This window comes from Zonotrichia leucophrys, chromosome Z (assembly GCF_028769735.1).
Source record: "Zonotrichia leucophrys gambelii isolate GWCS_2022_RI chromosome Z, RI_Zleu_2.0, whole genome shotgun sequence".
Lineage (NCBI taxonomy): Eukaryota > Metazoa > Chordata > Aves > Passeriformes > Passerellidae > Zonotrichia > Zonotrichia leucophrys.
The window spans coordinates 66,518,730-66,640,625 of NC_088200.1; the positions used below are offsets into that span (position 1 = coordinate 66,518,730).

General features: G+C 37.3%; 1 protein-coding gene across 1 annotated transcript; it reads left to right on the forward strand.

Annotated features, from left to right (window-relative positions):
* The first annotated feature begins 54,180 nt into the window (after nt 1-54,180).
* On the forward strand, nt 54,181-121,462 carry SRFBP1 (serum response factor binding protein 1). Its single transcript, XM_064735718.1, has 8 exons — nt 54,181-54,297; nt 76,268-76,356; nt 77,351-77,423; nt 97,899-97,970; nt 117,819-117,900; nt 118,815-119,553; nt 119,985-120,022; nt 120,750-121,462. Exons 1-8 carry the CDS (start codon nt 54,268-54,270, stop codon nt 120,941-120,943), a joined length of 1,317 nt encoding a protein of 438 aa, XP_064591788.1. The 5' UTR covers nt 54,181-54,267; the 3' UTR covers nt 120,944-121,462.
* Nucleotides 121,463-121,896: the final 434 nt, after the last annotated feature.

Consider the following 121,896-nt stretch of genomic DNA (forward strand, 5'->3'; position numbering starts at 1 on the left):
CAGAATTATCGTTAACAGCAATCAACAGGAAAGATGTGTTGTGCAATACTGTAACAAAGCTCACCCCAGAGGCAAGGCACTGGTTCAAAGCTCTTATACCTCTTCCCTTAAAGCACAACCTCAGACCGAGCAACTCTTCCAAACTAGGCATTTTTTAAAGTCCAACATCAGAGCAGACATAATTGACATGAGAGTTCAATGGGATCACAACAATTAAAGCTTATAATATCTTCCCAAGATGTTTCACATTATGCAATCTTGTCATCATGTGTGCTTCCACGCTTGTTTTCATGGTCTTGTTTTTTCAGGACTTTTAACATTCACGTAAGGAAACCTGAAGCTTAGTTTTCTAGCTGGTTTTCTTACAGACTAGGACCTGCAGCTGACCTATTGAAGCAAAAGAATCTGGCTTATTCCTTCTAAGGTCAATGGAAGATGCTTAAATGTCAAGAATTCATTTTCAAGACATTTCACTGAAGGACAAAAAATTGACACAGCATGTAGATTGAAGGATTCAATCAATGCAGCTTCGATTTGAAATTCTGACAGTTTTTACCCCCAAAAGTATTTATTCTGTTTCTGTGAACATGAAGAATCATTCCCCCAAAATAAATTAAATTAATTACAGCTGTTCCTGGAATAGAATAGAATAGAATAGAATAGAATAGAATAGAATAGAATAGAATAGAATAGAATAGAATAGAATCATTCAGCCAGAAGGGACCAACTAGAATAACCTAGTCCAACTACCTGGCCATTTCTGGGCTGACCAAAATTTAAAACAAGTTATCAAGAGCATTCTCCAAATGCACGTTAAACTCTGCCAGGCTTGGGCTATCAAACATCTCTCTAGGAACTGTGTTACAATTTTTTACTGCCTTCTTGGTAAAGAAATGTCCAGTCAAAATCTTCCCTGGTGCAGCTTTGAAATATTTCCACATATTCTATCACTGGATACAAGGGAGGACACACAGTGAAGCATCAGCAAATGACCCCATTTTAAATAGTAATTAAAATCAAACTAACAATCCTGCTTTACTATGCAAGGAAAGTAATAAAAATATTCAAAGAATGCCCTTATTACAATTTTAAATATATTTTCCCCATTCAAAAAAAATTTAGTGTCTTGATTAAACTAGCTGTTCACCAGTATAATTTTTTTAATCGGACAGCTGAATCTGATGACTTGTGCCAGGTCAATACCAATTCTTTATTGTGCAATTAATCTAAGTTGACTTATCCACCACATTGGTAAGGAGCTTGATTTCTAATGTATAGCTTTATTTCTGTGAATTTAGATCCTTCCATGACTGAAAAACTGCAGAGGTATACAAAAAATCTCACATCTCTGCCCCAGAAAATCATTGAAATCTGTAGTTATCATAGAATTTTGAAATCTGAGTTTAAATATATTAATGTATTTCAGGAAAAAAAATTCAGGCGAAAAAAAGATAGGTGTACAATTCACTCTGTCACCCAGGTGTTTATGCTCTGGTACATTACCAGAAGGAGATGTACTTCCCTAAAAAAGTTCTCTGGCCTGTAAGTTTGTCATACCTGGAAGTTTTACAGAAATTCCTCCTGTATTTCACTATATCCACTTCAGCAGTTTTACATTATTGCTTCTCCCATACTTCACCATATTCAAATAAAAAGATTGCATTCAGATTTGCATTTTGCCTTCTAGAGGCTTAAGTGAGGGCATTAACTTCCTGGGTTATAAGATTCTTTGCAGGGGCAGGGTTTGACTACTACTGCTATTAGGTTAAATAAAATGGCAATCCGTCAATATTCCTCTAGAAACAGGTAACTGGATACATGGTTGATGCTCAAATCTGAAAGGAAATGGTATTCCTAAAGCACTAAATTATTTGAAAATGAGCTAAAGCTTTTTGACACTAAGGATTTATCTTCATTTCCAGAATCACAGAAAAGAGTACCAAACTGAGATATTGCCTGGAATGGTCAAATCACTGAGCTGTACTAATAGGAAACAGTGTTCTAAGTGGAGAAAAAACATACAGGGTCTGCTCTGACAGTCCCTTTCTCTAAGTCTGCTTGTCTTTAATTTCACTTTGTATCACACGCTAAGGAAAAATTAATGAACCAGTGAAAGTGGAAATTCTTTTAAAAAAATTTTAAGTCTTAAAACATAGAACATTCTCAACTTAGTTCTACACTATGCATCAGATTCAGGCCTCAAAACTACACATATTAAAAAAGCTTTTACTAGATCAGAATCTGATATTTTGGATACATTTATTTTTATGTTAGACTATACACAGAGTCATATGAATACACAGGTATTGCCTACAGCATAAATAAGGAAAATAGTTACTTACAGCTATCTATATTTGTTGTGAACTTTCAGGTTTAAATGCACGTATCTTTTCTCATGTTTAGAAAATTTTCTTATTTTGTCTCTTTAGAGATGCTAAACAGAAAGCATGTACAAAAAATGCAGGTCCATATTCCATTAGAAATTCCTTGAAAGACTGATGCTTCCATTGATTTTTAAAATCCAATATTCCAGAGACATCCAGTACCTAATATGGTGTCTTTATCTGCAGGAATTAAGAAATCTCAGACACAATCTATTATTATCAGAACAAAACCCCAAAAGAAGACAAGAACAGAAAAGTGAGTGTCTGGGACTATCATATGCTGCTGTGGAATTACTACAATCCACCTGTGGATTATTACAAGACCTGGGATATGACCAGTTTTGTCACTATCATGTACTGACATGCCCTATATTGTGCACAGGAAAAATAATTTCAGAAAAACTGGCTATCATACCTTCACTACTGAAAGATCTTTTCCCCAGTTACAAAATGGTGTTTATCCATGGCACCTTGGGCCATTAATCGTCTTTATGTAGAGAAGAAAGTGCTCCAGGATTTAAAAGAAACATATTTAATATTTACTGTAGCTATTGGAATTCACCAAACAGCTACACAAATGAATGGAAATGAAAGGGAAGGAGCATTTCATGAGAGACACCAGCAATAGATACTGATAAAAAATTTTGCATAAGAAATTTTTTTCACTGTCAGTAGAAAGGATTCTTTCTCATTGCTTCAGTTTAGAACTGTTTTCCTAGAAGAATGAATGCCAGTAGTTTGTGTTAGCACACCATCTTGTGGATAACTCGTCTAATTGGGTGTTGCTGCAAGAGGCAGCAGAGGCTCCAAGTGCTAGAAGAAACAGGATTACTTCTCATTAATCCAGTGCTTACAGTCACAGCAAATCTTCCTTTTATATGCATCATGACTCCTTTCCAAATCTGCTTGTGAAGCACTAAATCATTGAATGTGAAAGAAGATGTACCTACATGAAGGAGGATTAATTATTCTTAAATACTTGTCTTAATTCACACTTAAAACTGGAAGAAATCAAAGGTATTAAGTTCTTTAGTATGCTATACAATATATACAAAACCCCCAGAAATAGAAAATTAATTACCTAGTCCACTATAAATATACCTTCATGGTCCCTTTTGGACACCTTTGGCCCCTTGGACTTGTCTTGTGTTCACTGGAATGTAAATGCTAGCTTTGAAAGCACCTTTTGGTCTTCAGTCCCAAAAATGTCATTGTCCTTCTTCATAACTCAGTCATTAAATCCAAATGTCTTCCATTATCTATGGCACTTCCAAGGCATTATTCATAATGGTATCTATTTCAGATCACTGGGAAATAAACAAGTATAGGCTAAGCAGAAGGTGTGGGAAAGTTTCAGGATTTTCATATTCTTCATTGTTATACATCTATGGTCACTGATTCCATCTTTTGCCATTTAAAGTTACAGGCATTTGAAAATTATTTAATTTGATTTTATTTTATTTGAATTCCAGGTTGATTTCCCAGGCAGGAACTGTCCAGAAATATTGCAGAGAATATGAGATGTCCTAACTCACATGTGCCAAAATGGAGGTCTTGAGGTATTTCAATCCCGTATTGGATTAGTGCATCAAGATATGTGAATTTTCTTTCTGCATGACAAATTTTCACAATGAAGACAGTGAATCAGTGGAACAGACTGCTTTGAGAGGCTGTATAGTCAACATAAAGTTAGAATAGTGCAAAATCAATTTGAAATTCTGTAAAGGTTACTATGAGCAATATAGATGTTTGGAACAACTACAAAGTCCAGAACAGTGCAGAGTATAGTTCATTGAACTTAATTTCTGTGTAAACTGCCTTTTTTGCTCTCTTCACTCTGCAGGGAAACACAAAGAACTTGAAAAAGTATTTCACTGTCCCAGTGCTGTAATTACCTGCCATGAGCAATATATACACACGGCTTGAACAGGCCCATGTAGCCTCTCTGTTAGAGCTCTGAAAGCAATTCACATGAAGTATTAGAAATTACAAAGGAAATAAGACCAATTGATCCGTTTACCACCCATTAAAATTTGTGCAGAGGAAAAGCCTTCTAAACAAATATTCTGCCAAAATGCACTTCCAACAGCCCTATAGTTTATGTTTTTTTTAGAGAGTAGCTCTCTTGGAACCTTTCCCTTGCATTCTCTGCTGTTACTTCTGGCTAAAACAAAGATCGATCAAAACTGTAAACCAGAAGGCATAAAAAAATCTTGAACAAAGAAGAATCAATACTTACAACTTCTATGTCCATAGATTTGTGTTGCTTGCTGCATTTCATCTTCTACAAATACTGACAAATCAACTGATATTTATTATGTAATAAAATAACTGGATATTTGGTGATACAAGTGAATTGAATCTAGTGTGCTCTGCTGTATTCGGTAGTATTACAAAAAAGGTTTAGTAGCTGTTTGGGTTTTTTTCCTTTCTTTCCCTTACAGGTTTATTATTTAGGCCTGGATTATTTTTTAGAATCCATATCATTTGATATTATACTTTCATGCTTGTTTGATCGGATCTTTAATGAATATGCTTAAAACACTAACAGTGAGGTAACACTGGGATATTTTATATGTTGATGATGTCAAACTGGGCAAGGAATCAATCAGTACAATCAGTTGGATTGTTTTAGAAACCAGGACAGACAAGTAAATAGATGTATTATTATAGAGCAGAAAGCATAATAATTGCAGTTCTTTCAAAAAGATATTAGAACCTGAGTGCGCTGAAGTAAAAGCTATTCTGAAGTAAATAGTGGTTCTACAATGTTATTTAGTGCAGTTTAAATTGCCAGAAGTAGAGAGATACAGCAGAAAACACAGAAAAGTGACTAGACCCAATTAAATGGAGTATATCTCCTTCATGACAATTTTTCATTCCGTGCTCTGCCACATACTTACTCAACAGGCATTAACATAAAAAGAGGGTTGCTTCACAAAGTTACCTCAAACCTTGCTGGCATTTTAATTTACCTCATTTCACAATTAGAAGAAATGAAACTTGGGATGAAGTGTAAAAAGTCATGTTTCTGGAAAGACAGCAAAACACTTACAACTGCTTCAGTTTGCTGGCCAAACAGAAACGCTGACAAAACATTCAGATCAACACAAAATGAGATTTTTTTCCAGAGGAAAAAAAATAGGTAAAATTTATTTGATAAAGCTCTTTCTATTTTCATTCCACAATGAAATGTATTCTGTTTCACTTTACCTCTGTAATGAAGGAAAGTGTAACCACTGATAAGCTTGTTATTACAGTTTCTAAAACTTGATCTGAAAATCAGAGTTAAAGTGGTTCACTTCAAAAATTTTCAAAGGACATTCCAAAAATGACAATCATGCTTCTGTTCTGACTTTTCTGTAAACAGGTTAATCCTTTCACTCTATGCACACTTGTAAGCGGACTTGTAGCATTTTCTAGTTTTGGTTTTCCCAAGTGCTCCATTGCAAAATCATCATAATCCCATTGCTGGCAACTTTGCAGTTTGTGAACACTTTTTGTTTGCATTGGCTCCTTCTGGGGCTGTCAAAGACTGTCCCAAATAGTCCTCCTTGGAGAAGAAGGGATCACTTTGCACATTCTTATCTATTTCCTCACTCTGCCTTCTAATGCTGAATGGACTGTGCTGTGTTGAGCAGCTGAGCAGTCATTTTCAGTCCTTCTCGTGAATGCATCTGCAACAAGGAGAGAAGACAGGGTCAGATGGGAAGAGTTCACAAGCTGGGTGGCAGCTGACACATTAAAGTGCACTGACCCGTGATATTGTCCAGAGTCTGAAGGGAAAACAGGACTCTTACTCCTCACTGTTCCTCTAATATCTGGATACATTTGTGGAATCACTGGCAAAGCACACTGAAGGTGTCTTTACATCTGCTCACATTCAAATGGTGAAGTACAGTGAAGATCAGTTAATTTTGTTAACCCAAGGGATGGAGTCCATTCCCATCCTTCTACCAAATAACACTAATGTCAATGTGACTGGGTCACAAAATTTCTTTCTCCTTCTTTAATAATGAATTAGCAATCACAAATCAAGTGTTCAAGAACAAAGTATTTATCTGCAAGAGTTGTTTGACCTTATTGTGACTTCATACTGAGAATTAATGTTCGGTAGTGCTTCTAGAATAAATCATGCTATGGAGTGAAGATGATATAAAAACTAGGTTTTATTGATTTCATTTTCACATAAACTTAAAAGACTTTTAATGAACTAGCTAAGTAGGAAATTATTAAGCCTGCCAATACTGTTCTGGAGGATTGGAAATGTCTCTTTCAATTTCCTACGTATTGTTGCACAAATCACCTCCAAAAAAAAAAAAAGCTTTTAGATATGATCTTTCTTTTGGCATGTGAATTATTTATTCTGATCTAAGAGTGGATGAACAGGTCACAGCTGCAACTGAAAATTGTAGTAGCTGCTTTTAAAAAATCTAAATCAAGTCTAGTCATTTAAAAAGGGGTATGGGGAAGGACTATGCAATTTCTGATCTTCGTATGTGATGATAAGAAAACTGTAAATCATGTGCTTCTGAGATGGGAATAAACACTCAGATTTCTGAGGTGTTGGATCACGTAATTGATGTTTGTGAACTAGATATTATAGTCATAATCAATACAGAAAAGCCTAAGGAAATTAATTATTCTTCTTTCTGATACTTGCTGAGCAACAAAGTGCAATATTAAAAATTTGCTTTTTTATGTGAGCACCATCTGTCCTGTGTTTTGAGTGAACCAAAAACTGTGAAAGATAATAGTATGATAATGATAGAATCAAGTCTCTCTCAAGACAAATGGACAGCAGGAGAGGGTTTCTACCGTGCTTTAACTTTGTCATTTCTTAGCTTCTGACATTGTGACAGCAAATTGAATGTTTAATTTGCTGAAGGGAAAAAGTCATTAGACAAAGCAGTTATAAGACATCTCAAGAACAATTAATCTCAATAAGCAAGAAATTGGGCAAAGGAGGTGAGAGTTCACCTACGTGGGTGAACAGTGCACTTCTGTCAAAACACAAAGACACACAGAAGGTGGAATCACAGACAAGTCACTTGGAATGAATATTGAGATGCTGTCAGATTATGAAGAAATGAGATGAGGAAAGACAAGGTCCATCTGGGATTAAATTTGGCCAAGGATGTCAAGGATAGCAAGATGGGCTTCTTCAAATACATCAATAACAAAAGGAAAACTACGGGAAATATGGGCCCATTACTAAATGGAGCGGCAACACTGGAGATGGAGGATGCAGAGAAGAGGCAGAGGTAGTGAATGGCTGCTTAGCATAGATTGCCCTCAGGAATCTCCCAGCAGACCAAGGAGGAATGGCTGATCTCCCAGAATGTTGGGAAGTTGTTCAGAAGGATCTCAACTGGGCATTTAGTAGTGGGCCCATATCCTACTCATAGCAAGATAGCATGGACAATGCCTTTGCTGAAAAATGTTATATAAAAAGTTAGCATACATATTAATATAGGCAGGAGCACAGAGAAGTTTCTTCCTTTTGTGAATATGTGCAGACTAATTACAATCTAGAAAATACAGGAGGAAAACCTTTTACATACCCACGGAATGGATCTCATCCATCCAACTGACTGCAGTTATAATTGCTTCCAGATTGCTTTTAAAACTACATGGTTAATATAAACTGATAAATTATTTCTGATTCAGGAAAACAATGAATAATGCATTACATTACCCTTTAAAGGTGAGAATTTCTGTGCCTTTACAGAAAATCTAATTCCAAACTTTTTTCAGAAAATCCTATATAATCAATTTTTTTAAAATTCTTTCAGAAGTATGTAGCCCCAAAATCTTCTTTTCCCTCCCTGCTTCCCATAACACAGCAAACTGAATCTTTGATATTTACTTGTGGCTTCTCTCTATCCACAGTGCTCAACAGCTACAGCTATGGCTTCCATGAGAAAGGCATGAGAGGTAAAAATTTATTGCATACTTCTCTTTTCTGGAAATTTTCCTGCAAAATGGAAGAGTAGGCTTTCAACAACCTACTTTAGCAAGGACTCTGGTAGTCACCAGTTGTGCTCAACAACAGTCTGAGAGCTTTAGTCCTATTGCACACACAGGAGTGAACCTGGCACTGCCACTTCATTCACCTATCTTAAAACTGTGCCTCTCTACCTCCTTGTATCTTATTCATTGTCTGAAGAAAAGAGGAATGCGGTAATGAATAGAATCCCTCCTTTATTTTATGCACCACAATACTGTAGTCTGCTCTTCTAGTGCCCTCATCTTAAGACTCTTTTAAATCCATATCACTGGGCTCAAGTGGCATGGAGAGACAAGCGTGAGGTCTTTCCAACCAGATTAATCAATAAAGACTCAATGTTTGTAGAGTATCACTGAAATGATGGAAGTATTTTTTTTTATTTCCTTGAGAATAAGAATAATGTTAATAATGTTCTGAGAATCAGCTTCTTACACATGTCAACAACGTGACAATAGTCACTGTCACCAACTTCTGACAAGAAGCTAATGGTGAGGGAAGCTCTACGGCACCCAGCACAGCTTTGATACAGCTTTTTGGTATTTAAGAGAAAGCATGCCAATCCAGGAGGAATGTTAAAGTCCAAAAGAGAGTTCAAAAACACTTTCACTGAATTGCCTTTATGGGAGCATGGCACAATTTGTTTGAAAATAATTATTTTTAATTTCTGCACAGCTACAGTAAAGCATAGTGTTGGAAAAATGCATCATCTACCCACCTGGTAAACACTGAGCAAAAGCCCTTAGAATGAGGGACTGGGACACAGTAGGAAAAGATTTAACCTAACAGTATCCTGGACACCAAAACCATTATTTATCATTTAGATGATCACTTGCTTTGCTAAATCTTAAAAACCAAAGGAAGTGTGCTGACCAAAAATATTCAAATCTTGTCCATATCCCACTTTGACCCAGACAAAAATTTGCCATGGTCAAGGAACCATGTTTACTAGCTGGAGAAATATGAAATATGCTGATGAAATATGCTTTGTTATGCATTTAACTTATCCGTTATGGAAAAAATAATTTACTACTATACCTATTTCTTAGTAATCTAGATCTTGCTCCTTACTTTTTTATTTGTTACTACAAGGCTTCTCATCATCAATTATATTATTCCATTCTACCCTCTGCAACTAAGTATAGGCACTAAAACATTGTTACTAGGATTTTTAAAATACCCATAGGTCTGTTCATCACTAGGAACTTGCACCTTGGATTAACAGATCAAAACTAATGGGCTGAACACTTCACCAAGGTCACTTCAAAAGATAAAAGCAGAAAGTAATTGAGAAATATGAGAGGTTCTGATACAAAGAACACCTTTTGAGCTTGGAGACGAGATCAGTGTCGCATGAAAAAAATTTAGAAGTCTCTTGCCTGTGGGTATGGAAAAGTAGTGAACAGAGACAATACAATGTGTACCTTTGATATTTTCTTAGTCATCTGCCAACACATATATATCCTAAGTAATTCACTGTAAATTGATTCACCATATCCTAATGGATTTCTTTTACAGATATATGTAGTCTAAATACCATGAAAAATTTCTCAAATAAGAGTCCTTCAAAACAACAACACCAAAACACAAACCAGTACTTTTTCATGGTCTTAAAAACTATATCCTGAAAACATTCTGCAGTATTTTATTGTTCAGTTTGGTTCTGGTTTACTGCAGTGATTAATATTTCAACAAGTGATTCATGTTTAATATTTTTTGTATCCCAAATGGCTTCCATATAATCTGTAGGTTTCAAATAAAATAATTTTATATTATATCTAAATGAAATTACCTCAGAAAGAAAAAGAAATGCTTTGCATTTGCAGAAGTAAACTTGCTCTTCTGTAATCTAGTGATTTAGAGAACTTGATCTACAGAACCAATTTCTGGCTACTTTTATTTATTTACAGAGTACTCATCAATGCTCTGTGCAAAAGAAAAAATCAGAATGCAGTGATCTGCATAATCCATGCCAGTACACACCAGTCTTCCCATTATCATTGGTTATTTCATGTATGTGTTTGAAATCAGCACACTAAGAAGAGCTCCAGAAGACAGAAAACATATTCATATACCACTTTTCCATGTTGAACCAGAGAGTTTTCTTGTTCTGAGTTTTCATGTGCTTCATTGGGTTTTAGCATGAAAATTTTGTTGATTCTACGTAACTAAAGAGCAAAACTGATAAATAAAACTTTTGTAAACGAGTAGTAACACAAAACAAGAAAAGTGATTACTTAAAACACTCAGTAAATAGCAGCAATATGGGCCCTTCTAACTGGTCAAACACTTTTCTTCCTCCACTGGAGACCCTGAAAACACTGATCAGCCATAGAAGTGGTTGAAAAAATTTTGCACAAGCTTCTGTGTAGGGAAAAAGTTTCCTGAAAACTTCCTGAAAAAAATCTGCCAATCAAATAGTTCTACTTCCTGGTAGGTACATATAAGTTAAAAAAAAAAAATGTTACTAAACAAATGCTGCCTGTCATAACTAAAAACCTCATATCCAAAAGTGGAATGAAGAAACAAAATTAGGTGACCAAGAAAATGTATTAAAGTTACTTAAAAAGAATAAGATTAATGAACAATACTGTCCACTTTAACAAAGAGGATCAATGACAAAGAAACAGAGGAAAAAATCCACCATGAATATTTTGTATCTATTGTAGACATAATAGGAAATGTAGCTATGCTGGTAAAAAACCTTAGCATGGACAAAATGCAAAAGTCTCTACAGAGAACTAATTTAATGTAGAAGACTAAACAAGAATTGCAATTTACAGCGTGAACTCTGAGTTACAATGCCTTTGTAAAGAATTTATTCAGAAAAATAAAAAAAACACACAGGAAACATAATGTATCACATTTATATGATGTATTGACAAGAGGTAGCAAAGGTTTTGATGCCAGCATGATATGTACATGTCAGGACTGTCTGAAACACGTAGCATGTGGTCTGATAATCTGGACTAGTCTTGCTTGTGCACAAGCCTGGCCAGGCGTCAGCACTGCCTCAGGGCAGAGAACCCCATCCTGATCTGTGCCCACCTTCCTTGGCTTTGTTAGTCCTCTGCCCTGGTGGCTGCTGTCTGTCACACCCAAATCCATCTCCTTTGCTGGCTCTGGACTAATTCAGGATGAGATTGACAATGCCTATGAATTCATTGGTAAAAATAAACATATCATCTACTTGATGCTATGTGTAGAGCATATGCTCATGCACTGAAATACTGAAATACTAATGTCTTCCTTTATAAAGTATGCACATTGGTTACATCTCTCATAATTATGGTAATATTTCACCTTTCTAATACTTTGCTTGCTGAATAAAATAAGAAAAAGAAAAGGGAACCCAGAAGTTAGTAGGAATTATGGATTCTTTTTTCATTCATTAATATGAAGTGAATGGCCACAGAAGAAAAGAATTAATAAATAAAGACTGTTGGCAGAAAGGAGAGCATCTAGAAGAAGTCAACAGCTCAAATTTGAAAACAGAGTTCATACAGAATGGCAGGCCTTTTATCTCTCATCCCTTATCAGAGAGGCATGGATCAAAAACTGAATCATATATATAATGCAAAATAGATTATATTGCAGAGAAAAGAAAAAGATGGAGCTAGTCGAACTGATAGAGACTACACTGATTGCTCAGACATCTGAAGAAATAAAGATATTTAATTAATAACTTTATCTCCCTTCTTGATTGCAGAATCTACAAAGCTGATGATGATCACAGTAACTTAGAATTTATGAAGAAATGCCTGAAAAACGGCTGATTTACAAGATTACAGAGTCATCTTTAGAAATCAGACAACTTCAAAGAGCATTGATATATGCTCCTCTTCTGCAGTGCAAAGTGGAGCAAACCCAGATCTAAATGTACTTAGATGCCCAGAATGGCACTGACATCAGACTTAGACACTGGAAACTAGGTACAAAAATTCCAAACTTCAGCTGCCTAATCTTTTAATTACAACCCACGGACAGGTGAAGGCTGTTTAAAGAGCGGCAAGATCCCAAGACATAATAGCTAGGAAGGCTGTGGATTTAAATGTACATTGTATTTCAGACCAGCATGACAGTTTTTTTCCCAAGCAAAGACAGAGGCATCTTATAACAGGGCATTGATACAGATGCTGATAATTACATGCTTTACCGGAACAGCGCTGCTATAGGAGGTGATTGCCTCAGGATTAATCTTGTTCAGCTCTTAGAAAAAATAGCTTAATGAGAAAGTTCAGGGCCTGTGATGCTGTTTTGCAAAAGTCATCCAGTGGAGAAATTTAAGACTAATGTCTCTCTTACGTCACAGGCTGACTCTTAGGGTGCATTTGCTCAGCAGGTTACGAGGCTCCAGACCTCCCTTGATTTGCAGCTGCAGATAATACAGGCAGAGCAGGCACACAGTGCTGGGCCATTCCACTTGAGAGGCCCCACACCAAAATGTTCAGTGTTGAAATGCATGTTCTACCTGTTTAAGTATTCTTACTCTTGCTCCATTTCCATGCTTCTACTTAAATAAAAAATGATGGGTTTTGTGGGGAGAGGGGTTTGTTTTAATTTTTATTGATGAGGGTTGCTACGCATCTTTGCATCCTTTCACTTTCATGGCTTGACCTAAATTAAACTCCAATCTAATTTTCTACTTTAAGAGACTGAAATGAGTTTTAATGTCATATTACCTATAAGTAACAGATAGAGCACTTAACATCAGTATGGGATATCAGATTGAAAATAGCTATGCCAGACAGAAATATCAGAAAACTTAACCTGTAGAAATACACAGACAAAACACTGGGGTTCACAAGTTTCTCTGTGCTGATTTTTTTCTCTATTCCTAAAAGACAGCGACTTCCCCACCACCATGGTCACTTAATAAGAGGTAGAAAAGTCTCTTCCCACTATATTTAAAATACCTCTGGAAAAACAATGCTAGATAAATCAAAATGAGGCTGCAAGGTAAAATTTTCCATTAATGGAAAAACAGTTTGAAAAGTCCAAATTTAGTCACCAGGAAACATTTCTAAGTATGTTTAAGTAACTGGAAGTGCTGCCAACACTGGATTAGCACTGTACCACATGCAATTCCTTGTGCTATACACCAGAGAATATATGGAGTGATGGGAATAAGTTAAAATTTAATCTTTCATTTTTGACTGTCATTTTTCAGAACTCCCCCCATGCTAATACAGAACTCAAACAGAAGCCTTTTAACTTGGGGACACCAGATGCTATTTTCTGTACAATGAAAAGAGAGAAAGTTTGGATCTTCTCAGTGATCATTAGTCTGCAGATGATTCATATTCTAATGAATATTGGTTTAGAGATTTTTAATTGCAATTAATGAGATAAATAGTCACATTTTTTTGTAAAACTTCAGGAAATCCTCTTATCATTGTCCACTTGAAAAAATCTAGAAAGAAATATAGCCATATTCTCACCCTGGACAAACAGTGTTTTAATACTAATCAGTGCTCATTTGTGGTATGACTTTCTAATGTATGTCTTATTAATGCAATAAAAATCCTCAACCCTACCAACATAAGAATAGGCATCAGGTTTTTCATACCTTAGTGCTCCCCCACCAACCAGATGACTGCTTCTACAGACATGATTTAAAATTCCATCAGCTTATAATGCGTACATTACTGAAACAAAACGCCCCTAATTTACCATAAACAATATGGTTTTGTGGTTCATCTTACAAAAAAAACTAAGACACTGGAAATTCTTACTCTGGGACAGACATACACTCAGTGGCATTAATGAAAGATTTTTTACTCTATCGCTCTTCTAGATCTTAAAAATGTGTGAAACAACATTATTCATTATTCTCATCATACAAATTAAAAAGATTAATATGTCTCTGTTCAAAACCGGCATGAGTTGGCACTGGTACAGCGCTCCTTAAATGAAAGACTAAAAGAATGTTATGCACCAATTTGCAAGCCTCATATTAATCTTTTTCCAGCCCTTGAAATGTTTAAAATTAAGAGCAGAAAGTATGACAGATAAAAAAAGAAAGGTATGCTACAAAGACACTAGGACTCCTTTTATTCTCATTTATACATATATGAAGAACAAGGGCAAAATGGAGGGAATTATAGTTATATAAAAGTGACAGAGGACGGGAGTTCAGCACACACGGATTTAAGGTAATCTGATTCTTAAATGTACCACTGTACCACAGCAGAGGAGGACAAAAAGTTGTCTGACTGCTCTAGCACCTAAACTGGAGGAGGATGGAACATCCCTATGAACTCTGTGGATGCTGGGCCACTCCAGGCAGAGCATATACACAGGTGGGAAAGAGGTTGCAGCACACGCATAATATAAGCCTTCATTCGCACTTTTCGTTTGATTTTAGGAAGTTTATGTTTAATTTATTGAGAAAGCTGCTCTGTATACACTGATGAAGCCTAGTCATTTATGTGAATGGAAAAAAGCCAATTCAGAGCCAAGGGCACTGGACAAATAAATTCTTTTCCAGCTCCTATCATTGCATGAGTCAGAGGGAATTGTTACTGTGTAAACTGTCAGCTCAGATGCCCCCTCAGTGTTGTCCCTGCAAATGTGAGCAGAATACTTCATGATCAATTTTGTGCAACTACAGGAAAGCTGCTAAAGATCAAGGACATTCAAAGACAGCGGTGACATTTATCGGAAATTTTACATTTTATTAAAGAAGACAAAAATTGAGCTGGATAGGCACAACCAGAAGCACTAGATGCTAAATTATTCTGTATAATTCTGCGGTTCAGAAACACAAATTAGCTGATGCTTGAGGCAGTGAACTGTTGAAGTTTAAATGTAGAAGGTTCTGCCTATTACTATTACCAAGAATTGAAGTATTTGTCAATATTTCTCTCAGACATTCCATATACATCCATGTAATGACACCCAGCAGGACACAGGTACTAAGTATTCAACTGCAACTTCTTCTGAAATATTCCATAACACACATTTTTCATAATTCTGACATTCACTTTGAAAGAATTAAAAATAGATGGTGACGAATAGGGCAGTGAACTTCAGATTGAAGATAACCCCTGTTTTGAATGTACTTTGTGGAGTTCTAATTAGAACAAGACACATGAAAATGTTGCAAATATTGTAGTGACAGAGCAATGGGGCACAACATGATCATACATCACTTTTATCAGTACTAGTGTACTAGGATACTTCTTGCACATAGTAATTATCTGGGGTGAAAGAAGCAATTAAAACATAAAGTATTTTTTTTAAAACCTAACATGTAAGTATGAACTTAAATTTTTAATGAATGATGACATCCATATTCCTCCACAAAATATTGTCAGTGCTAAGAAGAAAAGATCAGGTGTGCCCATTTTAAACATAAGAGTACACTGATGGCATTCTGCATTTGAGTCCACACTTTGTCCATTTATCTTGTCTAAAATTATAATCTGAAGTTTTATGAATAATATTTGGCTTATCTTCTGAGTCTTTAGTTCTTTAAACCACTTCTATATTGTAATATGAATTTCAATTTACTTCATGTCATCTCACTTAAGTCCTAATTTTCAGAAGGTCTATTTTTCTTCGAATTTTTGGTCTAATTTGAAGTAAATCAATATGCAATTCAAGATAAAACAGGAGTTACAGAAATAACAGAAAAACTAGTTGCATCTATATGTTATACTACTGAGCTCATGCTACAGTTACTGTGATTCTTCACAACAGGGATTACCTATTTGTTATTCAAAAAACCCTTACATGTTATACATGGAAAGTATATTTATAATCATTGAAGCATAATTTTGAAAAAGACCAGAGAGTATTAGTACAGTACATTTTAAAGCAAAGAAATCATCCATTTCCATCCTACAAGATCTATTCCCCTAAAGCATAAGGTCACAAAAATGTACTCCATTTGCATTTCTCTTTCTACTCTTTAAATAATTAATCTCTTTGCTTTAAGAGTTCATAATATCAAGATATTAATCTTGAAGGACTGTTTTCATGGTTTAATATTTATTAAAAGTATAACTTTTAAGCTTTTAAGTGCAAATCTACAAAAAATTACCAAACCCATTTTCTTTTCAAAATTGAGACATGAGCATAACTAACTATATTTGCAGTTTTCAGATCAAGTGTTTAGAAACTTCAGTTCCCAAGGCTTACATGTCAAATTATTTTTTTTTTAATATTGAAGTCAAAAGCAAATTTACAGTTGACCTCAGGGAAGTTCTGAAATATATCACAGGCAAACTTTTAAAAACCACTCAAGCCCTACAAATAACAATACAGAAATGTCTCTATGCTTTTGCTAAGTACTCTGAAATACAGTAGTTAGTATGTTTTTCAAATGACACTAAAACTTTATTTTCATAAACCATTCTGGAATCTCTTTATTAAAAATATTCTCATAACTGAAGTTAATAAGGTTTTGATATTTTTGAAAACTGCATTTTTCCCCTCTGTAACTCTTAAACTTTCCTTATATCTGTCAAAGGAGCTCCTGAACAAAAAATCATTTAAAGTGGTGGTTTGAGAGGAAGTAGGTTTTCTGGGATTCTGTGGTCAAACCAATGGGTGCTGAGATTTTAATATTGGCACCTGGTGTGGCCACTGGGGCATTGGATACGTGTCTGAGATGGCAGGGGTTAAAAAGCAGGGCACTCCCCTGGGAAGCTGTCTTGGGTTTCCAGCGGGGAAAAGGGTTTGGATCTGTTCCCCTGTCCCAGCTGCCGGCTGGGACAGAGGGGAAAGCCATGGGGCCGTGACGTAGGCTGGGCCTTGGACAGGATGGGAGCTAGGCCTGGCCCAAGGGTGGAAGAGTGGAAGAGCACCGAGAGGCACTGGGCAGCACCCCCCAGCCCCTCTGGAAGACAGAGAGAGATAGAGAGAGAGAAATAGCCTGTGCCTGGGACTGTTATCTTGAAATTTTATACCATGTGCTGCCAGCACAGCCCACAGGTGGAGAAGGACAGGGAGGGGGTGCAGTGATGTGTCCGACCGCTTGTAGGAGCTTTTAACCCTGTTTTGGACAATGAAAACTTTACAGAACATTAACCCTTCCTAGAAGAGAGATAAGAGTGGAAGATGAAGAAGGAAATGGGCAAGTGCTGAAGGTCTAGGCAATGGAGATATGTGAAAAGAAGGTTTTCATTTTTCCTGTGTATTCCTCTTTATATCTAGTTGTAGTGTAGTTAATGAAGTTTTGTTTTCTTTATTTCTAAGTGGAAGCCTGCTTTGCTTATTCCTGGTCACATCTCACAGCAGAAACCAGGGAGAGGGTATTCTCATGGGGCACTGGCATTGCGCCAGCGTCAAACCATGACATACACTCAGATAAATCATTTTGCTTTACATTTTTGTTATCCTAAATCAAAATGGGAAAACTATTTTAAGCTGAAGTATTGCAATAAGAAAGACACCTGATTATTAAAAGATACCTCCTGCAGAGGGTGAAAAACAATAAATAGTGATTATATTTTCTCCTTTTTCTAGATATTAATTGGCTCATCTTTTATTTTGCTGTAAGATATCTCACTGTTATTGTTCCTTGCTTATGAATAATAATAAGCAGGAGGTTATTGATCACAGAAAAAGGAGAAAAAAATTGTCCTAGACCAGATTATATACAGTTCTGTGTCTACAGCAGGAAAACTTATTTTGGCAGGATTCTGGTCATAGTGAAATTAATGGCAAAAAATACAGCTACTTCAAAAGCACCAAGTCTTTGAATAAAGTGGCATCAAACCTTTACAGTGTTTCTCAGGTTACACAAGAGAAAGTATTTAAAAATAATTCATACTTAATGAAAGACTGATGACAATTCATTTAGGCATAAATGTTTTTTGAAAAAATTACTGATGTTACTTGAAGGAATGCTACAGAAAAGTAATGTCCCTACTAGCCATTTACTGACCAAGAAATCATTGTAACTGTGACACATTTACCATCAGCAAATGATTATTCATTTATTCTCCCACATGCATGAAATTACTTGAAGTTTCACTATTACACTACTCCTCATTTATACCACTCTTCTCTGCCCTTGTGCATATGTTCTATAATATTGTTCTTGAAGATCTGACATTAGAAAACAATATCTTCAAGGTCTTCACACAAAGATTTTAATAGTGCATACAGTTTTGAAATATGTATTATCTTTGTCGCAAATAATTTGTAATACCTGGATTTTCTCAAGTATATTTATAATGATCTCAAAATAAATTAGTACGGCAACCCACTGGCCACACCCTTGTGAATTTACTATTTCTTATTAGTGTAACACATGCCATGAATGACTCCTTTGACATGAATGACACAAGACATACAGGAGCTCAATATCCAGCTTTAGATGTCACTTGAGGTGTGAGAATAGCTTACAGTTCACCACAGACAAGAAAATTTACAAGGATTTACTACCTTCTTACCTAAGAATAAGGAATTAAGTATGGTGCAGAATGTCCAAACAGAATGTACTTCACACTGCTAGAATGTGGTTAAAACTGAGAATTCCTGAAAGTGCTCAATCCCACAGCAATACTCAGATCACCAAATAGCTTTTATATTTGGTACCGAGTGTTCATGTTCATTAGTTCATTAATTTACAAACTGGACTTTGATTCTATCACCTTTGCTGCCAACATTTGAGCTGTTTGAGATGATCTTTGGCTTAATTGATTCCTGCTTCTCTGAAATTGTTTGTATACAACTTGACAGTTGGATTTGAGAGTGATTTGTTGGGTAGAAATGCCATGGCCATCGGGCTGCATAAGCCCCAGTGGGCATGTTAGACATAGCTTGGCTATTTCAAAGGATGGTATGTACGTGCAAAAAAGTTGACTAGAGCCAGACTATAATACATTCCTACTTCTGGCAGGTCACTCTAGTCAAACACTTCTCTCACTTCTTCTGCAACACAAAGCAATGTGCTGAAAGTTATACTCAACTTTCCACGACATAAAAAGCTAGAATAAACATCATGAAATCAGTATTGGGCAGAATAAATGTCTGGAGTAAGGGTAGTAAAGTTTAATGTAAAGAAGACTCCAAGATTCTGAGCTAAGAAATGGCAACTACACTTAAAAAAAAGAAATCTGCAGTTAGAGTAGATCAGTAAATACTTGTTGATAATATAAAAGCTCTCCAGCCAGTCACTGAAATAACTTGCCACACACATTTTAACCTGTCTGAAGTATGTTATTTAAAACCTCAACTGCAATTCTTACTTGAGAAAAACATCTTTGTTTCTGACTTTTCTACTGTTTATACATTGTTCTTCTAAATAAGTTGGTAGTTGATATGACAAAGCAGACTGGAGGCCAGGTATTGCACTGGAGAGGTAACTCAGCCATGGGGACTGACAGTGTCCAGATCAAGCAGACCAACTAAAGAAAATGTGATTAGCTGAAAATTGTGAGTCTAAATCTGAATTCTAACTCAAGATATCATTTGACATCCATTTTCATTGCTAAAATCTACTCAAGCATTATACATGCTTTTTCTAGGTCTACCTCTACTCCTCACAATCATCTCATTTCTGCTTCTAAACGTGATCTGATTTTGACTAATTTTTGAGCAGCACAACTTCACTAGCTTTGGGGAAACTGAACTTCATTTGCAAATGGTGGAGTTACATTGGAGTTAAACCAATGATTTTGACATTATCCTTGTCAATGCAAGCTTAATTTTTCAAAAAGCAGATTTTCCCCCCTATTTGCTGTCACTATGGCAACAACATCCCTTGACTTGATGTGACAGCACAGGCAGGAGTTGGAATGGTGATGAAGATGAAGCCATAAAAATACTCCTTTTGCAGCAAATAAAATCTGAAGCAGAATCGTATTACTACTTTCTCTCTATAAATCTATCTTTTCCAAGCTATCTTTCCACCAGATTTTTAAAAATCCCTGTTGGCTACTTCTATCCTTGTGATACATGAATAGTTTTTGCTTTGGCACTTTTAAAATTGGAGAGTGCTGATGCAGAGTTCTCAGGCTAATAAATTCAGGATTTAGCATTTATGTTGGCTCTTTAAGGCAATATTTTATTACTTCTCGTAATTACAGGAAAGCCCTGAGGGGGCCTTGGGTGATGTATACAATATAAATATGAATATTGATTCACTCAGTCAATCAGCCAAACATTTTTTTATATAGTACATCTACCTTTCAGTGTTTATATTTGGTCACTGCAGATAAATAATGCAAAGGGAATTAGAACCATAAATAAAACCTCTGCAAACAAAGAATAATTCTGACAGAAGATATAGTATGTAATAAATATGTGCACGAGGGCAACTTATTAATAAGATAACTAGTATTCTATCTTCTTTAGCAGCGCCCTGAATCATGCCGTGAACCAGATGCCAACCATATTCCCCAGAGGCCAGCTATTAATTCCTTGGCTAAGCAGCAATAAAAGCAACATTACTTTAAACACGGGCTGTTTCTCCTCTACTCTCTAACTATCCCACAGTGCTAAAATTGTAATGAGAAGAGATCTGGAGCTCAGCCAGACAGCCATTTGTAATCCAGCCAACTGGCTGTTACTGCACAGAGATTTTTTTTTTTCCTTGCTATTCTTTTTATCAACTTAAGGTTAAATACACCCGCTTTCTTTAAAGTCCTCCTTTCGCTCCTGTAAGTATCCGGACTGCAAAGTGGCATCCTTATTTGTAGATCTACAAATTGGAAAGAACATGTGTTGCATGGTGCTAGTCCAGAAAAATATTAAAATGCATTCTTAACTTCATGTGTAACCTGACTCTTATTGAATCAAACATTAAGTTTCATCTTATTTTGACAGTGTTGGCTAAGTTTGGAGTGAAATATGTGTAAAAGTGCTTTGCTAGAAAAGTTACAGAGTTATGCATTTCTGGTATTTCCTTGATAAATAATTGACACTAAAAGAACTCCAAAATTAAAACTGTCTGTGGTGCATGCATCTGGTGAAGTGAAATCTGGTTAAGTTCTGAATGTTATAGTAAACAAGGTAACAGTTAGTAAGAATTTTACTGTTTTTTCAACTCTCAAAACAGCATTCTTACTTACCAACAAACTGTGCTGGATTGGCCCTTGCTGGTAGGTAAGTTCTCACCTCATGTTCACTCACTTACCCCTAGAGCAAGACAAGGAAGAGAATTGGAGGAACATAAATGTGTCAAGACAATTTAAAAGCAAAGGAAAGAAGCAGGAAAATGAAGAAGTGATAAAATGCTATGAAGAAAGTTAACCATCAATTGTTTTTTTTTTTTCACCAGGTTTCTTATCTTGATAACTTCCTTCTCCAAGTGATAGTGGAGCTAAAAACAGGTGTTATGCTGGATTTTGTTCACACCAACAAGGAGAGGCTGGTGGGGATGTGAAGATCAAGGGCAGCTTGGCTGAAGTGACCATGAAATGGAGTCCAAGATCTTTGGGGCAGTGAAAAGTGTGCACAGAAAGCTCGTTACCCTGGAATTCAGGAGAGTTGACCTGGCATATTCAGGGATCTGTTTGGTGACATGCCTTGGGATAAAACCTTGGAGGGAAGATTGGCCTAAGAAAGCTGGTTATTAGTTGAACATTTCTTCCTCCAAGCTCCAGAAGATGAAGAGACAATCTTATTAAAACATACAAATAAGGACAGGGGTCAAACAGATAGGCCCAGGCTCTTCTCAATTTTAATGTGACAAAGCAGTAGAGAAAAGCCTCTTCACTACGTTATGTGGATGATTATTTTTAGATTTGTTGCTAAAAAAAATCTAAATATTGTCAATGCAGTATATAGTATAAATAGGTCTAAAAAGATAAAATATTAACAGATTGCCCTAGAAATGTACAGGCTTTGGCCTTGTATAATGCACAGCTGCAAAGCAACAAAGTGCCTATCGAACTATTTAAGATTTTATCTCTGTAGGTAATCAGGATCTTAACACTTTCACTTCATTCAAAAGTGAGACTTTCCAGTGTTATGGATGTACCTGGCAGACACTCCTGGCTGGAGTTGGGGGAGAAGGAAGGGGAGGAGTGAAGGGAATGGGGTGGGTGGGTGCAGATAAATGTGGAAGCTGCCTGCAACCCCCAGTCAGCTCAGTCTTCAGCAGCATTTTGTACCCTCTTGTGGGCCAGCGTACACCAAAGCCAATCACAGTCATCACAGCTCCTTCATCTCTGAAATGCTTTCATCATGTAATTATCCCGAATCCCCCTGCAATTTTTCCTATGTTAGGACAAATCATATTGCCCATTAGAGAAAATTGCAAGGAAGAGGAGGTACAAGTGTGGGGAGAATGCAGGAGAACGCATTTTGTCACCAACACACAATACTAAATACTTTTAGAGAGATATGAATCAATGCCTGACCGTTAAATTGTTACTCTGTTTGGCAAGCCTTTATGGGATTCTTCAACAAAAGCTGAATGAATAATGGAGTTAGCCTAGGGAAGAGGAATTCACTAAATTATTTCAAAGTGGCATTTACCAGAGTGAAAAGCCCATTATTGTGTTACTTCCCCCACCATACTGAAATAAAAAGTACTCTTTGGAGAGGTCAATAACACTTAACTTGATTTAGTTAAATCAGTTTGATTTCTTATTTGATGGTTGCTCTTCACACCTTAAAACCTAAGCCTGTCCAACTCTATCACAGCAGGCAGGATTTAAACTAAAAGTTAAGGGCACAGAATGCAAATATCTCTATATTTTCCATCCAAGCACATATATACTGAAAAGTGCATAATTGCTTTTGCAATTATATTTGCAAAATATAAAAAAAAATATAAAATATATTATAAGGCAAGGATATTCCACAAAATATGTCGCAGAGTTTCAGTATTAAAATACATTTGGATTCTTGTCAATTTATATAAAAAATTGTTTAATTTACAAACAAAATTTACATTTTTTTATTTCACAAAAGTATTATGATTTTGGAAACATTTTTGTTTACTTGTTAGAGCTGACCAACAAGTTACTATTCTCAAAATCCCCAGAGCATACAAATGCAGGCTCAGATATCCTCAAACCCAGCACTAATTTCCTATGAACATGTGTGTTATCTGTATTTACTTTGGAAAAATGACATATATATAGCAAATGAACAACATTACTAGTATCATAACTCTGGAAGGATGTTTACTGAATTCTGAATTTAGAAATATCAGGTATGAGTCTCAATTTAGTCTTCATTGATAAGACCCAGTCTGCCCAAGATGTAGTTTCAGACTGTATAAACCACTTCCAACCTTTTAGAAAAAGTAACCCTTTACTCATACATTGTTAGAGGAGAATGTCAGCATTTCTAATTGCCATTTAAAAGGACAAAAGGTGGTCAGCTGGGAAATGTCACCACAGAAATCTTGCTGCATACCTCCTAAATTCTGGCCACTTTGGGAAAAAATAGACTTTCAGACTCTCTCATCTCTGTTATTTAAGGTATATAGAGACTTCAGAAGTAATGAGCACTCTTCAAGTAAGGCCATGGGAAATTTAAGATGTTCAAAGATGTAGCCCAGCATTTTACAGGAAGAAGCTGATGGCCACCACGCTGTACAGGAAGAAGACAGGCATGCCTTTTGGAAACTGGTTATGTACACTGACTCCAAATAACCACAGTTAACTTAGTCAGATCTGTCCATTCTCTCTATTCTCCCTAAAATGCCTCACTCATCATCGCTGGCAGCGAAACAGTTTAAGAGTTTGTCCTTCTCATTGTTTTTCCTTGCACTTGGCCAGAGACAAAAATATGGACAGAATATGAGGGTCATTCTGGTGGGGAGGTAACACAAGGCATCAGCCTCCTTGTTTGCCATACCTGACACGGCTGTTGTGGGAGTAGCAGGTATGGAGTATGGAGAGTTAAACATTTCCCTCTTTCACTTTGACCATGATTATAGCCAAATTTATCTGTTCTGTACGGGGGAAAAATAATGGCCATTGTTTACCACAAATATGGAATAGCCCATATTTAGGAACATGTATCCTAGGACATTCCACTTTAAGGCATTATTCATGCTTCCTCATTTCTGACAGATAAAAAGAAATTACATTAGAATGTGCCTTGTTCCAAGTTTGAGAGACATTTACCTATGTGTGAATGAAAAAGGATGATGTGCTCTTTTCTAGTGAAATCCCTGCTTTAACAAATGTGCTTAACAAATTTGTACACAACATTCTTAAGTCAAAATTCAGTTATGGCGGGTTATGACAGAATTATCTGTTAAAACTCTTCAACAGCTATCAGAAACACCAGATAAAGGTGGCTTGACATGATACTCTTAGTGTAAATACAGAATTAAAGAGCTCTAGAGATTACAAGAATGTATAATTCAGCTTAAGCAGATAATTGGAATCATTGAGCCCCCAAATAGAGGATGCTGGTTTTGTGAAGGGTTTTGGTATGCGAATTAATGAGGAACAAAATAGTTGAACAGAGTGTCATGGTTTGAGACTGGCATGGAGCCAGTGCCCCCATGAAAACACCCTCTCCCTGGGGTCTGCTGTGAGATGTGACCAGGAATAAGCAAAACAGGCTCCAGCTTAAACATAAAGAACACTTTATTACCTAAACTACAGGAAAATAGGAAAAAACTATAAGGAAAAGAAAAAAAAATTGAAAACCTTACAAAAAACACTTTCCTCCTCCCCACCACCAGAATTTCCCAATCCGATACATTCTCCCAAATCACCAACTGCCCAGCCTGGCACCACCCTTTAGTATACTCAAACTTCAGTCCATGAAGAGGAGTCCTTCTTGTTCCATAGTCTTTCCCTGGAAACACGCTGAAACCTCGTGTGCCACCAATGTCACTCGGCACCGCCCGGAAAAGTCCTTTTGCCGCTTGTGACATCTTCCTTCCATGCCCAGTGCTCTCACCACTGTGCATGGCCCAGAGCTGCTTTTAGGGTTGTCTTTTAAGGATGCCTTGTCTCACTCCAAAAAGGCACAGTCTCTGCTTTGGAACATCTGTCCCCCCCATATTTTTCCAACCCCCTGGGGCCGGGGGGTCCCCACGATGAACCCTCCTGGTTCTGAGGCACTGCTTCCCCCCAAGTGCAGTCTCTGTGTCACAGGAACAAACTGAGTCCATGGCCACACAAGAAAAGTCCAGCCAAAAGGCCACTCCAATCATCTCTCTCCCCACTCAGTCATCTCCACATCCTTCGGGCCAGGTCCTTGTCTCATCTCATCTCCTGTCTCTCTTCTTATTCAGCTCTGAGGAGGATCAGCATTTTTGCAAGGCCCCAGTCATGAAAGAAAGGGGTTAAAACTTCAGTCTCTGTCTGTCCCGAAGCACTCCGGCACTCCCACACACGCTGCTGCTGCTGCGGCCGGCCGGGCTGCACCCTTCTCCCCCCTTTCTCCTCCTGGGCCGGCTGCTATCACATTCAGATGCCGACTCTCCCTCTCTCTCCCTCCTGGGGGGGGGGAATAACTGCTCAATGTCTCTTGGGGCTCCTCCACCCTTCCATCCTCAAGGGCCTTCTCACCCCCCATCTCTGTCCAGGCCCAGGCCTACCGCAGGGCTGCCCCTTGCCCGCCCAGCAGCAGCAGCTGGACAGGGGCAGGAGATCCGACCTCTTCGCCTCGACGTCCCAAGAGGCCTCTCAGGACCGAAGCTCTGCTTTTTAACCCCTGTGTATTCTCGGAGGTGTGTCCAAACCGCACTGGTCACACCAGGTGCCAATATCAAACTCCGAGCATCCATTGGTTTGACCACAGCCTCCCAGAATTCCCACTTCTTCCTGCTCAAACCACCACACAGAGCACAACAAAATTTCTTTATTTAGATGGCACAAAGTTATGTCTTGACCTTGGATTTTTGTTTCTTAACAACTCCCATCTAGAGATCTGAATATTCCTGATGCCACAGATGCAGATGTAGTGATTTTGCCAGACTGGCACACATACAGGTCCTAATTCGATTCCAACACAACAAAAATGTCTATATACATAAACATTGGATAGATAAATGCAAAAAAATCCATTACTCTTCACAAATAGAAACATGTAGTTGAAGAGTTGATGTTGCCTACCCAGAAGATCTGCTTTGGCCTGTTTCTTGCCAGCAAACATGCTAATGGGCGGTGTTTATCTATTGCTCATACTTTCAGTGTTTGCATAAAGCAGTAACCATGAAACACCACTTGTACAACAGCCAAGTTGCACTGATGCAGCAGTTCCATCTGAGGGGGAAAAGAGAACAATGACAGAACATAAACACAGTTTTATGGTATCACGGGCTTTTTGAGGGAATGCATACCCTCAGAAATAGGGGATAGGACACTGCACTCATACTAGGGAGCACAGTTGTAATTATTTGAGTAAAATAGCACATCTATGACTCTGATAATCATACCAATTTAAAATGTTTACATTATCTCAAGGACTAAAATGTTCTCCACTATTTTCATATGTAAGTTAAAATTTGGGAACAAACTGTACTGTTCTGCAAGATGAGAGCGGACAAGCTGGATTCATTTTTAATGAATCTAAAGAGCAGAAATTTGAACTGAAGGCATTAGTTCCACCAGCTTCTTACAAGATGTAAGAAAGTTTTGTCCCAGTTATCTCATCATTTTCTTGTTTTAAATTAATGGTATTATTGTAAAGGTACAGTTAAAATGCAGTTCTGTTCTGAAAAGAAAATGTGTTATTTTATTATGTTTCCCCAAATGCAAACTACCACTTCATTCTTTCTAATTAACAGCACTAATATAACTTACCTAAGATGTATTTAAAGGCAAAAGAGATGCGCTGCAAAGTAATAATTTTGCAACTGAAAATTATTCACAACCTAAGATGAAATACAAACTGATTTACAGATCATTTCTATGTAATATTCCCTATTAATTTTTAACATACATTAACACTATTTCGCTCTTTACTTCTGTAAGTAAAGAAACAAACCCTGGAACACATCCAGGTAATAAAAAAAATCATTGCTTTATCAAAATTCTACTTGCTTTATTAAAAAAACTAAGGCTACTCAAAATGCACCTAATAATGATTTGTTCTTATGTGTGGAGTTTCACTGAATCAGTTACAAAGTAGCAACTTTTTATTTCACAAAGGTTTATTCAGGGCAGGGTCCTGTACATTGCCCAATGGAAATTATGATTCTGAAGATAAAACAATACCTCAGATCTCTCCACCAACTCTTGTCCCTTGAAATGGAGCGTGGAATATGTGAACGTGTGACAGCCACAAACAAAAATATACCAGTCCATATTTCAGTTGAAATAACTTGTATTCCATATCTCTCCTTGAGATATACAACTAAATTCACACTTCAAATCAGTACACCTGACTTTTAGCAATATGACACATTAGGATGAAATCCAAAATCACATACCAGAAGTAACATGGTTAAATTGATCTCTGCATGGCAATATTAAACACAGCACTGTCATCAACAGAAAAAATTATGTACAATTTCATGCCTTCATTATATCATTATATAAGAATCAAAGAGAGCCTCAGGGCTCAGAGAAGGTCAGCATGTTTGCTTAACTGTGGTTTTGCTTCCACTATAATGTCATTATGAATGCACTGAGTAAGAGCTCAAGCCCTTTCTTAAGCAAACCATGGACCTTTTCTATGTCAAACTTATATAAACCTTTAATTCAACGAATGGTTTTGTTCAACTAGGCTGTTCTAGAACTCCATATTTTCCAAAGTGCTAGATGATAATGAGCTAGAGTTAATGCATGTACTTCATATTCTCTCTGGCTGCTTAGACTTTCACTTGTGGACCTTGGCTGCCCAAAGTTGTTAAGTAACTACTTTCAAAATCATGGTGTCACAATTAGGTCAGGTGCTAGAATATTGGATGAAGAAGAAATTAAATGCAGTAGTTTTGTAAGGAAAAAACTCCACTGTAAAGGTCAAAAAATGCAAATGAGATGACTATTAATCATAACTTTGCAGAGATTTAACTGACCATTGCAGCACAAAATATTATTACACTGTCACCCAATAAAATTCCTGTGACTGATAGGAAAAGAAGTTAATTTTTATCTCCTGCCATGAACTATTAAAGCATTAGAAGAAGATATGTAAGTAATAAAGAGACTGTTCAGCTTTATCAATTTTGACAGCTAACCCCAGGAAACATTTGTTTTCACAATAGCTGGATGTTCTCATTTATTTTGTTGTTTATAATTTTTTATCCTAGTCAGTTGCCCTTCAGCTGTCCCAGTAGCTAATAAAGCTCAATTTTGTAGAGATTCCTAACCACAATCTTTTTGGTCTCTCCTCTATTGTATCCAGTCTGCTATTGTTTGCTTTTAATGTCCTCAAAATCCAGGGCATTTGCAATATCAGTGATTAAAATTCTCTTTGGTCTTCTCCCATAGCAATTTTACTGTCCCTTGTCTAGGTTATTATTACCTTACATTTGTTCCTTTACAGTGTAGAAATCAGAATCATCTTGCACACTTACAAACATCTCCCTTTTTAATCTGTTTATCAGCTTCTGAGTTCCTGTCATACAATTTCTTACTTCTGTTGTCATCCTTTTTAACTTCTTTTACTGTTTGTTTTTCCCCAGGTACCTCAACATCTTACCAATTCTTCAGTGTTACACCTTCGCCTGTTTATGACCTCATGCTTTCCAATACAGACCTCCAACACAAGCCCCAATCTACAGAAAAATGCCTCATCACACAAATGGGTGCAGTAGTACTTATAAGATCTATAATTTTTAGTGCATGAAAACATTTTAGTGCATGAGAACCCTTTCTACTTGCAAGCCTGTAGAAATAAGGAATATGAGGTTTAACTGTACGTAAAAAGGTGCAAACTGGCCAAGATCCCTTTACTGTGTGATGCCTGTAAGAAGGGACAGTGAAGCATCCATCTGGAAAAAGTTCAGGTTTTAAGAGGAGTGTTCAGTAAATATTCCTCTACAGTCTACACAATTCCCTTAAAAGTGATGAAAACAGAAATACCTATGAAGTAATTAGAAGAATGTCTCAGTTTCAAATAGATCTCAGTCAGAGGAGACTGGAGTAAATGAAGAGGAAAGGTTTCCTTTAGCAATGCTGTAGGAAAAAGCCAACATGGCTGACAAAACAAACTCACAAACTCTTTTCCCTCTAACCTATAAAAAAGGTCTGTCGAACTACATAATTCAAAATGCTTCTTTGGTTTGTTCTGCCCTTGGAAGGCATCAAGCATTCCAACAGACTTAAAATAAGTATTAACATTGCTAGTAACAAGCATTTGCAAAGCTCCATGAAAAAATGCCACTGGGGACACTTAGGGGGCATTCTGTGGGATGAAGGAGGAGGCAAAACAAGGGCTACTTTTATTTCATTTTGCACTGAGGATTTTGTGAAATGAATGGTTTTTTGCAAAGCGCCTTATCTTTGCTTACCTCAATCAAGCCATTGAAAATCATTCTGCATATCAGAAGTGTGCCAGACAAGAATTCTGTGCTTTAAAGACTTAGACCAGCCAGTGTGTTCTTCTGTTCCTTATAAATTGAGCGCACATACCTGTTTTCTACATTGTCGTTATGAGTCGTGTAGTTATTTCTCATAACTTGTAGAAATTGCAAAATCCTTGAAACAGGCAACATACACTTTACTCATGTTGACAAAACTATCATTTATAGGGCCCCTACAGAGATGTGCTAGCCATGATTATTTACTAAGGTCTCAGGTGAGATTTTGAAGCTGATTTCACATGCAATGAGCTGTAACACAAAATTAAACACTTTGCCGACTTTAATCAGTATTTTGTTCTGGACTTGGCTACAGATATCCAAAGATTTAGATTTTTTCCTAATCCACTTTTTCTATCTGAACCTTTGTAACTACTGCTAAAAACCAACAATGGATAAACTAGTAAACATTCAGAAAAAATTAATTTGGCCCCTAATGCACGGTCTTTTATACAGAATGAACATTGGGCAAGTGGAAAAGCTATTCAGTCTTATGCGTTCCTAGTTGATATTCTTGCTGTGATTCACTTCCTCTTGCCACCCAAAACTAAATCACAGAATCCTAGGGACCATAGAATGGTTTGGGTAAGGAGGGATCTAAATGAACATCTAGTTCCAACCTTGCCACATGGGCAGGGCACACCTTCAATGAGGCCGTACTACTCACACATGGATGCACCTTCCAGGGATGGTGCATACGTGGCTGCTCTAAACAACCTGTTCCAGTGCCTCATGACCCTCATAGTAAAGAATTTCTAGTATTCTAAACCAAATCTTTTTCAATTTAAAACCATTACCCATGACTAAGTTATAGTGAGCAAGCCTAAGCCTAAAATATTAATCTTTCATTCATGCATTTTTTTTTAAAACCCAACAATTTAAAAAAATACATGCATTTACTGTCATTATGTTATTCTCCTACACTTTTAATCCTGTATCATCCATGTTTTATTGCCCATTAAACCAGTCTGGCTTACTCATAGCTTTCCTCTTGGGAAAATTAGATTTCATATTGCAACCATTTAATTTTTTACTATCACCTTCATTTTAATTTAGATTTCACCTTGAATTGCTAATATCTTCTTCTCTTCACTCATTTTCACTTAAAAAAATGTAAATTGGCAATGCAGTGTCATTTCTTGATTTCTATATTTGTTCATTAATTTTAATCTATTTCACTTTTTTTGGGTTTTTTTAATTACTTTGAAATGTTTAATATTTTTCAAGGCTCTTTTTATCTAGCAATTATTTTCTTGACTCAGTTTCAACATAAACAAAAATAAATGACGTTCTGGAGTTTCTTTGCTCATTAGCTACTGAAGAGTCTTCTCCATTAAGCAGTCTTTCCTTTTATATTTTCAAATCAAAGCAAGAAAACTTCATTTTAATGCAAATAAATGTCTGATGGTGATTTGTTTCTTAGACTGCTTTTTGCACTAGTCTCCTTATTTAATAAGAAAATAAAAAGAAACAAAATGAGTTAAAGTGTACAGAGAACAACTTGTGGATTAACCTTTTGTAGAAAGGTGTTCTTTAAAAGCAGAGAGCATTCATTAGATTCTCTACACAAAAGAAAAAGTAAAGCAAATAGTGAATCCATCTCTCAGAAAAGAGTGGCAATAAATCTCTTAGATTAGTCAGAATTGAGCAGTTTGAAATAAGCAAAAGCCAATAGCTCATCCCCTGCTTGTGTTTATCCCCATTCCGCATGTTCAGTCTAACAACTCAGAGAAGACTGAATGAATTTATATTCAAATTCACCAGCCAGAATCAAAATATGAAATTACTAAGATACTACAATTATTTTTTAGACAACTTAAGGGAATTTAAACTTTTCTTATAAATTGAATGTAGGGAGATGGAAAAGACAGATATAGCAGCAGGGGAGTTCAATTTTCCAGTACCCATGAGATCATAAGCTATTTTTAAGGTAATGTCTTACTTGGGATTACTGGCAGTGGTAATTAGCTAAAATTGACAAGGCACTCATTGTGACATATTATGACAGGGAAGAATTTGTATCACAGCTCTACTTTAGCACTTCAACATATTAGCATAAATTTGCCTCATGGTCTCAAAAGGATATTCAAGGGTATTCCTCTCTTTTTATGTTTTGTAACTATAAGCTTTCCTAATGTATTATTATGAGTGTTTCTTTGCCATCTGTACCACCATTACAGGAGACTCGCTATAAAATATTGTTTACGTCTGTTAACCACACAGACTTGATGACTTTTATCTCAATGCACAGCTACATGGAGGAGTTTGTGCTGAAGCATGAAACTCCAGCAGCATCATATCCTGGCTACCTTGAAATAAAAGAAACCTTTGACACTTCAGAAGTACTTATTCTTAGTTTGGGGCTTTTGATTTATTATTTGTTTGGGAATTAATGAAGTTTTGATCTTTTTCTTTTTATCATTGCTGCATTTTCATACATCTCTGAGAAAGGGCAAGAAATAGAGTTTAGGATCACTTTAAAGCTGACTTATTACTGTGCTTGCTTGAAGCTTCTAATGGCACATCATAAGAAACAGTAGATGCCTGCCTAAACTTTACACTCACTAATACCTCTTAGATGAAAGGATATTTTGGCATGCAAAACAGCACAACCAGGCAGCCTAGGAGTAATTACAAAATCACACTGCATTTCATTTTTTTAAACTGGTTTGTAAAGAAAAAGGTGGTTTTCTGACTTTGATCATTATGTACTAGCACAGAGGAAAGTGAAAAGTGGTTTTCTCTTCACCAGTAGTTCAATCCCTACTAATGTAAACACTGTGGAAGCCTTCAAAGACAGATTCTATATGCTATTGTTCAAGAAATAGTTCAGTGTCTTCAGCTTATTTGGAAGTTCTCCAACACAAGCAATGTATAATCAAGTATTTGAGGAAATTAGTAAGACAAAAAAAAAATTTCTGCTTTTAAAATTAGAACCTGAGGAGCATGGATACATCTTTGTTCTGTGACAGATTTTTTTTATAATTCAATAGCTTTTTATGAAAATTACCACTTAAAAACCTGGATACATATAAAAATTATAATTTTTCATTAGAAAGCTGTTACAGTATGTGACATCTAAGAGTTTATTTTGCATAAGTGCAATAATCTAGCCCAACTAAAAGAGAATTGCTTCAATGGCACTTTATAGTCTCATTGAATGAACCTCCTTTAGACAGTCGTTTGTCTTGATAATAAATCACAGACTCCAAGTTCTTTGAATAAAAACACTGCATTTGGCTAGCATCAGCAGTATCTTTTCACCCAGCCTCACCAACCCTCTACAGGGTTGCCAGTTCAATTCCTTCCAAATGCTAGTAAAGCAGCTCTTCAAACAGAGGAAAGCTAGTAGAAATTCTAGGTGATTATGCTAAACCTATTTCCAAAGCCCTAACTCACAAAAGGTGGGTTTGAAATGCAGATCTTGTTTTAAAATCACATTCTTTCCGCATCATAAAAAATGCTTAAGTAGGAAAAGTCTTCATTTGTGTTTCAGATCCTGTGTAAGAATTTTATGGTTTTAGTGAAGAGAAAATTTTGGGGTGACCTAATTGAGGCTTTCCAGTGATGCCTTAAGTTTTAGCTCTCATATTTTTCAGATTCTGTACTGCATTAGTATATAACTCTGAACTACATATAAAGTGTTAGCAAGTTCTCTTCACAGTTTAGTTGGACAACACAATCCATTTCCAGCCTGAAAACCAAGGTCACCATTGCATCTTCAAGCCCAAATATAAACAACAGCAAACTGAGAAGAGCAAATCAGGACGATGGGACTTCATAACCTGAAGCTGTAATTGGACAATTAATTCCAATACGGCTTTAAACTGAGAGTAGGTTTAGATTGGACTTCAGGAAAAAATTTTTACTGTGAGAGTGGTGAGGCACTGGAAGAAGTTGTCCAGAGAAGTTGTTCATGTCACTTCCCTGAGAGTGTTCAAGGCCAGATTGAATGGGACTTTAAGCAGCTTGGTCTAGTGGAAGGTGTCCCTGCTCATGGCAGGGAGGATTGGAATTGCGTTTAAGGTCTCCTTTAAGGTCTCCTTAACCCCAAGTATTCCATGATCCCCATGTGCAAAGCTGTCATACAACAGCCTGAGCTGAACCAGTGATGGGGTCTGTGAAAATACTACTAGTCTTTATTAAGCAGTAATAAAATTCAGAATTTACAGATGTTCAGTTTTGTAACATTATACTTACAGCACTGAGCAAGGAATTTCCTGCACGCATAACAGGAGGCTCAATTGCACATGCCACTTGTTTAGAATCTGTGGTGTGGTAAGTTGGAGACTTTGATCACATTGCTACTTTGATTCACAAGAGCTACTGAAACCAGAACTTTTGAAGCAAGTTCTTATTAAAAGTCCTTTCACCATTTCTTCACCAGTGTTTTTCTCCTGATGTTCATCTGGGAACACTGGATAAACATGTCAGCCCACGCATTACCTTCAGGAGATTCAGACTTAACAGGAAAAGTTTGAAGTAATGGATACCAAACAAATCCTTTTCTTTCTTCTGCTGTGTATTAAGAAAACACCCAGAAATAGGAGATATGGTCTTGGAAACGTCATTTGGTTAAGTCAAAAGAATTCAAGAATTTTGAGGCCTTTCCCTAGCTCTGTCTCAGGCCGTTAACAACATTGGGATGTTTTTTGCATTTGAAAATTATGATAATAACTACCTAGCAGCCTCAAAAAGTATTTGTGGTACTTTATTCTTCAGTGCTATTAAGAGCGATGAAGTGTTTTTCATAAGGCAATGAAGCACACAACATTATTCTTTCACATAGAGCCGACTATAAGAACTATAATGTCAGCATGACCACTTTTCCTTCCTGGTTCATGTCTACAAGTATTTAAGTCTCATACCTGGGCCTCTCCTGTTTTTAACAATTTTTTGAAGTATCTCCTAAGTACTGTGCTTCTCTGAGCAGAAATTGGGAAGGCCCTAAGTGGTATCCACAGCATTTTCTCTATTTAACAGAAGGAACATGGGATTATTGACTACTAAAATCCTTTAACCTTGTCTGCTATTGTTTTCAAACTATGTAGACAACTTTTAATATACAACTGGCATACCTCTCCACAAGGGAGTATTGTTTTGCTTGCAAGACAGAATTGTGACAATAAAGTTGCAAAATATAAAGGTCACAAATCAATCCACATTTGAGAGTGAAACTAGGGAGATGTCATCTATAGAACTGACTGAATAATGGCTCAGAATTGAATTATTGCCTGAAAACATAAGTTTCTAGTTAAAACATCTCCAGATTATGTAATTGATGATGAAATTATGTCTACAAATGCTTCAAGATCAAAATTTGGAACAACTGGATTCTGCATGTAGGGACTGTGAGGAGAGGGAAAAGGAAAGTCTGCGATTCGTTATTTTTTGTACATTTATGGCTGACATGGGAAACTTTTCCATTCAGTGTAATTCCTCACAGTGCTCGTAATACAAACATATCTATGACAGAAATTATATTTAGTATTTTCAAGTTCCTTATTAATTTTAACTAGAAAGAGCAAAACTGGTGCTAGATCACCAGTTTCTACTGAACTATTTGTGTTCCTGAAGGCTCTTGGATACAAATTAAAAATGAATTTACTAGAACTAGCACAATTCCACATGTTTAGTGAATAAGCAGTTGCTTAACTAATATTAATATTAAATCTCATTGTGAATTTTCCACAGGAAAACTGTTTTCCTTATGTAAAGGCAAAATCAAACATTTCATTGTGAATCTCTCTGATTCGTATATCTTATAATGCACGAAAAGGAAACATCCTTTTGACACAAAAAAACGTTAAGTTTTTTTTTTTTTTTTTCCCAGGCCCTATACTGCATTATGGAAATTATATGTCAGGCATCCATTTCAGCCAAGACTCTCCTAATACCATATCCCACAATCCAACATGAACTTCTCTCTCTTTGACCTGGCTACATGATTGAAAAATTTGAATTCATCATAGAAGGAACTGGAAAGCAGAGAAGACCATACAACACAGTCTTTTTTTCCCTTGTCAAGTACTGAAACACTGAAATGCCATCATAAAATAACCCACAAAAAAAAAAAAAATAAAAAAGCAAAACAAATTTTAGCCTATGCCAATCTCCCTTTACCATACTTTATGCATAGCATTTTAACTCCTAGCAGATTTCACTTTCAGTGTTGAACCATGCTGCAAATGCACCAACTTTGCTATCACCTAAGTGCATTCCTAGTGACAAAGAAATTTGTGTCAGAGTCCCTTTTTGTTGCATCCTATGAGTCATTGTTAATATGGTCTGGAAAAATTTCAGTTTCTCAGAATTCTAAGAAAACTTTTCCATCTTTTACAAAAATATCCCATACAATTTTATTCTCACAGCCCATTTATATGTAAATGAATTTTCTGAAAATACTTGTCTACTTAAAAAAAAAAAATACAAATCTTCTTCATATAAACATTTCACTAAATTTCTTTAATGTGTTCTTGAAATGTCTCCAGCAGATATGTGTTGAAGTGGGATTTGGGTAATGGAGCAAGTTTTTGTCCAGGGAAACCTGGCCCAACGCAAGCCGAGTGCCATATTGTGGCAACAGGTACTGGTGCATCCCCTGCCCTGCTCAGGCCAAACTATGACCTGAGAAATGCTCATTAGGCCTCGGCCTTGAAAAACAGCTCCTGGGGTCTTGAGCTTATCGGAAAAACTGTTCCCAGTAACTAGTGCTGTCCAGCAAGCTGCTGGTTTTCAACAAACAGTGTTGGAAATTTATTGCTCATGCCTGAAAAACTGCCCAAGGGAAATAACACTTTTTGAAGAAAGTTACCTACCTGAATTGCAGCCAGGATGAGAAATCATTATGAGCAAAGCTCACTCTGTTGTAACCCTATAAACCATATTCCAAAGTGAGACCCTTGGACTCACCTGGTCTCTCCTGGACCTCAGCAGCTGTGACCAGCTCCTCCCTCTGAGCGAGGCCCCTCAGAGCCAGTGATCTCTCTGGTCTGCCATACGACAGGATCGCTGAACAACAGTGATGGTGATACACACCCTCCTCCCAACTCAGCCTTTGCCTGCTGTGAAGATGCAAGGCCTCTGACACAAGTACTTCACTGAAATGGAAGGGAACGTTTTCAGAGGTGTATGTCTGACCTGCACCCTTTGACATCTGTGCGCATGCTAATATGAATATGCCGTAGCAAATGTACTTGGAATGTTGCTCTCCTGGATTCTTAAGTATTTTAGATTTGCAAGCAAGTTAGGCCTGTGAGTTACTGTTATGCTGTCATAAATTCTATATGAATTGTTCAATAGTTTAAATTAAGCTATAGACTAGCTGCTCTTCAGTTTAGGTTTAAACCTTTAGACCAAAAATTTCTGAAGCTCTGTTTAGCAAGGACGTCTACTCTGAATCTTGTGAGTCAACAGGAGCACCTTCTTTATTCCTTTTTCCTTTTGACCTTTATCCTTTCCAACCAATTTTTTCCTCCCCCTCCTCCTCCCTCAGCTCCCAAGCCTTGTCACAGATAATTTTGGGGTTGATTGTTTTTGCAGATTGAATGGGTTAGATTTTTGTTTGATTTTTCTCTGTGTGCTTTAGTAGCAGGGTAAACCTGAGCAAGGAACTTATTATGCCTTAGCTTTTACACAGGCCCTGCTTTTGCAGTACCTTTGCCAATGATTCTTTAAGCAACCCTAAAACACATATTCATGACAAGTCTCTGAAATATCTTGCCTCTTCAAGGTAAGTGCTCTCAGAAGGACTGCTGCTCACTGAGTCCCTGTAAATTATTTTCCTTTGAAGGATGACTTAGTCCTGATCAATAGAGTGGTAGATCTATTTGTGGCAGACCACAATGTCCAAAAGATCTTCTGGAACCAGGAGTCATGTATCAGCCTTTCTTGCTTCTTTTCTTCTGTCATAAAGTTGGCTAGAGTCTTTCCTGCAAAAAAAAACAGAATAAGAGAGAGCGCATGTTCTCATGTCTGATGGTGTAAAAGAAAATACTGCAGAAACATTGCTGTCTGACCAGAATTTCAAGGGACCAGAAACTTCTTTTTTCTTTCTTTTTCCTTTTGACAGCTCTGTTTCACAGTGAGGCCCAGACAGGGCAGGAAAATAAAGGAGTACAGAAAGTTCAAATGAGAAACAGATGTTAGGAACAAATCTTGAAACAAAACTCAATGTCCCAACAGCCATTTGCTTCAGTACACTGAATACACCAGGAATATAGGAATATATAGGAATTAGGAATGTAATAAGAATACATTATAACAACAAATATATAAGTACAGTGATGGAGACTAATAATACCTCAACTTTTAAAAGTAAGCTTATTAAGAAAAAAGTATGTGAAAACAGCATTTAATATTTAAAAACTATTCATTAGCTAATTTATTCATTATTTACATAACTAAATTCTAACCTAACAATACAGAGCTTGGTAATGTGATTTTTTAAATACTAAACAAATTATTCTGAAATAAAATTCAAAGGCAAAAACATTACTGAAATGAGAGTTACCAATGAAATGCTAACTTTCTAGCTCCAGGGAGACCTTTTGTGACTATCATGGAGTTAGTACCTGTAGAGTAAGTATAACACCATAACATAAATTAATTTATGACCATGAAGACTAAACTGAAATCCTATCATATTTCAAAACTTGCATTGCAGACTGATCTAAGTAAGGACATTCCTATACCACTTCTATGTACAGATGTACACAGAAAAGTGTCCAATGAGGGCCTCAGAACATGTATCAGCAAGACCAATTTGCTATTTCACCATAATATATACCTCCTTCTCCATGTGATATATGAGTTTGAGAAGAAAACATGCCTTATGGAATCACTGCTCCTTCATTTTCTTCTCTTGCAAGAAGTTTGTATCACAATACGTTGTACCCACATGGCTGTGGGCAGTTGTTAAGCTATCTAAGGTGTTTTCCAGGACATTTTGCCCAGTGTACTTTCCTGAAGAGATTGCTGCCTCTCATAACTGCTTGGTGGTGTTCCTTGTAAAGAAGTGAAAAGGAACAACTAAATAAACATATTTCTTACCTTAGTTGATCTGCATCTTATTATATATCTGACTGCTTCATGTTCAGATTAATATATTTCTTATATTGGCTGAGCTGTATTAAAGTCTGTATCCCGCTACTTCAAAATTGTAATCTGGAGTTTTGCCACCCGTCATGCAGCACTGAAGAAGATTTGAAGAGCATTACCCTCTAACATCTGCTGGAGAAATCTGATGCTGCAATTTTGCTTTCAGGTACTGCCACAAATCATACTGGAAACAACCATCAGTAATGACATCTCTCCTACAGAGAGCTCCTGCAATAATCAGGCTGATATCTAGCAATTAAGAATGGATTGACAACCATATTTTTGTTAGCACAGCTTTGCTCCTCACACTTCCTATTCTGTTGAGAATTAGAGATTACAGACTTGAGCTGATCTTTGCATCTAAAATTGAGTAACAGTGGCTGCAGAAAGAAGGTTTTGTTTTACCTATTTTGAAAGATCATATTCTGAACTGCAATTTATTTTTACTTATAAGAAGTTGAATAACAAAGTAACCTTTAAGCAAATCTTGGTGCATTTCTTAATTAAAAGGAAAGCATAGTATTTAAGGAAGTACATACAAAACTGATTTTTACTGACAAAAAGATCCAAGATATTCTGTAAGAAAGCTGTTTTATCACTATGTCCCTTGCTCTTCATAAAAATTTTGAAATACATCCTTAAAGTCAAGATCATATCTAAGCATTACATTGTAAGCATATATGCCTTTCATACATCTGCATATTATATATTATGCAAATAATATATATTCTAAATAAATTAGAGTCTAAATTTTGTGAAAACAGATGTTATAAACATGTAATACAAGAGAGTATTTCCTTTTAACTGAAGTAAAATCTCCTGGCCAGTTTCTCATAACTTCCAGTAATACCAAGAACATTGTGATGCATTTAAATTTCAAAAAAGTAGTCATAGACTTTTAACATACTTATTATGCTATTAAACAGAATTAAGAGAAAAAAACTCCATGGCAGCAAAATCAGCTGATGATACACGTGTAAGAGTTTTGTAATCGTGAAAAAGGTCTCTCTCAACATGAACATCTCTGCACATTGCATCTTCTGTCAAGTAGACAAAAAAATTACCATTAAACAGTGTGAACTTTCAGAAAAATTACTGTGAACTTTTAGAAATCTGTCCCTTTTAGCAATGAAAAGTCCTTTAATAACCCCAACAGTAGTTTTACTTTTCCTTCTTACAAATAAAAGAATATTGAGATCAATAGAACAAAAGATAGGACACACATGTTTATAAACACCTGTAAGTTTCCTTTAATCAGTGAACACTTTCTACCCAAAAATGCTTCTAGGTTATGATGGTAAAGACTGGCTGTTTATGTATTAGTGAGCAAAAATTGTAAAAATAGCTGAAATTACATGATCAGATCTGACTCTTGAGTGATGTCTGAAGGCATTGCTTGGTGATATTAAACGCTGAACTTCTTTCATATCCACCTTAATTAGTAGCTGCATGACATAAAGTTAAAATACGATTACATTTTCACTCTTAGAGAAAGAAAACACCTCCTGTTCCCATGCATCTGGTGCATCAAACCACCTGTTTTATGTGCCTAACTATATTCACAGACTATTATGTGGAATTGCACACATCACACAAATTGCTTAAAATCTGCTCACCATAATTTAGCATGGATTTGTGTGGACTTGTATTCATAAAACAGACAGAATTTGGTCAGTATTATATTAAAATTTCTACAAACTACTTTCTCTCTCCTGACTTAAGCAGAAAGAAAATCCATTTGGTTAGCATGTACCTAAAATTATACTACAAAATGCATCTGAACATCCATGCAAATAAATGTTAATGGATTTTGGACCTCCCAGTTATAATAACAAACAACAAACTGTAAGATTTCCTCACTTACACGCATTATCCTGAACTGCATATAGGCGTCCTGCAAGCCAGATAAAATAATGTTTTGCAAGATTTGTGCATTTTTTCATCTTTCAGACTATCAGGAGAAGTAGTGACATCTTCTGCCAGTAGAATTCCTCAATTCATTGCATATGTTCAAAATGCACATAATACTTCCCACCACTGAACTGACAAACATAACAATGAAAGAGGCTTAGTTATAAACTAAATTATAATGCTGTGGGTCTAAATTATCTGCTGTGGGATAAACAAATTTTATTTAAGTATTTATTAAAAAGTCCAGCAGTAGCCAACCCAGAGCTATCAAAAAACCCAAACCCCATTGGGTTAAACTTACTTATTTCAGAGAAGTAAACCATAAGAACAGAAGCAGGAATTCAGAAATTAAGAGAAAAGAGATGGTATCATTTACTCAAAACCCAACAGCTGGGTCCCTTTCTACTTTATCCTTTACCATAGACATCAAAAAAGCTATTTCAATCTATAACACAGAGAATACTGCAACCTGAACTCTTGCTGTACTCACTTTGCTTGCAGCAAATCTCTAGAACTTCAGAAGGAAAAGCAATCTTAGAAGCTCATACACAAGATCTGTAAGAACCAACCAAGAGAACACACAATTCCTAATGCACAGTCAAATTTAAAATTAAGTTGCTATAACAGAGTTGAGGAAAATATTCAAATGACTGTAATATTAATGTTATTAACATTAATTATGCATGACAGGCAGTACCTTTTTGTCTATAAAGAACACATAGTCTTCTCTAATATTCAGGATGCAGAAAGAAACCTGCTGAAAATATCTGAATTTTTTGAAAATCAGAAAATGAGAATTCATCCCTTAGAAATTATATTACAAGCATAATCCACCATACACAACCTAAATTAGGGTTCTCAGGTGGAGCACACATCTTATGAGTCAACTCTCAATAATGACAATCATCCAAAGCATCACACATGGAGAAATGGGGATTTTTACTCATTCAGACATCTGGTACAAAATCAATACAGCTAAACAAAGACTGTAGAGAAACTTCTTTAAGTAAAGTCATAATTTATCAATAACTTTCCCCCAGACTGTCAGACAATAATACCAAGAAAAGTGTAGCAGGAAAATATTTCTTTTCTAGATGTACTTCCTAGTGTTGTTCTACACAATAGGAAAGTTGGTTTAAATGGGGTAAATAGTCATTACTATAAATTTACAACCAGGTAATTTTGAACTTTTCATTCAGGTTTCTGGTTTGACATAGGGTACAAAAAATAAATTATTCAGAGAGTGCTTTTCAGGCTGTGTGTATAAGGTAAATGACCTCATTCCTCTTGTTGTACTTGCACAGTTCATGGATGCCATGTTTTACTTTAATGACTGTATAAACATTCAAAAAGCAGTGTGGAAATTGGCTTCTGGTCTTTTTCACCAATTTGTCATTTTAATGGGATCATAAAAGACCTCATAATCTCCGAAAGAATCTCCTTGTGGTAGTAGAAAAATCCCCATTGGTCAGATCATTATAAAAAGACTAACCCTGTGCCCATCCCAAACCCCTCAGCTTGCCTCTAGAGTAGTCTTTATTTTTGAGCTTTAATGAGATAGTTGAATTTAATTGGTATAAAAAAGATATGGCTAACTGGATGAATTATTTACATGAGCTGAAGCCAAACTTTTTATGTGTGAAATCTATGCACAAAGGAGCTTTTGCACTGCAGATTTCCAATATCATTTCAGTCTAGATTTTCTGGTTTGCAGTTGGCTATGCTCAGCAAGGAATTTTTGTCAGTTTCGGACATCCAGCAGCCCCTGCAATTGGCTTTTTTGACCTTCACATAAATTTAAGCATCCTAATAGCCTGCTGCCAGCAACTGCAGAAAAGAATTCAGTAGCTAATGACTATCGTGACCTCTCTTTTTTCCCAAGGAGCTCCCACATCAGGGCAAGGAGTAAAATCAGAATCCATTACCATTAATTAACCCCCAGAAGTGGTGCAGAGAAGTGTTATGGAGGCTGAGTTATCAACTTTCTATCTGCCTTCCAAAACTACTGCACTGCACAAATGTCAGGTCTTTCACCTAATGACAAAATGAGTGAGAAATCAGAAGGACTGACATAACATTTCCCTTGGAAACAGAGCCTAAAATGTTGCTAATGCAGTAGATAGGCCACAAAGCTAAAAGCACAATCCAAATTTATTTCCTTTCTTGATAGAAATTTGAGCAAGAATTTTGAGCAAACCAATCCTAAGCAGTCTTAAAAGATGTTCTTAACATATATTTTACGACAGTCCTTTTCTCTGAAATTTTTCCAGAGGTGGGTATTCATCATTGGACAAGAAGTCAGATGACGAGAATAATTTCACAGAATTTCTAATTCATGTATTCACCTGAAAATTTAAACAGGTTTCTTTCTGATTGAAACACCAAGAATCCACTTGTTATTTTCCAGGCATGATTCTACAAATGGAAGAACTACAACCAGGTATTGATCAAGATATTATTAAGGGCTGTAGAGACTTTGTATATTCAATGGCAAAGAACTTGACAAGTTCTCTATGTACATGCATTTAAAAATAACTGCTATTCATTCAGAGTGGTAATCACACCGTCTCCCACTTATGAATATTTACTTACAGTGACCATTTTCACAAGAACATTTTTCATCCCTATAGAAAACTAATAAGCACCAAAAATATTGCGACTGAAACATTGCTTGACACTGTTGTCAACGCCATTGAGAGTTTTCTACTGCAGCAGATGCAACAGAAAATCCAGGTTATTCACTAAGCTCCTCTCCTGCTCTAATTGCTTTGAAAGAAGCAAAATCTGCGAAGAACTGTGTCTGCACTAACTCAGCCATGTAGAGGCTGCTGCAGTAGTCCTGTGGAGGCCTTGTGAATGAATTCCTCTAAATTTCTCTCAGTAGTACCAAAGAGCTTTCTGTTTATTCTCTCACGCAGTATCAAAGTCACAGATCCACAACACATGTGCACACACACACACACACATACACACAAATATTAAAGCAGTGTGAAAAAAATCCTACTAATGTTTTATTAGCAATCCCAACAAATTTGCTAATGCTAAAAATATCAAGAAAAAAAGCAAAGAAGAAATTAGAATATTCTTCCTACAGTTGTAATAAACTAAAATACAGAGGTTCATAAAATTGCTGGAGTGCTTATGAGAAGTGTCAATGAAATGCAAGAAAAATGAAAAAATAATACAAGCCAACAGACACAATTACTTTCCTATTCTGTTTCACAGCTTGTGGCATCTAAGACAGGCTTTTATTTCAGAAATGGAAGTTAGACCAAGTTGGAAACAAGAACAGATGTATATAATGCAGGCAACTTGAAAAAAGAGATAGGAATAAAAACTGGGAAGTCCCTGACAATCTGTATGGTGGAATCTCTATTCAAAATAGTCTTCAGTGGACTGAAAAGGAGACTGTGAAGGTGCCTTATATATTTATGCAGTAACAACATCCTTGAGTCTTACATGTTCTAGCTTACTACTCACTTGCTATAAAAACAAAGTCCACCTTCCTACAAAATTACATCAGGAAAAAAACAAACAAACAAACCACCCCCCCTCCAAAAAAAAAAAAAACCAAAAAAAAAAAAAAACCACAAACAAACAACAACAAAAAAACCCAACAAAAAAAAAAGAGTGCTTCTTTGTTCATCACTCCAGCAGTGTTCTTCTGACCAAAATACAAGATTATACCCCTGATGTGTTCCTTCAAGATATGACAAAATTGCTCAAAAAACCCAAAGAACTGAGATATAAACACTGATCAGTTAGGAATGGCCTACTCTTCTTCCCACCACTTACCTGTTTCAATATAGAATAACAAACACCAAAAACTTATACCCTGGGTTTTGATATGATTATCAGTTTGCACCTGCTGCCTCTTATTACATCAAGGAGGCACCACTTAATTCATCACATAGTTAGATTCATAGATAAGATCCACCTGAGCTTTCTCAAGGCTTAGCAGTCCCAGGTCTCCTGCATGCTCCTGTAGCCATCTTGCACTTGATGTGATCCAGGATGTCCATGTCTTTCTTGCACTGGGAAGCCTAGAGCTGGACTGACAATTTCAGATGTGTCTCACATGTGTCAGAGGGCAAGAAACAGTATTCTCAACCCACCAGCAGGCAATGTCATTCCTAATGTAACTCAGGAGACCTCTGGCCTTCTTCGCTAGGAGGGTGCATTCTGGCTCATGGTCCACCAGTTCCCACCAGGACATCACGGTGTTTTCCTGCCAAGTTGCATTCCACCATGTCAGCTCCAAGCTTTCAGAATTCAGAAAATTATCTTACTTTCAGTGCTTTCACAGCAAACATTCAACAACAGCTTTGGCATTGGAAAGACACCAGATTTTCTCCATCACTTTGTGGCTTGAAAGCTCAGTATGTTTAATCTTTGCCAAAGGATCACTTTTTACATATATCACATAATGTACTCTCTTGCAAAGACATGGAGTGCTTTTAAATGAAACACTTTTTATGGTTTGTGCTAGTTCAACAACCTTGTAAATTAAAAAGACTCATTAATTTTTCATCTGTATTTCTCAACCACACTTTTAAAAATCTTGAAATGCAATTCTGCTAATGGTGCTACAGCTAGAGATTCATTAGTCAGAATTTTCACCACAGACTCTTGCTCTCAAATTTGCATCATAAAATTATGTTTAGATATTAACATTAGTTTTCTAAGACTAATTGTAAACTAGTTCTAAGCCAGGAGCACACACACAAGAAAAAGAACCAAGAAAACACTTGTGTTTGTGTATTTTCCAACTTCAAAGCATAAAGTATCTCAGCTTTCATGTTCCTATAAATTGTATAAAACAAAAATCAGAGTGTTTCATAAACTACATGTTAAAGAGAAATTACTGAAAATTGTTCTAACTTTCTGCTCATTTTGATGAAAGAAATGATGAAGTTATCCTTGAGAACTTGATACTACAAATCAGTACTTATTGTTTGGACTCACATGTTTGTAAGTAGAACCTTCTCCCGTCAGGTTGCTACAATCTATTGTATATTAAATATATCCTGAAATTGGCCAGTAATGTACTTTCCAATTCAAAGATGTAACAGATAGTCAGGTGAAGATATATAAGGGCAGTGCTCGAAACATATATGAGACCGTAAAATGCGTTATGCACCTCATATTGCAACGTTTGCTCCTGTTCTTGGATACGCAAACCTTTTAGAACTTCCATTAGTTCTGTGATTATGCTCATAACCTAAGTGACAGCAGCTGTTTCTTTAAAGTCAGAAGACCAGTGACAGAAAATTTGAGTGTTCCAAGAACTACTGCGTATAACTAATTACTTTAAGAAAACTTGGAGTGCATTCCAAACTTTTGTTTATATTTTGCTGATTGTCATGGAGATAAAACATGAATTTTTTTCTAGAAAAAAATCAGTTCACTTTAAGAGTAGGATATGAGGAAACAATGCCTTTAAAAAAAACTCGGGTTGAAATGCCACAATCCTTTACACATTATGGTAAAACAACTGTTAATTAGTACCCTGAAAGAAATTCAGAGAACTTAACATTGTAAAATTTTGTTCTTGTATGTCTTTTATCTTTCTCATATATCTAAACTATTAGTATTAACACTGAACCACGATTCCTATTAATCACCACTTAACAGTATTGTGTAAATATGCAATTTTCAAAGTAGTACTCTTTGCACTTTAATAATTTGATTTACGAAACTAAAGCTTTATTTTATAAGTGAGGAAGCTTCACAGGTCACTTTCTGATCTGTGGAATTTGATGAGTTCCTTGGACTGGACTCCTGAGGGAGGAATCCTACCTGAATTCTACTCAGCTTCAGACTTGACTCCTAGATCAGCTCCAAAAGGAAAAGAAAATAGAGAGTAACCTTGATCAGTCAGGTGCCCGCTGAAATACGCTCTGAGACTCTTAATTCTTCAGCTGCTTTTGTCCATGAACCTGATGAAACATGACACTGACTCAAAGGCTTTTAATTACTACAGGGAGCACTCAAGAATCACCTTGCTGTGTCTGGAGTAAATCACATCTGTTTATGCTTTCAGACTTAGGTAGACTGTAACTACCAGTTTCTCTCCTGTATTTCTGAGCTTTTCATCACACCTACAATGACACTCACGCTAAGACTCATCCTATCTCACTAATTTTTAATTGATGCACTCTCCTGGTTTGAGAGGAAGTGAGATTTTTGGGATGCTGTGGTCAAACCAATAGGTGCTCAGATTTGAATATTGGCACCTGGTGTGGCCACTGAGGACGGAGATATGCCTCTGAGAGCACAGGGGGTTAAAATCAGAGAACTCCCAGGAAAGCTTTCGCTTGTGTTCCAGTGGTGAAACAGATCAGAGCTCCCCAGCCCGGCTGCTGAGGGCTGGGTGAGGGAGGGGAAGCCCCGCGGCCGGGTGAGGTGAGCCAGGGCCTGAGGATGGAAGGGTGGAGGAGCACCAAGAGGCACCGGGCCCTGAGGATGGAAGGGTGGAGGGGCACCAAGAGGCACCGGGCAGCCAGGCCCTGAGGATGGAAGGGTGGAGGGGCACCAAGAGGCACCGGGCAGCCAGGCCCTGAGGATGGAAGGGTGGAGGGACACCAAGAGGCACCGGGCCCTGAGGATGGAAGGGTGGAGGGGCACCAAAAGGCACCGGGCAGCCAGGGCTTGAGGATGGAAGGGTGGAGGAGCACCAAGAGGCACCGGGCCCTGAGGATGGAAGGGTGGAGGGGCACCAAAAGGCACCGGGCAGCCAGGGCTTGAGGATGGAAGGGTGGAGGGGCACCAAGAGGCACCGGGCAGCCAGGGCTTGAGGATGGAAGGGTGGAGGGGCACCAAGAGGCACCGGGCAGCCATCCCCTCCCTGAGAGAGAGAGAGAGAGAGAGAGAGAGAGAGAGAGAGAGAGAGAGAGATGGTGCCAGCAAGGCAGTGTGGGAGTTCTGGACAGGCAGAGCCTGAGATTTTTAACCCTTTTCTTGGATGATGGAAACATTTCAAATGCTGATCCTCCTGGAGTGGAATGAGAAGAGAGATAGAGATGAGATAAGAGGAAATGGGCCACGAGAGAAATGGAGAAGAATCTTGGGTGAGCAGAGGTGATGGTGTGGCCTTTGGCTGGACTTTTCTTGTATATCCATGGACAGAACCTTTTTTTTTCCCCTATGACACAGAGACTGCATTTAGGGGGAGGCAATGGCTTGGAGCCAAGAGAGTGCAGTGATGTTATGTAAAAGAGTGCGTGAACAGTGATGACAGGTGAGGAGTGTGGTGGTGCCATCCATCTTCGGGGAAGAAGAAGAAGATCTCTGTTCGTGAGACCCTTCAGCCCCAGGGGGCGAAAGTTGGGGTGGACAGATGTGCCAAAAGTGAAAAACTGTGGGTTTTTTTTGGAACTGGGCAAAGCATCCTTAAAAGGGAAACCCTAGAAGCAGCTCTGGTCCATGCGCAGAGATGAGAGCACTGAGCATGGAAGGAAGGCGTCACGATGACAAATGTTCTCTCATGGAAGGAAGATGTCACAATGACATGTGACATGGAAACACACAAGGTCTCAAATGTGTTTCCTGGGGAATCCTATGGTACAAGTACTCCTTGATGTACTGAGAATAGATAATCTAAAGGGTGGTGATGGACTGAGAGTTGATAATCTGAGGGATGGATGTATTGGAAATTTTGTGGAGGGAGAAGGAATGTTTTTGGAAGGTTTTCATTCTTTCTGTGTGTTTCTTTTTACATATAGTTGTAGGTTAATACAGTTTTTCTTCTTCATTCCTAAGTTGGAGCCTGCTTTGCTCTATTCCTGGTCACATCTCACAGCAGACACCAGGGAGCATATATTTTCATGGGGGCACTGGCATTGCACCAGCATCAAACTGTGACAGGCACTTAGGTCAAGAATCTAGTCACCCTAGACTTCTGTTACCCTCAGCAACAAGATCTTAGATAAGCCTTAACTGTTCTCTGGAAGTATCCTGTGTCTCACTCTAAAGGGAATGGAAGTAATGAACAATTCTGATTTGACTCCTGACTGATAAAACATTCTGTTTAAAAGCCTAACACTGGGTCTGACAAACTTTGGCCTTCTGACTTTTCTATATCGAAAATTTATGCTTCCCAAATTTAAATTCTGGAACAAAATAATTTCTGAATTGTCAAAGTAAAATTAAATGATGCTTTGTTTTACATTTTCACGTAAATAACTAAAATTATTCTATGAATGTGAAATTCTGTCCATTTTAGCTGTGTCTCCTTTACTTGTCTGTTCATACCTCTCCATTTGCAGTAATGATTCCATGTTACTTCTGATCCTACTTACTAAAAGTTTCATGCTAAAATTTATCCTTTTCTTGGTCACTCATTCTCTGCAGCTTTTTCTTTCCCATACAGGCAGCAGACAGTCCCATTAATCCCATCAGTCACTCCAGTACTATCACACATACCCCTTCCCCATCCATTTCTAAGTTCCATCACGCACTTCCAAATTCCTTATCAGGGACTTGGTACAAGGACTCATCCTGCAGCTCTAACTGTAGACACCACAGATGTGCACTCCCTGTGCATCTTTTAGTGTGAATTCAAACAACTTCCCTCTGTGTATAAGTCAGACCCACTTCATTCCCAGTACATCTCTTGTTTGAGCACCACAACAAAGACCTACCATCCATCTTTTGCTCATGGGATCTCTTCAGAGTGCTTCTGCAGTTTATTTTCAAGTGTTCCTCCTGCAAGGGATCAGAGACAGCTTGGTCTTTTGTCTTTTTCTCCCCCTGAATTTCGCTTTTGAGTAGTCTTTTCTGCTATCATAAATTCAGCACTTACCTCTGGACTGAAACATAGAGTTGTTTTTTTCTACTCCAAACCCACCGACCATGTTGTAACAATTTCTGGATATGAAACGTTTTGAGTTATCCATGACACCTTCATGGGATTTTTTTTTTAATTTGCAATAATACTTAGGGAATCTAGCAGGTATTAGGATCCTAGTTTTTACTTAACACTTCATCTGTGTGTAATAAGAGAAAATTTTGGCCTCACACAACCAACAACTGAAATAGCCAGCTGAATGACTGGAACTGCTTCTTTAAAAAGAAAAATGTAGAATATAAGAATTATTAAATAATACATTTATGATTGATTGTAGAAGAAAATGATGTGCTTTATGCACTTAAACATAATATCCCAGGTGGAAGTTCATCACAAAATCTTCTTTTTAAGCTCTGTTTTCATACACTTTAAAATAATAATTAAATTCAGAATTTTTTTTTAAATTTAAATTCTCAAGGTGCTGCTGAAGTTGAGTGTATTCTAAGCAGGAAGGAATTTCAATGTTAATTCTGCTTTCTCAGTAACAGAGGTCTGCTTTCTTAGTGACAAATGATCATAAAGAGATAATTTATGATGTAAATATAGTGAGTTTCACTAAAGTGTGTGTTCTAATGGGTACATAAGGACAGTAACACATGAAGACTTGTCTTCTGTGTGCATGAAAACTCAAAAGTGAAGAAAGTAATAAGGAAAACACCTGCAATATTAAGAACAAATTTTTCTATTCTATCTTAGAAGTCAAAACAACTAATTTCATAGAACCTGTTTATAGAGGACAAAGGTACTTTTTACTGTATATTTTTTCAATAATTTTCCTATGTAAATAAGAATCCCTCTCTTGGGGAAGAGGCTGGCATCATTTTCCCATCATTTCCCCTACACACAGTCAGCAGCAGGGGCTGCCATCTTGGGAGGGGGCAGTACCCCAACATTTTGGGATTCTCCTTTTTCCCATGGGGCTCCTGAGATATAGCAATTTTGTGTTAAGTGATTATTTACTAGTTGGTTTACAGTTTTTTTGCTGTTGATGTTTTGCCTCTTAATAATTGCTATTTTTTAACTTATATCTACTAATATCTGTTCCTTATTGGTGGAAAGGAATTGGTTGAAATTAGGGGGAGGCAACTCATTTTAATGAGTGTCCACATCTTTAAATTGTCATGACAAAAAGAAAGGGAGCAAGCCTAGAACACATGCCTTAGTATCAGTAAAAATAAACTCCTCTGGCAAAAGTCAAAGCAAAAGCTATAGGAAGCACCAAGTTGCAGAAAACCTTCTGTTTTTGTTGTCCTCAGTGCCTAGTTAACATTACTGGTACATCTTTCTATGAAACTTCTTGAAGTTTAAGTTCAATTCACAAAACATAAAAGATTAATTGAAATTTCTAAAATTTACTTATTGTCATCACGCAAAACAAACTTCATACATATTTCATTACATCTGTACTGAGCATACAAATGCAAGTGTCTGCAATAATAATGTATTTCAGTAAGTGTTCCAAAAATATAACTTTTATGCATGGCTTCTGGGATCAAGGCCAGTTGTAGCTACAAGATGGTCTACACAGCTGCTACCACATCACATGAACCTGGAGAGTGCCAAGATAAAGGGAGAGAAATATGACCTAGCAATAACCCCCTCTTTCTTTAAATAGTTTTCCATTTCATCTCCCCTGTGTTGTTCTGCAACATCTTACATCCTACAAATAGAAACAGAATTGTAGAATACCCTGAGTTGGAAGGGACTCAGCAGGATCACTCAAGTCCAACTCTTGGCCTTGCACAGGCCACCCCAAGAATCACCCCACATATTTTAGAGCATTGTCCAAACACTTCTCGAGCTTCTCTCAGGCTGGTGCTGTGACCACTTTCCTAGGGAGCCTGTTTGGCCATCTTCTTGGTGAAAACCCCTTTTCTAATATCCAACCTAAACCTCCCGTGACACGACTTCAGGCCATTCCCTCGGGTCTTGTCCCTGTCACCACAGAGCAGAGATCAGTGCCTGCCCCTCCTCTTCCTCTCATGAGGAAGTTGTACCTGCAGTGACGTCTCCCCTCAGTGTCCCCTTCTCCAGCCTGAACAGACCAAGGGACCTCAGCTGCTCCCCGTATGGCTTCCCCCTCTAGGCCCTTCATCATCTTTGCAGCATAAATATATGCTGCCCTGCAATGTGAAAACACAGACAGTTGTTCACAAAGGAGAGAAAAGAGTTCAGAAAATTTCATTCCAACACTGTGAATATGTGCCAAAATATCGGAATGAAATACTGACACCACAGAAGAAATGTCAGAACAAAGCATCAAAGTACAAAAGTGTTATATGGGGCAATGCCTCAAAGCATCCTGACTGTGACAAGCTGACAAGAAAATCTTGACTTAGAATGCATTTAAGTCAAAAAATAATATGACAAAAGGGCCGACAAGGAAGCTATGAGGCACAAAGATTCTTAACTCTGGACAACCAGTGAGGTTTTAAAAGGCAGAAAGAAATAAAGCACTTATTTTAAGCAATGATTAACTAAGTGAGAAGAAAACAAAATTGTTGGATGAAGAAGGGCCAGAAGTGTGTCATTGGGGCCTACAAGAAACTTTCAAAGCAAGTTATTTCAGTGTTCAGAGGAAAGGAAAATTGAAATTATGACCCAGTAGGCTACACAGATGGAACAACTCTAATTGATGTGAGGCCAGACTGGCACTGGTTGGATTCACAGAACCAGCTGGCTCCCTGTTCCTGCTTCTGTCTTTCTCTTTGCTAAGATGCACAATGGAACCTCAGAGTGGCATATGTAGGGATTAGTTTTGCATGAAATACCAGGACAAAAGGAAGGAGCTCTTTATTTTCCTTGGAAGATTTTTCCTTCTGGATTTTTTGCATCCAATTTTACACTCACTGCAAACAAAAACAACCTAGATGTGAGATTATATCCAGTAATTCTTAAACATATAATGACAGTATGGTATGTATCACAACTAGTACTAATCTATACAGTCAAATTCAGCTCCTCCTTGCACAGATCACTGTGCGCACAGGTCACAGGTAGCTGCCTGACATTGGTGGTACTGCCAAGAGAAGTTCATTCTCTGATGGTTGGCTGACTTTTGCTAAACTGGATATAACTGTTCAAGTCTGAACTTTTATGAAGCACCAGCTGTGGTAAACACCCCTCATCCGCAGTGAGACTCAAAGTACTCTCAGCAAACATACACTTTAAATTAAATTCAGCTCCTGTTGGAACAAAATTCCTTTACTATAAGATGAAGGGATGAACTCAAAGTATTTTCAGCTGGATCCTTATTGATTCAGATGACATCTAGACTGCTGCTGAACATCCAGCACCACCTTCAGAAACATCCCAAACAGAACTCAAAAGTAACACTTTGAAAGGACTAGCTTGGGCTAACCTCACTTGCATGCAAGGCTTGATAAAAAGCACAGTCAAGTGGGATTTTGTTACAGTTCACTCCCAGGAGAGTGAACTGCCTAAGCATAAGTTAGAAACCAAATATTAAAATATAACAAGATCCAAATGCTAGGTCCTGCAGATAAAATGCATTACAGAGACAGTTGACAACAGTTGTATTTGTAGAAATATTCAGACTTTAAAGCAGAATTATAGGCACAACAGTGCCATCCAGGGGCCAGCTAATTGCTGGTAAATTTCCTGAAACTATTTTGGGGGGTTTTCTCTTTGTTTTGGGTTGTTTGCTTTTGATTTTTTTGTTAGTTTGAATTTTTGTTTTTGCTTCGTAAAAAATAATAACAACAAAACAAAAAATATTATTCATTCTCAAACATACTAAGCTTTGCTTATATTTAAGCACAGCCTTTGCAAGAGTTTCAATAGAAGAATATTTGTAGCAATTTAAATCAACAAATCCTCCTAGCACAAGAAACTGGCAATGATGAGGAAAGTTCTGATGAAACTTTGCCAAAATTTTCAGACTGAGACATCACTCAGTCCAAAACACATGCTCAGCCACACTTCACCACGGCTATTTAAAATTAATTACGTATATAAAACTTCACACAACCAAAGCTTCAGGACGTTTCTACACAGCCCTAAATCTTCCTTCTGCGCAAACGGAAGATTCAGTCTGAAAATTGTGAGGCACTTTTTTGAAAACGGAGGCTGTTTTGTCACTGGGCCATGGAGCAAAAGCCTGGAGCTACGGCAGCGGCCACAGCTTACTCCTGCAACGCCTTCCGTTCAGCAGCAACAAGGCAGGAAAAGGAAAAATCCCAAAATATTTCTACTATAAATTAGAAATATTTCTACTATAAGCTCGCGGGGGCAGAGGCCACTTCAGTTTAACGATTTACAAGCCTGCATCGGCCGGATTAAACCAGCCAACAGGCCGGCCGGCCAGCACCGCCAAGCACAGCCCCGCGCCGCGAAGCTTTAGGTTTCACCGGGGGCCGGGCGACCTCGTTAGGCTCGGCCCAGACGCCCCGGGTAGGCCGGGATGGGGATCCGCCCCGTGTTCGGTGAGGCCCGGGAGGAGAGCGGCCCCAATCAAAGCTCTTTAGCCCGCGTTGAAGGCGGGCTCTGGGGCGGGGCTGCGGCCCCTGGGCGCCTGCGCGCGGTTTCGGTTCGTGCGGCGGCGTGCGGCGGCGTGCGGGGCTCGGAGCGGCCTGCGCGGTTCTGTGGCGCCATGGCTCCTGTGCTGAACCTCAACAACGAGGTGAGACACCCGGGGCGCCGCTGGGAGCGGGCCGGGGGGGCTTGGGCCGGGGAAGGGCCGGGGTGGCGGCGGCGGATCGGCCTGCCAGCGAGCCGGCTCGGGGCCGAGCCTGCTGCAGCCGGCGTGGCGGCCCGGAGCCGTGGGGGAGACCGCGGGTGACCGGCGCCATCCCTCGGCGTGGGAGAGGGCGTCCCGTGTGCTGGAGCTCCGCTGTGATGGAAACAAACATCCGTCGGGTGAAGTTAAACTGCTTGCAGGAGGTGTCACGCGATTGCGACACGTGTGCCTCGGCGCGGCGTCCTGACCCCCAGTGCCGTTCCATCGCGCCTGCCTCGCTGTGTTTGGGTTCACGCTGAAATCTTGCAGGTGATCTAGCGGACCCGCCAAAGTCCCAGCTGCCTGCCTCCTGGATGGCAAAGATATTGCCTTATTTTCTCGCACATGGACAGATTGAAAATGAAAAGTGAATAGGTTACAGCTAATTTCTTCTTGTTCTGTAAGAAGTTTGAAGAATTTAGCGAAGTGTAACCTCTTCATCAGGAAAAGTGTTTGATAGTGCATAAAATCAAGATATTTAATCAGTAGTTTTTGGTTCACACTGTTAACAAGTGTAAGGTCAGAAATGAGTGATTTGACATTGAAACATACCTGTAAATCACCAAGGAGAGAAGAGGGTACTTCATTCATTGTGGTAGTGTGGACTCCTTGTGGTTGATTCACATTTGAGTGATGTTTAATAGTCTTTCACTGCAAAAATGCTAATAACAAGGGATGAAAACAGGAGCATTCTTTGATTTGAGGAGCTCCTCATAAAAAGAGTACAGTAAGTTTCTGCACAAAACATTGGAAGATTTCAGGAATGTCATTTCATCTAATACTTCAAACATAACTTTGTCCTGAGAGGAAACTGAAAGTTCTGGAGAAGGTAGCTTTTACTTGTTTCTGCAAAAAGTGGACACTCTGTCCTACCTTACATCTCAGATAGAGCTGTTATTACAAAGACTGAAATCCTGGATGTCATCTCTTCTAAAGGGACAGAAGATCAGTCTGGCTTAGAGTAGGATGAGACCTAGCGTGAGTAGAGTAAAAGGTGTTTTCCATTTCTATGCATATGTCCTTTTGTAAGTGTCAGAGCTGTATTAATGACTGTGGTGTTTAGTTATAAAATGTAAAATAAATTATTTACCAATACCTGGATATTTCATATCTCTATAACAGATACCCTCTGTGTATTTGTTACAGAGATGCCCTTGTAAGAGTACATTCTAAGAGTAAAAATCATATCTTCCTCTAATAAAGATGAAATGGAGGAATTTTATTAGGACCATGTTTAAATGCGTAACTTTTGAAAATGCAGTCTATTAAGTAATATTTCTTGTCTATTCTTCCAGTTTGCTCAGGGAGAGCAAATTATGGAGCAGCTCCGTTCTGTGCACCTTCAGCTTTCCACAGTCAGGCAATACTGTGGGGGTCATGTGGGTTTTTTCCCATTGGGCCATATACAGTAGGTAGGATGGTCTTTGTTGCAGAGACAACCTTGTCACCCTTATACAGCTGATAACTTGTTTGTATTTGCTGGATTTACAGGAAACCACTATCTGAAGGGAGTCTACAAGAAAGCTGGAAAGAGACTTTTCTCAAAGGCATGTAGAGATAGTAGAAGAGGGAATGGCTTTAAATTGAAAGAGAGTATATTTGGGTTGGATATTAGGAAGGAATTCTGTGGTGTGAGGGTGGTGAGGCACTAGTGTGTGTTGGGCTGTGCATATGTGGATGCCTGTCTCTCGAGATGTGTAGGCCAGGCTGGATGCACTCCAAGCAACCTGGTCCAGTGGGAGATGACTCTTCCCATTGCAGCAAGGTCAGAACCAGGTGGTCTTTAAGCTCCTTTTTAACCCAAACCATTCTATGAAATTCTGTGATATTATATATTTCAGGCTTTAATTCTAGCAAAGAAAGACTTCTGCTTTTAATTAATGTAAAATACCATGTCCTGCTAAATGGTGGAATCTTAAGGAATTCTAGGATGACAGATTTAATTTTTTTTTTACCAGTTCACCTTTTGTTTGCAGGAAGAACAGATATTCTTAAAACCAATGTTTCCCAGTGAGATAAACTGGCACTTATCTTAATGTTAATTGACCTCTATTTTAATTACTTACTGGTTTTTGTTTGATATTAGTTGCTGAGAAATAGTTATAAGTGTCAGAATTCTTACTTGTTCTACAGTGTCTTCTACATCAGGTGCATGTGTGCTTTGAAACTAGAGGACACTTAATTGCATCATGATTTAATGGTGATGATTTAGAAAATGCTCTGGGGAAATTGGACAAATAGTGGACTGTGATGCCTTTGTCCCTTCTGAGAGCTTTTGAACTCATTGGTTAATTTCAGAGAAATTGGAAAGGAATGGAGACTTTAAAAGTTGTTGGGCTTCAGGTTTTTTTAATTACAATTTGCTTGAAGAATAATACCTCCATGGAGCAATAGTCTCCCAGCTGTTCTGATCTATGGGGAGCAAAGAATGAGAATGTTGTACTCTTTAGTGACTGGATGAATGAGGGATTTAAGGTAGCTGTACAATGTTAAGGACCCAGGATGAAAAGAGGAAATTGCAATTATTGTGATGAGGTGAAATAAGACAGAAAATAATAATAAACCAATCATATTCACAAATAATTAGTTTAGACATTTCATTAATGTTTCTTTTCATGAAAAGTTGTTCATAGCAGTGAAAGTGCTTCAAAATATCACACTATTTCCATGTTAACAAGCAGGACTTGTGCCAAAAGTGTATAAATTATTTCTTTCATTTACCCTAATCGAATATATACCTAGATGATAACAAAAAAAGTAAGGTCTTGGCAGAGCTCACAGCCAGCAAGGTCCAGTAATTTTAGGAAGCTATCTTGCTGCTGGTAAATAGCATGGTACAGTTTCAGTGTGACTGCATGACTGAAAAATTGAGATTGAAAAGGGTTAAGAAACAATATTTTTGTAATGCAGGCATTGTATTACTGTATGGGATTGCTGCTTTTTGATTACTGGATGAATTGGGTGGGTGAAGGAGGGAGGGTGGGTGCAGAGGAAATAAAAACCACAAAATTGGAACGAAGTGAAGCAGTGAAGACTAGAGTTTTTGGGAAAGAAGAAAATGCAGTATTTCTTACCATTTTCTTTCATCACTGAAACAAAGGAAAGCATAAGTCCTAGAATGAAAATCTCAGTTTTGCTATTCCATATTCACGGATATGGTCTTACTTTTGAAGGGTTTGTCTGTATCAAGTCTAATGGTATTCTCCAGTTGTGGTTACTCTTACAGGCATGCATACTGAAGGAATAATTTTAAAAACCTGTTGCTGTCTTGAATATGTTTCCTATTTTAAAAAGCTTTTAAGAAATTTCAGGTGTCTTGCCACAGAATAGCTCCCAATGTTAAACTGTTCTGGAAACATTTGCTAGATGGCAGCACATAATCATCAACTACCATGGGTAAGGGCAAGTTTTAAGGGAGATAGCTCATGTTTAATGTGAAAAAATTATCCTTGTTGATCAGCAGTACACAATAGTATGAAACAGAAGCTGTTGAATGGGAGTCCTAGAGATTTTTAGGGTTTTTTTCAGCACCTGTGTTTCTTCAATTATGTTGTTCTGCTTTTACAGGCCTAATCTGCTAATGATATTGAATTAATGCGACAAATTCAGTTCTCTTTACATTCTCTTTTTTTTTTTTTTAATGGTATTCTGTTTGCAGCTACCTCAAGGAGCTATGCTGTAGAAAGCTCATGAAGCTAATGCAAATGAAGTCTGTATACAGTGTTTTAAAAATAAGTGTTCGTATATGTACCTCCATGAGTGCTGTAATGGCTAAAGTTGAATATTAGTAAGGCATCATATTATAAAAAGCAAATTCTTGGAGTTGAAAGTTGTTTCTGTAGGACACGTGAATCAAATTTTCCAGACTTGATTGGATATCAAAACTTTGCTATCAGGTGAATTATTCTCTTAAATTTGTAGTAATTAATCTTATGCAGACAAAATAGTTTTTCTCTGTATTTACAAAACTACTATTTAGATAATAAAAGCTGATGTCTGCATAATGCTTGTCATCTATAATGGAATTGTTCTTTTTCTTTCCTAAACGGTAGGATCAAGATAAAACCATACCTTGAGAATGATGTGTGTGCACAGTTATTTTTCAGCCTGCCAAGCAAAGTCCAGAATTAAAATTGTTATGCAGGGAGCTTAGTTATAAAGCTCGAGGTGATAAATTCCATTTATATTGTTTTGAGTCCCAGCACTTTGTGTTGTGATACTCTACATGGCAACACTCAGCTCTTCTACTCTTTAGATTTAGGACAGACATCCTGGCCTCACATTTAGCTGGGCAGCAGTTTAGGTCATGGCATGTGTAGAAAGCAGTCTGGAGGTGTGAATTAAGAATTTAAATTGGTGTATTGCAAAGTCAGGTATGAGTAGCGTGGCTGATAATGAAAAAAATCAGACAAGCAGCCACAGAGGATAACCTTAACTTAGGGAGAAAGACTGACATACAGTCTCTGGAAGTCTGAAACTGCAGTCTTGAGTTTTAGCTGTAGTTTAATAATTGTACAAAACTATATCTGTAGTTATTTAATCTTTTATCACAGTGCAAACAGAAGTAAATGTGTATTTGTAGATGCTTATATAAAGACTGAGTTTTCTTGGTGTAGTGTGGATAGGTGTTGTGTTTGTCCTTTGGTGTTCAGATGCAGCTAAGACAGAAAACAAAAAGTATAGAGCTATTGAAATTGCATTTATACATGTCTTTGTTCACAAATTGAAGAAAGTTCAAGTACATCTTTCTACAAGTAAGTAACTTTTGGTCACCAAAGTTTCTGTATAGCAGTAAAGAGAATGTGGTCTGAACAGAATGTCTGGAAAGATTAGGGAGGGGGAAATTGAGCAAGTCATTAATTCTTCCTGAAGCTGAATTGATTTCTATAACCAGGAACTGCGTCATGTTTTTTGTAAGGTGCACTAAAAGTGAAAGATCTGAGCATTTACCCATGCTAGTCCTTTGTGTATTATGTATTTCTAGTTTTTATACAGTACATCTAGCATGCTTAAATACTTAAATACATGCTTTTTAATTGATAATAAAATTAACCTAAAGTTTTTTAGTCTTTGAATGGTCACCATTTTTGCAAGAAGCATTCTGTACAAAGTGAGTATTTATTTGCAGTTACTTAAGATCTTCTGTAATTTCAGCCTTCTTCAACATTATGTATGACTGTCTTGTCACTCAGATGTAATAAACCTCTCTGTGTTTAATTGAATTATGGTGATAAATTAGATATACAATTCAAAATCTTATTTATTCAAGGTTTGGTTTTTTACTCACATTTTATTCTGTAGGAACCGAGAGAGTTGAAGCACCTTCAGTGTTAAATATAAGACTTTTTGTGGAGAACTGCTTTGCAGCTCAGACATATGAGACGTGCCCCTGATGGAGTGTGATTCTCTAACTGTGGTTCCTTCACAAATGTCTGGACTTGCTGCTTCTGAGTCTGGGGCTTCTCGCTCACCCATTCCAGCCAGGTGGTCTTGCCTCCCACTTCTGTGCTCATAGGAAGTTTGTTGCTAGAGTGCTTTTCTGCTGCAGATTGATGGTAACAATCTTACCGGGTTCTGATGAGCCCGCGGGAGCAGCAGCCGTGTGGGACTTGTTGTGAGTGGGATGGGCGCAGAGGTAGAGAGATGGATTATCCCACCACAGCGGGCGAGCTGTTTGATTGCGTCATAGAGCTGTGCTGTATTTCATCTCACTTAGGTGTTTCTCTGTAAGCAGTGGCTTTGTGTGAGATAAACGTAGAATTTAAGGAGGGTATTGAACCAGAAAAACCTACAATAAGGTGACACATAATGTACACTTATGTTGTCTGGCAGGTGTTTTGTGTCTGGCAGGTGTTTTGTGACCACTAGAAATAGTGGTCAAGGCTGTGAAGGCAGGAGAACTACAGAGTTCAAAGGGGAAGCCAAATGAGCCCTTACATTACATATGGCTTTACGTAATGAGTTCCTAGGAGACTAGTTAAAAATCAGCTTTAAAGAAGAATCTTAAAATTTCAGTGGTGTCAGGGTATACAGGTGCCTAGGATGCTCTGTGGTCAGAATTGAAGCTGTGGCTGCATACTGGCACTGCCAAGATCTGTTTGTCTCTGACAATTTGTGTTCTTAAATACTTCCTTGAACCTGGTCATACAGCCTCTTGTATGTCACTAAGTTTATATTTATTTTATGGGGAATGTGAGTAAGGGGGAAAAAACAGTCTCCTATCTGTTGCAAAAGAACAAGTTGCAGTCTGGTAGTAAGTAGAGGAAAGTGTAGTATTTGAGTTGTATTTCCAACAGTAATTAAGAAATTAACACCTGTTGCTCTCAGGGACTTGTCGAAGCATGATGCTTCAGTCTTTCTTTTAAAATGCACTTTACTATTGTGGGCAAATTGATATGAGCATTCAGATTTTTACTGTATTAGATCGAAGGATCCAAATGGCTTCCATTATACTTCTCATGTATGTTTTGATATTTTAAAGTATATTCCTAAGCCTTCTTACTGTGACGAAAAAGAATTCTAGATGGAAACTTTCAAAATAACACTGACAGAGTGCTGTAGACACTACCGTGTTTAAGGCAGTCCAGAATACTGGGCAGTCAGTTCAGTGCAGTGATCCAGCATCTCACTGAAATGAAGTAGCTACCCCCAAAGATCTATTTTTATGTTATCCCCTGAGCTATGAGGTAATTGCGGAATCTCTTAGGGCAATTTCATATTTGTGTCTGGTCTCCTTATATAAAGGAGAAGTGAGACTTGAGGTGAGGCATCTAACCAGTTACCTGATATTGGACTGAGCTGTGAGATATCTTAACTGCTCATAATTCAAGGTACAGTCTTATCTCTTAAGGCATGAAGCTATCTGAGGGGGGAAAAAAATTAATTTAATAGCTAAGTTGTTATAAAACTTTCCAGTAATTGAGAAAACTGATGGATAGGTTCCCTCAGTCTGAGGTGAGTTTATTCCTATGAATCTCAATGACCAGCAGAGTGCACTAATCACAAATATTAACAAATACTGTTGCTGGGCTACTGTCTGGCAAAGGGTGATTTTATGGAGTGAGGGGAGCCTGGTCATGTGTTTCACCAGTGGGAGCATTTCCGTAGGAAAAGTCCTTGACTGTGCTCCAAAGGCTGCTTATCCAACAATTAGTACAAAATACATGAGCTCCCTGCAAGGAAAAACATGAACTCAGAACTCCTTACTCCTGAGAAAAATTCTTCTTGCTGGTGTATAGACAAGTTCTCTTGCTATTTTCTCTGTGGTTTATGAGCTGTATTTCATCCAGCACCTATACAGCGTGCTGGCCAAACCATTTTCTTGAAGTAGAAACATTCACCCTAGACTCTTATACCAGGCTTTTTCAATTCTGTTAAGTGCCCCAGCATCTAAGCTGTTCCTCAGATGGTGGACGCCAGTTCTTGTTCTCTCCTGAGCTATCTGCCAGTATGGTTCACACATGTATCACAGCATCTCTGCGTCTTGGTCAGCTTTAGCTGGCTTGAAGTTCATGTGTGACCACTTCAAAATTATTCTTAAGGTAGAATGGCTAGCACTTGGACACTTTTGAAAAAATATGGGTGCCTAGGATGCTTTGTGGTCAAATTGAAGCTGTGGCTGGCTACTGGCACTGCCAAGATCTGTGTATCCCTGGCTCACACATGGTCTTAAATACTTCCTTGAAGCTTGTTCTGCATTCTCTTAAATGTCACTAAAGTCAGTTTAAAGTCTTGGAAAGGCATATAAACAAGTTATGAGAACTGAGAAAAGATAAATTTCTGCACGATTCAAAACTAAATAGCTAATCTTTTCCATCAGTTCATTTCTTAGTACACTGGCAAATCACTGTGTTTTTTCTGTATATTATAAGTCTATGCAAAGTTGGAAAGCAAACACGGCTTTCTTTTTAAACTCTGGAATACTTGGCAGGAGTCATTTTAGCTCTGTGGAAATGCATGTAAAAATTCTTGCATTAGTTTTGTTACTAATAAATAATTGTAGGCACAACAGTTTCTTGAAGAAGGAAAAGTTGTGCTACATAGAGCTTGATTTCTGTTTAAAACAGTTCAAGTGTTAAATTCCTGACATTCTTTTACAGACCATGTAAATGTCCTAAGGAAAAAGTCTTTTGAAAGCTTATGAAATTTCCAAAGTTATACTCTGTGAGATAAAATTCTGAGGAATTGTGGCTTTTTTTTCCCCCTAGGAACTGTTCCAGCAGCTGTTTCTAAAGTTTCTAGAGTTGCCACATCATCAGTTTTACTAATATTAGCAGCAAATTCTGATCTGCTTGCTCTTCACACAGTTTTTTTTTCAGCAGATTACTGAAGCAATTAACCATGGCTAACAAGGCAGTTTTTTACTTCTGACAGTGTTGTATACAGCCGTTATTGGACTACTGTACTTGAGGACAGGAATGAAAACTTTTTCTTAGCTCAAGTGGTTTATATAAAGTGTGTGTGGTAGGCCACGTAGGCTAGTAAGATGCTCTCATAAAGCAAAAACATCTGTGGTTCCTTGGTGTGGTAGTGTGCAATAATGAAAAAAACATGCAAACGGTCATGGGAAACTTAGTAACTTTTACTTTAAGGGAACTGTGAGGTACTTGCAGTACACAGTGTAGTTTTTTTCATTAAATGTAATTTATGGCTATATATGCCTGAGTAAGACACAATTTAAAAATAGTTCCGTTACAGTAAATGGGCATAATTGCTTACTGCTGTCCTTGCAGATGTCTTTTAGCAGCCTTTACATTGCTGAGTCTCGAACTTGGTGCTAAATGAAGAAGGAGTGAGGCTGTAATAGGTGTAGAAGGGAAGGTGTGGTGTTAGACTTTTCCATAATAGGCTTTCAAATTTGGGGGCTTGGGGGAGGAGATGTTCCTATAAGAGAATAGTAGCCAGTTGTGAATTCATTGCAATTTTTCATTGGTATGCTATGATAAAATTCTTTTCAGTTTGTCTTGTGCTGCAGTAGTAAAGGGCAATTAATGGACAAGTAAAGAGGCCAACTACTAAATTCAGTGACTCTTTTGAATGTGTTTCAAGTCATATAAACTAAAGGGATTTAAAAGTCTTGTACTGATTTTGTCTGAAAAAAGTACCATCATGTTATTTCCTTTGCAAAGAGGGGTCACAATGATACCTGTTTATTCATGTGGCATTTAATACCAAATGAAGCTGTGCATAGAAAAAGAAGCCAAGGTGGGCAACTCTCTACAACTACCTAAAAGGAGGTTGTAGTGAGGTGGAGATTGGTCTCTTTTCCCAAGTAACAGGACAAGCGGAAATGGCATCAAGTTGTGCCAGATTGGCTGTTAGGGAAGATTTTTTCACCTAAAGGATTGTCAAACACTGTAAGAGGATGCTCAAGGTAATGGCCGAGTCATCATTCCTGGAAGTATTTAAAGGTGTGTAGATGTGGCACTTTGGGACATGGTTCAGTGGTTGGCTTGGCAGTATTTGGTTTATGGTTAGGCTTTATTGTCTTAAAGGTGTTTTTCAATGTGAATAATTCTGTGAATCCTCTTTGCTGTTTAATGAGGACACACATGAGAAAACATGATGTCATGCACGGGTACATTAATATAGCAAGAGATGAGCAGAGAAAAGCTGTTTGCACGAGAGGCTGGTAAGAACTGTTCTGAAGGCAGCCGGTTCAAAGGAATGAATAGTGGATTTCATCCAGAGGCAGGTGTCACTGAGGAAATGCTGCAGTGGTTGTGAAGCACAGGAGAGCATACCTTACATGGGTAAGATAGGAATTCCCAACAGTATAAAACAAAAGGGCAGTTAAGGTGATTGCTTGCTCGAAGGAAGGGGCTTGAAGGTATTTGAATATTAGACAAAAAAGATGGGTAGGTAAGATTGGGTGTGTTAAACAAGAAGAATAGGTTGATGGAGATGAATGAGGAGAGTTTATAAGGACAGGAAAGGGGAAATCAGTTTGGTAAGAAGCACCTAGAGATGGAAGAAGGTAGCAAGCTTCAGAAGAAGGAAATCTCCCAACAGAACCAACACTTGGTGTGAAAGAAAAGTTGTCAATGGCTGGACAATGAACGCACTATTGGCCAGACAGGTGAGAGTACTTGTTCTGTCACAACAGAGAAGGTTTTGCAAGAACCTTTAAGTATTGCTCCAAGTTGTTAGTAAGTAGTACTGGGATAGTTGTGTGCAAATCTGTTGTAGATTTGGCATCTTGGCAACTGATAGAGAACAACTTGTGGAAAGGTATTTAAATTAATGAATAGATGTCAGACATCTGGAAGGGATATTTTAAATGCTTTATTTCTTCTACTTTTCATACTTGTCCTTTTCCCCAATTTCTGTTGATATCATGAAGAAACTTCTAGGAAGAATGCAGATTATTAGATTTTTGGGTTTTTTTTTTTAAATCCTGACTTTCCCATATGTTTGTGTTTATGAAGAATTTTCATCATGAAATTGTCTTGTTTTTTAAACTGATTTGAGGGAATATGGAACACTAACTGGTGTAACAAGGCATTTCTCCATTCCCACTAGCAAGAATTCTTACCATCCTTCCAAAAAGACAGAAGAGTAGCTTATATGGTAGTGCTACTTGATTTTTTTAAATTTTTTTTTTTTTTTGCATAAGTCTGTAAGTACTGAGAAAAAGTCCCCACAAAAAATATAATTCTTAGAGACCTAATAGTGAAAGCACCTTGAAGGATGAGCAGTTTTTCTGTGGGAAGTAGGATAGTATTTCAGAATTTGTCAGGCCAATCATGCTGCAGCGTGTTTGAAACCAATGGAAATTTTCCTCATGTTCTGGTGATGTTCATAGTCTTTGGTTGAATATACATCCTGTTTGGAAGTGTAAATCACAAAGATCTGTGATGCAAATTTGCATTTCCCTTATATGAGGTTTTTATCAGAGTGTGTTTCCTGAGGCCATGGCTTTTGCTGGTCACTGGCATACTCTCGGTCTGAACACAAGTTGGTTGTACTTACTTGCACTCACTGGATGCATTTTGATACTTTTTTTTAAGAAGAAAGGCAAAAGTACCAAATACTTTGAAGGTCATAAACCACAAACACATCTTTCCCTATTTTCTTGTTCTCCTTTCTTTTTTTAAGAAAGGATCTTTTTTCCTTTAAAAATGTGGATACAAAATCTTTCTTATTTGTTTCTCAATAACTGTTTTCCCAGGCATAAGAAGAAGGTGGTTATGATTTTTTTGTTAATATTGTTTTTAATTTTTTTTTTCCCTCCTGGAAGTCCACTCACTCATTTTTATGTGATCAGTGTTTTAGATTTAACCATTCTGTGCTTTAGATTTAATCATTCTATGCTTTTCTTACCGTGCTGTGTCATTCCATGACATACCACTCTACTTACTTCCTGTGTGAAGTTTCTTGTTATGGTCTTGTGATGCTACTTTTATAGACAATTTCTTTGTCTCTCTAAATGTTATACATGTCATATCAGAACATCCAGCAAGGAAGCACAGCCTTGAAAGTTACAGCTTAGAGGGGAGAAACTTCTATTGTTGTTTTAAAATACACTTGTGGGACTGAAATTTCTTTGGGCAGTGAGGAGAGTGTGATGGAGAGAGCTGCTTATCCCTCCGAAATGTATCAATATGGTGGTGAAAATTGGCTGTAACTGCTGCAAGATGTAACTCGAGGTGTGGTTTGCTTCTATCCAGAACACGGACTACTGCATGAACAGCAGAACTTGATCGCTGTTCCTGTTGTTGGCAGTTGATCATCCCCCTTTTTTACGGGAATTTTCACATACCTAAATAGCCTTCCAGCCTTTTTCTAGTACTTAGGCCTCTTCATACTTGTGTTGACAGAGGGCAGACTTTACAGAGGAGGAGTTTGAAGAAAAATTAATTTAAATTTTAAAACAAATGTAATTTTTCTTATCATAGTAAGATTTTGTATTGCAGGCAAAATGTATATTTATGGTCAATCTAAAAATTGTGGTATTTAGCTAGTTTTTTATCATTCAGATTTAGGGAGAAATGGAATATGATTTAGTAGATATTTCTCCAACTTCATCATTCCTGTTTTATTTCACTTAATGAACTTGAAACCATTTTTCCTTAATTATTCCTTTATGCTTGCATTATAATAACAACTATATAGTGACATTGTAATACAAATTTTGAAATTAATGAGTCTTACTACAAAATGAGTGTTGGTGTTGAATGACAGATGATAATAATGCATTTTTCTGGTGATATTAAGATACAAATATTTGTCAAATATTGTGATGCTGTAACATTGTACTGGCTTCCCATTCTTTTCCTGGCCTCTTGGTGCATGAGACTAGTGCAAGCTGAGGGCAGTTGAAGTAACTATAAAAGTATCTTTCATGAACAATCTTGCGCAAAAGAAGCTCTCCTTCTTCTGTCCCATTCAGCAAGTCGTCTGTGTTCTGATTTCCCTTGAAGTTTCAGTCACGAGATTAAATCATCAGTGCAAACAACGTGATAAAAATAAAATGTATTGTGCGTGTAAGTTGAGAACCAGCGATGGTTCGCAGCTGAGAACCAGTGATGGCCTGGCATGTTACAGCTTTCAGTCCAGTATTCCATAAAGCTTCATACAGTATATGTAGTATAGATCATGAGTTATTCCTCTGTCTCTTTAGTTTTCATTGTGTTATCCTTGGGTTTTGTTGTTTGTTATGCTTTTGGAGTGTTCTTAGTAACTGCAGTTATGGCCCATGTTTCCTGCCTGTTTAGACAGTCAGGAGAGGGTGTTCTGTGGTTGGTTCAGAGCCACGTGTGCTGGTGAACGAGCATGCATGTACTGTTCTCAGCCAAAACGCAAAAGACTTGAATTCTGTGTTCTGCCAAGCTGATGTTAGTTCACAACTCCTACATGACTGTCAGTTTTCACAAGGCATGTAGGAGCTGTGATGATTGGTCAACCTTGATTTCAGTTTAATAAGCCCGAAAGTTTCCAGAGATGGATACTGACAGACAAGCAGTGAGCTGACAAAGCTAATTTTCTCAGAAACCAGGCTAACAAATATAATTCCAGAATACACAGTTTTGTCATTCTGCTCTTTCAGAATAGCTGAGAAAAGTTGCAACATATTAGTGCTCAAGACTTGAAGCTTTGTGGTGACTTAGGAGGCCGTACCACCATTTATACTAGCATCTCTTAATCCAAGCCAAAGCAGTCACACCACCAAACATACTTCCAAATTAATACTGGAATCACTGTGATTGAATGTTGTATTTGTTAGGGACAAAGGTTCTTATCTAGTTTTGATGCAATTTTCTTTTCGTCATGGCAGTTCAGCTCTACAGGTGTGGATCATGTTTGTGACCAATATAATTAATGTGAAAAAATTACATAGATTGTTTATGAGTCACTAGTCAAGCTGTGCTTCAGATTATGCAAGTAATGTAGACATTCATATGTTGCCTTGTGATCAGTGCTCTTTTCCAGCTGCTTTTAAAAGGTTCACCATTTGAAGAAGGGTTAGAAGCCCTCAGCACTCTTACGGTTTATTCATGCGTGTTCACCCTTGTAATTCTTACGTCACTACTGCAGGTTCTGCTGTTACTGCCTTTCTGTAAAGTCAAAGCTTAAGGAGGAATGAAATGCACGTGTGAGTTCTAGCTAGAGCTCTGGTCTGATTAAGAAGTCCTAGACATCAAAGTCCATGAGCTTGTCTGTATTGAATGCCTTGATCACGTCCTCCTTCAACATTCCACAGAAATATTTTTAGCAGAGTGATAGCTGGGGGTTTTCAAACTTGCTGATCAATTAAATACGGTTAGAAATTACCTTCAGGCAATCCTCTGTTTTAGAAAACGTGTATAGCTTCTATTTCCATGTGGATGAAATGATACATCTAATATAGCATTTTGAGGATAGTTTATAACAGTTATTTCTCATCTGGACGTTTACAACTACTGATGTGTATTTAGGGTCTAGAAATGTGTCTAGCCATCTCATGGTATTGGTTTGGACTTGAATGCTTTCTGAAGTACAGCGTGGAGTCTGACTCCATCCAGTGAGACACTGACTTTGAAGCAGTAAATCCATTAAATTTTGGTCTTTGGCAACGATCAAGTAATTCTAGGCTAGCCTTACTCCTTCCCAACTGTCTTAGATACTTGGAATTGCTTTTCAAAACCTTTAGATGAAAATTATATTTTTTAGCATTTCCGAGTACTCACTGTGGTTTCCACTTGGAGGAATTACACTAGAACTGACAACTGTTCTCCATGCAGGAGGAAATACAGTGCTAAATGGAATAAAGAAACCGATATTTCAGTGCTTCAGTTGAGAAAATACAAAGAAAGCAGCATGGGCAGACTGTGGAGGAAGGGTTTGACAGTAACTCACAAGGGGTGTGTGCATTACTTTTCCTGTGAGGAAGGTGGAAATTCGCCCAAGTGGGTGGTGTGCTTTTATTCATTCGTCCTTAGCAAATCCCTTGGGAAAACTGACAGGGTGAGCACCCAGAGGCCCGAGAAGCTGCGGGTGTTTTGTTTTCTGGATCTCTAGCCAACAGTGGCATTTCTGTCAACTTTGAGCGCAGGGTGAAATAATTCAATCCAGAAGAATTTACCTCATGTTTAAGGAATTTTTGTATGTTCTGATAGTTGTATTGGGATAGAATTGTACCCACTTGTTTCAAACTGTTCTCGTGTAGCTGCAGATGGCAGAGGCAAGATTAACATGACAGTGGTGTTGATTAACATGATGTTGGCACAAACAGTAATTGAAAAACTCTGTTCCTTAGCACTTTCTATGTTGGGATTTGATCTTTATATTAAATGAAGAGAGAGCTCATTTTTTGTAGTCTAATTTGTTGTGGTCCATATCTCTGTCTTGTATTGAGTTCTTACTTTGCTCTTTGTGCTGGAGCTGGGTAACATTTATGTGTCCGTACGGGAAAACTGTTTAGGAAACTGATCTGGCTGAAAATTCACCTTGTTTTGTTTTTTTTTTTAAGATATTCTTTTTTGCACTATATATTTGTATAAAACTGTTCTGGAACTGAGCACTGATACTGCTCACAGGTATGTTTTATGTTTGTGTTTTGTGTTTGTGTTTCTTGCTGCCTTTGCCACCCTACTTACGTGTGTTTTTATAATGAAATGTATGAAGCTGTATTAAGTATTTCTGCCTAGTTCCACATATTTTGACATGCATAAAATATATACTGTAATACAAGGATTCTTTATGTAAAAAAAAAAAGGAAAAAATAAAACTTGGCAATTGCTAGCTTTTCCTAAGAATCTAAAAACCATTAGATCTTTCAAGCTGGAATTCCAGATAACAGAGAGAAATATTTGTAATGAAGTTCCAGAAACATTTTTTCACTTAGATTATTCACTCATAAGATTTTGTACTATTGTTAGTTCTGGCTAATTTGTGATCCGACTGCAGGTGTTTTGAATTTTAAAACTCTGTGTTGCCAAATAGCACCAAAAATTAACATTGAGAATACTCTGTTGCCATGGTAATGTCTTTATTAGAAGACTGCCGAGTAACTATAAAGTGAAACCAATGCTTTTGATGTGTCTGAAATTGGGAAGGGAAAGAAGATCAGTAAGAACTGAAACATTACTGAGTTCCATGGCTTTTTGCAGGTATTGGAGAGACCTTGAATACTTATCTTAACCTTTTCACTTTATTGCTTGATTTGGAGTTTCTAAAGCTGGATTTGTTGCTTTGACACATGCTGATGTGTAACTTAAGCAATTTGTAAAGATTTGTAGAAAAGGCCACTGTACAAAACACAAGTGATTTTGGTGTATTTTTAGTGGCTTTTTCCCTTTCTACTTTAGTAGCACTGTTTAAACTTGAGGGAGTTCAAAAGTAAATCTCTTACTGCAGTAAAATCTAAAAGCTATTGTGTACCTACAGGCATATATAAATAATTTTTTCCTTTTGCTTTGAGCCATTTTGATTCTAGTAGATCAGGCTCTCACTTTAACCTCCTAGGGTTCTCTTGGCATGAAGGGAATTTATGAGGGCTCAAGTATATCCTGTACCTGCAATTTCATCTTTTTCCTGTCATTCATTCACTAGACCCTGGTAAATGGTAGTTTGTCAACAGCAATATGATAGGCTATATGTAAAATAGACTTTTCCTGGGACAGAATTAATGGCCTTGGTTCTTGATGTTTTCTCCTTGTTATCCACTCTTACATGTGACCCTCATGTCAAATAAATCCTGTTAGCCTGGAGGGTACAGGAAGAAATTGAAACGGAAAAGCAAGCTCAGAACTACTGTCTTTTTTTCCAGGCATCAAGTGATAGAAAAGACATAAGAGACCTTATATGGCACCTTATATTGAATTTGGATGTGTCTATGCAAAATTATAGAACACTGCTTTAGGATCATTGTCTCCAAATTGTAAAAGAAATATTTTTGCAGTTGTGTCTGCAAAATTGTCTTGTTGAAGACAGTTTTCACAGATACTATACTGTGTTGAGGGAGAGGCTAGAGGCCTCTGTTTAATGAGTGTGTATTTGTTCAACATTATGGATATTTCACAATGTTTTCAACTCTTATAATAAAGGTTTTTTTCACTAGATGAGGTTATATGCAGTGTCCTTCCTTGAAGAGAACAGAATGATTTGTCTTTTCTGCTTTCTTGTACCAGAACTAGGAGTAGATTGTGTGCTGGCATAAAGCAGAAGTAGATGAAGAAATTCTGGTCTGTCTAGTGCTGGTTGTTTAAGGATTTAATAATTTAAGTGCATTATTGGGTCAGGACCAAAATATTCAGTACCTCGTGGACTGAAGCCCAAGAAGAACAGTTGTATATGCTTCAGACTGTTCTGAAGAAAAGAACATGTCCATTAGTTTATTGGCTTTCATGCATTTTGGATAGCTGGGGCTGACTGTGTAAGTTAACTTCTATTAAGTTTAGTTAAGAAGAATTTGAGATATTTGAGATCCTTCAGATATTTTCATATATGGTATTAGCTTTTGTATGTGGTAATATTAAAAAAAGCTTTTCCTTCACAGTTGTTCTAGTATTTCAGTGTTGTTCGAATAAAATACATTCAAACAAGTCATAGGTAGAAACATATTAGTGCTTCTCTCAATCCATTGGATTTTTTTTGTTTTGAGTAATGGTTTGGTTTTGGGATATTTTTTTTGTCAAGTACAGTTGATACCATAGTTCAGAGTAGACACGTACCTTTCTTGATACATCTACAAATCTTTAGTCACACTTTCCTTTTTTGTTTTTCTAATTGGCTGAACATTAGCTTAGTTTGGAGTCATGTTGCTTGTACAGACCTCAAAACAAGTTTCAGAAGTGGCCAAGTATAACATTTTATTCTAATGTAATGCTTGTTTGAGAACTTTGCTGCTGTTGTCTTAAAAATGTGAAGGCAAATATCTTTGACTATTCATGTGAATTTGAATGTATAATTGTACCTACACTGTCATTTTATCCACATTCCTTGGTGTTTTTCTGCCATGTCTAATATGAGGACTGTTTTGTGGTAATACAGACTTTCAGAACCTAAACTAGCCTTCTTAACGTTTTATCTAAAAGTGCCTTACATTTCTCTTAAAGAAACTTGAAAATTATCAAACAGGTATTTTTGGAACAGCTTAATTATGTGGGAGGCTCTTAAAATAACTTCCTCTTCTATTGTACGTTTGTTTTGTCTTGCATTATGTAGAATAACAGTGTCCCATTAATTTAAAAGGAATCATGTCTGTGATCAGAAGCCCTTTCCTAACCCTGTCTAACACTGATTTAGGAATTGATTCAGTCCTTCCAAGACTTTTGTTAGTCAAAAGTAATTTGTAACTGCAAGTGAAATACCAGTGTCATAATGGAACTACTTCATGGAAAAACCCTAGAGAAGACTTAAGAGGTAAAATTAAGTAATCCTGTGTCAGTTTCTTTCTGGGCACAAGAAGGGCTTGGACATGCTGAGGATTGGGAAGGTCTGATTGAACTTCCACACAAAAATACAAATCTCTGGGAATGGCTTTTAACCCTTTGGAGTCAGGTATAACCTGAAATAGAAAGCAAAGTCATTGAAGTTATTGGATTCTCCTTTTCTCAGCTGTGCATTCTGGGTTAAATACAGTTTGTGTGATGTCTTTAAATACACACTTGTTCTTTATTATTTGATAGAAGTCACCCTTTTGGTTTGACGTGTGCCCTCTGGTGTCTTTGTACTGTGTGAGTGGTACCCATACGTTAAAGTGGGGCTGTTTTCATTGCCAGATGAGTACTGGGAGCGTGTGCCAAATATCATGTTAGTGTAGGCTGTGCTGGAGCCAGCAATTCCTGTTACAGTCTCCCTCAGTAATGCACACTCCTAGGAAAAGGTGAGTTACAGGAGAGTTTCTAGGTCTTGTCTGGCTTGTCATCTGCTGATCCCCTGCTGTGCTCTTTGTTAGCCCTTCTTAGAAAGGGCAGCAGCAGCTCCCATCTGCCTGCGGCTTGAAAATGGTTTGTGTGCTGCTGGCTGGTACATGTCAATGCTTACTGAAGGTGAAAGCTGTTGGATTGATGGTTGCCTCTCTTCGTGGAATACCATTGGTCATGGAATTTTTTGGACTTCATCTTTGTTTTGCGTCTATAGTAATATAACTACATTTTGCATTTGTTTTGTGAAAGGGCATAGTGCTAAATGGATGATTTTTGTTCATAACCATAGCTTTTGAAATATGCTTATGTGCATTCTATATGTTACTACCTAGGCTTGTTTTCAAAAGTAAGTTCATTTCTTTTGTAATTCCTTTTGTATTTTATAATTGATACGTAGTCTATATTTGCTATTACTTTGATATCATCTATTAATAATGTGTGAACACAGACATTTGGTGGCATTAATGAGGAGGTATAGTTTAATTGTCTCATAAATAGTATTTCCAACAAAGTAAAGAACTGTCTTCAACAAAGAAAAACATCTCTTGTTCTTTCTTCAAAGAAATCCTTGAAGTGGTTATTTCCACATGCAATTGCAGACTTCCTTAATTTCCAGGAATCCTAGATCCTATTGATAGAGAAAATTGTTTGGTTTGTGTTTTGCTTGTTTATAATTATTCTTTAGTGCTTACTGTCACTGCTGAGTACATTAAAAATCCTTATTGCCTAGTCTTGAAGCATAAAGTCTGATCTGTACTTAGACTGCTGCCTTTTTATGTTTCGATGCAAAGACTTCTCCTTTTCTTACTGTCTTTCCTAGAACTATTTATAAAAACTACCTTAATTATGAATAAATATTTGTTATTATTTTTTAAATATGACTACTCTTGGTGGTGTGTTGGGTTTTTTTTTGTTTATTTTGTTTGTTTTGGCTTAGTTTGGTGGTTTTTTTCCTACTGATGGCGAAGTTGCTGCTCTCCTTTTGTAATATAAGAGAGCAGGGCCTACCCTGGTGGTCTAAGCCCCATTGTTTCAAGCACACTGTAAATCTGAAGCTGAACTTTTTTGATTTCTTTCCCAAAGAGCTGACTGCTTTCTTGAGAACGTTATGAGTACTTCCAAGAACAGAGTTGATGCATACTGTCCCGTGTGAAATAAGTGACTGGATTACTTAAATTGATACTCCTAGTCTGCCAAGGAACGAATACCTTCCCTCATTCCTGTTGTCATGTCTATACAGCCTTCACTGGCTGGCAGTAGAGGAGGCTGAAGTTTGGCTCTTGTAGGCCCTGGAAACATGCTGTGTGTGCATTAGTATTTCTATTAAAAAATACCTGACAAAACATTTTTGAGAGCAAGTTAAATATACTTCATGTTTGCATACACAGTAACTAATATGTAAAGTATGAGTTACTTAAATTCCAGTACGTTTCTAAGAGCTTGTGGATGTTTTTAGTGGATGTTAAAAAAAATAGAGAATAAAAAATCCCAAACTCAAAACAACCTCCCCACCCCAGACGTTCTAAGAAGGCATACCCAGTTTTCCTCTGACATTCCAAACATTCCATTGAATGTACCAATATGTATGTATAGTATTGGTGTTCAGACAGAAGCTGCATTTTTTTTCTTTCTTCCTTTAGAATATGTACTATAGGGACCTATGATAATTTCATTCAATATCTTATAAAAAAGAAATATCTACATCTATCACCTTGATGGCAAATGGTGATGTTATTGGTTTCTTCCTGAGCATGTAAAGTCTTGAGCAGTGCTGCTGTGTAGCAGAAACTTGGCACTTGGTGCTTCTTGGCATGTGGTTTCTGCTGTAAACTGAAACTTTTGTAGGTAGATCTGTGTGTACAGTTACTTTTACTAGGGTAACTAAGGTAAGTACTGACCTTTGCTGTAACAATTTTTGGAACTGGATACCACATTTAAGTCAGTTATTTTTATTCCAAAAACATCCTTTACCTTTTTATTTCTCATGATGCAAGTGACTAGCGCTGCCCCCGTACAATTCCCCTCCCTTGCTTCTCAGAGGAGTACTGCTTCCCATGTTCTTTCACTTGCCTGGCAGAGGCAAGGCTGACAATTAGACATGCCCCTCTCTGGAAATTGTTTTGCTCTGATTCAACCTTCAGTTAAGCTACTGGTGAATACCATTCACGGCTTAACAACTTGATTCAATCAGTACTCTAAGCTACAAACATGATCAGTTATGCAAAGGATGTGTTCTGCCTTCCTTTTGTTTGCTTAAGAATCACCTTTATGGTCTGTGCACAGGTGTAGATGTACTGGCCGACTCCGCATCACAGGTGTGAAGTACTGCTCTGTGAGCTTTGAAGATTTTTCTGGGTTTTTTTGTTCGAGCCTGATGTAGGTTTATAGTACTATCATTCTTGACCTAACTAGGTGGTAGAGTCATCATCAATCTGTCATTTTGATGTTATTGCTGAGAAATTAGAATAGAAATCTGATGTAAAGAACTTCTTTGAGAAGGAGGTGCCAACCTAATTTTGGAACTTATCTCACTGGATAAATTTAAGATAAATTTGACTTTTGTCAGGAAGACTGATTTTTTTTGTTTGTTTTAGTATTTCATGTTATTCTAAGTTTAACTGTCAAATATATAATTTTAATAGGTATAGTAAGATATATATGTATAATTAAGGGGGAAGTTGAGTTGTAAAAATAAAGGATCACTATTGACTCCCTGTACCTGTAGCGTTCACCATTAGACAGTACCTGGACTTAAGGTTTTCCATTATGGAATTTAATTGCTAAAGATTAGAAAGATTTCTTTGTTCATCCTATCTATCTAATAATAATGATGAGAGTTCTTTCTTTGTTATTGGGGTGAGAATTAAGACCAAAATATCATTTCCAAATTTTCTGTAAAACTGCCTGCTTTAAATTTGGGAACAGAGTAGTGGGTAGGATGGCAGGTTGAGACAGACTGTAGCAAGTTAGAAACCACTTGGACTTTTGTTTTGAACAAGAATGAATTCAAATATATAACAGGAATTTAATATCTCAAATTCTGTTCCATAATAAATAATGTCAATTTTTGAGAGTCTTTCCTTAACACTTGAAGATGTTTAATAATTGAAATGCTTTTATGTATTATGCGCCAGTGGACTTAATGTACTGCTGGTGTTTCTCTGGGACAAAAGTAAGCTAAGTGAAGGCAAAAGGTGAGACATTTCAAATCCCTAGCTCAGTCTAGCTCTAAGAATAATATTAAAGTATGGCTAGTTAGGAATGTCTTGTCTTCTGTTTAGACCTCAGACACATTTTTAGACTGTTGGTTATTCTTCCACTGATGTTTATGGAAGCAGTTTGATTTTAATGGAACTCTGAATTCATTTGAAATGAGATTTGGTTAGCAGGGAAATGCAGTCTTATTTTTAAAATATTTCTCTTTGTTGAACTAATTTCTAAAATTTAAGTCAATGTAATGAATGTATTGTATATGGAACGTAATCAAGGAAAACAGTTTCTAATGTCTTCCATATTTTTCACAGGTTGTGAAGATGAGAAAAGATGTGAAGAAGGCCAGAGTCCTCACTATTCGCAGACTAACCAGACACATCGGGAAATTAAAATCGAAAAAGTCAGTTTTAAATAATAGTGGTTTTTTGTGGTTTATAAATAAGGCACTGTTTTAATTGTTTTCACAAAAATTGAAAAATGGGAGAAAAATGTACTACATTTAAAGCTTAAGGCACTAAAACACATATTTGTCTTATTTTAACTTAATTTTAGACTAAAAATACAAACTAAAAGGAGTTTCATAAAGCACAATTGGGATTACTTTTTTAATGGGATTTCGTGTATTGGAAGGTAATCTGGATCAGTTACAGAACCTTTTACAGCACATCTCAAAGTGTCAGATTTCATGTTTTAGATTATTCTGCTGTTGAATTTAAATTGCACCAAATTTTCTCACTGTAGTTGTCATTAGGGATTGTGTAGCAAAAAATACTTCATTTGCATATACAGGTTATACTTGATTATTAATAATTACTAATTATTAATTCTTATATGAACAGCTTAAACAATATATTGTAGATTATGTTTTTAGAGATTACTGGCCTGAAATAATTTAGCACATATCTTAGAGCTGGTGTGAGATACATCTCCTGCTGTGTTCGTAGTGTAAATTGTGAGGATACTCTCACAATTTTAGCAAGTTGTCCAAAATAAGAAGCAAATCCAGTGAACTTTCATATTTAAATACTACAGATCTTGAAATGGAATTATATTTGAGTGGGTCAGAAATACTGTATCAGAAAATACAAAACCACAATTCATATGAAGCAGTCACCCATTCTTGAATATGAATTGTGGTTTTGTATTTTCTGATACAGTAATTTTTGTTTTTCACATAGTTCTGCTAAATCCTCAGTGTTTCCTCTGCTGTTCAGTACAGCAAAAGCTTTAGGCTATGTTCAACTCTTTGCTAAAATGTTCACTTGCCAATAAGGGATTGTGTTTGTGCACCATCTCCTGATTTTTTTTTATTTTGCTACTTAGTATTGCTAGAGAGGAAACAAAGTTACTAAACGGAGATTTTTTTTAAAAATAATTGTAGAATTCATTTGCAGGGGTTCAGAAGACTTGAAATTAAAGAACCAAAAACGGGTTGAGAGATTAATAGAAGAAATCCATGCCATGAAGGTAATACAATGTTTAAATAATTCAGTATTAGAGACAACTATTTTAAGTCTGTTTTCTGAGACTACGTTACTGAAACTTTAAGTATTTTCAGAGTAAGCTTGAACATTAACACAGCTAGCAAATTGTGAGTATTTGCATTTGTCAAGGTGTTAAACAATTTGAGTCTCAAACGTTCCAGGCCAAACATGAATTTGCTTAGCAGTGAGTGGTGTTCGAAGTTTTTACTGTAACAGTTAAAGCACAGAATCTGAAGTTCTTGTGCCGCTCAGGAGTATGGGGAGGTATTTTATGTGTCTGACAGTACAGTATCCTCATTGTCTGTCCTGCAAGCTCTGAATATCATGCCATTTGTATTTGGTTCTGTAGTAATTTCAAATTGTAGCTTTAAGGGACTTGAGTCAGATCTTTTTTTAGCGTTCAGCCTTGCTGTTAATTGATACAGTGTTTGTATCTAATATGTTATGACATCAAGAAAATGCTTCAGAAATTTTATAACTTCATAATGACTTGTGCTAATCTCTCAGTTTTAGTTGATACCACATAAAATTATGAGTGGTGAAATGAGTTATAAATTCCAATCCTAGGACTTGAGCACAAGTCATGTATAGGTCATGACAAATGTTTTCTCACAATATGGCTGTTTTTATTATTTCATTGACAAGTGTAGTTGATCACTGTAGTGATTATATCATTACACTACTATTTTGTGCTATTCTGGGAGCACACAGTATTTCTGTTTGTTTTTAACATTTCTTTTTTTTCTCAACCTTGCAACTCGGATCTTAGTCTTCAAAAAAGGCTAATAACAGGAAAGGCTTCATTGACCAATTTAGATGTGCTTTGTGCCAAATTAATCAAGTAGAATCAGAGGGATTTTTAGTTTAATACTTCTAGGAAGAATCTTCATAAACCAGCAAAAGGGAAAAGAAAATGGGCAGCACTGCTCAGTCACTATGACAGTAATATTGAGGCACTCTGCATTACTGACTTGCCATCAGTCTTAAACTTGATCTTGTATTTGCTTCTTTTTCTCTGTGTTTTTGGGGTTTTTTTAATAATTTGATTACATTGTTTTTTAATGCCAAGTATGTGTGTCTCAGTTTCTAAGAGAATGATGATCAGGTGTGCTGGAGCACTGAGCTCAGAAGCCCATGTTTTTTATGGGGCTTTTGTGAGTGTTCTTGAGGGGGTTTCACTGCAAGATTTGTTCTGCACACATTTACCGGGAGTCTTGGTTTTGTCCACATTGTGCTTTTCCTGCCAGGATCAGATCATGCAGACATCTTAAAGCCTGCTTGCACTCAGAACTGTATTGGCCAAGTACATTCAAGTGTTGCTTCAGTTGGCATGAACATGTGCAGGGCTTGTAAATGGTAGCTTTAAGAGTGGCTGTCAGGGATGGAAAGACTTGTAGCCTAGAAAGCTGAAGGCAAGTTTTGCCCTGAAATAGTTTATAGAAAGGGAGGAGTCCTCAAAGTAAGCAGTTGAGAAGGAAGAACTCTCCTGCTTCCTGGGTAGATGCACTTGATTATCTGTAAGTTGAAATTAGTAAATGCACTTGGTTATCTGAAATTTTAAGTGCTGTAAGTTGACTTTATTGTTAAAAGCAATGCGCTGTTATATTAATATTTAATAGGAAGAAGTTGTTTACTTGGAGATTTTTGGACTTCAGAATTGCATAAGTTGACACTTACTGGCTTTACAGGACGTTTGTTTCTTAAATGAAAGAAAAACTCCTGTTTCTTATTAATCACTACCTAAGAGGCACTAGTAGTATATGTATTTTTTCAACCACTGTTGATTTCTGTACTAACAGAGATTTTTAGAGTTGACATTGAAATATTCCTCATTCAGCATGGAAGTGGAAAAGACAGCTTTCACACAAACTAGTAATGTTATTTCAGATGACTGGAAGATTTTATATTGGTGAAATCTCACACCCAGCAACCTTTTGTCTTAAGTTATTAATCATAAAATTCATTAAAAAACACATTCACATAACTCAAATTATGAATTTGAGAATTTTAAGGAAAAATTGGACACAGTAGAAATAGAAAGTGATCTATAAAGTTGCAGTTTAGAGCAACTAAGATTTGAGTTATTCTAGATTATTTTAACAGTTTTAGTGTGTGGATCTCAAACACATGCTAGGGGAAATTCAAAATCCTTTCAAAGTTGATGGATTGTGTGGTGGATATGGCAATTTTTTGTGTTCTTTAACAGCAAGAAGTTGTCCATTAACTTATCGTTATGTGTTTTATCTAAGAAAAAATGCCTCTTCTCATCTTAGAGGATGATTAGTCTTTAGGAGCTGCAAATTGCAAAGAGCAGCTCAGTGGAAAAGACAAAAAATCCAACAAAATAATTACAGCAGCCAAAGTGGTTTGGAACCAGAAAATGGATGTTGCACCAGAATCTGATAGTGTGTGTATTTTCAGGACAAAATATTTATTGAAGTGGTAACTTACAACTTCTGGAAATTCTTTGTTGGTTGAAGGCCTGAAGGCTTTCTGTAGGTTGAAGAAAACAGCACAGGTTTTTTCCAAGTTCTTCCCAGTTGCCAAAGTCACTGGCTGAGCACCAGGCTCCCACGAGAAAAACTATTCACTCATATTCCTCTGCTACAGTTGAGCATAGGAGGCAGAAAGAAAGACTCAAGGACTGATGGGTTGAGGTAAGAATTACGAGAAACATTCCAAGGGCAAAACAGGCTCAAAACTTTAAAAGGTATAAAGAAAAATTTGTTAACATAATTTAAAGAGGTTAATTAGAATTCAAATAAACCTTGAGAACATTTTCCTCCCTCCAGCCTCTCCTTCTTTCACGCTGACAGTACAGAGAGACAGGGTGTGGGAGTTTCGGTCAGTTTTTCATCTGAAATCTTTCTTCAGTTTGCTTAGGGAGAGTTTCCTCTGCTATGCCATGGGGTCCTTCCCAGGGGAGACAGTTCTCTGTGTACTTTTCCAGCGTGGTGCTAATTTTGATGAGCAGCAGTCCTGCCCAACCTGCTCTAATGTGAGTCCCTCCCCCAGGCAAAAGAGTTTTCCCAAACTACATGGTGTGGGTCACATTAGTTCATGGAGTAAATGTAAGTCTTTGAAGGATAAGCTGCTCTAGTTTGGAAGCAAGGTTCCTCAATCTCTGCAAGCAAGGGTCTGCCATCCCCACTAAAAGCCATTGTGTTAAACCAATGCACAAAGATGCCTCTTTCTAAACATCAGTCCTTTTTCTTCCATCATCAAAAACAGACCCAGACCTCCTTTCTCCTTATCATATATCCAGGAAAAAAAAAAGACCCACCTGAAGACTGTTGGCACCAAAGTCTTTGGAAGGACTATATATGTTCTGATGACCTCAGAAGGCATTATTGGTGGATTCCATTTTACAGGGAGTTGGGTTCAGTCTTAGGGAAGAAAGACTGAATGTCTGCAACCTTGACGCAGTTGTCTGTTTACTGAAGTTTTTAATGCAATGGCTTAAGTTTCTCTTACTCAGAAAAAAAAAATCTAATGGTTTGAAATTCTAATCAGGGACAATTCTTTGCTTTCTTAAGAATTACGTTTCTCAGTTCAGCTGCCTGTAAATTTTTTGAGCCTGCAGCTCAGCAGGATTTCTCTGAATAAAACAAATTTGAACTTTCAGTTACAAGATTTTAAATTCTCTTTCTAGATCTTTTCTGGATTTTAATGTTCTTTAACTTCTCTTTCTAGTTTGTATCTGTACTAACTACAGTCTGATACAATAGGAAGGACAAAATGCTTACTGTTACTAGCAGTTGTATTACTGGCTCTCAGGGATGCTGTTTTCCTGTCCTCGAGTAAATTCTGAGCAGACAGTGCTGACATAATAATCACTTTGAACACACGGTTTCCTCGAAGTGAGATGGTATAATATGCTTTCACTTTTTTTAATAGAGTATCCATGTCTTTTTTAATATGCTCTATGTAGTTGCGCATTCACAATTCTGCATATATATTGAAAATCTATGAATTGTTGGTGCTGGGCTGTGATGAAAAACCTTTTGTTACTTGAATTTGCAAATAGTATATATTGTATTGTTGTTAGAATGACATTTAAATATTTTATTCTCTATATTTTCATTGTTAGAACTAAAGAATAAAAAAATCTTAACTGGAAAATACAATTAAAAGTGTCTCAGGCGCAACAATCAGATGTAAACACTGTGAGAAATGAGAGCAGTTAAAGTTCCATCTACATGGATGCAGGAACTGGGTTAATTGCAGGAGTTCTCAAAGCTATTGGAATAATACACTGGTTTTTGAGTTCTTCAGTTTTCATTTTTCCAAAACTGTATAAATATTTATTCCAGAATTCATGAAAGATGGGGGAAAAGAATAGTATGATCCTTTTAGACTTCTATGAAATGTAAAATTCTGTATACTTACAGATACTTTTTCACTTGTTTGTCAGGCTTGAGGATACTATCAAAATGGATTAATTATCCATGGTAGAGTACTGCTTTCTATATTTAAGAAGCTGTTATTTTTTGAAAGTTTCTTGACACAAAAATAACAGATTGTCCAGCGATTTCTTAGCAATGTGTATCTTACCTTGAGTTGTTGGAATTTCTTGCTGAGGAAAGATCTTAATATAATAGTTGTTCCCTTACCAGGTGTCTAGGTGTACTTTTGCCTTTATATTGCAACAAAAATCTTGTCATTTTCTTGTCATCTTGCAACAAAAATCTTATCATGATATAGCAAGATGTTGCTATATCATGTTTGGGTGATGCCCATTGAGAAAATATGGACAAAAGGCAATTTGCAGTGCTTAAAGGGAAAATGCTTCCCATTTGTCAGGAATGAGCAGCAGTTGGTTTCCATATTCAAGTGTCTTGGAAAGATATGTTCTCTGTCCTGAAAATTATCACTGGAGAAACAGATTAGTTAATGAATGAGGGATTTTAGTAGACTTAAACCACAGTATTTATCACAGAATAATGAATTAAGTACAAGAGATACAGGAAAAAATAATGCTTTACATTATGTTATTAGTTTTATATTCCAGCAAGATGTTAACAGAAGTAGACTTAAGTAGTATGGTTTTGAGAGCCAAATTATTTTATAAAAGTAGAACCTCAGTTTGAAGGTTATTTTCACACTCATTGTCCTTGGAATGACAGTCATTCAATTTCCTGAAAGTAATAGGTGTGGAATAGTGGTGAGGTTCAGGACAGGGCTGGGTAACTGATGATTTTTGTAGTAGGTCAGCTTTAGGAACTTGGTAGGTCTTTCTTCTCGTATGGCCTTTTTGCGTGGAATTTTTATATCCTGAAATACTAGTCTTTTTTGTAAATCTTTGTATCTTTTGTAAATCTTTGTAAATCTTTGTCATTTTCTTCTAGCAGTATTGTGTTCTTTCTTGGTTAATGGTTCCATCTTGTGTAACCTGGCTTTCAGTTAACACCTCACTGTAAAATTGTTTTAAGTCAGAGTGGAAACAAATGCACTTTTTTGCTTTTTTTTCTCCTGGCATGTGTTTCCTACAGTCTTGTATATTTATTTTTTTTTTTAAATAGATAGAAAACATTCTTCCTAGTGTTGTAGAATCTTTAATCTTTAAAAGGTTTTGTAAGAGTAATGGGAATTGCTTGAACTTCAGTGTAGTCAGCCTAGGAGCAGTTCTTCATGCTTCTCAATAAAAGGCAGAGGCACGGGTGGTTCAGCTTCCACCATGGTGTGGGCCAGATGCCACTTGAGGACGGTTTCAGGGAAGGAAGAAGAGGTAGAACTTAGTTATTGAGCCCTCCTTCAGTGGAGCAGTCCAGATCCTTGCTTTGGTGCAGGTGTCTTTCCATCCATGGTGATGCATTCTTTGACAGTAATGCAGGAAGCCTGGGACTTTGAGTGGCAGATATATCCATGTGTGCATTGGTCAGACATAGATGTGTGAGGAGCCAGGCACTATTGGAAACACAAAAGTTTGCTGCTTGTGCTCTCAACAGCACATTTTACTTTGCCAGCAGCAGTTCTTGGCTGTTCTGGACAACATATGCCTTACTAGGGAGCATTATTTTTGTTTAAAAACTGCATATGAGTTCAGTGGCTATCTAAAATTATGTTAAGGTTGAAGTAAAAGCTCTCCCAAGTAGGGAACACAATCTAAAGACCACTTAACATAATGCAGAAAAAGGTGGTGTGGATAAACAGTGCCCAAACACTGAATGAAACAAAAAATCCACCAAAGGTGAAAGCAAGAAGAGACAGCCTGTGATGAATGTGGAAGACACTGTGGTGATGATGTGCAGAGATGATGTTAGTAAATATGAAATTCTGATGGATTTTCAATTAGTGAGGAATGTGAAGCTCTGTAGGAATGGATTCTGTACCTACACTGCAGCAGAAGTAAGGCTAAATGAAAATAAGAGTCTACAGCTCAGTGTGGAACTATGGGAAAAGGTGAGCTATTTAATAATGGTTTTTTTTAAATTTATGAATACGAATGAGGAAGGAATGCCTCATCAGGAGCCTACATGTCTCCTCAATGTATCCACTTTATTTGAATATTCCTACTTACAGCCTTTTTTGATTCTCAAAATAGGGAGAAGGAAGATTAGTATAATCAGTGGCTGAGTGCTGTTATTAATCTTTATAGCATTTCATACTCTTTTCACTGATACATTGCTTCCGTTCATATTTATGCTAAAATGAGAAACTCCATACTTAATATTCTTAACTATTTTCCTAAGCTAGTCTCATAGTTGCTTCTCTTGCAGGGTCAAAGTATGTTGAATGAGCAGTCTCAACATGAGAATACTGTAGAATATGATACTTTCCCTTTTTTTCATTTTTCCTAGATAGCAAGCATAAAAGAATACTTAAAATTGTGAGACCAACAGAAAAATTAGTGTGGGATCTTGTACTATACAGTTTTAATTTGAAGGAAGAAATAGCTGACAGCCATTCTTACTGTTTTATTACGTTATGATAGCAGAAGTTCTTTGGCTTTTTTAATGTACTGAGATACTGTCCTGGATTACATAAAGAAAATGGGCTGCATGTCTTAAAAATAAAAGTCAGTAAAAACATCATCAGCTTCATTTTGAAAACTTTGTTGTTGACAAGATACTTAAGTAGAAGCAGCTATTGTGGTTCTTTTCTTATGCATTAGATTCCTTGTTACAAAGTCAAAACAGATTACAAAGGTGTCTTTTTGTTGGATTTGAGACATCTTAAGGAAAATATTAGAGTACGTTCTAAGTGCAGGTTGTCAGCTGACTTAAAAATATAGCTTGCAGATGAAGCTTTTTCTTATGAAGTCTTGCATAAGAATTTTACACTCATTTTTTGTAAGGATGCAGAATAAGACATTTTCATTTTTTGAAAAAATAAGACTTGCAGATGAGACTTCATCTCTTTTCTGAATTCTATGTATTTTCATTGTGTATTTTAAAAAAGAGGCAACCTTTGCAATAATATTTAAAAAATGCAACTTGTATGCCTTTATGTGAAAATGAGTGACAGCAAAAAAAAGACTTAGTATTAATCAAAATAATGACAGAAAGGTCAGCTTGTTTTTGCGCTCATTTTGAAAATGTTTATGTGTATTCGAAATAGATTTTTTTTTGTACTTTTGACTTCTTTCATGATCCCAACATGCATTTCACTTTACTTAACCAGCTTGGGCCTTTTCTTAAATGTCTCCGTAATTCATGAGAACCTAAATAAAGAACATTTTGGTATGTACTGCATACTTTTCCTTTGTATTTTGATGATCCTGCACTGAGGTATTGTAGTCGTTGTGAGATCTCTGAGACAATTCTAATTAACTTCTTGCTGTATACTAGCTGGTCTTTGTACTTAATTTATTCTGAAGAAGTGAAGAATAATACCTGTAATCAACAGTGAATCTTCTTAGTATGGTGGATAAATACTAAACTGTCTGAATATCCTTAATCGACTGTTCTTTTTGGTCCTCTTTCTTCTGAAGAAATTTTCCACAGAAATGAGATCATTTGAAGGGTTTGTAGTGGGAGGGGGAAAGAAATTGGAGATTACTCTAAATATCTTTATAGTCACTTGGAAATTAATTAATTCAGAATGGCAACTGCAGCTGCTATGACTTCCAACTGATGCTTTTGTGTGTAAAATCTTATTTCCTCCATGGCTACTTCCTGCTTAAAAAAAAATGAAGTCTGTTGGGAACCTAATGCTCATTTAAATATGACTTAAGTGCTGCACAGATGTATTGGCACTTTTATTTAGGTGAGGATTTAGTGAATGTATAGATCAATGGTAAGAGGTAGAATATTGGTGCCTTTAGGAGATGAAAGTCATGCCTTGCAAATCAGTGGGAGGTCTTTGAAGGAGTAAATACATAGTACATATTGTTGGTTTAGTCTTTATATTGTTTAATATTATGAAAAAAAACCATTGTCCAGCTTTCACCGAAGCCTCTAGTGGTTTTATGTGGCTTTAGTTTGTTGGGGTTTTTTTAAGTTGTTCCTGAATATGAATTTTCTCCTTTTAGTCATAGAGTTAAACATAGCAAGCGAAAGAGAATAAATGCTTGGCTTTTGTGGTGTTGGAAAGCTAACAGTGGAGTTTTGTGCAGATCAGTGCTGGAAATGATTCAGAAAAAGTGAATGAATGACAGAGCTTGATGATTCCAGAATTTTGAGGTAATGAAGATATTAATACTTAAGACACTGCAGAACTGATCAGCTGGGCAGCTAAATGACTGAAGAAATTCAATGGTAGTAAATGCTAAGTAGTACTTGTGGTGGTGGTGAGAATTACATTTCCAGTACTTCATTTTTACTGGATTGAAAGAAATTGGCTTTTGGCGATGCCACTAGGAGGTGGATATCAGAGTTACCATATATATCTGTGAAAATACTAGATTGCTCTGCCTTGTCTTCAAACAGAAGACAGTCTGTTCCTATTAAAATTGTTTTACTGTATACTGCATAAATCGTCCTTGTGTATGGAACAGCAACCAAAGAAACTAGTAAAAGTATAAAGAAGAGTGTCAAGATTGATCATATATGGCACAGCATCTGCATAAGGTGTAACAAAATCAGAGGAGGATTCTGTAGAATATAAAGTGAACTACTGATGCTGGAGTTCTACACAATTCACATATTTGTCCTGGATAGATCTTGTGTACCAGTGTTTTTCTGCAGTGGTTTTAACAGCCTGCTTAAAAATCTGCTTGTATTAAAACCAAAACCTTTTTTTGTTTCTTTCCACCTTTACTCCTTATCTTGGGCAAATCAGGCGACATGTTTCTCTTGCGGAAGTTTCAAGATCTCCAGGAAAGGACAAAAACTAATTTATTTTTTCCTCTGTGGAGCTTGAAGAAAGGACTGGAGGAAGAGTAATTCTCCTGGAGACAGTGCATACTGGGAAAAGGAATAAAAACAAGAAGTTCTTTTTTTCCTGCATGGTGTGTAATCTTTGAACTCTTATGCCCTCTGGAAGCAGACAAAGGGGTTGTGCATACGGGGTCTGTGTATTCACGTATTTCTGCTTCACGCTGCATCTCTCCGGGTTCTTCTGTCCCCACTATTTGTTTCTGTTTCCGTCTCGGATTTCAAACCCGACCGTAGCGGGTGGGGGTTATTACACGGATCGCACCCATTTGTCAGCACTATCTTGTTGCTGGGGAATGCTGTGAGCATCTAGTCCGGCCTTTCGCTGGATGAATGCCTCGGTGGCGCCTCGCTGGCTCTCGCCGCTGCCGGGCGGGAGCGGGGGCGCCGCGCCAGGGGAACCCCGCGCCCTCTCCTGGACGATGGTGCTGCCTTCCTGCCTGCCGTCCATCCTGCCTGCCTTCCTGCCATCCATCCTGCCTGCCTGCCGTCCATCCTTCCTTCCTGCCTGCCGTCCATCCTTCCTTCCTGCCTGCCGTCCATCCTTCCTTCCTGCCTGCCGTCCATCCTTCCTTCCTGCCTGCCGTCCATCCTTCCTTCCTGCCTGCCGTCCATCCTTCCTTCCTGCCTGCCGTCCATCCTTCCTTCCTGCCGTCCATCCTTCCCGCCCACCTTCCCGCCTTCCTGCCCGCCTGCCGTCCGTCCATCCTTCCTGCCTGCCGTCCATCCTTCCTGCCCGCCTTCCTGCCTGCCTGGCTGCCCACCTTCTTCCCTTCCCTTCCCTTCCCTTCCCTTCCCTTCCCTTCCCTTCCCTTCCCTTCCCTTCCCTTCCCTTCCCTTCCCTTCCCTTCCCTTCCCTTCCCTTCCCTTCCCTTCCCTTCCCTTCCCTTCCCTTCCCTTCCCTTCCCTTCCCTTCCCTTCCCTTCCTTCCCTTCCCTTCCCTTCCCTTCCCTTCCCTTCCCTTCCCTTCCCTTCCCTTCCCGGAACCTTCCCGGAACCTTCCCGGAACCTTCCCGGAACCTTCCCGGAACCTTCCCGGAACCTTCCCGGAACCTTCCCTTCCCTTCCCGGAACCTTCCCTTCCCTTCCCTTCCCGGAACCTTCCCTTCCCTAACCTTCCCGAACCTTCCCTTCCCTAACCTTCCCGAACCTTCCCGCCTACCTTCCCTTCCCTTCCCGAAGCTTCCTGCCTACCTTCCCTTCCCTTCCTTTCTGCCTGCCTGCTGTCCTTCCTGCCTGCTGTCTTTCCTGCCTGCCCGCCTTCCTGCCTGCTGTCCTTCGCGCCTGCCTGCCCTCCTGCCCGCCTTCCTGCTTTCCCGCCTTCCTGCTTTCCTGCCTTCCTGCCCGCCTTCCTGCCTGCCGTGCTCACTACAGCCGTGCTGCTGGCAGCCGCTGCTGGCAGCTGCACCAAATACCACGGATAGTAACTCTAAACCCCCGATGCTTCCAGCCAGCGCAGGGCTGCTTGGAAATATGTTAACCCTCAAGTCGCATGTGGTTGTTATTTTAATGTTAGGAAAGCACTGTGGAACAAAGTGTGTCAGTACCGTGAAAATGCAGATTGCATTACAGTGCAAGGGAGCACTGACATTCAGAACTAAGGGATGTTTGAAGAAAAAGGAATATTCAAATAATGATAATTTTTGGCATCATGCTTGCTGTGCTTCTAAGCTTGTTTTGCTTCTCTTTTTTGTCATTTTTATATACTTGTAATTGTAGTTTACTTTCAGGATACCTTCTACTTCTGAAATTGTCACAAGATTGCAGACTTGCTAATTGCTTTCTGTATGCTGAGGTGAAAATAGTGACTGCTCTCTGAATGTAACTACTGAATCAGATGTGAACCTCCAAAATGAAACAATTCGTTTAATCTAATTGACAGAATAAAATGCCAAGTTCACAGTGTTCATCTCAGTAGACTGATGTAATTGCTGGCATTTGACTTGCATACCTCTTGAAATATTAAATTAGTTTATAAACGTGGCAGAAAAGAGTGGCTTATACTTGCCAGATAAAGTTTGGATATTTTACAAGAGCTCAAACAATTAGCCATGTTAAGTGTTCTTTTGGGGAGTTGTTTTATTCATTTTGTTTTGTTATTAAAGAAGCAATAAGTAGTCTTTCCCTCAGCTGCTTTTTCTGCTTTTAGAAGAGGTTATGCACATAGAAGAATGAGGGCATTTAGTTTGAGGAAGGTATCCATTTGTGCAAAACCGTTTGTGTTTATACGAATGTGGTGTTGATTGGTTAGATAGGTTTTTTTGTAACTTTAATTTTCTAGAAAACAACAAATCCAGAAAACTATAAAATTTTGTATTGTGAAACTTATTAGATGAAAATTCACAGGTTGACATTGAATTTCACTTGGATCTAAACTGAGACAGCAATACTGTAGACATTTAGTAATGTTTAAAACTGGTGCCAGCAAAAACCTGACACCAATATAGTTTACAAAAAGAACAATTGCTAGACAAGTTCCTCTTGAAGTACATTCTTAAATTCCCAATGATTAACTGTGATTTTGGAGTTGTTTTTTCGGTTGGTGTTTGTTTTTTTTTTGGTTTTTTTTTGTGTTTTTTTTTTTTTGTTTGTTTTGGTTTTTTTTGTTTTTTTTTTGTTTTGTTTTTTTTGGGTTTTTTTTGGGGGTTTTTTTTGACTGGTTAGGAATAGTTAATTTGCATCAAAATCAATTGTCCTTCGTTGATCTAAAGTGAGGTGATTCCTGATCTTCTGATTTTCTTGGGAAGTTGTGTTCTGGTAATTTCCTCTAGTGATGTCTTTGGTTTTGTTATTTTAAAATATGAATTAAATTTTACCATTTTTTTCTTAATCTATTTTGTGATATTTCTCTCCCAAGTAGTTATTAACCCAACAAGGTTGAAAATTAATGATTTCAAGAAAGATTACTTTTTTATTTTGAGATATCTTATGTTAAAATCAAAGATCAGTTGAAGCAACATAAAATTCAATACAATTTCTGAAAATTTTAGGCAGTAGATAAAACATGCAAAGTTATTAAAAATACATTAAATGTCTTTGGTGCATACATCAGGAAAATAGGAACTGTAGAACCATTTCTTCTTATGCTTTTCTTTCTCTTTGTAATACAGATCTCAGATAAGTTATTAATTAAAAATGCTATAATTACTTTTGAACATCATAATAATCTTGAACCCAAGTGATACAAGGGAATGTATTTGAATTATAATTCACTTAACCTGTCTCTTCAATTAGAGAGAGAATGTCTTCATTTCTACTGGATATAACTTCTGTTTTCAGTATAAGGTGATACAGAACCAAATCATCCAGTCAGGTCACTGGCAAAAGCTTTGTTGGCTATACTGGTGAAACAAATAAAAAAAATCAATGGAATAATTTTTCTTACTGTTCTCTTGCTTTGCTGAGTTGTCTGTCCTTTGTGACATAGGTATGTACAGTAAAACTTGACTTCCACAGAAAGCTACATTTCTACATACATATATTTTTGGACATTTATCAGACTCGCTGCGTTGACTTTAAACTTTAGCAAAGGCTAACTTCTTGAAGTTATTTTTTTGTTTCTGAATACGTGCAAACTTCTGAAATAGTATTTAATCAAGTACTATTAGATTTCTATTTGAAATCTGCGAGTACATATATGTCTTTGATAAAGCTTTGAGAAGCTTCCGCAACATGACGAGCGTTGTTAGTCGGAAAGACATTCCTACCCCCGTTGTAATGTGGCATCTAGTTTTTTTAGAATAGAGAGTACATTAGTAATAATGCTGATTTGTTTTGTTTATATTAATTTTGAGTGCACATGTGCCTCAACAGACAGTCTTTACTTTGTCACTTTAGTACATTGCATTAGATAAAAGATCTCCACAAACACAACCACCCCACAGTGGTTAGTTACTATCTTTTATGGTCTCTTACTACACAGTAGAGTCCTGTGTTTTTAAGAAGATTTACATGATAGCACCACTTGGATTTTGTGTTCTTCTGTAATTTGCAAAGGAAGAATTTATACCCGTGAGTCACCAAAGAAATCCTGAATATAGCTCCCAAAAATAGATTATTTTATTTTTTCTATCTGTAAGGTGTAGGCTCTGGCAAAAAGGTGTACAAACATTGAAAATCCTAGGTGTTGTCTTGCCAGGAAGAATGGCAAGTCAGACTGAATGAGGTAGAGAGATCTTTTTACCTTAGTTTGAGTAAATTAGATGAAACTCATCTTTTCTTGCTTTTCCTAAGAGCTTTGTAGATGTTTCTGTCTTTATCAAGTATTAAATGGGTTTAATGGCATTTTATTTAAATCTAGCATTAACTGTCTTACTAGGCACAGCAAGGCCCTTGCCTATGTGGTATGAGTGGATTGTGGTAACAGAGGGGAGCTGAAGTGCTGAAGTTTCCCAGCACATCCTCTGCCCTGAGCCCCAAGTGTGGTTCACCCAAGAACTCCAAGAACTAGTCCTCATTTCAGCTGCATGGGCCAGCGAGTCAGCTTATGCATTTAGGATGGGTGAGTGCAGTTTTTTCCCCAATGACAGTTAAAAAAAAAACTAACAGGAAAGTTTTTAGCATGGAGATGCATAGGTATTTACTAGACTAATGAAGGATTATAGTATTCTTAACAAGTGACTTTTTGGACATTTTCTGGACATCAGTCAGCTTCAGACCTGTGGCATAGATGGCGCTAACAGCACCATCCTGGACTTCTGTCAAATCAATCTACCTCTCATGAGACTGTTACGGCCCCCCCTGCTGGATTCTCACCTGTGGATTGAAAACCTCAGTCCTTCTCAGCAGGAAACTCCTGATAAATATGTAGTGCTTTCACACCCACAGATGTGCCTGCTGCAGAAGGAGGCAATGGAAGGTCTTTTTAGAATTGCTTTAGAAATGCAATGAATGCAACATCTTAATGATTATCCAATCTGTTTCTTTGCACCAAATAAAATAAATTGAACAGTTGCACCATTTGGGCATTCTCACATTGTCATTCGGCAGGATAAATTTTTACTGGGAACTGTCACAGTCAGCAAAGCAGGAAATCATTAAACGTGAGTTCTTAGGTGAAAAATGCTTTACTGTAGAAGGTGCAGTTGCAAACAAGTAGCAAGTACAGTGTTCTGAGTTTACCTATCATCAGGGTGCAGTTAGGGAAATTTGGGACAAATCAGCAGGCCTCTCTGGAAGGATTTTATGTAATTTACAGGTGATGGATAAAGATGAGAGTGACCTGGATTGCCTGGATTCCATTGAGGAAAAAACTAAAGCCAAATGGAAGATGAAATTTCCAGGGCTAAGGCTACAGATTCTTTATCTAGGATCAGCCTTCTCTTCTTCTGTGCGATATTACCAAGAAAGATACTGCCTCCCATTTTATTCCTGTTTTAAAAGTTGTAGTTAAAAGATGAGAGCAAATACAAATCCTTAGACAAATCTTGAAACTTTTAATCTGTAGATGAAGTTCAGGATGTCTCATTACTCAGAAGGGAGATTGAGAAGTGTTTTCCTAATAGTTTATAAACACTGGCAGTAAGTCAAGGATCTACTTGAAAATGCTTAGCTTTGTCTGTGATAAAATTACAAAGAGATATAGGGATTTTATAATAAAGCAGTAAGTCAGTGTAGCACTGATTTGTTTAATAAACCTGCTTACAAGCTTATGCCACACTTAACTAGACTATGTTGTATTTTACTTACCAGATCAATTTTTTTTTTATTCTCTTGATTAATTTTATCTAAATTCTTATTCTGGTAGTACTGTTCATCTTGGTTGTACGTCTAATAAAATGGGGACTTTGGGAGATAGAAGTTTGGGATTTATTTTTTTTTTAATATAGGCAGAGTGCCTTTTCCTTTGCTGTGGTGGTCCACTAATGTGACTTACAATGGAAATTCTTGTGTGTGTATTTAGGTCACAGCTACTGAAAAAGGATTTGGATTTATAAACTGCTGGGGGAAGAAGGTATTCTTTTTCTTCATAATCAGTTTGATGGCAATCAGTTAGAGCACTGCATTTCTGGAAAACATGCCTTCCTAACTTAAAAAAAAATTGCTTTTATAATGGATTTAGTTCCTTTTTGGAAGCTGGATAAGCTTTCAGATGAGACATTGCTGATTTATTTCACTACTTTGAAGATATCCCATTTTTGTGTATTTTCACAATGGTAATACTTACCCATAAGTCTAAGACTGTTTTGTTCTGAATAACTAAAATACTGAACTTCTAAAGACTTAGGGGAGCAAATTGGTTATGAAAAGAAGACATATAGGGATTAAATTGTAGGTGAAAAAAAAGCCTAAAAAGTGTTCTGGAATTTCTTCTTTTATACCTTTCTCCTCACTAAGCAACCTAGAAAAATGACAGAAAGTAGCAAAATCAGACTGAATGCTCTGGAAAAATATAAGAAACTTTGTGAGGAAGTAGTCTCAGACACAGGTTTAAGAGTAAAGATTATGGTTATGTTTTAAAAAGCTGAAAGTGTATTGAATGGGTAGCAAACTATAGCTGAGATTTCACCAGAAATATGACTTTTGGTAAGGGTGTTCTATTTCTATATACCTTGATTATATGACTTTTTTTTTGTAGAAGTTTCAGCGCTTTATGGTGAAAATTATCTTTTCATATGGAAGAGTCTAAAACTTGCACAGCTAAGAAAACGTGAACAAAAAACAACACTAGTCAAAACAAAATTGAAATTGTGTCTTTTGGGTAGTCTGAGGACTCTTAAATTGCTTCCACAGGCCACTGGCAGCCTGGGGTTTTTTCCTGAGTTATCTAAAACTACCTGAGACAGCATAGCTGGGAATACATTTTTGTGTGAAAAATCTTGCATTTCTGAGATGTGTTGAAGCATCGTTTGACAGCAAATTTTTTTGCTTTTGCTGTCTTCCAGAGACTATTCAATAAATTACATTTCCATGCCTTTTAGGTTAGAACCTCTATCTTATGAAGCATCACTTGGATAAAGTGTCATCTGAGCAGCCACAATCAGTATAAGCATAAAGTCTTATTTTCACGTACCGTTTACACTTTACGTACTTCTCTTCAACATAGTCTTGTCTTTCTGTGTAAGACAGTTAAGGTCTATTAAAAAATAAAATCTCCCAACATTGCCATTCTAAGTTTCTGTAAGTACTGGGGTGAGCTCGCTGCCTCCATACTCTGTTCAGAGATGACTGCCTGCCCCACAACTGCCTCTTCCTATGCCCCAGTGCTCACTTTTCCCAGCTCTGGCCAGCCTTTGCCCACCCATAGTTACTTTTTCCACAAATTTCGTGTTTCAGTGTTGGTGTTTCACTGTAACTTTGTATGTAATGTTGGCTTCATGCGCTATTAATAGTTCAGTTACCTTAGTGCCTTGCAAGATGTCCACCCCTGATCTGCCCTGTATTCCACCTTTCCATGGAGCTTGTCTGGTTTTTGTGTAACTCTGCTGTGATGGTCTGTACACCCACTCTGCAGCTTCTTGCATTGTCTGTCACATCCAGCAGTTTTCTTATGTCCAATAGTTTTTCACACCCTGTTTATTTATCTTAATATCAGGCCAAGGCCTGATCATCTGCCTGCAGCCAGGATCCATCTGGCTGACAGGTCAGTTCTCCTGACAGTGCTCCACTCCCCACTGGAGCAGCTGCCTGAGCAGTGAATGATTGGAGGAGCATCAGTCCCAACACTGTTGGAGAAATTGAGTCAGGCTGGTCCTACTGCTGCCACGCCTTTGCCACCTCTTCCCAGTGTCATCTTGACATTTTTTTTCTTTTCTTACCTGTTTGTAATTTCACCTCTTTGTCCCCTGCCTGCAAGTGCTGTGAGGACAAGGTACCAGCTGCTGAGGGTATGGGGCCAGCAGCAGGAAGTCAGGGCAGGAGTGTAGGTGCCCCAGGCCTGTGGTGTCAGCAGCAGCGGGGTGGGGGTCTCAGCTCCAGGCACAGGGGCAGTAACAGCATAGACCCTCAAGGAGGACAGGCAGTGTGTGTCCTACCTGCATCTGCAAGTGAGACTGGGGTGAGTGAGACTCTTGGCACATCTGGACTGGACTGCTGGTCACAGCCTCTGCCTGTGCTACTGCTGATGGGACAGGCTGACTGGCTAATATTCATGTGCTTTGACCCCATGTGTGTGTGTGTCTCTTGGGCATGTGCAGTTCGCTAGCAAACCTCAAATTGGGGTAGCAGTGTGTGGGAGAGGGACTTTTACAAGGGCATGTAGTGATAGGACATGGGGTAATAGGTTTAAACTGAGATGGGTTAGGGTTGGATAGTAATAAATTCCTTACTGTGAGGGTGGTGAGGCGCTGGCACATATTACCCAAAGCTATGGATGCCCCATCCCTAGGAATGTTCAAGGGCCCCTGAGCAGTCTTGTCTAGTGAAGGGTGCCCATGCTGTGGGTTGGAACTAGAGGATCTTTAAGGCCCCTTCTAACCATTATGTTTCTATGGTGCTGTGATCTGGGAAGGGGTGTCAGGTGGCCAGAGGGCCCTTGCTGGTGCCTGTGAGGTGAGTGTAGGCATCTACCTGCTGGTGACTTGCCACCAGCCAAAAAATGGGAGACCCATAAGAGGGACACAAGAACTATGGCCCTGGCTGAGGGCTATTAGATGAACAGAAGGATATGCTGTGCTGATGCTGAGGGTTCCACAAGTCCTCATGTGTTTGGGCATTATGAGGGGGTGGGAGGTGACATGCTCTCAGTAGTGAACTTCAGTCCTGATCAGAAAAGAAGGAAGAGGTCTTGGCTGGATCTACTGAAGTTCATGTGGTCCTGAGAGTGCTACACAGTGCAAAGCTGAGCTTCACTACTGGTTGAACCTGTCAATGAGAAAGCAAGTGCTACATCTATGGGCCTGGAGCAGACACCTCCAGATCTCTGGACACATTGGGCTGAGCTGCAGTATCAGGGCAGGAGGAATCCCTGGACTGGCCTCAGAGATACTGGAGGGGGCATCCATTTATAACATCCCTTAGCACAATTGTAAAGACGGTTCCATAAAAGATATTCAAAACTAAGATTTTCCTTGTGAGTCAGGTGGATCTCCAAGTTGAGAAAACTGTACTGAGAAAAATACCACTATTTCTTTTTTCTGTTTTATTGTCTGCTGCTGACCATTAACAGAGACAGAATAAACATGTGTTTATTACAGTAACTTGACTCGTGTGGCTACGTTTACAAAACCAAACAATATTCTTCTGTGGAAGAATGTTTAAGTCAAAAATGCTTAGTTTGCCTTCAGACTGGGAGAACTGAAGGAGATCATTTATAAAGTTGGGGATTTAAGCCTGAACAGAAGGTTCTTGGCCTCATTTTGTATCCTAGGCATTTTAGTGTGGCTTTAATGACTTCACGTTCCAAAGTGTAATTAATTCTCCAGTATTATTCATGATTCTGCAATGTCTTGGGAATTCTGCAGTATTGTCATATCAAAATTAAACTTCTGACAGTCTCATGGGGGGATCACTGACGTTTGTCTGCCTCTGCCCTGAACCCTGTTGCAGCATTTAAATCCTAATAAGACAGGAAATAGGCAGTTTTATTTGGGATGAAGATCATAGGAATTATCTTTTTGTGTGTGTTTTTGTTCTTTTTTTATGAAGCAACAGCTTAATTTAATGGATAATATTGAGTTACAGGGCTTCATTTGAAACTCCTAACCTCCTATGTGACAGTAAGCATGTCACTTAACCAACGCGTCCTACTTTCACCATCTGTGAAACACTTTGGAAAGTCATGGAAAACTGAATCATAGGTCTTTTCCATCTCTATTAGGTCATCCAACTGTTCATCTGCCAGTAGAAGATTGTTTCCTACATCCACCACTGTTTTTCCAGTGTAGATTCTGTCCTCTTAGTGATTGGGCTTCCACTAGTACCTTTGGGAGATGCTTTTGCAGAGTTCTAGATGTCATTGTCAGGAAACTCTTCTGACATTCACAAAAAGAGATTTTGTTTTTGTTGTTGTTGTTAATTTAACTGAGTTCTATTGCTTTTTTCCCGTTAGTATGTAATTGCTTACAGTTTTAAGTATACACAATTCATGATAATTAAATAGATAAATTGCAAGTGTCTGTAAAGTATCTATACAGATAGAAGAAAAATATAAGGTTTTGAGGTGCAAGGTATGACCTTTCATAAGAAGGTAAGGTACTTGGTTTTTCCTGAAATCGTGTGTAAGGAAGTGTACAGGCTGCTCCAGATTTACAACAGAAAAGGGATAGAATATGGAACTTTACAGTGGAGTTAAAATTAAGGTATTGGAATAGGTTTCAAGAATGCTTAAGCAGGGAAAGAAAGAAATTAAAAAATACAGTGTAGTTGTTTAACATGAAAAGTATCAGAAGAACTAAATTACTTTGTAGAGAATTTTAACTTTTCGAAATGTGTGGATGTTGAGTCTGGTACAAGAATAGTTAAACTGCTTTTAAATTGGCTATTTGAGATACAACAGGTATGTAACATGTCTTTTTGTTGTACTGCTGTAGGAGGAAAATAATGTTCAATTAATTCATTTGATGAGGTTAATAGAGCATTTTGTAATACAACCTACATAAAGCATGTGTCTTAAAATAGCAAGAAATCTGTCATGGGGGCATGTTTGGTAAAATATTCAGCTTTTAACAAAATCCATTTGTCCAGGGTTTTCATTCCTCTATTTCAGCTGTCAATGCAAATGCTTATGTCCAGGAATGCAAGCTGCATGCTCAGTCAGTCTCTTTAGAAAAAAAATAGTATTTTTTTTATCTCAGCTTCATTTTCATTGTCTTTAACTTATATATTCATGTGCATTGATAAGATGTAACTTCATCAGAAGATAAGTTGGGAATTTAAGGCCTTCCAAAGTTTATTTGTAGTACAACAATATGGGCAATATTTCTGCGAATAAAACTATCCATCCTACATATATTGCTGTTGAAAAATCCCTCTTGCCTTCAGCACTAGTATATATAGTCAGATTAGGTATAAGGTAGTGTTTTGAAAAGGTCAGTATAAATGTAGTGTTTACATACACACCAAAAAATTCTCCACATAATGAACTGGTTTTCTTCCTTTAAGAGATTAGGGAGGTGCCATGATTAGAATGTTTATAAGGAAGGTGAACCTTAGACTTCATATAGTCTGATCATAAGAAGAATAAACTTATCTTTCATCTACAGGAAATAAAACCAGATGAAGTTACCAGACTTGCTCTTAGGACAGAAGTTAATTTTGAAAGTGTCTGCAAAAAGGTAAGACTTGCTGGTTTTTGTTTTTCTTCCCCTGCTTCTCTCAGTGTGAAAAGGTGCATGTGTGGGTGCAAGTACATGGATTTGATGCATGTGTTCTGTTTGTTGTGTTGTATCTTCATTGTAGATCTTCCTTTTCTGAGGAGGTTTATCCTTTGGGACATATCTACAGAAAAATGAATATCTGTCTAGTATGAATTGTGATTAGTCTGGTGGGCTAATCCATAGTAATTAGAACAGAATACCAGGAGGCATAGTGGTGATTTCTTAGTCTTTATAAATAGATTTGTTTTGTTTATATAGTATATATACATGTTATAGTATAAATTCAATTAGTATAAATTAATTTCCAATTAGTATAAATAATCTAAGTAAGCTTTCAGCAACAGTTGGGAAAAGGCACTTTTAAATACTCCTGAATAAAGAGAGAAGTTTCCATGTGTAAACAAAACAGGACAAACATTAACTTGAAATAAAGGTGGAATTCTGTACCCCTGTAGCTCATTTGTTTCCATGTAATGTTTCTCTTGAAGCCTGCTGATGGTACAGTATCAAATATTAACAGCCTAACTAGAGATGTCCTAAGAGATTAAATTAAGACACAGAAGTGCAAGACGCTCGTTGAAATAAGCAGCTGAGGCTGAGAGCAGTCCTCTTTCAAAGAGCATGTTACATTTTTGATGCAAGAAAGCAATTCTGAGTTTAAAAGTGTTAGTGCATGAAGTTTTATGGGTTTTTTCACTTTATCCTTAATTCCTATGGGTGGTCACCGAGGAAGACTGCCACTTGAAATGTTTGTTGTACACAGGGTAAGTTTTAATGTTGAATTGGGTCATTTACTCCTGTAATGGCATCATTAGTTTGTAATTTAACTCTGCTGTTGCATATTACAGTTGTGTGATGTAGTTCAGTTATTAGCATAGTGTGCAGCAAATTTTTCAATGTTTTATGTCAGCAAAATCAAGTGAATAGGAAAATATCACAGGAATTCGGTATTTCTGGAGAAGTGTTTGGGTAGAAGCATCCTAACTGTTTTTCCTTCTCTTAATGATAGAAGAGAGTAAGGAAAAGGTCACAGATACACTGGCATGAAGCTAAAAAACATTCTTCTTTTAAATTTATTTGACCAGGATTTTCCAGTGTGAAGATGAGGCAGTCAGAAACTGCTTGCTGTGATATTAGAACTGGGGCAGACATGAAGATTTTGAGTGTGTGAGGACACATGGAGAGGGATTTTATTCTTGAAGAGGGATGCTAAATTCAGTGACATTTTGTCATTTAACTGTAGGAGATTCTTCTGCCAAGAATTCAAATTCACCAGGTTTATGCTGATTTCATAAAGTGAAGGAGGACCAAAATGAAATTATTGATGCTATTTAGTAAAGGAGTTTGTAGGTTCACAGTTGGAATTTTATTTTCTAAGGTGGCAATTTTATTGAAAGAATGCTGAAGGAATTTAATTAATCTTATATTCTATATATTTTTATATATTCTATATATTTTTATATATTCCTTACTTATTTATATACCAGTCATGACTGATGGACTGTTTCTCATATTTACTTAAAGTCTTAAAATAGGCTTTAATTTAGCTTTAATTCTTGAAAATACATATGCATGGATTTGTTTCAGGGTTTTGATGTCTTGTTTTTTCTGTTACTTTCTGCTGGTGGCCCAGTTTTTCCAGGGAATGGAAGTCTTTTAATTTCACAGTTTTTAGTGGATGGAACTTACATTTCAAATCAAGCTGATGAATAGATGCTGATCCTTTTTATAATCTGTAGAGGGTTTTAACCTCCTTTCAGTAGAAGAATATGTACAATGTATATCATAACTTCACTGGTTGCTTTTGGTTGACCATAACATATCCCCAACGAAAGAAGGCATCCTTTCTGTGCTTAAACAGAAGTTAATTCTCCAGTATTTTATTTCTTATTTTTCCACAGTTAGTCAATAAACATATAATAAAAAATTTTATCTTCTATCCTTAGCAATATTCTGTAGTCTCATGAAATACAGACCACATTGTTTACCTTTTCATTAACTGGAGTTTCAAAGTATTTGAAGGAAAACATCCTGTGGCTGTTTTCATTTTCAGAATAAGTTTGTTTTCATTGACAAAAGGCAATCTGCTTTTAATTCACTGTGGAATGCTGAATATTAGTTTTACATAGTGGTCATGTAGTCAAGATACTTTTTTAATTGCTTCTGCTCATCGAGTTTTTATGTTCCATTGCTGTTTCCCAAACTTTTTCAGAATAAAGTTAAGCATACTTTTGTGTTTAAAAAGAGTTTGCATATATTTCAGTAAAGTATAGTGAAATTGTGCTAAGTGTTTAGCAGGTGGCAATTTACTGGGAGTTCCTGTGATTTAGATTTCAATATGACTGTATTGATAATAATCAGATCAGATTTACGAGTTGCAGGGGGTGTTGACAAGAGTCACCAGCCCCATGACACAAGACTTTTTTTGAAAGCATTACAAGAAGCAGCTGGTAAACAACTCTTTATATATGTCTGCTGAAATATTTTTAATCAATATCAATATTGCTGCAGCTAGCACCATTGTTACCGACAGGTGATAAATCCTATTGTAAAAATTGTATTTTTACAATACAATAATACAAAAATTACATTTTTACAATACACAACGAGGCACTCTCCCATCCCACATCACGTCAATCCAAAACTCCTCCACATGAGAATACCTTCTCATAGCCCTCCATATAATTCCCATAATGCTTCTAATCCTCAAACCTGAACTAATCTCCTGTATCCCCATATGCAAGTATAGTTTCAAGCAAAACATTAGACTGCCACTCTAAAAATAGAAATTAAACCCTTCTTACCTGCCGAGGAGAGGTAAAACCAATGAGAACTGCTAACGCTTGTATCTGTAAAAATCGTAATAAATGTTACCATGCAACTTTGACTAGGCTTTATATTGCCGGTTCTGTTTATAGCTGTTGAAGAACAGATCCTGTATTTTGTAGATTTTCTCCGAGTCCTTGTACACTTTTTGTACCGAGTTGTGCATTGTCTGTCACAAATATATTTGACAGACATTAGTAAAATTAGAAAAACATGTCATAGAGTTTATATTTTAAACTCATATTTGCAGCTGTGGTGGCATTTTGAACTGTTGCACACAGCTATATTCCTGCAGTGTACGGGAAGCTTGATTCATCAGTGTTGTGCTCCAGGAATCTGAAGTTATAAATTGGAAGCTAATCCTAATAATGCTCTTTATTACAAGCCAAAAACTGAACTGAGCACTGGCAAAGTCTTAACTGTTATCTTCAGCTTGTTGTTAACAGAGATTTAGGGTGGTTCAGATAGGAGAAGATAGGCAGGATAAATAAATTAATATGAATTAATGTTTTTATTACAAAATTATGTTTATAATCTGGGCTGTTTCCTTAAGAAAAGAGGATGTTTGTCCACCTGCAAACACCTTCATCATAACCATGGTTGGTTTTGTTGCTTTTGCTAACAGATGTTGACTAACTTACTGTAGCATCTCATTTAGCTTTTCTTCCATACTTTGGTGTATAGCACATAAGGAAGAAATGTGTTTTAAACACTTGAGAATGACAGAATTCCAGCATAATGGAACTGTGCTTACAGGCAGTGATGTGGCATCTTGCCTTAAGTCAAAATACTTACTACTTTTTCTAAAGAATAAACTCTGTGTTTCAAAATACAGTAACAGTCTGATTTAGGGAGCAGGGTTGAAACAGAAATGAACTATTGTATTTTACATTGAGTGTAGAATAGAGTACCAGTATACATTATGATCAGAGATTGGATTGAACATGTGCTTCTGACTTGCAGAATAAGCATTCACAGATCATAAATACCACCTATATTTTTTGCCTCCAGATGCAATATTCACATAATGGTAGGAGCATAATATTCCCTTCTTTTACACCGATCTTTAATCTGTGGTCGTTGAGAAGAATGCCACCTTTTCCTATTAAGTCTTGTATTTCCACGCATTGCACAAGTCCTGTTGTGTTTGAATCATGCAGATGCTTGTCTGCAAAGAGGTTTCTGCACAGCAAATACTGAGTGTATTATTATCCTCAGAGCTTTTTTGGGGCCACTTCTCAGGATTACTGAAAAGCTTGCCCCAGTTTCTAAATACGTTTAAAAAAATTTGTAGGCCAGAAATGTAAGTCATTAGTAGCTTTTTTTTTCCCCTAATTTAAGTTTTGGCAAGCTTGTTTTGGATTGCTTCATGTACAGGAACCAACTTTGTCTTGTTTGGAATTTAAAAGGAATTCAGAGGCTTTAGAAATAGGATCTCAGGCAGCTCATGAAAAACCATAGGGAGACATGCCAGGATTTAACTGAGCAACTGGGTACGCAGTGTGAGTTTGATCATTTAAAATCTAAACTGCCTGATGAGGACAACTCGGCTTAACATGATTTTGGAGGGTTGACATTAGTGCTGTGTGGCTTCTGGTGCAGATATTTTTAACAGATGCCTAAAGATATAGTAAACTTAGAAGTTCTGGGGTTGAGTACATTTGGTATCTCTGGCACTTTACCTATATGGCTTAAATGAATTTGGGATGAGGGAGCCAACCAAAGTACTAACAGTAATATGAAAGGGTTTTCTGTGATTTATCAAACAAGACTTTGACTTATTCACATAAGTGAATAAGTGAGAAGACCATTTCTGTTTCACCTCCCAAACTTCTCCTTGAATTCACTCAGTCTCTGGTGTGGGCTAAGGAAGTCCTTGGGCAACGCGGACATGAGAAAGAGGTTAGAAAGGTGTTTCTGCCCAGGACAGACAGGAAAAGAATGACAAAGTTATAGGGCTAAATATGTATTAATTGTATTTGTTTCAAAAGTGTGTTTCAGGCACATTATCAAAATAGCATTTGTCGGATTCATGTCCTCTTTAAATCATGCAGGTGATGGCCTGAGATTAGTCTGTCAATTCACAGTCTCTCTGTCATTAGTAAACAAAGAGTGAGCAAGGGTGGAGTAGTCACAGTACTAGTTTTGTTCTTCTTTTTAGATTTACATTGAAAATGTTTTTCACACCAACAGTAAAAAGCAGTTTATGAAAGGCTGCTAGCTTTGAGGCTTTAATTAACAGTGGGTAATTAATTGGAGCACCAGGTGTCCCAGAACAACTCACGACTAGATGGATACAAGCCATCATTCTTGCTGAAGGAATACACAAGATATTGTTCTACTAAATACACTTATTTACTAAGGAAATTTCAAAATTAATACCCTTGTACTTTTGAACTTTGTGGCAGGATAAGAAAGATCTAAGTTCTGAATCAGGTAGAATTTTTGATTAAACATACTTACATCAACAGAGGAACAGTCATATCTGTATTTCTTAATTTTGAAAAATAGAAAAGTGTCTCTCTCATCTGATAATCTTAAATGTACGTTTGTGATCTTTGCCTTCATTTATTTTGAAAATGTGCTTCCTAGTTGAAAATAGCTAAACAAACCCCTCTGCATGTACTGTAGATTTAATCTGAGGAAATGTACTAAATCATAAAAAGGGCCCCTAAAAAGGGTCTTCTGCATTTTAATTGGAGACTTCCTGCTAGCTTCAAAGGCTTTGGGTCAGACACAGAATAGTTGCTGTCTTTGGTTTAGTGTTCGGAGGATTTTTCCACAACCTCCCTTCTCCTCCCCCCCGCCCTCCTGGAGAATTCTGCTCATGACACAAACATACTAATTAGTCTAGATGTTATTATTGATGTAAAACTTCTGTTTCTGTTGTTAGTGCCTTTAATAGTAAATTCTTATGTACATGGATTTTTTAACATTGCTTATGGAAATATTTTGTTTGCAGTACATAAACCATAGGGACAAGACTACTGTATGAATAAATTTTCTTTGTAATCCTGATGTGACAGTCCATTAGCGTTGTATAATATGCTTATAATTAATACATTGCAGTTTTGTGGTTTTGGCTGTGTGGGGGCAAATGGGTTTGGGTAACCCATGAAAAACTTGGTTCTCCTTTTTATCTAAATTTTCGTTGTTACACACTGATAATTTAATAGCCTGCCTGGATTTCATTGATAATCTCCATCTCACTCAATCCCCCCTTCCCTATAAGTCTTAAGTATTGGAAAAGTTGTTATCTTATTTCTTTTTGCTCCAGAAGGAATGTATTGCCTTACTAAGTACATGGTTGTTTCTATTGTCCAACAAAGTGTTTATGCTGAAAATAGTAAAATAATAATAGTCAATTTCTTTTCCTACATGTTAAAATGTTACCTTCCCATCTTATTTCATTATGAAACAAGAGATACTAATTTGTATATTACACACCCAATAGACTTTTCTCTCTGTAATAGATGCATCTGTCAACATGTTATATTTTTTGGAAATATGTTGCATTCATTTAATGTTACAATTTCCTGCATCACAGACTAAGATAATTGTCTTTATGCTGGGCATCACTGTTACAGAGTTTGATTCTTTTTGTCCTGAGTATTTTTACTCAGTTTCATTGGAAGTTACACTAAATGTATGAAGCCACAGTTTCCTGAGAATTTTCCATGTCAGACACGAGATGTTACTCTTAAACAGGAATGTTTGTGATCTTCTGAAGACCACTGATGAAGTGAAGAATTTTGCATTCATTGATGAATATCACATTCAGGTGTAAATACTTTCTCTGTGTTACTGATTGTTCTTTATTTTCTTTTCCTGAAAGTTCCTCATCTTCCAAATTTGATCACTTGAACTCCAAGCTGTTTAGCATGGCCTTTATGTATACCAGGCTGTATTTTAGAGCCTAGAATCCATTACTGTGGCTGCAACTGAAATTTTATGTCAGTATAAATGAAGTCTGTCAGTTTTTGACAAATCTGTCTCCAGTCTTCTTCCCACCTACTTTGCTTTGCAATTGTCCATATGTCTCCTAGCCTAGCCAGTATCAATCCCTCCCCAGCCTTCCAGTGGGAGAGTACAGAATCGTGCTGGGTTCTGTCCATATCACTCCCACCTTATCCATCTTCTCCAGTTGCTCCTTCACATCCAAACTAGGCTGCCATACACACTCCACTGTAGTGCCACTCTTTGAGAGCAACATCAGAGTAGCAATTGCAATGAGCATTGATTGCAAGCAGCTTTGATTTTGTTCATTCTGGAAGGAGTCTTCCTTTAAAGTTCAGTGTCGAAATAAGTTGCTATTAACTTTGGCAGTGTTTCACAGAGATATTGTTTATCTCTGACACAAAAGGGCTGTCTCCTTTCAGATTTTAAATTGCTAGTCCAAGAATCTTTCTACCACTCATTTGCATCCCTGTGAGGCTGTATTTCTTAATTTGGTTGCCTGGTTGAACAGGTCAAGTTTGCTGAAGTCTTGTCCCTAGACTCAGAAGTGGTGTGATTGCCTTTGATTTGAATGTGCTCATTTCACTTACTTCATGTGCCAGACCAGAATGTGGGCAAGCATATCATGGTTTGTAAAGCTCAGAGGAAGTTGGTTCATATTTTTGTGAGTGAGACTTAGCTTGGATCCCCAGGTAATTCAAATAAAATGAATACGCTTGTGAGGGTATAATAGATGAAAAGCAGGGTGGGAAGAACAGTGTTGCTAGAGTCAGATATGCCTGTGGCAGTGGTGTTGTGTTGCATGATGCTGCACATATGCATGGCTGTACTTCTTCAGTCACAGAAAGTTTTATGTCACAGCACTCACAAAAGACAAGCAACTCACAACTCTCATTGCATTTTAAATGAGTATTTGAGTGATGTGTGATAAGTATCTATCTGGATGTGAGCTGTTGCAAGAATAGAGGAGAATATTAGAAGTTGTCTTGTTTCCATACTTGCCCTGAAGAAAATACAGGAAAAGTGGCATAAAAAGAGGTTCTCAGGGTATTGTGGTTGATTTGACAACTGTTTGGTTTGGTTTGGTTTTTGTTGTTTTGGTGGGTTTTGGGTTTGGGTTTTTATTTTATTTTTAAATAAAGGAAGGCCAGGTTACTGATGGCCACAATCTCTTTCTCCAGAATATTTCCCAGACTTGCATACAATGCCTGTGAGGCGGAATATCAGTGCCTAGACAGGTGTATGGTATGAAAATGAGACACTTAGATATTTGCAGTATGTTTGGGGCCAGGAACAGCTGACATGAAAGATGACCTGCAGCATAATCATTATTGCACTGGGTTGTCAGCACTAAAAATTTTAAAGGACATAAAGGAATATTTAAAAGTACAGGGAAGATTATATGCATGAAGGAACATCACACTAACAGTGATGTGACACACAGGGAACATGTGGCTACTTTTGGGGATGTCTCTTACAGGCCAAGGACAGAACAGCTTGATCCAACAAGTAAGGAAGGTAAATCAGACTGACTACAGTGACAGTTGATTGACACCTCCAATACTAAGGTACAGGGAAAGAGTGTAAATTGTGAATGCTTCAGTATTAATCCTTGCACTGAAAACAATAATGGCAGGGAACTAGAATTCCTGACAAGTATGACATAATATAGATGCCCTCTTCCACCACATCTTCAAGATACTTAATACAATTTACCAACTTTACAGGGATAATGAGGTGTGATGTACATGCATGACAGTGGTACTTTTCCGTGAAACACTGTAGTTTCACAGTTCAAAGGTATTACTAGAAAAAAAAAGCACTCAGAAGTGTTTTGAGTGGAAGTTCCAACTGTGACAAAAGTTTGATACCAGTTATGTACTACAGGACCCAGTGAGAACGGTAATGGTGAACAGAAAATGTTCAATGAGACTAGAGAAGCTACAAATTTAGGACAGATTATAAGAGCGGGTGTTTTCAGTTATGCTTAATCCTTTTGAATACTACAGAGAGAATCTTTACATTGTATATTTTATGTATCTATAGGGAAAGTTTTGTAGAGTTGATCCACATGAAGGGGCAGGGAGATGGATTTGTGCAACCAAATGACAAAGGAAAATGTTTCCTCTGTCTTGCCGTCTATCTCAGAATTCTCTGGGAATAGATACTCATTGAGCAATTTCAACCAAGCTTCCTGTAGCTTGTTTTAAGAGATTTAACTCCCAGCAGGAAGGCTTTTTTCTGGTTTTGTGAATGTGAGAAATCAGTGAACCCTGGAGGGGAAAATGGCCACAGTTTGTCTTGGTCTTGCTTTGAGAAGCACAATAGAGTTGGGACTCTATGATAATGTGCCAAGTGAATGCACTCCTGTCTAGAAGAAAAGTGCAAGGAGACCACATAAGGTAGAATTTACATGAGTTTAAACATTATTTTGGTTACTTGCTTAGAGAATTTTAAGTGTTAAGATGTCTTTAATGTTATATAAGCATGTGTGATTACTTATGTTAAAGACTAACAGTTCCTTGTGCATTATTAACTGGAAAAACTCTTTCTGTATATTTGCTTTGTTGTGTGACTCAGAATTGCATTGCAAAATCAAAAAAAAAATCTGACATTCCTGATATTTCTGAAAATGAAAACCAGCTGCTGGTGCCTTATGCTACTTTTATTTTTACAAATAAAACTCTATCAGTTTTTCATTATGTATATAATGTAAAAATTAAGTACATTCTTCTGATTTGTTCCCATCTCTGCTCTCCAGGTAAGTTTTTAAAATGCCCAACTAAGTACTAAGAAATTGATACTTAGAAAAATCAAACAAGTAAAACAAAAGTTATGGAATTAAGCAGGCTCTTTCAGCTCATTAGGAAGCCCATCAATCTGCTGTTAACCCTGGACAACTAGGAAGTGCTAGAGCCACCGTTGCCTGAAACTGTAGATGGTATTCCTGAACTATTGGAATTCTGTTTTAAAAAAATTCACATGTATTGGGATTCCAATGAGCATAGCTGCTAAGACCATCCATGTGAAAAGGTTTTAGCTTGGTAAAATGACAGCATAAGTTTACAGCACATTGCACCTCGCTAGCAATATTGGTAAGTAAGACAAAGTATTGGAAACTGGAGGTAACTAGTGACTTAATGGAAATATAACAACATTAAATTTCTACTGGTGATGATCTGGTTTTTCTTGGATTTGGAGTTCATATAACTGCCAAATGATTGGAGTGGTTCAGTGGTTGCACTAGGGAGACAGCATGCCAGAGTTAAGTAATAATAATGTAATAGCCTAGAAGATGCCAGAGAGCCTCTAAGCATAACCATTCTGTGTGCCATATGGTCAAATACCAGCTATAAAATGTGAACACCCAGGATTGCCATCCATTTTACATCCATTCTGTGCTGATGGGCTCAAGTGATCCCAGGGATAACATGTGTATCTGATGTGTGTTTATCTTTCGAGCTGGTCTCGAATGCATTAAGTCAATAGACTTCACAATGGAAAATCTAAATTTTGGTGCCAGAGAAATGGCATGTTTATCTCTGATGTTTTAATAGTTTTTCAGTGAACTGAACTTGAATTTCCATTTTCATTTTCAGAAAAAGTCTAAAAGACATATATATATATATATTTTAAAAAATCTGTTTTCAATCATGCACACAAATTGCAATGTGGTATGCCAAGAAATGCTGTCTTGAGTAGCTTATTATAACATGGCCGAACCCTGGTTAGTGTGAGCAGTGCTTGTGAAGTCTTTTAAATCATCTGTGCTTCCAATTCACTCTCTCTTAGTTCCTTCAACAGGAAGGACTTTGAACAGAAGTACATCTCTCCTGAGAGTTTTATCTGAAGACATTAGCTTTACAATACTTTAGTTATATAAAGGCCTATTCCCTTCTAGTAATGCTTGCAAAGGTAAAGGTCTGAGCAAGATGTGTCCACAGGGATATTTTTTTTTCCTTTATGTTATAAATTATCTGAAATATACATTATTAAAGTGGCACTTGTTTTTGAAATGTTAGCCAGTTTTAAAGCATTACATCTGTTTTAAATTTGAAGAGCTCAACTATGTCTACTTTCTCTGCTATAAACTTAAGTTCATATGTGTTTACACTTACAGTGCAGTATAAGCCTGCATCTGAATAGTTATAGTTTGAGGTTTGTGCATCTGTTTTAAAGTGAAATATTGTAAGGATATGGCAAGATTACATCCCTGTTATTTTGGTAGAGAGTGTTGTCAGCATATCCATGTCATAGAGATAGTTGTGAATTTCTCAGTTCTGAAGCTCCTTTGGTTCATCCAAGACAGAATATTTTGGACTTTTTGGTTCATTATAATAGTTTTAATAATACAGAGCTCATCCCTGTATCAGCAATGTAATTGCTACCATGAGCTCCACTCAGTCTTTGGACAAGCCTGTGATGCACAGCTGACTCATGGGAGTTCAGATGCATTCAGGTTAAAGTGAAGTCAGACAATTCTATTTACTGATTGTTTTACAGCACTGCCTGAATGTTGTTGGTCTCCTTTGTCTATTTGCTCTCTTTTCTATAACAAATAAGTATAAATAATAAATTTTTAAATTTTTTTTTAAATTTTCTTTCAGGACTAATTTTTATCTTACGTAGCTTAACTCTCTATTTGGACAACTGCCTGTTTTAACATTTCAGACCCTTATTCAAGATGGCCAGTTAAAAGAAATGATCTCAACTTTACTTTTTTGTAAAAGTCAGTTATTGTTTCAGATCTGATATATAGTTGGTGTCCAACTAATTTGTTTATCATGTTTTCTCCAAATTTCATTTTCTTCTCTTAAGACTGTGTGAATTTTGTGGCAAAGAACTTTCTCTTTCTCACAGCTACTGCTTGTTATCCAAGATTTTGTTTCGATTCCCCCTGAAGTACATATTTTCTTTCAGGTTTTCTGTTTCATCTTATTTTGCTTTACAGTTTAATATATTAATATGATTGTGCCTTACCTTTTTAGGATGGAATGTTTGCTTGGGTTTCTTATGTGGGGTTTGGATGGGTTTTTTTAGTGCCATCTATGCTCTCCCTGAGAATTGTTTATGCAGTTTGGCACAGTGCATATATTTTATAGCAATACTATGCCCAAACAGTTCAAATGTCCAAAAATATTAAAGGCATGTATTTTATAGAAGGCTATATATTAAAAAAAACCAAACAAACAGAAAAAAAAATGTAGACTTCATATTGCTATACTTTATGTGTTTGATTTTATGTTTGTATAGTTAGAACTGTGTCTATTTTATCCTGGTCAATTGTCCTGGATATACAATTGAAATTATTTAATTTTTTTAGGCTCTGACTTAGGGAGCACTCCCTTCACATCTGTTTTCTACTTGGAATTTGTCCACAGTTTTCTATAGCATAAAATAATGTTCAGCATTCTCTGAGGTTTTCGTAAAGGCCAGCAGTGGTTTCAGTGTTCATCTGAATTAGACCATCACAATTTGGGGAGGAGTTGTCACAGAGCTCATTTTATGTCGTCTTTCATAATATTCAGAAGTTGTTTGTTTGTTTTTTTAATGTGCGCATTGTTTGTGTGGGATGCCAAATTGAAATTATTATAGACACATAGTCTTACTAGCCTTGGAAAAAATGAAGATGAGTTAGAAGCAGTTTCCACTTACACCTAGAGTTGACCCTGTTTTCCATAAGGAAATAATGAAGAATCCATGCCTACTTCTGACTTTACTTTATTGAAACAATCATAAGAATTGTTTTTTTGCATAAAGAGAAAAAGGAAAGAAGTGTAGAAGATTAAGTACATAATTTGTAATTGGGCAGGTCTGAGGTTTATGCCAAGCTCTGCTGTACATCATTCTGATAGTTTGGGATGAAAGACTCCACTTTTCTTTCACCATTTCAGAATCTGAAAAATAAGTATTTACTTCACACATCTTTTCCTGACTAAATTAACTGTGACAGATTTGTCCAAAGCAACTCTACTGACTTTTTTATACTCATATTAAATATGGTCATCTTACATTTGCAGAGTGCTACGCTTTTTAAAGATCCTGTTGTGAACATCTTAAAATGCTTAGATAGTAGGTACTTTTTATCACGCATGTAGTAAAAAACAGCAAATAATCTTATTTTTGTTTGAATTGATGACTTATTTGGAACTTCTGTTTTACAAGAAGAGGAAAAATTATAGAAACATGTTTATACATCAGACTTATTTTTGATAAAAGACAAGCCAAAGAACAAGACAAGACAATGTGGAAAGGAATGTGAATCGAAGTGGACAAATCTTTTGGGAAAGGGTAGCTTTGGTCCAGACATTCAAATAAATAAAATTACAGCAGTGCAAGTACCTTGATAGTATTTAGAAGAATCTCATGCTGTTCCCTGGTGCTGGATTCAAGAGTCTGTGGTGATGAGTTGAGTCAGTGCTGCAGCTGGCAGCCCAAGCTCAGATAGATTTTCCAGACTTCTGCTTTCTACTGTGTGCAGTTTTACATATGAGCAAAAAGACTGCATATTGTCAGGTACCCCCGTGTTCTTCATAATGTTTTGTGTGGGGTTTGCATGGCAAGATTTTGGTAAATGGGTTGGCTATAGGGGTGCATTCTGTGAGAAGGGGCCAGAAGCTTGCCCTGTGTCTAATGGAGCCAATGCCGTCCAGCTGCAGGATGGACTCACCACTGGCCAAGGCTGAGCCCTTCCGCGATGGTGGCAGCGCCTCTGGAATAACAGAGTTAAAAAGGAATGGGGGGAATGCACAGGAGCAATTGCAACCAGGGAAGAGAGGAGTGAGAATATGTGGGAGAAGAAAGAAGGGAAGGAGGTGCTTCAGGCCCTGGAGCTGAGGAGGCGACAGCAGAGACAATGTGTGAACTGCCCCAAGGCCCCCCATTCCCTGTCTCCCTCTCTGTGCCACTGGGGTGGAGGAGGTAGAGAAAATGGCAAGTGACATTGAGCCTGGGAAGAAGGGAGGAGTGGAGGGAAGGTGTTTAAGGTTTAGTTCTTAGATGTCATTGCCCGATTCTTATTTGATTGGCAATAAATTATTACTTCCTTATTATTACAAGCTGAGTCTGTTTTGCCCATTGTGGTACTTAGTTAGAGATCTCTCCCTGTCCATATCTCGACCCACGAATCTTTCACTGTATTTTCTCTCCCTTGTTCTGCTGAGGAGGGGGGTGATAAAAACAGCTTCACTGGGAACCTGGCATCCAGCCGAGGTTGACCCACCATGGCTTTCAGGATAAATAAAGTAAATATCCAAATACTTTCATGGTTGAATTACTGTGATAAAAGAGAACAATGTAAATTAATATAAATTGTGGCAAGCATTGAAAAGAATAATAAACAAGTTTTCTTGTGTATCTTGGTGTTTTGTAAGAAATTGTTCCGTTTTAATTCAGTAGTTCTATCATAGAACATTGTCTTGATGAGTTTTTGCAAAGGTTTTAAACCTGTTAAGACATTTTTTTTATCTTCAAATGGAAATTTTTCATCAGCCTATTTTAAAAAGTGTATATTGTCCAATTAAAAAAAAATTCTACTGAAACTTAGGCAATTTTCTGACATCCATAAAGAATTTATTTCTTTAAGAACTTCTCACCTGTCATGCTATTAAGCTTTTATAACTGCTGCTTTATAACACCTGTATGATCATTTTGCTGTTACATTGAAAATACTTAACGCTTGAGTGAAATCAAAGTAGTAGATTATTATAAAAATGAGAGGTTTTGGCAGATGATGAGTAAATAATTTGTCATCATTCGTCATCATTAATGTGAGATACAGTCAGCTACCAACCCCTTGCTGTCAGGAGCTGAGACAGCAGTGCTGCAATGAGTGATACCATTAAGCAGTTGCTTCCCATGCCAAAATCTTCACCATGTCTGATGGCCACAAACCCCATGCTGTATGCCTTACAGACATAAAGCAAGAGGGAGAACTAGCTGAGTTGCACAGTCAGAAAGTAACTTATTTCAAGTCTTGTTCCAAAGTAGTATGAGGTAATGGTATAGACTTGGGTGACAGCCATGATTGGCACCTTCAGCCACCCTGTGACTTCACATTAATCACATCTGCTGTTCTGAAGGACAGCTGTAACTAGTTAGAATTTTGTAAAAAATGTATGAATTAACAGGTTTTCTAGTGTGGTTGCTTTGTGCTGTTTTTCAATAGAGACATCTTCTCCCAAGCTGCTAATAAAAGATGTTGCAATGACATCTTTGGCCCAGAATTGGGTGTTACCTTTTTTATGCTTCCTCTAGTTAGTATTGGCCCTTTTTTCTTTCCTTTATCTTAAATCCAGGGTGTTGTTAACATTTGAAATTAAACTGCACTTCCAGATAGTTTAAAAACTAGTATGACATTCCCCAAGGTTGGTTTCTATATAATTTTTTTTCCATGTACTGCTTGCTTCCCAGTGGGGTTTCTTACTGTCTCCATTTGAATGTCATTGTTTTAAATAACTGACTAATGACAATTGCAGAGCCACCAAGCATTACCAGTTTGGTAGCACTCTCACCCAGGTGGAACTCTAGTTGTTGTCCTTATAGTAGTATATGCTTCCAATAACAATCTTGTTTCTGATGAGATATGTAATGAGGCAGTTCTCTTTCGTGCAAAAGTCAGTTGAAGAGCAGAATATGACCTCTTTCCTATTATTGACTATAACTATAGCAGAGAGGGTACAGACAAAAGTACCCTGGAACAGAAAGATTGTTCAGAATATAACAATGGTCAAAAGTCTACATTTCATGTTCTCAGATCGATCACAGGTTTCTGCCCTTTGATTCATCCTGAAGCTCTACTGTCTCAGGCTTAATACCAAGGCATGCCATTCAGCTCCTGCAATCACATCTGCCTTGAGACACTTTCTCATTCTCACTTAATTACCTGCATTGTATGAAACAAGTTCTACCCACCCAGCTTCTGCCTGTTGTTTACATCACACTACTACTTCTTTTTACCCCGTGGTGCCAACTCTCAGAGCCACTCCAAACTTCTGACCTGATCCAGCGCATCTCAGCTTGCACTGGGAATCTGCTTTTATCTTTGCGAGTTTGTAACTTCCATTCTCTTCACAGTCATTGCCACTATTTACCAAGTTTGTCTCTCTTATGTGGGGCTTACACGTGTGTTTGATAATAGATGTTTTTAGTATTATTTACAGAAATAATGTATTATTTACCAAGATAGAATTTTAGGAGGCTGTCTCAGGTGTTTAACTGTAGCCAACAGCAAATTCCAGACAGCTGCTCACTCACTTCTGCACCAGCAGGATCAGGGAGAGAATTGGAAGGATAAAAGCTAGAAAATTCATGGGCTAAGAGAAAGACAGTTTAATAGAGAAAGCAAAAGCTGTGCACAATAGGAAAGCAAAGCAAGAAATGAATGCACTGCTTTCTATGCCAGGCAGGTGTTCAACCATCTCCAGGAGAGCAGGGCCCTATCAGACGTGACAGTGACTTGGAAAAACAAACACCATCACTCCAAATGTCCCCCTAGTTCCTCCTTTTATCCCCCACTTCAGGTTCTGAGCATGATGTCACATGGTCTGGAAATCCCTTTGGTCAGTTGGGGTCACCTGTCCCAGCTGTGTCTCCCAAGCTTCCATGCACTCCCAACTCCCTCACCAGTGTGGCAGCACGAACAGTGGAAGAGCCTTGGCTCTGTGTAAGCCCTGCTGGGCAACAACAAAACATCTCTCTGTTATCAGCCCTGTGTCCTGCACAAATCCAAAACACAGGCCTATTACAGCCACTGTGAAGGAAATAAGCTCTACCCCAGCCTCAACCAGCTGGGGTTTAATTTAACAGAAAGTTAAAATTTCTCACTACAGAGTGTGACTATAGACTGCTCTGTTGCTTTGTTCACTTTACAGAGCCTCAGTTGCACACTGAAGGAGGAAGAACATTCCTGTAGAAAGTACTAGAGCACATTCTTGCATAAAAAATAAGTAGTACAAAATAATGCAAGAAGTAGCAGAAATATGTCAGAAAAAAGGTGTACAATTTTAGTATCTAATTAAACGTCCAAGGGGTGGGAAGGACGGGGAAAAGTGTTCTTGATCGTAAAGACAGATTTCTTTTGTTAAGTTTTTTTTCTGTATTGTCTATATTTCTAAAACATTTTATATACTGGAAAATACTTGAGGGAAAATAAATTGAGTGTGGGCTGTGCCAAAAAAAAACCCAAACCAAAGCAAAACCAAAAAACCCATACACAGAAAAATGAGAAATTTGAGGGAATGTGAATATCATATTGTCTGTTTGTTAGCTGGTAGCTATCAGTGTGAGTAGTGTTTGTGAAGTATTTTGCTCTAAGGAAAAAAATGTGGTTATGCCATATGGATTGGCCTATATATGCTTGAAGCCTTTCTATAAATACTTGAATTAAAAGACACCAGATGTTGCACAGAAGCTGCTGCTGCTGCTTTCTGAACGTCATGGTATATTCTTTCAAAACCCACAGGAAGTAGCTGAGGGAAAAAGTGTATTAATTAAGTTCAGAAATAGATTTTCCAGCTATAGGAAAATCTCCAAAGAAAATAGCATATGATCTTCAGAAATGTGAGCTTTCTGTCCCAAGAATCTGGTGGCAGCAGGCAGCACTGTCACATGAGGATCAAAATTCAGAGTTCAAGTTCTTAGAGCTAAACTAGCCTGGAAATAAGCCAGTCTGTGGCCATTGGAAATGGACCCATCTTTTGACATGTCCACTCTAGCCTGTATTCATAGTTCTAGAGACAGTCTTCAGAAAAAACTTTTTTCCAATTTTTCTTGACCTGAAGAAATAATGTTGTAGTAGCATATACTTGAGGGGAAAGAAAGTACTAGAATTCCCAGATGCTCTACACTTCAAACTTGAAATACGGCTGACCGCAGAGTATATTTTATAAGCTGTAAAACTATGGCAAAAGAATTACAAAATCGGATTTGCTTTCCACTGGTTGAGGAGGAAGATTTAAGGCTGGCAGACCAATTAAATGTTTCTGCATTTAGAGGTACTGACTCTGGTTTATTTGTAATGCCTTCTTTTGCTCTGTTTCCTTCAGAGCAAAGCAATGAGAGTGACTTTCTTGCACTAACAGTTGGTGGGAATTGTCCCATCTCTCTCTCTGTGCGCTGGATATATAACTGTTTATAGTCGCATGGTTCTGCTGGAAGAAAATGGACATGCAAACAAGTAACATTCACCACTGAGCAGTCTTACATGGATCACGTCAGCTGCTTTAGGTGTGAATTGCTGATGTGTTGGGTATCGTGTGTGTCGTGGTGGTTTGACCCCAGCCAGCAGCTAAGCACCAGCAGCTGCTCACTCAGCCTGCCCCTGTGGGATGGGGAGAGCATCCCAAGAGCAGAAGTCAGGAAAACTTCTGTCTTAAGATGAGGGTAGTTCAAGGAGGAAATCAAGGCTGTATGTGCAAGAAAAGGAGAAGGAATTTGTTCACCACTTCCCATCACCAGTCAGATGTTTAGCCACATCCCAGAGAATAGGGCTTCACTTCACATAATGGTTACTTGGGAAGATAAATGTCATAACCACAAACATCTCCCCATACCTTTTTGTTACCTCAAGCTTTTATTGCTAAGCATGACTTGAAAAGGACTCAATATCCTATTGGTCCATGTGGCTCAGCTGTACAAGGGGTTCTCCTTGCCTATGGTAGGGGCAGAGCAAGAAACAGAGAAAGCCTTGATGCTGTGCAAGCACTGTCCAACAGTAACTAAAACACTGATGTGTTACCAACTCTAAAACGTTTCAGTCACAAATTCAAAACTATGAGGCATGTTAACTCCATGCCAGGAGAGAGCCAGTACCCCTTCTACTCCTTGTTATCTACAGATAACACCTGTGGCTTGGGCTCCATCTGCTGTGGCGATTGTTCAGGACAGGAGAGGCAGCATGCTCTGTTGAGTTGATGGTACCAAAACCAGCTCAGGTTGGGTCACCGGGCACTTGTCTGGTTCTTCATGAATATCATCCTCTGTTGGTTCTGGTGGCTTCTGCTGTGATAGCACAAAGCTGAAATCGCAGAAACTATTTGAATATGTACCCATTGCAATAGCACTGGGAGGAAAAAAGAAAGGTGTGTCTTTTGTATTTGTTTTCCACTATCTCCCAGAGAATTCCACTGCAAGCTTTTAAGAAATCTTCCTGATAATGGTGTGTTTTACAAATCTGTTGGACCTACTTTTCCTCCTTTCAAAAAAGAAAATAAGAAAAAAGGAAACAAACAAACAATCACACAGGGGAAAAAAAACACCCAAAGATAGAACTGTCTTTAGAAAAGTCTTAGATACCATTCATTTTGTTTTTCAAGCAGAGTAATGACAAGAATCTGAAAATGAGAGCTTTTGCAATGTGTCACCTGTGATTTCCAGTATCAAAAAGAGGAAGTCAGAATAGAAGCAATTTCTTCTTGTCTGTTTTTTTTTTTTTTAATTGAAGCAAGAATATTTCTTCTTTTAATCACTTTGCAGAGTTCCAGTATTCTACCACATCAAATTTAAAATTATTTGTCTTTATGGTCAAGTTAGACCGTGCCTTTCAATGGTTTACGTGTATTCCTTCAGTATCTGCTACGTCATTTTGCCAACTTTTATGAGATCAATACTGTAATTCTTGTAAGCTGTTGCATTCCTTCGACCAGAATGCCTTCTACCAGTATGATGTTCTTTATTCAGTGAGTTCATTCATTTTCTTTGCTCTTGAATGAAATAGTAAGTGTAAAATCAGTGTCTGTTATGCTTTAAAGAAAGCATAAATTGTGTTATACCTGTTCAGTGCCTGAGAACTATCACGTGTTGTGTATCTGCTACGTTTCTGTCAATGTTTAGGCAGGAAGATTTTAATGTGTTTAGAATGATGGTAATACATGAAGAATAAAATACTTGTTAGTGTCATAAGCTTTCCTGTTGCTCAGTTCGTGGTGAGGATCACATTAGTAGTATGCATTGTAGCATACTGACACAGACCTGTGTAAGCTGACTGTTCTGTTGACTTCATGCCCTTGAATTTTTCTTGTGCAGCCAAACTGTACTGCAGCTGAGCGAGCCATGGCAAGACTTGCAACACACCCCACCTTGAAGCCCAGATTTGTTGAGCTTAAAGGTATGAAACATTTTATTGAATTTTTTATTTCATCTATAGCTTACAGTGTGTTACCTTGTTCATATGTATGTTTGACACGAATAAAAGTAAAAAACCCACTAAAACTAAAAGCTTCTGTAATTGGGCTAACTAGCTGCAGTGAACCAAGCCACAAGCTTCAAACCATTTATATGGCTTGAAATTTATATAGCTTTATATGTGATAGTATACAATATGACATTTATTTAATATAGGGTGTCGAACAAACAGAGCTTATAATGGAAATTCTAAAAATCAGATGTAATGGAGTGTTTCTAAATTAAGTAGGAACATAAATGGCTTATTACAACTGGATATTCAAATGGATTATTACAACTGGATTTTCAAAGGCATCTAAAAGGTTTTACAAATCACTTTCTTAATTTTCCCTGAAAAATATCCTCAGAATCCTTAGGGTATCTTTCCTGGTTATTTAGGATTTCTCTTGAAACTGGAATTTTCCACCTAAAATTAATGTTACAAATAGTAAAGTCCTAGTAGTAATGTCACAAAGTTACTTCAGTAATAACAGAGCATATCAAATACCCATTTAATTATATATGAACAAATTAGTTTGCAGTTTTACACACAAAGTGTACATGTGTGTACAAGTGTACACTAAGTGAGGATGATTATCAGCTGCAGATTATTTCTGAAAGAGAATTCGTAGTTTAACCCAATTCATAGTGTGTTTATTGATAATATTTTCAGGGTTTTTCCTTCACTTCTGTTGATACTGTATTCTAAGGTATCTCTTGTCCCATGTGTTTGGTAAATACTTCATAAGGACATTCAAAATATACTCAATACAACACATATAAGTTGCAAAAATGTTTTATTATATAAAAATAATTCATATGTAGCTGCAACAAAATATTTTTCCACCCCTTGTACAGCTGCTGTAAAAGCTTTTAAGGATGCAAGAAAGAACCCAGACAAAGCCACTCCTATGAAGAAGGATCAGTCAGAAGAACAGCCTAAATCAGCACAACATTACAATAACAACTTGGATGACCAAGCTTGTAAGCAGCCTCAAAAACAGCAAGGATGTGAACACAAAACAAAACCAGGCATGAAAGTAGAAACTGACAAAGTGGTTGAAGAGCTCTGTGAGAGCAAATCTGAGCAGAAAACTCTGGAAATGGAGAGAGCGAATGCTCCAGAGGAACCTTCATTTCAGCCAGGAAAAATGCAAACAGTTTCTCAAAACAAAATAGGAAAGAAGCTTGACTATCAAAAAAGGAAAGAAAATATGAGTATGAACAAATTAAATGAAATAAAAGAAATAATTGATGATAGTGACCAAGAGCGTCCCAATGAAAAGGAATACTTTGATGACAGTACTGAAGAGAGGTTTTATAATGAGTCATCAGATTCTGACAGTGACAGCAATGATGATTTCTTCATTGGAAAAGTAAAAAAGAAGAAAAAAGCAGCAGCAGTTAATAATTATTCTTCAACAAAAGAAAAGGGGAGTGTTCAGAAAAATGTAATGAAAACAGAGAAGAACAGAGTGTCTGGGACAGCACAGGATTTGATTGTGGAAGAGAGAAAGCCGCTTGCAAAAGCAAGCAAGCTGGAGTCAGTGTTCTGCAGTTCTTTGTCTACCACCAATCAGAAATCTCAGAACAGAAGGTAAACCTCTTCCCCATGTTATGTTCTCCATTCCTTCCCTCCTTCATGGCAATGAAAATGTGATTTCTAGTTGTGATTTGTAGTAAACAAAGAAAATTTACTTACTAAACAAAGAGAATTTCAGCCCATTAAATCTTAGAACATTTTCACAGAAACTACTCACTAGTCTTCTTAAGCTTTCTTGACAATTTTTTATATTCACAGTAGCACTGATTTATGATGCCTAACTAGATCTAAATGCAAATTCAACCGCTTCTGAATAATTCTCTTTCTACTTCTTTATTAACATGGTTGGAGCAGTATTGAAGAAGCTTGCATGTTATTTTTGAAGTTATTCCGTTACTGTTTTGATGATGATGATTCTTTATTCACAGGTATTTGTAATCTTAAAATTTTATTGAAAAATCTTAATTTCTCTTTTTGTTTTTTAGGAATACTAAAGACCAGCTTCTCAAAAAGGAAAGAACAGGTATGTATTATTTAACCTGGTAAAATCAGGAGAGAAAAAGCATTTTGAAATTTTGTTGCCTCTGCAGTCTATTCGTGATGGGATGTATTTGTTTCTTTTCAAGTTTGTGGCACATATTTTAACACTTGTTGTTACAATGGTCAAACTGTTCAGCTTTCATTTTAATCTGTGGATATTGTCTGCTATTTTCTATTTTCTCGTATTTGAAATACATAACATAAGGTTTACACTGGCAAGTGGTTTTCTGTCTGTCAAGCAGTTTGCATTACTTGTGCACAGGTAAAGGTAACAGATTGTTGTATGTAACTAGGACCTTATCTCACATGTAATTTCTTCACTAGCTCCTGAATATGGAATATTTTATTCTGTTTATCTTCTGTGGTACTATTTTGGAGTTCATTGGACTAAGGATATAATTCCAGTCATATTGAGTTACATTGTGTAATAGTCATTGGTTTATTGTGAAGAAAAAAGTTTACATTGTGCTGAATGTTTATCTACACAAATTTAGAGTGTAATCAGTATTAATAAATCTTAACTGTCTGCAGCCTATCGAGTGGCAATTTATCAGGCTGCAAGATGAAGAAATCTTGCTGTGAATATTCAGATGACTGTATTCCCCATGGCTCATTATGAAATTTTTGAAAATATCTCCAATCCCAAGGTAGTTTGCATACTTTTATGAAGGTTCCTGATGTAGTTAATGTTCTATTTTGTACTTGCACAGGTTTTCTTAAAAATGAAACAAAGCTCAAGAAGAAGAAGCCATTTGCAAAAGCTTCAGGGGAAATTATATGCAACAATAAGAAAGCACCTTTGGAGCAGCCTCTTCATCCTTCATGGGAAGCAAGCAGGCGACGCAGGGAGCAGATGTCTCAAATTACAGCATTCCAGGGGAAAAAGATTAAATTTGATGACTAGACTATATGTAAATGGAGGTTCTAAAAAAACATTTTCTGCAGCTGCTGTTTGAACATCTTTGTTATACTGTCCATATCCTTTGCAACCCACGAAATTGCAACTATTATTTACCATCGTAGAATATCAAGATTGTTTTATCCATTGTTTGTGCTGTCTGTTGATTAATGTATGGCCGTTTGGTGCTGGTTCATAAGTCCCATTATGTAGTGCCACCATTCAGGAAACATACCCTAATGTGCATAAAGGGTTTTTAGGAACATAATTTGTGCCCTATAGGAATAGTACAGATTCTTTGGAGGGGGCTTTGTAAGGGGTTTTTTTTGTATGTAAAAAAATTTACTTTATATGAGAGTTTGGTCAAAAGAAAGGTTCTATATTGTATCTCAACTAAGACAAAGTAAAAGATTCTTAAACTTGAAGAGACTTCATAAATTCATCAGTGTATCGGGTAGCTGGAAAAGTCAATGTGTTTTAAGCATAATATGGAAAGTTCTGGAGAGAATAAAATATTGCTCTTTTAAATTGTGATCTCTGTCCTCTGATTATACTGGCAATTTGAGGAAATGAAGAGGTGTCTTTAATACTTTGTTCTGGTAGTTATGTCTGGATTCTTCAACATGTGTGTCTTGCACTTTCTGAAAGAATGTGAAAAACGTGCAAAAACTTTGTACGCTAAGAAACATTTGACTTTTAAGTGCCAGTTTGACACTGGGAGTTCATCTGATTAGAATATGACCAAAAATTCACTGAATACTTCTTCAGGTGCTTGTTCTACTACCTAATTGAAAGAAATTCTGAATGTGTAATTAGTCTTTAATAGTGTTGTTTATATAAATACCTTTCATAATCAAATTATTTAATAAGCTTGGTAAATGACTGGACTGTGCTATTCATGTAGCATTTTGAGATGCCTGAGGAAAGCCCTGCATCACCCCAAAGGCCCATCTAACCCA

Bases quoted from the DNA above. Each gene is read 5' to 3' on its own strand.
- SRFBP1 (XM_064735718.1), top strand. From the start codon at position 54,268: ATGGCTCCTGTGCTGAACCTCAACAACGAG. The intron at 76,357-77,350 runs GTCAGTTTTAAA...ATTCATTTGCAG, and splicing joins GGGAAATTAAAATCGAAAAA to GGGTTCAGAAGACTTGAAAT. The intron at 119,554-119,984 runs GTAAACCTCTTC...TTTGTTTTTTAG, and splicing joins CAGAAATCTCAGAACAGAAG to GAATACTAAAGACCAGCTTC.